Genomic DNA, 116,997 nt, shown 5'->3' on the forward strand with positions numbered 1-116,997 from the left:
GCAATTATATAATTAATGGAAAACATCTGTTTCGAATTTGAATATAAAAAACCCAAAAAAATTCACGTTGTAATGAATGTTGATTATATGTGTTGTTTTATATCAGATGAGGCTACAGTACATTAGCATGTAGTATCTGCCACACATGAATCACATTCAAATAATAAGTTGTGAATTTTTGATGGTGAACAATTTTATCATGATTTTTAAAGCACATAGATCATTTGACATGAGTGAGAGTGAATGATTCTTCATTACCACTGGCTGAAAGCTTGAGCTTGGCTCTACTCACTGGAGCCTCTTTATGGAAACAAGTGCATCACTTCCTAGGTGCTGGAGTGGAGGCGGGGGGGGGGGGGGGGATTCATGGTTGAAGTGAGTGAAACTAAGTTGAACTTTAAAAACTCCACCTGTTAACACCAAAATAGTAGCACAGTGTTGGTGGTAACAAACAGAATCACTGAGCAAAATATTTAATTCATATGTGACTTAGCCACTACCGTCTAGAACGATAACTATAAAGATATACTGTATATAGCTACAAAAAGATTTAAATCATTCAGAGTAAATAGCATGTCTATCTGTGTCCCCACTATAACAATAACTACAAAACCATTTAAAGCGATAATTATAGCTAATTATAGCTTTTGGTTTGATGTCAGAGCGAGTTTTTGGTAACCAATCAAAAAATCAACCAATCAAATTAAAGGGGGCGGGAAGATTTGGTAGCTTACTGCAGCAATGCTTTGTTCGCTGAGGATCTTTTCACAGATGTCGCTGTAGTGTGAATGTTTGAGCAACAATGTATCGTTATAGTTTATAGTTATCGTTCTATATGTGAAGAAAATAACATATGGCTGGCTGTGGGACTTATACCGTACTGCCTGGTGTAGGAGCACACACTGTATTTCCCTTGGAGGTGCTCCTGAACACCTCATAATAATGTGTTTATTTATTGCCCCCTTGTGGAGGTCTATACAAGCTGCAACTTCTCCATCAGTGTAAACCCACTTCTGAATAATGGAGGAGGGTCAAAATGGAAGTAATTGATTTAATTTGTGCACAGAAGAGGGAATTGATCTGTGAATAATGTGCTCAGCTTATGGTTGTGAAAATGGTGATTACAACTGTGCTGCCCTGACCTGGATTCATTTGCACCACAGCACAGGCCAATTGTGTGCTTCATTTACATAGCCAGCGTCAGTTTTTTCTTCCTCATTTCAACAGCCAGCTGACTGCCCACAGAGTTGCGCAATATGATGAATAATAATCACACCTCAGTCTTTACACACACCCGCATTTTCTTTAATTAAAAACACCATGTTTTTTTCTGTCCTTCAATACAATATGTACATCTCTTGCGTCATATGAATAGAATAGAATAATTCCGTACATTACATCATATATACATACCAATGAGTACAATGCAAACCACCGTCACTCAGAGGGAGATGGGTTAGAAAGGTTTTCTGGTCATTTTCAAGTCTGTAACCCCAGGTTGAAAGACCTGAACGCTGAAGTCTTCTGATGAAAGGTTGATGCCCAACACATCGACTGTGTTCGCACCCCCCTTCAGTTAGAGCACTGTGCTGTCCAGTGTTGCTTCTGCTTTTTGTAAGAAAACTCCCCTTGTGCGTGAGAAAAAGACCGGAAAAAAGAGGAGAAAAAGAGAAGAGAGGACAGTAAGAGAATCGAGTAAGGACTGAAAGATGGAGAAAAGTAAGGAAGAGGACAGTAAGGTATCAAGGCAATAGGAGGAACACAGGGTGAGTCAGACAGTAGGGTTTCTATTTCATATTGCTCTCTATCCAGTTTTTGAAGTTGGCTACATGTGTGTACACTGTGTAGAGGTCAGGATTACACTCTCCCTGGTCATAGCCGAAGCTCACCAGTCCCAGGAGTCTCCATAGCCCCTTGCTCTCCCCCCGCCCCTCTGTAAGGCTGAGAGAGGGGTCCCGCTTGTTGCTGGCTTGGTCTGCGGTGAGGGCAGGGAGGATAAGGATACCCCCAGTGTCAGAGGGACAGATGTTAGATGGCCCATAGTCAGGCTTCTGGCTGCCACACAGCATATTGTCTGTAACACTGACTGGCACGCCGTTACGAGCGTACTGCTGCTCGCATGGCACCACGTCAGCGAGGTGCACGACCCCAACCCTTGCCTGCTCATCAGCCCCCAAATCTGCGTCAGGGAGAGGGGACCAGCCCGTCACAAGCCCTCGCCTGGAGACCACCTCTCCTCCCTGGACGTCCGGGAGGCAGAGGGGCAGGACTCGCTCCCCAATCCGCGCTTTGTCCAGCAGCTTGATCACAGCCAGGTCCGAGTCAAGAATCAGGGGGTCAAAGTTTGGGTGGACTGCAATGGAGGCCACCTAAAAGGAGACAGAGAGGGACTTTATAAAAAAAATTATTAAAAAAAAAAAAAAGTTCATCAGAAAGTGAATGAGTGAACAAGGTGGAATAAAGCTAATTATTGAAAGGAGAAAGAGGAGAAATCCAGCAGCAAACTCAACTGCAGGTGGAAGGATGGAATGTTGCTTTACTTGTCTCCAAGCAACATGAGATGCTCACAGTCATGAGGAAATGAATGAACCTTAATTAACACTGGCTGGTGTGGGACGTGATCAGTAAAGCATGGGAAGCCACTGCAATTACTTTGTGCTTGTATTTAATCAGCTAATACGGTATGCACTCCATATGCACGGAGTGTGCGGTATGGAATTTGCATGGAATACATTTTGCCAATCATTAAACTAGGGAGATCATTGATATCTTACCCTGAGGTGTTGAAGGCCTTTGGATTCCCTGCGGTCATCACGGTACTGCTTTCCCACCACCACCTTGATCTTAGCTGCATCCAGAGGGTACAGCTTCCCCAGCTCTGTCACACAGTGGGCCGCCGCCACTACACCCCTCTGGTTCACCAGGGCCCCGCTGCACACCAGCTGCCAGTCAGAAGCCTGATCGTGGACGCCAGTTCCCCCTCCACCACCCTTCTTCAGGGACTCTGCCTGGCTGTCTGCCTTGGTCACCTTGGTCCCGGCTCCATTGGTGGTGCGGCGGTAGATGGCTGCCAGCCAAGGCCAGTGAGCCTCTGCCGGCCTCTCCGGGTCGAAGGTCGGATGCTTCCCACACACTGCCAAACAGGAGGAGAGGACAGAGAGGGAGAGACAAGGGTTGAAGGGAGGGAAAGACAGCGGAAAATCTAAGACATATACTGAGATTGAGTCAACACTTGGTATTGTGCGACTGTCGTTGACGGGTGTGTGTGTGTGTCTGTTTGTCTGTGTGTTTGTGCATTACGAGTGCTGGTGCTTGTTTCCTGTGGTCAGACAATAACTAGTGGTCATCTGCTGCCCTCACCAGGTGAACAGGAGACATGACGCCCGCTCCACTTCCCAGTCTTCAAGCAAGTACGGCGAGAACTGCCAGAGTGTTGGTAGAACGGAGAAGCACACTCATACGCAATGTGCGTGTAGAGGTGGTGGAAGCCCTGGGGCAGCTGGGACAGCACTGGGGGGCCTTTAGTGGGACTGTCAGACTGGAATTGTCGGCCCAGCCCGGAGGAGTAGAGCTTGTGCACAGGGGTCTTCCTGAAGGGGGAAGAAGAGGCCATGGTTATGCATGCGTACCCCTTAGAATGAGTAAGTGGTTTTGAATGCAATTGCAGAAAGGTCAACTGGACGACATGAGAGTTGTCGCTTTTAAATTACTGTGCTATTAAAACATTAAAACGTCTGGTTCTATGCATACCATTTGTAATAAAAGTGCTTATTTGCATTCATGTGTGATATATACAGTAGTTAAGTCTGGCTTATATAAAAGTGTGCTGGTGATGTATGGTTATAGCTTCAAAACATAGCCACTACATAATGATCTATGCTATGTATGTCAGGCTTTTTATGTGAACAATAATGTTTATCGTGTAACGTAATATTGCATTGTACGTTGTTAAACGTACCTGGACGGGGCTTGGGGTGGAAGGACTCTCTGTCTAACCAGCTCTGACACTTTGGGCTCCCGACATGCTGCAAATAAACACACACACACACACACACACACACCCCAGAATCCCATTAACACCTGCTGTGAGCCAGCTGCTGTGATTTGAATAGAGCTAATTGGACCGATGCACAGGCTGCGGGGCATGCTGACTAAACTGACAGAAGTGCTATACATTCATCTATGTTGTGACCAGCAGAACACTGTACACTCCCATAAACTTATACCTTTAACAAGCAAATCCCCAAAACAACCGACTAACAAGTACAGACGCACAGCACCCCTTACCTACCAATAATGAATTAAATAAATGTAAACAAAAACAGATTGCAGTACCTCTTACACAGAGGGGTTGTTTGCCACTCCAGGTACCATCTGGCTGGCAAGTGCGGCGGGCGTCACCGCTGAGGGCATAGGAGTGGTTACAGATAAACTCCGCTGTCTGAGGCTCCACGCCCGGCACCAGCCGGTGATAGCCGTGGTAGGGGCGAGGGAGAGGCGGACAGCTCTTCTCTGGAAGAGGGGAACAGAGAGTGGGTGAGGTGAGGGTGGAGGCCAAGGAAAAGGTGAGACGCTGTTCATTTCACTGCACATATTCACAATATGTCTGTGTATGGCTCAATGAGTTCCTTACCGATGATACTTTGGTTGCCTTCTTTCTCCTTTTCCTTTTCTTCCTCCTCCTTTGTTTTCTCAGCGGAATCCTTTCCTGCCTTGTCCTCTTCTTTTTCCCCCCTTTTGCTGTCTATTGCATCGGGAATTGTTGGCTTTTCCATCGGCTTCCCGCTTTCCTCGCCTCCTGCTCTATACATGGTATACTGTGTGACGTTGCCTCTGGTGGGAATGGCTCCCTTCCCTAGCTCTGGAGATAGTATTGTATTATTTCCCTTCTTAATGTCATGGGTATCAACTGTAACTGTGTCGTTCTCTGTCGTTTGCCATTCAAATATCTCCACTGTGTTTTCCCGCTCAGGCACGACTGTCCTGAGTTTGGTGTCGTTAGGGCCGACTTTGTCTGGATCGCTTCCTTTATCCACCTGCTGCTCTTTTCTCTCCTTCTCTTCTTGTCCTTTGTCTTTTATCACCACTATTTCTGTGATATCCGTCGTCTTTCCTATGTCCTGAGTTCTTTCTGGTGGCTTTACTACCTCAGGGTCTTTCTTTTCAACTGTGTTTAGGCTGTTGTCTGTGTCTTTACTATCCACTTTATCTTCCACACCTCCAGTGGGTTTTTCCAATCCAGTGTTTCTCTCCTCTGCGCCTGCTTTATCCTTACCTTCAACCAGGGTTTTCTCCGGAATGGTATCGATGTATTTATCTTTACTGTCTACTGCTGTTGTATTCCTCTGCTCAGTCTCTGTGTCTTTCCCACCCACACTGTCTTTTTCTCCTGTTGTATTCTCTGGGCCTTTATCTTCAGTTTTGCTGACATCTTTGTCGCTGTCTGTGTCTGTTTCTTTGCCCCTTTCTGTCTCCTTTGCCTTGTCTTTGTCCTTTTCTGGTTCACCGAGTGTGTTATTCACTGGGGATAGAGGACATACAAAAGATTGTTACTGAATTGTCAGTTAACAGCTGATTGTAAATCTTTTTGTTCAAAGTTGACTAGTCATGCTGATTGGGCCTAGGAATTGACTCATTTTCTGTGACTCATTCTATTATGCTAAAGAGGCACTAAGCATGCGGTTATCTTACAAAACAAAAGCAAAATGAGCTGTACGTCCTTCACACTGTTGGCACTGAACTCATCCATTGAACTCTAATCCCCATCATTTCTGCCACTGGGTCTGACCTTTGGTACAGATGGGAGGAGTCCCGCTCCAGGTGTTGTTAGGGAGACAGGTTCTCTGGGAGCTCCCACTGAGTTTATAGGGCCGGTAACACAGGTACTGCAGAGCAATGAGGACATCATTGGGCCCATACACCAAGAAGTGATCCCCATGTGTTGGCTTGGGTGGGAGGGCGCAGAACCTCTCCACTGGCACTGGAGAGGGGACAGAACAATGCAGGCTTGTAGAGGCTGAAACTGGGCCTTTCTCCACACTTTACACCCTCTCTGGGGTTAGTGTGTATGGCTTCCAGTGACAAGCAAATGACATACAGATGGTTTTCCCAAATCCCCAAATACATTTTTTATAATTTGGCAGAAAAACAATGGCATTATTTTCTTACCACACTGTGGGGCCGGAGCACTCCAGGTGCCATCCCTCAGGCAGATGGCAGTACGAAACCCCCGCAGCTCAAACCCAGGGTCACAATGGAAAGTGATGCGTGCCCCCGAGTGATGAAACAAACCCTGTGTGGAGCCATGGGTGGGCACCGGAGGCCTGCGGCATCCCACCACTGAATGGAAATACACACAAGCACAGTTCAGCTGTGAACACATCTTGTCTTGTCTTCTTGTTTCTTATCTTGTCCTCAAAGAATGCTGGATCATTAATCAGGGTTTAGGCTGTCAGTGTGATAACAAAAGGCAGATTCAAGATTATATTTTGAAAGGAGTTTCAGATAATACAAACAAAACAGATGTATGGAAGTTTAGGAGGCATCTAGCGCATTCCTGAAACACCAGTTCATTGCACCTCCCCGGTAGTAAAAGAGCACACAAACAGACTGTACATAACCTTCAATGAGTGCTTTGCTTTCTGGTGTTCGACAGGTAATGTAGGTCAGGAACCCAATTCACAGCTCTCAAACTGATTATTCTGCATCGTAATTACCATTTAAGAATACCCAGAGCTTTAAAAACACAGCCCACTATCTTACAGGCTCATTAATGAATAATTTCACCCGCCATGGTAAAGTGTGAACAGTTCACAATGAGACGTTAACACATGGCTTGTAAAGGAGGAAGAAATAGAATGCATGCAATAAAAGAGCTTTCGTCAAACTGTTCAATTTTCCACTGCTATAAAACTGCATTTTATGAAGTGGGTAACAGAGAACTGAGGTTGGTAATGGTAATGTGGGTGACCGCTTATTGTGGAATACTGTGTGTAATTCTAGAATTCAAGATAATAACCAAATGCAAAATAACGCAATTCCTGTCACAAATGCAGCAAATATAGTATAACTCCTTCAGCATTTTGTCATGTGCTGTTCCTTGTATTTCAGGTTTGCTGCTTATAGTTGAACTGGGTCTCTGTCTCCATCTAAAGTGCAAACTGTGCACACACAAATGTGGATGCTAGAGGCCTGCGACACCCCACCACCGAGTTCACAAACACACACATACACTCACAGACAAGTGTTAATGCTACAATGATCACACCATTACGCCACTTGCTGCGAGACAATCCCTCAGGAAGTTTGCTGTGTTGTTGACTTTAACTTGGGTCAGATCCATGAAATTCTCTGGCTGTGGTTCTACAGCTCCAAACCAGGGAACCCTCCCTATAATCACTGTCTTTTTGCCTTACAGCATTTCCAACCTTTGGTCCCTTAGGGGATGGAGAATGCTTTTGGACATCCAAAAGTGGAAAAGAAAACTGTGCTTGACCCCATTTGAATAATATGGAAAAAAAATAAAGCAGAAACACCCTGAGGTGTTGTTGGCATTGTTGTGAGGTGTTGAAATCACAGACGCTTAATGCTCTCCCCGTCTCCCATGTCAGAGTTTATCCATCTTCCTGGAAATAAAAACTCTCTTAAAATAACGAGATGGTCTGGAGACATATTATGGAGACATATTAGGCAGGAATGCTAATAGAGGATGCTATGAATAATGACACTTAAGTAAATCACCATTTCCTCTTGTCAATGCCTTGGAAATTATGATTGCACTCCAAAATAGATTAAATAGACTGAAGAATGGATTAAAATATATGGCAAGCAGAGAGAGAGAGAGATTTCCTATCTTGAGTGCCTACAATAACATGTCCGTTTTAGCTCTAGCTTACAATTAATGACAGGTAGATTATTGGAGATCCGAAATATAGATGCTGCCAACTTCATACTTAGAATTCTCCTACTGACTCTGGGGAGAAAAGCAGATTACATTTACACGCTTCTAAAACAAAAAAAAAAGAAAAGAAAAGAAGACATTAGCATTATCCTAACTGTATTCTATTAAATGAGCAGCTGAGGATTTCTCATGGGAGTACAGATGAATGCACAGTGTGCGGAATGAAACTCGTGCATTTTACGGGCATCTACTCCAATGGAAAAGCTGGCTCATGTTATAGAAGTAGGATTATTTCACCATTAGTTTTATAGACTCAAATTTAGCCCTGAAAATGAGACCACCAGAAAAAAAAAAAGTGAGTGGGGCTCTTAGGAAGTCTGTTTTTGCAGGGTCTTAAAGGAGGTGTAGCAGGCATTAAAACGCAGGTCCAGGTCCAGACGCCCATAAATAAGAGTCACTCTAACCACACCCTGAGGGAGCGGCACTACCCCACAAGGAGAAGTGGAGCTGTGGCAGTGTGCTGGTGGAAAGTGACGGTCCAGATTTAGGGAAACTCAAGGCTGGTGTAGAGGAAACCATAAAGGTTTAATCACATTTCTGAAACTATGTTTTTCATTATCTTAAAGCCATTTTGATCTAAAGGCTTATGCTTAAATGCTTGAAATTTGTTTCTTAGATAAATAGTGAAGTTGATGCCTATGTATGAATTTCTTTCCAAAGCCTTTGCCTTTCCATCAAGGCAAAGCTGTGGCTACTTTAAAGAATCTAAAATATAAGATAGTTTTGATTTGTTTAACACTTTTTTGGTCACTGCATAATTCCATTTGTGTTATTTCATAGTTTTGATGTCTTTAGTATTATTCTAAAATGTGAAAAATAGTAAAAATAAAGAAAATGTGGTGTGTCCAAACTTTTGACTGGTAGTGTACAGTATTTTCCCTCTTTTCCCTCTTTTTCTTGATACCCCCACACTTTCTATGGCAGCCTTATTTCCTTTCAGTTTCTCCCTCATTCCCTCTTTCTCTTCCTTTGCCACTCGCCATATCTAGCCGTACGAGCTCATTAGGTGGATCCATGCCGTTTCATTTCATGCTGCTTTATCCGTTAGGTGGTCATTGCCATTTGCAGTCCATCTGGTGACACGTAACACATATTTTGCTGAACAGCTGATTGGCCACAGCCATAGACGGGACTGACCACGGAAAGGGAAGGCAGCTGGCCTGAAAGCAGTCCAAACCACATATCTCTCCCTTGTGACAGTGAATCACCATTCGCCTTTAGAAAACAATAGCAGCTAAAAGGCTTATAAGCGGAGAGGTCAAATACAGCACTGACTCTGTGAGTTTGTTGTTTAAACACTAGGTGTATCTGATCGCTATCACAAAATTACTAAATCCATTCCAAGATTTGCATCAAGACACGTTCCTTTCAAATGCCTCATGGGATACGTAATTCAACAAAGGATCCTACGCCAAAAACTGCTTTATTCTGCCCAGTGATTCGAACCTATCCTTCTCCACTTCCCACCTTGTTGTCAAATATCAGCCTCTTATATAAGCATTGTCATACTGTAGAGGCTTTTCAGTCCTAAGTTACAAAGACTCACCGTTTTCACACCTCTGTCCTGTGTAGCCAGCCAGACAGGCACAGTGGTAGGTGTAGGACGTGTCCAGCACACAGGTCCCATCATGCAGACAGGGAGAGGAGCTGCATGCTGTAAACATACATGTGTATAGTGTAAGTATACAAAAAGAAACATTTCACTTAGCGGTACACTGATACATCCTGTGTGCATAAACTATTGGCTCTCTAGCACACACGCTACACCAAGAGGCTTGTATTGAAAGCTGAGACCGTTGGAATGGCATTTCCATATTCCATTTTTAAATCTGTGTGGGCATTTCTGCACAGCAAGCCTTTGTTTATTTTGATTGGACTTGATGTTGCCACGGGTATAGTATTTGTGTGTGTGTGTGTGTGTGTGTGGGTATGACATGGGTCAGTGGTTAAGGTTAGGGTTAGGTTAAGGTTAGGGTTAGGGTTAGGTTTAGGCAAGTAGTGGTTATGGTTAGGTAGGTTAGGGTTAGGGTTAGTCTAACCCAGGAAATGAATGTAAGTCTATGTAAATACCCCAAAAGTGACTTAAGTAAGACTAGGTGTGTGTGTGTGTGTGTGTGTGTATGTGTGTGTGTGTGTGTGTGTATGTGTGCTCTCATAGCAATTGTATTTCAGTATTACATTATCACATGTGTAAGTTCTTGTTTTTCACCAATGTCAAGTGGAAATATCCAACAAGTACAATGTATATTCGACAAGGCCAGGGCAGAGGAACTGAAGAGAAGTATTGTGCCTGGGTTTGTTAGCGTTTGATATACCTGAGCTCTCCTGGAACGTGGCAAAGAAACCGTCAAAGTTCTTGTAACCGTCAGACACAAAGAGGATGTGCAGGTTGTTGCCGGAGCTCTGAATCGGAGCAGGTCTGTTGTTTCCACAGAACCGGCCTATGACACGCGAGTTGATGCTGTCACCGTCTCGGACCTCCACGTAGTCATAGCGACAAGAATGATCAAACTCCAGACTCAGCATCATGAACCTAATAGTGTGAAGAAAAACAGGAAAGAAAACAGGAAGGCTCAGACAAATTAGGGATGCCTTGAAGAGTCTTGTAAGCAATGCATGTTTCAAAATAAAATGTCACCAACTATGCAAACTTTGAAATGATGTTAATTGGTGCACATCCTTGGCACATTAGGTAAACGCAACTTCAGACGAATGGACGGAAGTGTTGTTGTGAATAATTTCCCCTACAGATAACACTCTATGCTCAACACTATACTCTCAACCGATGAGATACAAGGGTGACAAAGTTCCTATAGTCACCAGCTGCATCTGTTTTTCCCCTGGAAAACTACCTCTATCTCCACCTCTATCACCTCCACCTCCGCTGCCTCTACCCAGACACACTCACCCAAAAAATAAAGAACCTTTTCATTGCAGTAGCAGATCTGTATTTTCCACATCAAACAGTTTATAGTGCTCTCACCGGGGCTTGACTCAACTTGACTAGGAAGTAAACCTCATGAAGCAAACTGACTGAATTTGTGGGTGTAAAGTGTTCTGTTGTGCTCCTGGTATAACCAACATTTTCCTGGACCGTGAGAGCACCTGGGATTCCTGGCAGAGCCACACTCACTGGCATCATCACACTCATACACTCGTTTTAATTTGCAGCCAGCAAACAAGTAATGAACAGTAATCGTAGCTATTGAATATGTTAACAGCTGCGGCAAGTGATTTGCCCCACTTTTACACGGCTCACTTGTTTTAATGGAGTTGTGGAGATTGCGTCTCATTTTCCCCCAATATCACAGAGTTTTACATTTATGTTTTTTTGAAGTGTAAGCAATATTAGCAGTATAAGCATTATATAGCCATATAGGCCCCTTTTTTTGTTTTCCTTGTCATCAATAAAAAATAAATCAAAAATGTCAGGAAAAAGTGCAAATTTTCAACTGAGATCACGGCTATGACAAGTATATACATTTTGATACAACAAAGCCACAATTGTTACTGTATGCAGTTGATGGGACAACTTATATGAGGCAAGATTAATATTTGAGATATAGCATAATCATTACCGACAGTTGGCAGTAGTCAGAAAACAGTTAAAACATATCAAGCAACAGAAAACAGATGCCAAAAGCCAATCTTTGGCTTTGTGGCTTTGGCAAGCTTTAGAACCTTCTTAAGAACCTCTTCACCCCCATGATAAATAGGTTAACACTCATTCTGCACCCATTAAACAGTTGATGTGTACATATAAATGCCATCACATTTATGTAATTGGTAATCAGTCCTGCTGATAAATAGCATCATCCATGCCAGTCTCAATAAGCATCTCGTTATTTCTTATCATTGCCTGTTAAAATGGCCATAAAATGTCTGAATATCCATGAATCGCGCTTAAACTAGTTTTTTTTTCCTAAAGTAAAGTGTTGATTGCACAACATTATTTCCAAAACAAATAGTATGGCTGGTGATTGCACTGCAGTGCAATCTCTCGGCGATATGCCAGTATTTCCAAAACATTCTCTGTGTGCTTTAATAGTCAGGTCATCCAGGAAGTGTGGCTTTGGGGCCTGTTTTAATGAGAGTTAAAGTGCCGGTAATAACTGGTGATATAAGTTTATATACACTTTCAATTCATGAGCTTTTTGACTTTGAGACATCTGTGAGTTGGATCAGGACAACCAGAAAATGAGACACTGAAAGAAAAGTGTGGCTGAGTTGCTACAGAAAGCAAGGAAAAAGACAAAGGATTCTGCTTGGCTCACCTTAATGTTGCCAGATTTCATCTCCTTGGCCTCTCATTGAAAGCGACATGGAGGACTCATTACTTACTTTATAGAAGGCTTTGGCATGACATCAAGTCCTCCAGTTTTATCCTTTATCAAAGACCCTCGGGTCTAATGAGGCTTAAACTAATGAGATATAATGCTAAATTAGCCTGTAGCAGCTCCTGACAAGTAATGCAGGTTGTAATTCAGTAAATATGTTGATCTGAGTGTACTGGGAGTCATCATTACAGTTATCCACAAGAGTGAAAGGAGAGAGAAATAAATTCAGGAAAATGCTGTCAGTAATTCCCCAGAGACTCAAGCCAAAACTCATAGCTTTCCATTAATACATCTCTGAGTGCAGCAGCACTGTTTAATTTAGGGTTTTTGTGGCATTAACGTCATAAAGGACATAAAATATGTCACATTCATTTCTACGACTACAGATCTACTACTCTTTTGGAAGCAATCAATCGTGTCTATATTGACATTTGTCGTCACAGCATGGATTTGGCCTGGCTGCCTATGCATGTTGCAGTTATTCATGGCTGTGAATTTTAATGCAGAGCTTTATATATAGCAGAAAAAAAATGCTTGGAATCATTAAATATCTTTTATGCACTATACTATACCATTACAGTATGCACTGCATGCTCGGCCTGAATCCAGCTGTATGCAGCTTTTTTGTTGTTAAAGCCCTGCATAAATGCTCGCCTGTAAAAAAGCTTTATGTGTAATGGAGAAAATGATAGAAATAGAAAGTTATCACAGGACTGTAAAGTAATAACTTTCCTGAAAGCGGGGAGTTGTGGTTTCCAAACTTCGGTGTAGAGTCTAGCTTGCCATCAGTCCATGACATACATCTTGCAGAAACATCCAAACTGAATGGAAATTTGACTTAAGTGGGCCAGCCATTAATAACTATTACAGATGGACATCGAAGATCCCTAAATCTGATCCTTTCATGCCAGATGAAACTGTGTCAACTTGAACTTTATTGATATTTGATGTATTCTTTACAGTTTGCAGTAGGCACAAGCACGTTTTTGTAAATGTAAGCCAATACAGTCATTACCCCTGCATCAAAGTTGTTCTTTTTATTTGCTCTAAATCAGTGTGTAACACTCAGCCGGGGTGCCACTGAATGGGATCATGTGTACCCTTAGATTGTGTACCTTAGATTTTGTTCAAATGCAAAAAATACATAAAAACTTTTTTCCCCTTCAGGCTGGTGCAAATGGTGTTCAGCATCTTATTGTGTTTGCATGTTCTTTTCTATGCATGTTGCATGTTCTTGTTTATGTGACTTTTCCAAGAAATGAATTGTGTGGTGTTTCTTGAAATTGCAGCTAAAGGAAAATAAAAAGTACTGCTCTAACCTCTAGGCTTATCCATCATGTTGTGAGATAGATAAAATATACTAATAACTACTGACAACTGATACTATCTCTAACCTTTGGCATTTGCTTTTGACTTTGGACATTTGCAGTCTTTTTATCTTACCTGAGGTCTATGGTGAAGGGACGGTCTACCTGTATGGTCCACTCACAGCGGGCATTGGTGGGGTAACTCTCCAGCACCAGGTGGCCCTGCCGTTTACGGATCACTCCCCCACACTCTGAAAAACACACAAATGGAATTTCCAGCTGCAATGTACCATAGGAACTGGAGGAACATTTGAATTTGAGCAGCCGTTAATTATATTTGAATTATTATTTTGCGGGTCTATGTGCAGCTACCTTAGTTACCATTCATGCCAAAAGCAATTACATTTGGGTTTCCAAAGCCATTGTAAAATGTTAACATGGAAAAAAGCCCCCTTATGCTAAACAAACAGAAAGAAACATAAACCCAATAGGCACAGGGCCAGTAAAGGCATTCAACAGCTTGCCAGGTTTCTGCTTTGAATAAAATGTCTTTTCTTGTGCCCCATGGCAGAATATTTGCATATAGAGAAAGTTATAGTTACTGTCCAAATGTTACATATTAAATGTCTTTATAGGATTCCTGTATGTTGACTTGTCTTTTCAGCTCCTCATATGGAAAACCTCCTGGGCATATGGCAGCTTTCCAAGCTGGCATAGTTGTCCCAGATGAAGATAGATCAGCAGGGAGGATGAGTAGGGATGAGACGACTCACGCATGCAGTCTCCACCAGACCAGCCAGGCCGACACTCAGCACAGTATTGGCCCCTGATGAAGAAGTCATCCCTGGGACCCCATGTCCCGTTGTTACAGCGCTTACAGTTCTCAAATATACTGCAACCTGGAAGAAAGAGAGCGAGATATGGCGGTTGGGCAGAGAGACAGAAATGAATACAGACAAAGAGGCAAGGATCATACAGACAAAGACAGACAGACAGACTTACATTTTTCAAAAGAATAGTGATTCTTTCTCAGAACTCTTCCCTCAAACAGCTTGAACCCACCTCCACCGGACCCCTACTATGTTTCCTTTACATCAGCTCTGCTAAACTCATCAAGCTCCTGTTCCACTAAGACCGAACACATAAACACATTGCTGCTTCCTGAAATAGAAATGTGAAGAAAACCCTCCAAAATGGTTTCCTGGGAGGATGGATTTTCACTCCAAGGTTGCTCCGTCTGTGGGCTCAGACTTTTACAGGGCAGTGAGGAGAGTGGAAAACATTGTACGACCTGATAACAGGTATGACTGTAAACAACAAATGGGCTAGAGATGTATGTACACAGGAGGATTTATGAGTGTACTCAAGGCTATAACATTTTTCAGCATTTTACAGTAAAAAAACACTGATGTACAGGTATCCATTTGATTATGAACAGCTGGTTTTTTTTCCATAAAAGAAAACGTGAGCACATGCAAGCTGTGAAGAGAACATGACACACTTCCTTAGTCGGGTGGTGTCTAGGAAAATAAAATGTGATATACTGTAGACAGAGGGTTTTGGATGTGTGAGCTGGTGTGCACGTGCAGATATCCCAATGTGCTTATATTCTCACATATAGACTTGCTATGTCTTGCTAAAATTTGCTATTGTGTGTCTTGTGCTTTGTTGCGCTTCTTGTGTTTGACTTACATCATGCTGTTCTACAACTGGTTGTGTCACTTAGGCTTGCAGATCTAGTTAGGCTCATTCTCTGTAAAGTCCTTTGAGACATGCTTGTGATAAAGGGCTAAATAAATAAACAAACTTGAACTTGTATATTAATGCGCGTACACAGACATTAATGTGCGCATGTGTGAGTATAAACCCATACAGATGTACACACAATTCATTCATGAATCAACGTTCCAACTGTGATCTTTCACTTTCCCTTATCCTGCCAACAATACAAGAGGAAGAGCCAATGTGAAGTTGGCCCCAGACACGTAGCAGATTAGATCAGACACAAAGACAGAAGTTATTTTAAATCTTAGCTATCAGACAGTTTGTCATGCTATACTGCAAACAGCTGTGTAGCTGATTGCTCTTGCACTTGGTCCAGCAGGTACATGGCAGACATTTGAGAAAGACCAGATCCAAAGATGGAAGTGTGTGGCTATTTATATTCAAATAGGGCTATTCATAGAGGTGGACAAATCTTAAATGAAAGTGGTTCCCGTTCCCATGGTCGATGTGGTGGTATTGTGTGTTAGATTGACTGCAGTACCTGAATGGATAATGCAGGGGTCACACTCGTTGATGGCGTTGCGGCAGCAGGGCACGGCGTAGCCCACAGGAGTCCCCTGCAGCGGGCATTTACAGCGGATCACATCGTACTCGCAGCAGCCCCTGCACATGACGTTCCACTCCGGGCCGGGGCAGTGATTGTACAAATACCTGTAGTCTGGACGAGATGATAATCCAGGGTTAGCAACTCAGTCCTATCACTGAAATGAGCACAAAGGAATTAAACCACATTTAACCACACTGCAAAAATCTCCATCTTAAGTCATTTAGTCTATTATTCAGTCCTAAAATCATAATTTTCTTAAAACAAGTGAAGAAAACGACCAATGCGGTGAAATAATTCCACTTGTTTCCAATGCAAAGCAACTCAAGAATTCTGCAGAATCAAGTGTCATTTTCTTGATAGTAGTGCAGTGATCTGCCTTATGCCGACTTGTTTTAGGATACTGACACTCATTTCTAGAAAATTCCTGAAACAAGTGAAAAAGCATTGGAAGCAAGTGGAGTTATCTCACCCCATTGCCAGAACTGTTCTCTTGTTTTAAGAAAAATAAGATTTGAAGGCTGAATATGAGACTAAATGACTTGTTAAGATGGCCGTTTCTCGCAGTGCATCCTTTAGAAAATGTGTGTTTGATTGGACTCAACGGGGAAATATTGTGTACAGAAATAGAGTGGAAGATGAGTCAAACATGGTGCGGAGAAAATATCTTCGATGTAATTGGTTGTCGTTGTGGGAAAATGTGAGCTGGTGTGGGTTATGGTCAGCAAAAGCCTGAGAAACTGTGGGAGGATTCTGGTCGGTTCATGTCAGGACTGTGTTTATCCGTGCCGCATGCGCTTGCCTGACTAGTTTTAAGTGAGTCTCTGGTTATTTCCACTGCCATATGGTTTCATCCTCCTGTTTAGTGTCTCTTAGTAGTTTATCTCCCCTGTCCGTTCAGTTGTGTGTTTTCTCGTACGATATTACATCAGACATCATTAGCTCAGTAATGGCGACATACCACACTGGTCAAGTCACTGTCAACAGGATCAGATCATTAATCTGAAAGTGCTTTTCAGTTCGAACGTTGACCTTCTCCTCCTCTGCTAAGTTTTTACCCAATAAATCCATGTTTAATTGCACTGGAAAACAGTGATTCAAGGACGCTTTCAGTCTGAGCGGTCATGGTTATGTAACAGAAGATTTTCAGTGGAAATTCTCCTGTGGCAGATGTGGAAGAGAGAACTTACAGAAGCTGCACTTAGAACTTGGCGCAATGTCATCGCAGCATTTTATACATACCCTCCTTCCATCCCTACAATGACAACAACTCTCCTCCCTTCCTCCTCCTTTTATCCGCTCCTTAACTTGAAACCTCCCCACCTAGCAACCTGCAACACACACACACACACACACACACTCGCATACTGGTTTTATTCGTAATGCCACAGTTGCACGCCAGCTGTTTATTGTTTTATGTAGCTTAGAAGCGTTGTGCTTTTATTTTTTGTTAAACACAAACATTTTGTCAAACGCCATTTTTTTGCAATGAGAATTCCAAAGTTTTTTCTAATTCTGAAACACACACATACATGACACAGCAAAGAACACACAAGGCATACACATTTACACGCATACACACACACACGTAAATGCACGCACACACACGCAGACACACATGTGATTCATCTCTCAGAGGCTGTTTGCGGACAGTCAGCTGGAGAGGAGAAGTACAGATGTCCTGGAAGGCTGACGTCCCTCCTGCCCTCTGACATTAATGAAATCATAAATTATATCTCACCCCAGCCAGAATCTGGCCTTCTCCTTAACTGTCTCTCCTCTTCCACTGAAGAAGTATGTCAGAAGACTGAAGTATGTCATACACTTTGACATTAATCAAACAGAATCTAGGTTGTGCGATTGCTTTTAGGTCAAATTTATGGGTGCTATTTAAGGACAGTCTTTGTCCTGGTAACGCCGCTTTGTAAAGCTGTTGCAGCCATTTGGCAATATTGCTTTGTTTTGGATTATCCTGTGTGTTCTTAGGCTGATTTTTTGCTTTGATAACTCAAAAGAGGATTCATGAATTAACCTCGCAAGCACATTCAGAGCCTGTGACAGCATGGGGCCTCTCTGCTCTGTCTGCTCATCACTGTCCTGATGTGTGATCGACCTCAGGACTATGCTTTCATACCACTCAAATTCTTTCGGGCCAGTGGGCGTGTAACCAGTCCCTTGCACAACATCCATGTTCTCACACTAATCTCCAGTAATTGTTTTATGTGGTCAGAACACATGTAGACCTAGAGACCCTCAGCCTTGTTTTTTTTTTTTGCATTGTGTTCTTTTGTCTTGCTCTGTCTGCCTCGCTTTGACTTAAAAAAGAGGAGCTTATAGTTTCTGTTTAGATTGTCATTTTTGTGGATTTCCTTTGACCAAGTGTGAGAGCCACAAACATCTTTGGGAATGGCATGTCTGTTTAGAGAAATGCGTGCTGAGAGAAAAAGGAGACGCAGAGAGAGAGAGAGAGAGAGAGAAAGACTGTTCACTATGCTGTGGGTAAAACACAAAGGCACATTATGGCAGTGGCACAGAAGACTTCTTCATCCACAGCAAGAAACATCCTTTGTTTCGCTCAAGTCAAACCCAAACATGTTGACAGAAAGTTTCTCAACATATATTTCTACATAATCAACAGAATTGCCATAACAATAAGGCCGGTCTGTGGTTCTGGCATTTGACCAAAAAATAGCAATTTGGAACAAGTGATGTATAGAAGCTGCTAATTGTTTGATTACAGCAGCCTGGCTTTCTTCAGTGTCTGGACACCAGGAGACAATCTAAACTCTGCTCTGCTTTCACTCACCTACATTAGCATGCAGTTGGAAGCAACTAAATCTCGAATAATTATTGTTATGATTACAACAATATGCCAATTACATAAGGCCGAGGCTTGGTATTGTGTGAATGGATTAAAGCCGTTGCCGCCGTTACTTTGTTGTCAGCCAATTTTATCGATCACTTTTTAAACTTTTTCCATTACCATGCAATGCATAGCATTCTAGGATGCAAAGATTACTCCTGATGAGTGTTAGGGGATTGAGAGGTGTGATGACTGCCACATGGTGGATTGAGAGGTGCCGACACATCTTCTCCCCTTATGGGACAGCTTTACTGCTTCCCTACTGAGGTTTGTATAGGAAGCTGGCCTGAGAGACTGAGACCTGATTTATAGGGCGTCAACATGAAAGGGTCAAAAGACTTTATGAGCCGGCCTGGTAATGTCATTACATCGATCGCCACTCTGTGTCTTGTCCTGCGACAGGGGAAATGACATCCTGTGGCTGGGACCGGCTTCAGTACATTCCTACAGAAGAACAATTTGTCTTGAGTTATGATAGGATGATTTTAAGATTTCCACAGGTGTATTTTATTTCTCATCTCTTTGTTCTGTATCAAATGCACCTCCCAGAGGCACATAAACACAGGCGGTAGTGTTTCCAGTGTTTACATACTGTGAATGGATTGAATTTGCTGAACTGCAGCTCTGTTGATAAGGCTGTTCTGTTTTCTCTAAAGCATGACCCTTAGGTTTCTCCCCCAGCACTGGATTCATGCTGGAATGCATCGTTTATCTCTTGACTGCCATCCCCTCTCCTTAATAACTGTTTACTGACTCGCAACGCTGAAGATCATTTCTCCACAGCTATGTTTTGGCTTATTCAACTTATTCAAAGCAGAGATAACTCGCTGCCTTATAAACACACATCCGTGGGGCTTCCAGGTCAACACCTGCAGATAACTACAGACTGGATAGTAACAATTTTGAGTGTGAGTTTACAAGACGAACTGTTCAGGAAGGTGTGAACAGGTGTGGAAGCACACATGCACAAAAGTAGGCCTGTAAGTGAGTGAGTGAGTGAGTGAGTGTGCAAGCATCTGTGCATATGTTTATAGTATGTCTGCCTGCGCTTTTTAAGCTCCAGCCTATCAAAAGCAGTGTTTTTTTTTCTCTGGAATTACTTTTTGGCACAAATATCTAAGCATTTTATACACATTCCAAGACTGAGAATGTTTAATTGGGAGTGTGAAGAAAATAGCACAACCATGCATATTTCACTCCAATTATCATTCTTCATTAACCTCTGCCTCTCAGGCATGTAAATTGAAGCCAAGACAGTGAGTAGCTGTGTTTTGTCTCCTGCATTCATCTAGTCTCGTGCCACTGGCTCATGTGTATTTGATCACAAACTCTGGCAGCCAAAGTTGTTAAACTGGTAACTAGCAAGAAATCCATTGTCTATGTTTGCTTTGCTATTGTTCTCCATGGCTATGTTTAGAAACCTTACCATCCAACCTGATCTGATATAAATGTGTCTTGGTATTTGTGATGGCGTCTGTATATTTCCCCCAACACACTCATAGTAACTCGCCTTTGTGTGAGAAGACTGCTGGCACTAAGCCATAGAAACACGGTGTATCAGCAGATCGCAAATACTCTTTTTTTTCCAGTCCTGTAGCTGAGCGTGCAGACCTTTGTGTGGGTTGTTTGGCTTTTCTGGTCTTATGCAATTGGTATCTGCTTTTTCCATTCCAGATGTTGTGCTCCTAAATGTACTCCTCGACACGCATGTCAAGAAGCCATAGAAACGAAAACAGCAATAACCCAGGCATCTCAACAGACTCCCCGTTGCCTGGTGGGGACCCCCTTATTTCTCACAGCACTCCCACCACATCACAAGCTTCAGGGGCAGGTTTGCTAGCCCGCGTGCCTCTGCTGCACACCTTTGATGTGGATCCAAAGGCTGACATCATTATTATTGGGGGCAGAGGATCAGTCACAGAACTCCACCCGCTTTCCTGCAGGGATCAGGTGATTTCTGTGACCTCTGTGTCTAACCTCCCTGCCCCGTTGGACCGCTACCCTGCTGTTCACCTGGGACAGCAAACACTGACCTCTGCAAAGGACACACCGTAAACTTTTCATATGACAGTTTAGTTTTTCTACTGAACTATTTCTCTCTCTTTAAAATGTATTTTATGTAAAGAGAGCTTTTGCACGTGAGCATGCAAATGCACAAACATGCACGTATGCATGCACACGCACACGCACACACACACACACACACACACACACACAAAGAGACAGTTCCATGAGCCGTGCAGAACTTTACCCATAAACCCATAACAGCTCCAAAACTGTCAGTTTTTGGCAGCCTTTACTGGAAGCATCTTCCTCTGTCTATTTGAGATGAAAACCCAAGGTCAGCGTCTACTGTTTTTCTATTTGTTGTCTGTTCACATCAACATTGATTTTTGCCAAGGTTCACATCTACAGATACGTGCTGCCTTCAGGGTCTCAGATTACTTGTGTAATTCAGCTCTTATTTCACACTCAAATGTTATCAGAAACACAGCTTTGACATTGAAACCCTTTATTTTCTAGTCTCTCTTTCTCCCCCTCTGCTCAGAAACCGTATCTTATCAGTGTGAGTGAATGCGGCTGTCTGTCTTGCTGCACAGCCAAGCTCACAGCCACAGCTCAGGTTTTTTTAACTGCCGACAAAGCTAGACAGCCACACACAAGGTAGAGGGTTTGAGCAGAGTTTAGTGATGAAGATGGAAGTTTGAGATTAGCTCGACATGCTTAACTAATATTGCATTACAGATTAATTCTGTCTCTGTCACCCTGGTTCTGGCTGTGGCTCTGCATGTCCTTGTTGACGTCTTGGGAAGGTGATGCTGCTTTGTACAGTACATGCAACAGCATAATCGTGTCACACTTGCTCTCTGTCTTACTTACAGGAGAAATTGTGTCAGGAAGAGTTGCCTATAAATAGGATGGCAAGTTACATCTGCTACTGAATAAATTGTTTCCCGTGGCAAAATGGTGCTTATTTGACACTGACGTACCATGGAAAAATAGCTGATTTTATAGCTGGTGAGTGTGTGCGCGCGTGTGTGTGCGTGTATGTGTGAGCGTATAATTCCTTCCGCGCACTGCCCACAGCAGCTGTCTGGTATTTTGAGGTCTGAGCGATTTAGCTGTCGTGGAACAGGAAACTCCCGGCGGACTTGCGTATCTGTATGTAGCATGATCCCAAACGTAGATCTCAACGGGCATCCTGTGCATTGCTTTAAATAAACTCCCCTCTGCTAGGAAACCACAACCTCAATGAAAAACACTATCACTCCATTATCCACTTTGGGGAAAATGGTATGTACTCACACTAAAATGTAGGTCAAACAGGAGTCTGAGATATGCACATTTGTTTTCAGCATTTGGCCGCTCAACTTGGAATGAACTCTTCCACTCAATATGAAACACTATTTTTCCAAATGTTCAATCACAGACCAATTTTTTCTTCGTTTAACAAAACTTCCCTGCCAAACTTCCCCGCTCTCCACTCTCATATTTTTTTCTTCTTCACTCCTAACTCCTCTACGCACTCTTCTTCTACCCTTTGTCTTTGTTTCCTACTGCTAGCTACCCGGTAGCCCAGACCACGTCCCTGCGGGGCTTAGCTAAACACACCATGAGGAGGCCAATCACTGACTGGACAGAAGGAACTGTATCAGAGGAACAGAGGACATCTCGGGGATTCAGTGGGTGGATTATCCCAAACAGGAAAGAAGTAGAAACCTCACATAGATCAAACAATCCTCAACGGGGTCTGTTCCAGGTAGAGACACAAAAACACACACAGACATAAACACAGGCACACACGCACACACACACACACACACAAATGTAAACAGACGTGCGCAAAGACAGGGTTTTCCTAAACTTAACGTCTTGCCATTTGACTGGAAGCACCTCTCCTCCCTTTTAAAAAACAGTCTGTGTTGCTCAACAGAGATCATCTGTCATCAGCTGATTATACACGATTATGAAACAAGCAGGGCTCAAACTGACTCAGCTGACTACAAGATAAGTAACTAAATCTGCCAGAGCGCCATATGCCAGAGGAAACAATCTTAGTCATCGCAATTTATCGCAGTTGTACTCTTCCTGGCCCCTTTAAAAGATGTTTTCCCTCACTCACCAGCATTACAAATTGATGGTATTACTTTACTGTGTGTTAATTGTGCGCACTCCCAAAAGCCTGCGAGGACTCAGACAGAGGGCAGAGGTTTGGACAGGCGTCTCGGAGACAGCGTATGGTATACACATTACCATGAACAGCATGATTGACTCAAACATGACTCATGTCTTCCTGCAGCAGTTCAAGTGGTCACCCAGGATAAACAGGCAGAGAGAGGAACTCACCCACAACACTCTTTAACGCTTAAAGAGAAGGTCTAGCACAACAGACACGCACTGCCAAGCAACACTATTAGGGCTCCGACTGCCTCCTTCTACCTCAAGAATGTGGGGCAACATCCAAACTATTGCAGTTGTTTTGTTTTTGTCAAAAGATGCACATTTTTTTTTTTTTTTTTTAAGCTAAAGCAATTTCAAAACAACCTCGCATGTAATCTCTCACAGAGAATAACTGCAATAAGTGGGAAGAAACATGATGATCACAAACCCGGTTTTAATTGGACAATAAACAGAGCCGTACAGAACAATCCTCCACTCTGTATCTCATAACAAGAGTTGTAAAGGCTGGGGCAGCGCAAACTCTGCCGCACTGTTTTCCTTACCCCCCCCTCTTTAAAAAGGTCTACTTTACATCACTCTCTCTGGGTCGTCTTTTACAAGTCTCACTGAATGCTTTTCCGCTGTTAAAGGAGAGAGGGAGGGAGGGGATGGAGAGAGTGCTGATGCCGGCTTTTTGAGAACAAAGGACACAGACCGAGAGGCTGTGAGAAAGAGATAGGGAGGAAAAAGAAGAGCGGTAAAGGGTAGGGACTTCTTCTTACCGTAAGGCCAGGCCGTCCCCTGGGGCAGGGAGATGAGGATGAAGAGGGAGATGAAGAGGAGCCAGCCCTCCTTCCCAGGGACATGGGTGCTGGTGCAGGGGAAAGTGTGGGTGCCCCCGTGGGCTCGCCCCAGCTGCAGTCCCCGTCCCGCAGACAGCATGCTGCAGTCTGGAACTCTGTTTACTTTCTGATCTCAGCTGACATCACCTTCTCTCTCTCTTTCTCTCTCTCTCTCTCCCCTTCAGTCCTTCCCTCCCCCTCCCTCCCTCCCTCCATTTCTCTCTCTCTCTCTCTCTCTCTCTCTCTCTCACTCTCTCTCTCACTTTCTTTCTCCCTCAGTCTCTCTCTCTCTCTCTCTCACTTCTCTTTGGCTTCAGGTTACAGCCCAGCCTCGCAAGGAGTTCCACTTGGAGTGGTCTCCCAAAAACTCCCCTCGTCTGCTTGGTGGGCGACGTCATTGCTCTTGAATGAATGCAGGCTCCAAACTTTTTTCTTAACTCATTATCGTCTCACACAGCTCTACACACACACACACACACACACACACACACACACACACACACAATGTGGGGAAGCACATAACTTAGTGGTTTCAAAACATTTAGGCTACAACAACACAAGTTGATGCACTAGACTATGTGCCTCCCACACTGTATGATAGATGTTGTGGTGATAGAATTTTTTGTTTGCTAATCAATGTGTTCATGTCTGAAAATCTTGAGAAAAAAGCAACTATGGGTACTTTCAAACAGCGATGTAGTAGAAATAAAAAGGTGGTGAAACTATAACTTTCAGTCAGTGATCATCATAAGGCAAACAACCACCAATCTATCATGTACTGTATCTATTATGTTTTCAGAAAAGCATTGATTTATGCTTTTTATCTTAAAAGACTCTCTTCTCATATAACTTACATCAGTTTGATACAACTTATTCATATAGCATAAATGTATACATTTACTATAATTCTCCACACATGAACTTGCCATAATAGGCTATATACTATGAATTTACATGATAAAGACTTATGTCAGTCTAAAAAGGTATAAATTCTATTGCACATATAAAAAGGTGTGGTAAAATGAGTTCAGGTTGGTTTAACCTCCATTGCAAACCTGCTGTTAAACTTTAAAACTTTAACAACAAAGACATAACCAATGAAAACATTATTGTTATGTTCAAATTTCCTATGATCCCCTGAGTGTGTTTTATTTCAGCTGGATGCAGCACTGGAATTAATTCAATTATTGTTCTTTGCACATTGGATCTCCAGGCTGCATGCAAGAGCTAACAGGGAATACAGATCAAACAATTCAGATAAAAGGATCAAATATCTCTGGCAGTTTGCTAAAACAGCGGGATTTAGACCATAGAAGGAGCGCATAAGCAGTGTTTCAGTGTGTGTGTGTGTGTGTGTGTGTGTGTGTGTGTGTGTGTGTGCTAGAGACAGAAGCTGAAAAAGAACGAAATCAAGAAAGCGTTGTGAAGAAAACAGAGGGATGAAGAGAGCAGGATAGGGAGTGAGCGAGCGAGAGAAAGGGGAAATCAAGGACGAGAGGGAGAAAAAGAAATATTGTCTGCCTCACCCTGCTTTCTATCCGCCTTTCACCACCTCTCTACTGTTTGTCCAGATGCCTAATGGTTTATTATGTGAAACCCAAGGCTTTCGGGGTTAATGTGGACACTGGCTTAGTATTCTCAGAGCGGCCACAGCTACACACAGCCTTAAACCTTAGGAGGGAATATGCATGGCTGCTCTGTGTCAACAGTGTTGTAGAATAAATAGACATCTCCCTATGTATTTTTTCATAATACACATATTCATATGAATTCTACCCATTTCAAATTCTGCACACTGTCTCTACTTGGTTAAAATAATATTTTGCTTTGGCATAACATTTATTGTTTCTAGTACTTGTGGTCCTGGGTAGTTTCCTCCCAGCAGCAGAAAAATCACACATAAACCAACTACAGCAAATTGACTAAGATAATGTTATTTTTGTGTCATGAGATTTGCTTGAATTAGTAATTTCTCCCACTTCTGATTATTGATAACGAATCTGAACGCTGGTGATGAATACACACTCCAGGAAGCAAATAATGTCTGATGATCGATGTCACACTTGGTAAGTACGTTTAAAAATAAAATATGTGTAATTCTCTCTTAAAGTTGCAGAGCATGCATTGTGCTTTTAAGTCTCTGTCTGTTTTGCCTGCTTGACTACATTGTAAGTGACTCTGTAATCTTGGTCGCCCCTATTGACGAGCAGGAGGCTGCTGATGCCTCCGACCATCATTCATCCATCATGTTGGTTCAGCACAGAGCCACTCCCGTAGGTAAACATGTTCCCATGACCCACAGATCATGCTCGTCCTGGGAGATGCAGCTGAGCTCGCTGGGGCTTATTACAGAAGCTTTTCGGTTAGCGCCACAGCGGCTGCGGTTGGCCAGAGACAATGGGCCCCCCCACCCCCCTACCCAAAATGCACAATAAAATCTCATTACCAAGTACATGAAGGAAGTGGTGCAGCAGGGGCACAACAAATTGCCTAGCAGCCATAGTATACTTATTCACAGGCTGGGAGGAATGCTCTGTGTTTCGGGTGTTGACAAGTCAGTAGTGTATAGAAGATTTAGGGGATTTCTTAGTTCAGAGGCTGCCGGCAAAAGTTAGTACAGTACCAGAATGTGTAATGTGATAACTTCATTATTAATAGCTTTAACTTGCTTACAGGTGTCGCGCATGAGGTCACAGGTTTCTCACAGTGTCAGACAAGATGAAGGTGTCTGACTATGGAGCCATGTGGTTTTAATATCAAGGAATCCAATCATGGCATCACATCCATCTTATTTCTATGGTTACACAACGGACACAGAGTAAATAAGGGTGCTCATGTTGGAATCACTTTTTTCCAACAGTTAATGGGCTCACTCTATCATGGCATGACCTGTCGTCTCCACTCAATCCATTGGATGGAAACTAGGCCGTCTGCTCCGCAGGTGAGACAGATGCCTGCACCGGCTTTTAAGCAAATCTGGTAACAAGCGTTGCCAGGAGCAGAGTGCTATGACAAGGTGCAGTTGAGTAACTTAGTAAGGCAGGATACTGTCAAGCTGGATGCCAAATCTGCTCTCATTTATGTGCTGCACCCAACAGGGAACATTCCACTTCTAAAGACAGTTTTTTCATTTTTATGAACCCTCATCAGGCTAATTACTCTCTCTGCCCGGGTACTGTGTTTATGCATAATCATCTGTCCCTAGAGAAGAGCAGGAGTCCGTCTCTCCCTTTTCCCCACTAGTAATTTTCCTTTATTAAACAGATGCAGGTGGTGAGGAGGAGGGAGCAAGGGAGGTAAGATGGATGAAAACAATAAACTGGTGATATGATAAAGAAAGAGAAAATTCGGCCAAAGTAGTCTAAAAATACTGGAAGAAGATATACACATGATATGTGCCTTAAGACATTAACTCATTGACCCTGTTTACATATCAAGCCCATATCCCCATAAGCTTATAATCCTCATTTCAGTATCTATATGCCTATGGGTAGCCTATGTCATGCTAGATCAAGTGAGATGCAACGCCTCAAGAATTGCATTTCACATTACTGCTGCTGCCCATCCAATGCCAGATACTTCAAAGAATTCTCTGTGCTTGAAACGCACATTATATTCAAGCTGCGCTGATCTGTTCGGAAATGGTACACTTAATCTTGGCTCACAGATACCACTCTTCTTTGTCAATCCAGTTTACCCTGACTGCTTTTGATTTCTCCAAATCTATATATCAGGTCAAATATTTCCACATTACTTTGTATGAAGCTCTAAATCTTTCCTCCTGAGCCTCCACCCAGTGAAGCTATGCAGCAATGGCTGCCCAGGCTGGAGACGACAAAGACTTGGATTTCACATCCCATTACACACACCACAATCCCACAGCAACAGGTCAATCTGCAGGAGATTGCCACAGCACACGACCGCATTATAGTAAAGATTATTATAGCACCCTCAAGGGCATCTATAGATAGGATGTTAGAGATATGGTGCACATATCTGAGCACATGTGCACACATACACACACAGACACACACACACACACACACACACACACACACACACACACGCAACCTGGTAAACCCCACACCCATGAACATCTAGCATGCAGTGTGAACTGTTCCATATGAGTGTACAGGAACATGCTATACAGTCCAGCCTGTCTCCACTCCATGTAGTCACAGTTTGAGTATAATGTGAAACTTCTGAAAAACTATTATCAGGAATTTTAAAGTGAATTCCCGAAATCAAAGACAGATGAGTGCTGCTAGAAACGCTCTTAACTGAATATATTGTTTTTTTTAACAGTTAACAACTTGATTTACCTTCCAGCATATGGAAAGAAAATCTGTAGGCCCCAGCTTTCCATTGTGATCCATGCATGACTAAATGTAATTTCAACCAATACCTTGTATATAAGGAATCTGCAAATGTGCTTTGATCAGAAAGCAAAAACATAACATGAAACTAAATTTCATGGTATTCCTATGATCTTAGACAGTGTAATCAAGAACTCTCTGAAAGCGTGAAACCAAAGAACCAAGGCCCTAATTTGTAATATCAACAAAAACAAGAGCTAGATACTTTGTATCCACTTTGTATCCACAAAGTCCATTTCAGGGTCAATGGAGCAGCTGCGGGATTTGCTTCATGTCTGTCTGCATGCCATCATGATGACAGTCTTGCAGCATCATCATGACTGTCTTGGCTCTCGCAAATCTAGTCTAGACCGTTCAAGTTCATAGGAAGACTAGTCTGAAGCAGGGTCTTATGTGAAATTCCCTCTGCACAGCCTCTGAGAAGCAAATGGCCGAAGGGGACGAGGGGCCGGAGTTGGTAGCAGTAGCACTGGGAGTCCCTCCAATGGCAGGATTGCCGACTGGAAGACAGGAACACACTGGGAGAAAAAAAATGTCAGTCTTGTAATGGAAATCTCAGAAAGACATGGAAGGAGACACGGAGGAAAAGTATGGTATGCAGGAGGAAGGAGGAGACTTTCCATTTGCTCTGGCCACAGGTTCCAGCGGGGAGTCATGAGGTCTATGACACAGGACACAGTGTCCCATGGCCCTATCTGGACAAACAAAACTCTGCTTTTGCTTATTGGGCAATTGCTTCTTCCTTGTCTGCATCCTTGTGTATTATTTATATCTAAAAGAGGCCCGCGTCATCACTTGTTTATGAACCCGTGTGCTGGAGAGCTGCCACGGGCAATGAACCAGACAAATGTTTCACACTCAGTTTGTTTTGGTTTACCATGGCAACAAAGTTCCTGTCGTGCACATCTTTTTTTTCCCCCCTCCCTGCCTGCCGCTGTATCCAGCGGAGCACCAAGACTGCGCCATTATGGTGGAAATAATTCGGTCAGATGCAACAAGGGAGGTGAGAGAGAGAGAGAGAGAGAGAAGAGAGAGAGAGAGAGAGAAAGAGAAAGTTCAGCTGAGTGAGGTCAGAGTGAGAAAACAGCCACCCAAACCCCATTAACATAAACCCGACGTTTTACAGCCCATCACCTCCGCTCTCCGCTCTCCCTCTATTCCCCTGCTTTACTGCAGCAGACCAGGAGTCTCTGAGCTGTGTTTTGTTACTGGTTTCTATTGGTTATAGCCTCCTGAGGACTCTCCAGGCAGGGGCCAATGATCTCAATGTGTTCTCAGTGACATAAGTGCCATTTTGGGGGAGGACTGGAACACTTGGCAGGAAGAAATCATAGTTTTACAGAACAGAGCCACTTAATGAGGCTTAACCTGAAAAACAAACAAGAGAGAGATCATGCTCATTGTGCAGGATGTCGAGACGGAGGGTGTGGATTTAGAGCTCTGTATCTACGCCCACCCGATACTTGATGAGTGTGTGTGCGTGTGTGTGTGTATTTATATTCACATTAATTTGGGATTTGGTTTAAGGGAGGGTTAGTTGCTCCGCAGCCATCATAATAACATTGGATCTAGGGTGGTATCCTTTTGTGCCATGCCAAATATTAGGGTTGACGATGTAGCATGCTTCAGTGCAATTAAATGGGATATTATGCAGGAAAAAAATACGTCAAATATTGAGGTAATGTGTACCATTTATAAGATATGGTCGAATGGGTATTAGTGAATGGAAACATACCATTGTTTTGGCTTCAAAGTCTTCAAAGAGTCATTATAGTCCAAAAACCTGCTATTACTTGCAAACACTGTAAGTACTTTTTGTTTTGTAAACAAAATCCTCATATTTGGGGATAAGCTCTTACCCTGATTACAAGAAACTGGGATGTACTGGTATGAGCCTGAAATTACAGAGTGTAAACATGTCATCCTATGTCCTGTGTTTGTTTTACTATATGCATAAGCTGTCTACATGGTAATGCTCAGAATATTAGGCTATGTTAATACACATACACAGGGACTGTGAGAGTTGGATAGGAAATGCTTGTAGATAACTTACCTAAAATACAACATACAACATTAATTATGATATGAACTATTATCTGAAATATTGAGTGCATGTAGACACATTGACTATCAAGTGTGTGTTGGTTTTGTTGTTTTCTTTCTTCTTTCTTTCTTTCTTTCTTTCTTTCTTTATTTCTTTATTTCTTTCTTTCAGCCACCCACTTCAGTATCGATCTGTCCTCTCTCTCCCCTCAAACCTGCACCATTGCAGGACTAACACCACTTCTGAAAACAAGTAACATTCAGCATATTGTGTGTATACTGTGTCTAACACCCAATGTTACACTCAAATCAATTCAACTCATAATTTTGTGTTTTGGGAGCTTATGTTTCAGCTTAAGTTCTATGAAAGAAACTGATGGCAAGAGCAGAGCAGCCTCTTGTGGCTAAGCCTGGAACTGCATTAACTGTTACTTCTCCCAGTGAGTCAGAAGCGGTCAGAAGGCCTGACCACAAGGCAAGCAATAAACACGCATGAGCTGAAATAGGCTCAGTAAAAAGAAGGTTTGATGCCCCCAAAACCACTCGGATCTAGTGACCTGGGCCAATTTGCTACTGGTGGTGGAAACAAGTTTATGTACATTATGTGTAATGAAGGAAAAGGTTGATGTTTTTTCGCTTTATCTTTGTAAGTGACTGTTAGGTTTTCAGTGATCTTGACTATGTGTCTCTGTTTGCCTTCACTCAATAGATCACAGAAAGCACTCTGGTAGTGGTGATATCTAAGATTCACACAGATTCTTTTGACGGCGCTATGAATATTTTAGTTGAAGAAATGATGTTTGAAGACATTTTGCCCTTTGTCTCTTTTTCCAGTTTTCCTTGTTCATGATGATGTTCTTTCAGTTTTAAATTGTTGATTTCTATGTAAATTCAATTAATTTCATAGCCTCACAAATTACTGTAGCCTACGTATCTGAAATAGTTATTTGTACCATGTTAGTTGCAGTTGGATGGCACCATGTTGAGATGAAAAGCACAGCCTTTGTGCACAAAAGTCCCTGTTCAGAAATAGGCACAAAAAATGCTTGCATATTTAATGGGCATATTTTCTAAGATTATGGTTTTGGGGGCAACTGCAGTTCACATCTTTGGGAGCGTTTTGGAGCAAAAGGGTTGTCTCCTCCATTTCAAGGTTCCACCTTGGCAAATAAATAGAGACAGAAAGACAGAGAGAGAGAGAGAGAGAGAGAGAGAGAGTGTGTATGCACGTGTCTGTGTGTGTGTGTGTGTGTGTGTGTGTGTGTCTAAGTGTGTGTATGTTTGAGTGTGTGTGTGGCTGTGTGTGTGAGTGTGTGCACGTGTGTGTGTGTGTGTGTGTGTGTGTGTGTGTGTGTGTGTGTGTAAGGAAGAAAGAGAGAAAGAGAACGAGAGAGCTCTATTAAACTCTAACAATTACTGAAATGTTGAAATGCGCAGTTGCTATCAACATTATTGCCACTGCACTTGCAATTTTGTTACCAATTAAATTTTTCTAAAGATAAAGTTAATTTAAAAAATGATTCAGATTCATTGTTCCCATTCCCAACTTCACAGCATATAAAACATGAAGTTTGAAGGCCCGGGCCAAATGACTAAGGGGTTCAACAACAGGATCATCTAGGTCATATGAACAAGAAACAAGTGAAAACTGGCTTAGTGCTAGCTTCAAACTCACCACCTGTTTTGTCTGTGAAGCTGACCAATATCATACTTCATATAACCAATACAACAGTATCAAACCCGAGTGTATCAAGTGTACATTCAAAATTTCCAATACTTCCCAACATCTAGGCTAAGCTGATGACATCATCACACAAACAACAAAAATCAAGAAGAACCAAGGCAACCTGCTTATAAACGGCCTAGAAATGATTTTAGAGGGGGTGAATCCTGAAGTGCATGATAATCAACATTGCACCCCCCACCCTAAAAAAGAGCTTCGACAAACTCAGTATTAGTAACGCTTATGATCTCAAGTAACTGATAAATCCTCCAGATAGCTGAAGATGTGTTGCTATCTCTAATATCACAAAATGAACCCTTACAGAACTGTTACATCATGCTTTGCTCATGCCAACCTCCAACCTCCTACAATGCAGGCAGCAGCAGTTGTAACATGCCACAGTGTGTAGCTGTAGTGTAGACTGTGTGACTACCCAAATATCCACAATAGAAGCTATATCAAATGAGCCCAAACCCCACCATCCCCCCACTACTGAGCCAATTATGTCCCCATAAGATTAAATGTGAAAATTTGGCAAAAAGAACTCACTGAGGCCCTTTGTGGCCCTTTATGCAATCATGAGCAATCCAGATACTCCATGAGAGTGCAATGCTGCAGTGGATACAAAACAAAAACCCTTTCTGCAAGAATCTGTGAATTATCCAAGAGATGAGTCCTAATCCCACAAACCGATGCATGAATATTGATTCACGGTTATTTACTGCTGTGGGAATGAGGTGGGATGTGGATGCTGGTGGGAAATGCACAGCGACGATCAATCACAGCACTTAAGAATCATGATTTCATTAAAAACGAACCTTCACACAGAAACAATTGCATAGTTTAAAACGGAGAACAGGGAGATAGCCAAAGTTTTTTTGGAAAGGATGGAAGCTTATTTCAAAGGCTGCACTTTATCAGTAAAGCTGTCAACTAATATTAATTAAATAGCAGTATCAGCTCTCAGCAAGAGAGTGGTAAGCCTATTTAAACAAGAGCAGAAAATGGTTGATGTACTCTCCTTATAATAAACTTGCTAAAAACGGCTAATAAGGGAGGTAAAAGAAGATTTCCCATGGAACGAAAAGGTCACATTTTTTAAATAATCCAAAAATTTAAATAGCCAGTGCTTAGGGGAAGAGGCATGTTGTCGTGTGCGTCTTCTGTTGGTGACACTCACCTCTAGAGGGAGCCAGAGCCTAAAAATCCATCAACCACTTTTCAAGGGAAGCATGAGATGAATCCAAAGCAGGTTTCCAAGAGTTGTAAACAGGCTTCATCTGGAAGAAATGTCACATCCATTCAGTTCTAACTTTTGCAGCCAGGTCACAGACATCTATACAGATCAAGGTAAAAAAAAAAAAAAAAAAAAAAAAAAGACCTCGTCCTTCCCCCAACATAATGCTTTCTATCATTTCACATGAAATACATCCCACCGTTTCCATTTCCATCTGTAATGGAACATATCGATTTGCCATTGTACACAGCAGACTGCAATCGAGATGTCCACCGCTAGACACTCAGCGGGAGAGGAGTGTAAGTAGGAGGCAGCGGACTGGAACGGGGCACCATAACTGATCACTCTGATCTCATTATATTATTTATATCCCCCCAACTGGGCTGGGGCTGGCTGTTTGATCATTTCTCTACTCTTTTTCTATCAGCAACGGGCCGCTGCCACTACCCACCACGTTAAATTATTCAATTGGGCCTGCTTTGTTGTTAATAGCGGTGATCATTCTCGCTTAAACAGCATAATGTATGCGCTGACAGCCAACAGTGATACAAACCTGTCCCGGGGGACACTAATCTATCAGTAGTGAGAGTCTATCCGCCACATTAGAGATTCCAGGCACCAGTGAAGCATGGGCAAGTAAAATACACGCAACATCAAGGCCTATGGAAAAAACACATTCCACAAGGCCAGGGCCGTAAATGATCAGGCCTCCACTTTATATCTCTGCCTTCCAGTGAAATGAAGCTGATATCAAATGGCCGGAGCGTTGAGCCTCCTCTCTGGGGTTTTATACCACGGACAAAGCCTATGGTTTATGTTTACCCTGTTATACTGATTATAGGCACGGAAAGACATTGCAGGATGCTATGATTTATGCAGCACAGTTCAGGGAAATGAACAAAGATTAAGAGATGAGAGTGAAGGGATTATTCCTGATTTAGACTGAATGTGCCGAGCACACAAAGTAAGTTTTACGAAAAACATGCAAGAATTTGAATCAAGATGGCCTATTTATATAGTTAACAAGACTTCGCTAACTCCAATTTACCATATGGTGTGGTAAATTGGAGCGATTAAAACTCACTCCAGCCTGTTCGGAGTAAGGTTTTCACTAAGTTTGCTTTGCAGCGGTTGTTTCAGAGGAAGAGTTTTCCATGCGGCTCGTTTGTTTACCCTTCCCCCACCAGGGTCCCGTCAACACCACTGGCCTTGTAGGTAGAAGGGGTCAAAATGCCAAGGGGTCATTCTTGTGTCCTCTCCCTGCCCTCTCCCTCTCCCATGCCACTATTACTACTGCTGAAGAGCCATGCATGAGAGGAGGAGCTGGAAGGAAGCAATATGAAAATCTTAGGGTCAAAATAAAAGTAGCATTTTCTGATGCTGTTAGATGATTTTTTGTTTGTTTTGTGTTATAAGATTGTTAATCTTGAGCAGAGACTATACGCATATTCCGGAAGTGACAAGTTTTACCTTCATGTTTTAATTTCACTGCAAAGATCAGTAGAATATTTTAAAAAAACACTGTAGCTAAAAGGGCACTTCTGCTGTCTCAGGGTCGTATGCTTCAGCAAATGTTGGTGTCTATCTGTGCACGTCAGAGCAGAGATATCTAAGGTGCAATCAACTGTATTAAAGTTAACCCATGTATGGTTTTGTCTACATACTGTATATCATTATGAAAGGATTTGTAATAACTGATAATGACCACTGGCTTCACAGTCTATAGCCACTGTGAGCTGCTTTCCATTGGCATATTTCTTTAGTTTACTGGTCGTCCTGCAGCACTTTTTAGCTGCGACAAGCAGCTAGTATAAGTCATTCTGTCAGTCTGTCCGCCCAAAAAAAAAAAAACACTGTACACATAGAGCCGCGGGATACAGAGGTACACCTATAAGTTTCTCAGGCAGCCACACTGGTGCTTTGGCTCACTTGGTGGGGCAGTGGACTGATTCAAACACAGTTTGACTCCTGAAGCCTGCAAGCACAGAATGTTTACATGATGCTATTTCATACGGCCAATAGAAAAGATAACAGGATACACCCCACACCAAAACGAATCATTTACTTTGATAATATTGATTGATGTTGCATACAGTCAAGAATAGGCCTAAATAACAGATCAATGATAAGGCCTATTCATGACCATCCTCATCAGTGATTGCACAATCAAGTAGTATAGTCCAACTTTAGGCTACCACTTATCACAACGGCTCCAATAAGGCAACCTGCACCAATTTGGCCACAGTTCATCACAAATTATGTGTTTGTTTAGGCTTTGCAGATCTTTGTCTGAACCAAACCAAAGCATGAAGAAGATCATTGGTGCTACTGTTTGTAATGGCAATAACCACATTTTTTGCTAGCATTAAAATGTGTCATCATGTATTAAGCATGTACCATAATTTCCGCCACTTATGGCAAATTAATGTAAAATGAGTTCTACATTAGCTTCTACTGACCTGGGAATTATAATTTCGCCTATAAATGCAGCCTTTTGGAGTAAAGAGTAAGAGTGAGAGAGAGAGAGAGAGAGAGATATTTGTAAACCAGGAAGGCTTATCTGGACATTCTATTCAAATAAATCATGTTGAGAAATCATGTTGCATAATATGCACATCTGGATACATGTCGTCTCTTCAAGAGAATCCAGCCGAGTTCCCTCAGCTCTCCATGTGGGCTGGGGTCATATACCGACAACGCTAAACGCTTTTCATTAGTGGTTGAATGGTTTGAAAGATCTGGTGAGATGTGGAGAGGGCGAGGGGGAGGTGGGGTGGGAGTTAAGAAGGAGTATATAAACCACAGCCCTCCTCCCTCGCATATAGAATCACTTCACTGTGACAAGATGCGAGGGAGCATTTCAGGCTGTTCGCCTATTAGACTTACGGCTGTTACAGCTCCCACTGAGTGGAGTAAATGTTCAGCTGAAACATTAACAGAACGTTCAGCCACCATCCCTAATCTCAACTGACCATGCGACCCCGTAAAAGAGCTGGGGCAAGACCACTTCTCATGGTGCATTTCATCTGAAAATAAATAAACCGAGGCTTTGCATCTCTGACTCGCCTAATAATGATCAGATGTTCTTAAGCTCTCCCTTTAGCCAATTTACAGGCGAGCCTTCCCACAAAGCACTGAGCAGTGAGCACACTTGAGTCAATAAGCCAGTTAGTAGAAGGGAAAGTAAAAAAAAATTCAATTCTTGACTTATTTAGTAGGGGATTTGGCGTGGCAGGTCAGGGGGTGTAATCCAGGAGATTGGACACTGATTCTTTAATCAACTGGCTAGACAGTGCATCTCACCCCCACACCCCGCCCCGCCATTTCCCTGCAAGAGGGTCTCCCTTGCATAGCACTGCATTTCAATGCTCCACTCTTCTGCTGGTGGAGCAGGCTGCCTAGGAGCACAGAAATCCCCCTTCAACTGCTGCTGCTGCATGGAAACCAGATGGAGACGAGGAGTACAGTATATCAAAAAGACAAGTCTCTCCCTTTTTTTCCTCCACGGCTGAGAGAGTAATTTCGCATTCATTATCAATAATCCATTCATTAGCTAATAGCAACTGACCAATCATTTTTGAAAACCCTGGGCCCGCTTATCAGGGAGGACTAACAGGGCTCAGGAAATTGGCAAAGGCAAGCTAATGAAACCGCAGTGAACGGCGGAAAAGGCAGCACTTAGGTGGCTGCGTGCCATGCTCGGGTCCCAGCAGTGCAGCGGCTCTCTTGCTCAAGCAGCAGCCTCCGCTTGATTCTGCAGGCTGCTTGTTTCTGCCTGCTGCCTCCTGGACCCGAGCTTCTGTCTAGATGAAACCGGGAGGGATCAGCGCTCCGGCTTTTAAAGCTGCATCGTCTTGGAAAAACACGTGGTTCAGAATTAAACGGCATAACCTCTTACATTCAACAGCAGCCGTATAATACAGAGCTGAGTGTAAGGTCTGTTTGGTGCAATTAATGTATTATTCCAAAGCTTTGCAATACTTGAGATAAGCGCTGACAACTCATCATCTCCTCCCGAGCGTGGCCTCATAATACCCTCCTTCCATGTCACTAGCAGTTAAAGCATATACATCTTATTTCTGACTATCTGTGCAGCTTGTTGGAGTCTTTATTTTATGGGTGCATCCTTGATTCCACTGCAACTTTCCCACAGCCTGATTCTATCATTCTGAGTAGAGGTTTTCTTGAACAGATGGCATTATCTTGGTTCCTGGATTCAAGGCAGGTATCGACAGTTTAGTGTGAATAAATAGCCACCACTAGAATACTAAATCAAACCATCCCAAATCCCCCCTTCTTCTCTTATTATCTGCTCTACTCACTTTCCATTTTAGAACCCACACATACACAGTATAAACACATACAAGCACACACGTCCAGAGAGAATACACACACACACACGCACACACACACACACACACACATACATGCGCCCTCACACGCAGACATCTTCATCAAACATATAGACGGTGCACACCGGGAGAGAATGAATTCATTCCAGCGGATCTCGTCCCGCCCTGCCCCCTGAATCCCTGAGCATGAGTAATTGTCAGCCCCTGTGAAATGAGCGCAGCTTTCAACGCTAATGGAAGGCCTGCACATTCATTATTCAGTCCAGGAAACAGAGTGCCGCAAAGTGTCAAGGGACCTATGAGTTATTGCTCAGCGTGAGCTAACCTTAGACTAGGAGGCAAGTGACAGGAGCCTGCTGCACTTTCCCCTCCTGCGTCCACTTTGCTCCGTGCCCTCCATCCCTCCGTCCCTCCCCCTGCCCGTCTGACAGTGGCAGACGGGCACCACACAGAGAACCCAAGATCACATCGCAGCTGTGGCCCCGGTCGGACTACTGTGTCGCCGCGGACAGGATGACAGACGGGCCGGGCTCTCCTGTGTCACTGACCACAGACAGCCATGACTGGCTGGGGAGAGCAGCTCGCCCTGCGTTACGGCCCTCCTGGGACTGCTGTGGGGTTTTTTTTTTTACGAGGAAAGCAGAGGGAGGAATGCAGCGGGCGGGGGCTCGGGGGGCTCGGGGGCGCGCTGACCTGCAGATAACACATGGCAAGAAACAGATAGGTTTGATATCCGAACATGCCCGCACTTGTGCTGAGGGAAAGGGACACCGCGGCGCACGCTGCTGCAGACCGAGCCAGTCAATACAGTTATTCCACACACCTAAAAAGCAGACAGACACCCATCAGACAGAATTCCAACCCCGCACGTATAAGCCTTCTTCATTTCCCATGTCTGGACCCTGGGAGCCTGAAGCCTTGCTGTTACTCAGCTTCAAATTGAAAGTGACAGGGAGCCAACTTCTAGTAGTCCAAGGTGAGACAGGAAACTTAGTCCAACAAGAAAACAGGAGTGAAAATACAACCGGCATGCAGCATGAAATGAGACACTGGCATGCTGATGTGCAATTGGTTGAAAAATTAAAATATTTGAAAATGTATCCTGTATTTCCTTGTGTATCATTATATGATTAGTATGCCTATGTAGTTCCCAAACCAGTCCATCTGCATCTCTTTGAAATAGACAATAGTGGTGTGCAATTTGTAAATAATTTGTTTTGCACAGCCCTGTTTAGTGGATTAGAAAAAAATGGCAACGCATCTCCACAAGGACCCAGTCTTTCCTCTACCAAGTTGCGAAAACATACATTCAGCCATGCACCGCCACACAAACCATTTCTTGAGATTGTAGGACTTGTAAATGTGGCTCTACTCCTGCACAAGCCAGGGGCTTTTTCTTCCCTCTACAGTGCCACTGCTGCCAATCTGCATTGCAGAATCAAACCCAAGCTAGGAATTGAACAAATTCTTCATTTGATGGCACAGACCCAAAAGAGGAGGTGAAATTTACATCGCCAATATGACCGCACCAGAACCCTGTCACATTAGAAGTCAGCTAATATCCATTCCTGCAGTCATACTATCAGATTATAATGGGATACACTGTAGTTGTGTTTTGTGTAGTTCAATGTCTCCCTCTTCCCTTCCCCTATAAGATAACATGAATATGAGCATGAAGATTGTTCCTAACAGAGAGCTGCAGGCATTTAGAGTGCCATGCATTACTGGACTAGATGTTTTAGTGGGGGTAATTGAGTATTCTTGTCTGTGGTTGTGTCTTTTAGACTCAGGCAATTTAGCATGCAGGCATGTTGCTATAAAAATGACCCAATTAATTTGATTAGGAAACTTAGGTTCAGGATACAGAGTGCGAAAACATGACTTGAATTATAAAGTGCGTGGGGGATGCTGAAGAGGAATAATTTAATAGGGGAGATGTGTGTATACGTGTGTGTGTGTGCGTGTGTGTGTAGGTGTGTGTGTGTGTGTGTTACATTCAGTATCACAAAAGCCTGGGAAAAGGATGAAACAAGTAGGAGATGACTTATTTGTGCCCTGGTATTTTTAGGAAAATGATCAAATACCGCTGTGATTGAAACTGTGGCCTTCATGAATACAGAATGATTAAAGCGTGAGCATAAGATATCAAATATTGAAAAAAAAAATACATTTCACATGTCCCTCAGAATATGATTAGAGATATGTTTCAAAATATACCAAAAAAGAAAAAGCCAGAAAATGTATTTGTACAGATGACACTCTTTGAGTATCCAAATATTCAAAATATAGCTGAATACAGAATACATGTTTGGACAAATCTTACATTTTTTGAAACAACTCTAAACATATTCTGAAGTCGGTCATCTGTGAAATGCATTTTTTGCAGTATGGGATGGACTACCTGTGCAGGACGTTGGATTTAAGACCATTGCAGGGATTGGATACAGTGAGATTGTCAACTAATTTGGATTCTTATGTGGGACAATTTTGCAGACTATAAGCATGCCAGTAGTATGTCCTATTATTTGCAGCAATTTCTTTAATTTCTTTTGTTTAGCTGTTGGAATAGCTGAATGCAGATACATACCCAGTGATGTTGTGTTAAATAAAAAGTCAATTATTCATTGTTTAATTAGTTTATTTTTGTTTTCCCCTAAAAGACCCTATCCTCATACTACTTAGGCTACATCAGGTTGATTAATGTCTACAATGATGAATACTATTGAGGTTATAAAGTTAGACTAAAAAGGTGGGTGAACTCCCACAAATAGGAACATGTGGGAAAACTTGAGTTCAGGTAGGTTTACCCTCCACTTCATCCCTGCGTGTGCCTCATTGACACGGTTATTCTGCTTTGTAGGCTATGAGCAACACATGCACCAAATATCATTGGTCAAAAATGTTGACATTATTTTTCCAAAGTACTTCTGCTCTGGGTATCAATTATCATAATGGCTGCCTGACCCCCCCTCACCAACCTCTTACACACACACACACGCACGCACGCACGCACACACACACACACACACACACACACACCACGGCGCGGTGCACTTGCTCCGCTCCTCTGAACCCTCCTTCCCACGATCCGCCCACCATCTCGGGGTTTGGAGTCACGTGTTCCACCGCCTAGTTGTCTCTCTGTGAGCCGACACCACACAAATCAAACTCACCCAGCACCCGGCGGAGAGAGAAAGGGAGACGAGAAAGAGAGAGCCGCACACGGCCAGAGAGAAACCCCTACGACGCGACTATAATGGGGAAGGTTTAAAAGAGAGATGCTCTCTCTACCGTCGACAGAGGAGGATTATTACAAGGCATCTGAACAGGACGGGAGATGAGATTCACGCTGTTGCAGGGACCCTCCTCCTGTGATCCAAACAGTCCGCCTGTGAGCCGGGGGGGTTTGGGGTTGTACGGGACACGGGACGCACAGCTCACAGCCGCTCCGGTTGAACTGTGGATTGAAGGAACTTTGGTTATTTCTTTATACTAAAACCTGCTGGAGGTCTGTGGGTCCACAAAGGGAAGGGCGGCCGAGCGGTAGTCTTCACCATGAGGGCTGTTTCAGCAAACTTACTTGCGCTGCTCTTTCTGTGCGCCTGTGCCAGTGTTTTCTACGTCTGGAGCGCACTGGAGACCCGGCTGGAGCGACACAAACGGAGGTTCTCGTTACCGGGGACGGGCTCTTTTCACCCCGGTCCATCCACGGACCTCTCCGCCAAAACTTTCCGGGCTTTGCTCGCCGTCCCAGCGGCACAAAGACCGCACTTGGGGGGCAGACTTGAGGTTCACAATCTCACTGTTGTACGAGATCAAACTGTCTCTGTAGGAAGTCGAGATTACCATATGAATGTGGATAACAAGAGGTCAGCGCAGCGGGAGGGCCCGGTCAAGTTAGGCTCCCCCGTGGAGGATGGGATATTTTGGAGTGAATGGCTGGAAGACCTCCTCCCTGTAGGCTTCACGGAGGAATATGCTCGGGCTTGGCGAGAGAGAGCCCGGGGATACCGGATAGTGAAGCTGGAGCCTGGATGCGGCAGGATATCCAACCAGCTCGCCACTTTTGCGGACGGGACCAAAGCTTGCGTGCGTTACGGGATAAACGCGGATCAAGTGCAAGGAGAAACTTTGACATATTACCTTGCTAGTTTGCTAGGCATCGCAAACCTGCCGCCTCTAATACTGGCCCAGCTGAACGCTGACAGTGAACAATGGGCGTCTGTGAGGAGGAGAATAGGCGGTCTACAGTGGAGCGACCGGGCCGTGGTGTCTCTCACCGAGTGGGTCTCCAACCTGACCGGGGTTGTCACACCTGCGCCGCTCAGACAGGAGAGCAGCGGGCTGCATCCTCTGCTGGAGGAGCTGCGGAACAAGACGACGGGGGAGCTGCTGGAGCTAATGCAGTGGAGCGACCTGATCATACTCGACTATCTGACGGCCAACTTCGACAGGCTCGTCAGCAATCTGTTCAGCCTGCAGTGGGATTCGCGCGTCATGGAGAGGGACACCAACAACCTCCTCAAAACGCCCCGCGGTGACCTCGTGTTCATAGACAACGAGGCCGGACTCGTGCACGGGTTCCGAGTGCTGAATATGTGGGAGAAGTATCACAATACAGTGCTGGGCTCCGTGTGTGTGTTCAGAAAAAGGACCACGCAGCGCGTGGTGGAGCTGCACAGGCGCAGAGACTCCAGGATCATGCTGCTGGAGCTCTACAGAGACAGCGAGCCTTTGTCTCCGGAATTAGGATTTCTCTCAGACGAACACGCTGGTGTTCTGCAGGACAGGATAGACAGATTATACAAACACATACTGCACTGCAAAGGAAAGTACAGCCAGCTGTGAACATTCAGTGTGATTCCTGTAACAGCACACAGGTGATGGGTTTGTTCTCTGCAGAGTATTATGAGCTCCGCAAATACGATTGGCACACCTGTGCTAAAGTGATGCGCATTACACTAAACTGTCTTGAATATCCAGCTGAACTACCTCTTGTGAATACAATGCGTTGCCTACTTTATAAATATGAACATTTGACATTATGTTTATAAGCTCCCCGCAGAGAAGGTCATGGGTTATTTTCACTGGATGCCTCACAGAGAGGAATGATTACGGTCAATGTATTTCTTCTATTCTGTCTTTACTCACTCCACTGATACTCACCTGATGTGCTGATTAATGTAAAGAGTATATTGGTGATTTGGGTCATAACAGACTGTCATTATGCGCGTTGGCTTCTTGCCCTCTGTTCAGTTATCCTAATGATAAACTCCTAAGCCTTAACATGAGTTGACTCTTGAATACTGTATTTCTTCCATATGTTGGCACATATCTGTCTCACTTTTTTATAGCAAATTGTTTGCACAATCAATTATCATAGCAAGCACCTGCGCTCATGTAATTGTGTTTTGATTGTATATTCAGCCTTAATGTCATAAGTGTAACATCCATTGTACATGTTGTAAGTATGTTGTAAATATTGTGTCTGCCAACCTGTTTTGGAAATTTGATGCTCCACTAATTTAATGTGCATTGTAACATTCCAAATCCTCCTGTCTTTTTTGATAAATATATTGTAATTTAAGTTAACTGTTGTCAGATCATGTGTTTCTTATTGAATTCCTTCTCACTTCCTTACAATGGTGGGTCAAATATTTGCCTGGTCTGTGTGCAGCCCTGGGATTTTTCATTTTTTTTAATATTCTGTACTTGTCCACTACAGTGCCTTCATTGTGCTGTAGAAATACCTCATACTGGCACCCTGTTACCCAGGAGCCATTCTGTCAGCCACAGGCATGCTACCACAGGAGACTCTAATCCCCTTGATAATCGCACTCCAAATGATCAATTTAAGGGCAGAAGTGACAACATTTGACATCCTTCGAAAATGTTTTTAAGCCTGTAAAAGTGTTTCCTAACTATGTCAAAACTTGTCTGTGACTGCAAAGAAAGGCAAGACACTGGACATATTACAACATATTCACATATATTCGTTAGACATGCTAGTAATCTAACTGGACAATCCATGGCCTTGGATAGCTGATTGGCTCGGTCTATCAAGTTGGTAAGCAAGCAGCCTCCCTACATTGGTTCATGGATTGTAGCCAAGCAGCCAAGGCCTCCTCATTAAAGGGAACTTTACACTCAGAGGAGAGCCATGTTTACAGTTTTTTGAAAAGGTTTGATTTATAACTGTGCAAGGAATTTAAGAGCAGTGTTTAAAGTATATTATACCACCCTGAGGTCAGTCGTGTTATTGCCTTACAGACACGTCACCGCAACACTCATTTAATTTCACCAACTTGGAAGGAAGCATCTTTTCCTCATTAGTTCCACTGTGGGCCCGGCGCTGTGTCTGATCTGCTGGATCTAGATGTAGGGGCACATCAGAGGGGATGTCAGCGCTAAAACTTTTGAAGGTCTAATTCTTTCCAGCCCTCCCTCTACGCTGCATCTCATCTGGTTTCCTTTATACCTTTTGTTGGTGGCTAACTCCAGGGCATTTTAGTAAAGTTTGCACAGCTCCATAGAGCCAGACAGGCAGCGAGGGATGAGAGCTTCTCCTTCAGATAGTCGGGCGCTATGTGTTCTCGCCCTGCCTCTCAGCAGAAGCACAGGCCCGTGGCTTACAGTACGTGTGTCAGTGCCATCGATCTGTGTTCCTCCCTGTTAGGTAGCGATTAGTGGCAGAGACGCAGCCGGGCTTTAAGCAGGTGAAGCTGGAGGCTTTTTCCACACTAGCTGCCTGCTGCAGCTGTAGGGACTTCGGGGATCAATATGTGCGCTGGCTGTTGTATAGGGGAAAGCAGGTCACGTTAATGTGCTTGTTGCTGGATGTAGTGTGTGTGTGTGTGTGTGTGTGTGTGTGTGTGTGTGTGTGTGTGTAGGAAGAAGAATGGTTGCAAGGACTGTGCTTGCAGCTGGGCATCTTGTTCTAAGGCATGCCTGTCGATGCTGAACACTCCAGAGAGATTTACGACTGGTGCTGCAGACAACAGGGATTAAAAACAATGCTAAACTGAGGCCTGCATGTCTAAACCAGACTTGCACCCCTCCTTCCCTCCTTCCCTCCTTCGCACCATTCCCCCGCCCTTCACCCACATCCCTCCCTCCCCGCCATGCATCTGTCTTCATTTGTTAGCTAAATGGAAAATGAAAGTTTCATTTTCTTAATTAGTTTTTCTGTGGAAGAAAGAAAGTCATCTCTTGTTTTGTGTTTTTTTTTATTTTTACTAGGGACCATGCCAGCTCTAATAACACTAATGGTGGATATCAAAGGGGTTGCTGAACCACCCTTTAACTGCTCACATATGTTCCTTGCTTACTCGTCCTGTCTGGCTTGTGTCAGCTCACCACACAAAGTTAACTCCTTCATCATCCCTCCACCGTTCGCCCTGAAGCAACAAAATCTTTACGCACATAACTACGTGACACGGTCTTATTACTGCAAATAGCCGTCTTGGCTAATTCTGGCATATTTTTTTTGAATGTGCACTGTCCCTGTCAAATAAACAAATAAACTAAACTAAACAAATCTTCACCGGCCGCCGATAGCACCGGTGCAGTAGCTTATTATCCAATATATGCCAGTTAGCCGTGCGCAGGCCAGCGTTCTGTGGTTGCGGCTGACTCCAGATGGGCTTGCCGTCTATGTCAGTGGACTGGAACGCAGACTCAGGCAGCCGCACAGCCAGCGGCCCACAGCAGGCCTCAGCACAGATCCCAGGTAAGCAAGCTGATCCTCTCCTCCTTGCGCACATTGTACACATTCCAGAGGAGCTGAGGGTGGATCTCCATGGACACACAAGTGTGCACACATACACATTCTCAGACAGACCAGACTCTCGCAAGCGAAAGGAGACACAGCTGTGTATATAAACGCAGTTGTCAGTGGTGACGGTTTTCACTTATTTGTTTTGTAACCTGCTCTCTCAAATTCTTGATTTGGCTGAGACTCTATGTTTTTTTTTAATAATATAGATATTATCAGTAGGTTATATTAAAAGCACATTATTCACATTGCTGCAGTGTTTTAACACCAAACTCATTAACTCTGCCTGGAATGTCATCACCCAAAAAGCAACACACAGTATCAAAATGTCATCATCCAAAACCGACAGGCTATAAAAAATTTAGATGTAGTTCTGTACTAACACAAAAGATCTGCATAATTAAATCCAACTAATTTGCATGCTCTAAAGTACAAAAGACTAAAGGCGTTAACAGAAAGTAACAACTGGGTCTTTCTGGCAGATCCCGGGGGACTAGCTGACTTAGGCTGTCCCTCTCCCAGCGGGACGTGCCATGTGTGAGTGGACGGACATAACTGGCATTCTTTCATGGCTGCGCAGTGCAGGGAACTTCCTGCGCATGAGTGAGTGATTTCATTATGAAACGCGGCACATACTAGGGGGAGAGTCACTTAGTCACAGCTGAGTGGGCACAGGCCATGAAGGGCAACCGGGGGGCTGGGACAAGGACCCGGGGGGGTGCTGGGGGGAGCGTGAGGGCTGTGGTGGGGCCAGGCGAGCTGGCAGGAAGCCCGGGTTTGTCCAAACCAGAGGCGCGGGCATGGGGTCGGGGCCTTTGGGCGTCCTTTCTAAGTCTGTTCATGCAAAGAAGAAGGTGGTGAGTAACATTGGAGAGAGGAGGGCTGCATGTATGACAGCTCTTAGAAGAAAGAATTTGTTTTTTAAACACAGTGACCTCCTCTGTTCTTCATCTCAGCATACAATTGAATTTACAAATCAAATCTAACGGTGTTTTGACTAGTCTGCATTACCTCCATTGAGACAGATGGTGTTAGTGTGAGTCTCTGTGTGTGATAATGTAAAAATCTATGAAAGAGGTCCTCCTCTCTCGAACAGGAGATTTCCCTAAGCTCTGATGGCCAGTGTGTTCAGCCAAGACACTTGCATCTGGAGTAGTGGGGGATTGTTTTTTTGCAGGGCCTCTGCCAGAGTAAATCATACACCGGGGGACAGTCTGATGCATCTCTCCAGCTGTTGTCCACTCTCTATCTGCTGCCGAGCTTTCGGATTATGAAGATTACATCGTATTCCATTGCAAAAGTCTGCTACTTTCATTGAGCTAGCTCCTCTTTTCACTCAATCATGACTAAAGGCTACCAGTCAATAAGATCCTGGATGTGGTTTCTGCTGAAAAAATATATATCCGATAACCTGCACAGCAAAGAGAATTCATAATATACCTATTCTTCCCTTTATTTATAGATTTAGAGCAATAATATAGCCTAAAGTGCATGCACAAATAGAGATACAGATCTGCATATAACCCATTATGCTATTTTTGATGCAAGAATTGTTCAACCTCCATTTGGTTTCTATCTATTTTCCCTTAATACGATTTGCTTCATGCCAGTCATAGCATACAGAGAAATAAATCCTGATTAATTCCACCACTTGATTCCATCCTATTTGTTATGCTTTGTCCCTGAAGCTCTGTCTCTAAATTGTTTTGAAGTCAAGAGTATACAGCCCCGCAGTTATTTATGGAGTAAAGAGAAATGTCAGACCATAGCCTGCAGAAAGTCATAACCTTCATTTAGGTTCACGGCTACACAACATCTGTACTTTTCATTATAAAGAGAAATAGGTCTACTTCCTCAGCTTGTCAAACAGGCATTGCGATATGTTGATGCTGTGAGCAATGATGGTCCTCTCCACACACCATTATTAACAGCTCCGCTTAGATGAAAGACTTTACCTCCAGGTTTGTCTTACTAACCCACAAAGTGAGTTAAAAGTTAGTAAAAGACAAAAATTCAACATGCACCTTGTTCTGACATTGTATCACATGTTTCAACACCCTGTTTCGTTTATCTCATCCTGAAATTAGCCAGCCATGACATTGGCTCCCTTGTTAGGACTTTGTTGTTTTCAAATATTTCCAACACCTCACTTTTTCCCTTTCCCACTTCAGCTGAAATGTCGCACAGCATTTGATTGACAGGCTTGATGGGTTCTGATATTCCTCTGGGTGATGCCTATTGATGCCTCGGTGCAGCCAGGGGACTTGTTTCAAGTACATAGCGTTTCATTCATTTGCATCAGGCTTCATCTCTATGTAAATGTGAATTAGTATGCTTATGGAAATGACTGTTTTTTTTTTAGTCTTTTGCTAGAAAGAATAACTGATCGCAGTCATGGTGAGATAATCTATCATTTGGCTGTTGATTGAGTCATATTCATGGCCACCTGCACCTTGCTAAGCCTGTGGCCTTAATTAAGATATTTCTATGTAAATGTTGTGAAGGGAGGTTATGATTCTCGCCCAATGCCAGACAAAGATCTGATTGGTCCAAATTAGCTGGCTGGACATATGGTTATGCCTGCTTAACAAGGATGAGGGGATGACCTTTCTAAATCTGGAAAGATATCTGCAAATGCTACGCCACTGAGCAAGCCCGGCTTTCATGTCTGATGCATCTTCTACATATCAATTCTAAATTTGCATTCATAAAACTTTACTTTGGCTCGAAAATATGGAAATATATGGCTGCTGTTCATACTAGGGACATTTGTGTGTAAGTGGAGTTTCAGGTTTTGGTTATTTTCAGTGTGGTGTGACTGTGTCATAAGGGCTTTGTCGTCTCATTGCTCGTAGTGCAGAGAATCGATACGCAGAAGGGCAAGAGGACATGTGACACTTGATGACAAAATACCTCCACGATGCTGAAACAGCACATTCCCTCCTTATAGCTGACCACTAGCTCTCTGAAAGTTAGTGTTGGCTGGAGGCTGCACCCTATTGGAGACCTGTGTGTGGTTACTTATAGTAGTCATTTTGAATAATAGCATCCATTGGCTGTGCCTGCGCTCTGTAATTTGGTCATTTCTATGTAAATTGGGCTTTGTGCCGCCGTGCTACACTGTTGTACCTTACAAATGCTCCAGCTTGCCTTGTTCCATAATGGTACAGCGTTACACTGAAATGATTAAAGCTCACTGTGAGAAGATGTCATGGCAGTCAGTCAGTCAATCAGTTAAGTAGATAGGTAGGCAAGAGTATAGATACGAGAGGAGGGCACTCAGGCATGCAGTGATGAAGATGGGCATAGAGACAGGCAGTCATTTTGGGTTGAGTCCAGGTGCTGGCCTCTCTCCATAGGAGGGGAAAGAGGGATCAGCTCACTGGAGACAAGCATTAGGGAGTTTATGGCTGAGGCTGCAGTATCATTGTCTTTTGAACAAGATTGGACATGCCTTGTTGAAGGTGAGATAGGACTGCCAGGTATAAGAAACAGGATGGGGCAATGAGTACAAATTGTTTCACAAGTGTATACATACAACTATATAAAAGTTACGTGGTTTCATGGCTATTCTACTTTATGATATCCTAAATCTAAGCTTGGGTAGAAATCTTGGTAGCACTGTGAGCCAGACAATTTCAGGACTTGATAACAGTGCAAGATGCTTCTGTCCCTTTTCTCCTTGACAACAATTTCACCGACCTTGAATTAACTTAGAAATCAGTTGCACAAGCTAGCTGTTCTCAGAGAAATCACTCTGTTTTAAAAAAGGGAAACAAATTAAAAGCTAGTGTAGTCATTTTGCAGTCATGCCAGTCAGTGATTTCTGTTTTTCTTGTCTTTTCTTTTATAGTCGAATGTTTATTTTGTGTTAGTATATACACTATAAGAATCTTGCCTTCTTCCAAAGCGATTTCTTTCACACCTGTAACCCGACTCACCTCAAACCGGAGGTCTAAGACATTCAGGCCTCCCACGCCAGCAGCCACAGCAATTATAGTGTGAGACAACTGCAGGGCGCGGCTCACTGTCTAGCGTGAACACTTCATGACACCCTCACATTACCTAAACCAAAGGGGAGACAATATAGGGTGCAGCGGTACACTTCCTTCCACAATGAGCGGCAATTCAAGCAGCAAACCTTTGTGTTTTCACTCTATACTTTACATAACACGCATGCTTTGGCGAGTGAACTGAAGTGGCGAATATGAGAGGATTCAATATCCTCTCAATAAAACAGAGCACTTGACAGGCAAGGGGAGTCACAGGAAATTCAGAAAGCCCTATCACTTCGGGAATCAACAAGGTTGAATTCTAGTAAAACAAAAGGCTTGGACTTAGTGCAGTGGATGCCGTCCTTGTCTCAGTTTTATAAGGTCTCTCCCTGTTTATTTCTCTCTGTCTCTCCCTCGTTTTCTCTCTCACCCTCTTCCTCTAATTCCCATCCTCTCTTTTCTCATTCTAATTCGCCACATCAATTTGGCCTGTGCAAATATTGCCACTGTGAGATCCTGTGTGCATTGATTGATTAGGGAGGGGGCTAATCATCCAGGCTGGTTACAAAGACATCTTCCACAAAATCAATGCCACTGAAAGTGAAACTAAATCTTTTTAAGGTTCCACTATCCTTTGTATTATAGCGATCGCTATACCACAAGGGGAATATCCTGCATTTTCTCTCATCTTGTCTCCTTTCATTTTTCTCCTCTCCTTTCGATTTTTGAACCACCTCATTTATTCTATATCATTTATCCTTTAAAAGGAAAAAAGAGGGGATTTTATTGGACACTTGGGGATAGGAATACATCCTTGAGATCAACTATAGGAGTCAATTGTTTTAATGGCAAAATGTATGCCCTCCCGTCAGGAAATGGACAGGCATAGAGATTGGCTGTGAGATACATTGAGACGGAAAACAGACATCTCCCGCAAGGACAAATACAACAATAAATGTGATTTATTCATTTGTCTATTGACTTATATAGCCCCCTGCCTTGCCTGTCACAGGGAAGTAATAGGGAGCATCAGCTGTGTCATCTTCATGGGTCTCCTCCAGATCCTTGAACACAACACACACACACACACACACACATGTGCGCACAAACACATAGTGGAGAGATAGACAAAAAAGAGATAGACAAAGAGAGAGAGAGAGGAAGAGAGAGAAGGGGGGTCACCTGGTACACAGATTAAAGCAAGCCTCTACTCTTAGACAGACAAAGATACACATGGGAAGATCTGCATCTGGAGTGTGCTGCAGTGGTCCCAGGACAGGGCCGGGCAGATGCGTGACTTTGGAGCATGCAGGCTAAAGGAATGTGTGCTTGCTGTGCAGGAACGACAGAGCCAGGCCAGGCCACGACCTCCGCCATGTTCTGTTTATATAACCCTCGTCCTTTGAAAAACGCCCCTCTCTCTCTCTGCCACCCCCCAATTCTCGGCCATCTACTTCCTTGTGATGTTTGCGCTGGACAGGCAGGCCTGCATTATATGCTCATGTTCCCATCTAGTAAAAAAACATACACTGCCAGTCAAGTATGGACACACCACATTTTTCTTTATTTTTTCCCCATATTTTAGAATAATATAGAAGACATCAAAACTATGAAATAACACAAATGGAATTAAGCAGTGACTAAAAAGTGTTAAACAAATCAAAACTATCTTTTATTATTTTAGATTATTTAAAGTAGCCTCCCTTTGCCTTGATGGAAAGGCAAAGGCTTTGGAAAGAAATTCATACATAGGCATCAACTTCACTATTTATATTTGTCTAAGAAACAAATTTCAAGCATTTAAGCACAAGCCTTTAGATCAAGGTGTGTCCATCATCAGGTGTGTCCAAACTTTTGACTGGTAAGTGTGTATGTGTGTGTGTGTGTGTGGGTGGGGTCAGCAGGCCTGTATTCCATGCTTATATTCTGTCAATCACAGACCTATTTCCCACACCCGGGATAGGCGACCACCAGAACCAATCCATCAGCCTTGTTGGCTGTCAACGTGTCGCCCTTCGTAGGTATAAGGAGGATGCCTGACCCCCCCCACACACACACCCACTCCCTCCCCCTCCTGCTGTCCCCCCCTCACGCCCCTCCCAGGTGTTCCCATAACTCACCGGGGCCTCAAATCCCAACGTGGGCATTCCTGAACTTCAGAGGCATTCTGCCAGATGAGAGGCTGGATTTATGGCTCGCTGACGGACAGTGGGAGGGAGGGGGGGGGAGGAAGGTGATCGGGGCCACTTCAAAGAGGAGGAAACGTTTGTTGTTGTTCTCTGCTACGCTCTCCGCCGCACGCATATGCACGCTCTCTCTCCCCTTCTGTGCCTCTTGACAGCTGGAGCGCTCACTCATTGGTTTACAGACAAACACACTTACACACTCAAGTCTGTGCACACACACACACACACACACTCACAAACACATAGTTCCCTTGTCTTTAATTTTGGTTTTAACCTGTATGACCAGACATAGACAATGGTTTGCATCATACCATATTGCTGGGAATCATATCAAACTTCTGTAAGATTAGTTTGCTATACTCTCTATCTCACTCTTACACACACACACACACAGGATTTAGCCATTCATTTTTCATGACATCAAAGGTGACACACCACAGATTGCCTCCAAGCTCTTTTATTGCAACTGCATAAGATATTCACCTTGCTCTTAAATGCCACCACCTCCTGTGCTATTTGAATTTGTTTGTGTGACTTTGCTTAGGAACATTTTAGGTCACATTTTCAGTGTGTGTGTGAGTCTGTGTGTGTGAATGCATATTTATGTGTGTGTGTGTGTGTGGGCTCATCCTCCATTTCCAACCAGCCAGTGTTATATTGCCGAAGCCCACGGTGTGTGAAGTTGATGGATGTGGAGAGTGGTGTCATTTCTCTGAGCCGGATGTGTAATGAACCCTGCTTTGCTTCTGTAACATTTGTGCTGATTGATTACTAACAAAGGCCATTTAACATGCAGGGGTGCCTCCTCTTAACAATGCAACATAGCTTCAGAGGCGAGATTACACACATAGCATGAGAAAGATCCCCCCACCCCCCCACCCACCCCCTGCCTTTTGTCCACAGTGTGCTGCTTGTTAAATTATGCTGTTATCAAGCTATTGTTAAACCACCCAGGATGAGAATAAAGCCCCATGCTGATTTATATACATCTTTGCACGTCTTTATAGTGCTATAGTGCTTTTTTAGTGCCAGAAAAGTTTTTTTCCCCCATTTACTCCCACTCATTTTTATAGACGGGAACATATAGAAATATGTTTGTAGTTGCAGCCTTAAATGTACAATTTTTCTCTCTCTCGCCTTTCCTATTCTATCTTAACACTCCCTGAGACTTCCTTTTTCCCCTCTGACTCCCCTTCCTTCTTTGAGTTTCCAAACTCTTAGTCGTTGTTAAGGTGGAAAGCTGATGTAACCCGCGGCTGTTATTCTCAGTAGCCGGGGCGCTCCAAAAGGCTCCATCCCTCCCCCTGCTTAATCAGACCAGTGTTTGTTCACTCTGCTCTTTCTCATGAGCAGAGTGCCAGCTAAAGCCAGCCAGGCATTAATGAAAAGGAAAATTTGCGTCTTCTGAGAATTTTGTCATCTTGAACTTTGAAATTCCAACACTACAACACACCACCGCTATAGACATATGAGATTCATTCTTATATATATATGCTGTTTACATTTTTTTTGTCTCTGATCCCTGTGTGTTTGTATTTTCATTATGCCCTTACACTGTTTTCCATCAATTTCTCTGTACCTGCTTCATTTCAGTCATTGCATGAGAGCTGCACAAGCCTGATGTGTGTGTGTGCATGTGTGTGTGTGCATGTGTGTGTGTATGTGTGTGTGTGTGTGTGTGTGTGTGTGTGTGTGAGTGTTGCGCTGGCCCTGAAGTGACACAGTGAGGGTATAAATAGAGCAGGCCCACAGATCACTGTGCCAGACAGAATGTGGCATCTGCTGTGCTGGGAGTGCAAAGTGTTAGAGAGCCTCTAAACTCCTCTCCATTTCTCAGCCCTCCTCTCTCTCCCTCTCTCATCTTTCTTCCTCCTCTCTTCTCCTGTCTCTCTCTCTCTCTCTCTTTCCCTCTGTCTCTCTCTTAATCTCCCACTCTCTGTCTCTCTCTTTCCTACTCTCCATACTATTCCACCATCCTCTCTCTCTCTCTCTGTCTCTCTCTTACTTCATCTCTCTCTCTTTCTCTCTCTCTGCCCCTATCTGCCTCTCTTTCTCTTTCCCATCCCCCCTAAGTCCCTCTCACACATTGCCACACATCTGCTGCCATATGTTGAGTGTTGTTGAGTACTCCTATTTTCAACACGCATGATCCTATTTCTAAACACATATAAGGAACAAGAGAGGGGAAAAGAGAGATAGGAACATAGGAAAGGAGCAAAGGAGGCAGATAGAGTCGGCCCTGCAATATTTGACATCAAAGCCCCGTTTCATATACTGAATGCCATGGTTTACAAATCCTTCCACTGTGATGCTACACATGTTCCATGTAAAAACGATTTAATCCCATGGGATTGTGTGGTGTCTTTGCTAGACAATCTTGAGCGGGGGAGGCGACTCTGTAGGCAGAGGAGATAAAAGCAAAGTCATTGTGATGCTCTGCAGGTTATTTCCCACCCAGAGCCGATTATCAATCCAACAGGCTATCTACTGATTTAGCGATTAATTTTCCTGCTCTCAGTAAAGCCATTACAAAGTCATAGTAACCCCGCTGCCCCTCTTATACCATGCCACATCCTGAGACTCAGCATATTATGCAGAAATCCATATCAAAACAACACAACACATACATACACACACATGCCCCTCCGACACACACACACACACATACACAAACACACACCACACAAGTTCAATTAGGAATGATTCCCAGAGTCATTTTACTTATGTATTCATGTACCATTTTTTTTTTTTATTTCCCACAAGCGCATCACTTAATCTCATAATCTGCTTTTGCTGTGAGTAGTATTGTATTCCCTCAAAGACAGTGGGCAATAGTTAAAGACCACACAAACACACACACACACACACACACACGCACACACACACACACACACACAGCCGCAGTGTCAGCCAAATCAATAAGAGGCTTAACTTTCATTAAATTTCCATTTTTATAATGATTCATCCTTTCTTTCTCCTCCCCTCCCTCTGTCTTCTCATCCCGTACCCTTCTCTTCACCCCTCTCCTGTCTCTGTGACAGGTAGTCTTCCACTTTTGTTTGCTGACTCTGCATTATGTCCACCCTCTGGCAGTTCAATAATTGTTTTAAGAGTTGATATTGGACACTGACGAAGGGAGACTTGCAGCAGGAGAGTGAGTTAGAAGGAGTGGGTGCGATGAGGAAGATGGGGGGGGGGGGGGGGGGGGGGGGGGGCTGTCCAACCGTCAATCAGAGAACAGCGGCAGGTCATCCTTTCATCCTTTTGTTTACTTGCAGGCAGTGTTCTCCTCGGCAAAGACGAAATTCAATCTTCATCCTTTCACTCACTGTTTTTTTTTCTCTTCCTTCCACATTACCCCACCCTCTCGCTAAACTATTCTCTGCTCCCACCCTCCTCTAACCTACTCTCTCCTTCCTCTCTCTTTCTATCATCCCTTTCTGTCTCTCTCTCTCTCTCTCTCTCTTGCTCTTTCTCTCTCTCTCTCTCTCTCTCATTCTCTCGCTCTCTTTTTCTCACCGCCCCATCAATCACATCAGCATAGCAACGCACACAAAAGGCCTCTCCTCCATTTAGTTGGCCTCGGGCAGAATTGTTTGAGCGAACATTGTGTGAATCTTTTTCACCTTCAAATCTGTAATTACCTCAGCGATTGTGCCAAATGCAGCCTCGCTCCCCCCATCTTTCTCCCATCCCCCCCCCCCCCCCCACCCCCACCCCCCACCCCCCGTTTCCTCTCTCAGGGAAAGGAATAAGGTTTATGCTTGCTGCCTTTTGACTGGCAGGTGTGGCGTTACCTTGGGGTCAATGCTAGACTCTGATCAGAGCACGGAAATGGACTGAGGTGGAAGGTTAGCTTCAACATGAAACGATGATGAGAGGTTGCGGTGAGAAAAGGCTTCGCTTCAAAGAGCGGCTGTCAGGTGTCTTTAGGGAGTGTGCTTGCTATTTCATTTCCACATCACGAGTGGAAGAGACCCTTAAATCGTCGCCAGCGTACTCAAAATGGTCAAAGACTGATTGGTTTGGCAGCCATTTACAGTATTTATAGCCCAGTTGGCATATTTCAGCGTTTTTTTTTTAACTATTCAGTGGTATCTCTTTCTTTTTCCTGTCTCTCTACGCACACACACGCACACACCTTAGAGCTCGTTCTCTTTCAGCATTTTTGTAAGCTGAATCTCAGACAATCAAGCGTGAGCCTCAGAGGACGCCAGCCGGGAAATTCGGTAGGGCCCGGGTCTGAAGGCTTTTGGCACGGGTGTTCATCCTGGGAGCCTCCCAGGGCCGCGGCGGTGCCAGGATGCCATACGTCAGGCGGCACAGAGGAGCATTGTGACTCAGCGCCCACGTTTAGGGGCCTGCGGAGAGGGGCCACAGAGGGAAACACTGAATGTCATTGTTACAAAGAGCCAATGATCTGCTCTGTGTCCTCAGTGATGATGTCATAGCTGATAGCGGTCCAGCTGTGGCCAAGCATGCGTGACTGCTTTGAGTCTGTCTCCTAATATGCACCCTGAGAAACTGTTAGGCTCAGTGGTATATGAATGTGTTTGTGTGCGTATACTTACACTACCAGTTAAAAGTTGGACACACCTGATTGAATGTACTATGTTTTTCATTATCTTAAAGACATTTTGATCTAAAGGCTTATGCTTAAATGCTTGACATCTGTTTCTTAGACAAATATAAACAGTGAAGTTGATGCCTATGTATGAATTTCTTCCCAAAGCCTTTGCCTTTCCATCAAGGCAAAGGGCGGCTACTTTAAAGAATCTAAAATATAAGATAATTTTGATTTGTTGAACACTTTTTTGGTCACTGCATAATTCCATTTGTGTTATTTCATAGTTTTGATGTCTTTACTATTATTCTAAAATGTAGAAAATAGTAAAAGTAAAGAAAAATGTGGTGTGTCCAAACTTTTGACTGGTAGTGTACATACAAACTACATCTAATGAGAGCATCAGTTTACATCTCACATCTTAATACTTTGCACAAACTTGCCCTCAGTTTCAAAGTTGTGTATGCTCTTGATCTAAAGATCTGAGTGGTTGGTTCTCTGCTGTGTGACAGAGCAAGGCTTAGTAGCAGGCACAGACTTGTTTACCATAGATGAAGCGCAGATACAGCAGGAAAATGGGCACCTCCAGTGTTACAAGTTATGTCAAGACATGACAGCCTCAGACAAATCTTCCATTGTGTTTGACTCACTCTATTTTTCTTGCAGAGGAGACAGAGACAACAATGCATACAATCTATATTCAACTGATCTTGACAGGATCAGGGCAGGGGTTTAGCATTTTCTTGAAATAGAGAATAAAAAAACTCTGTAAATGTGACAAGTTCAGTCAATGTGGGATAAACCAAGGTGAAACACAACAACACAAAATCCCCACCACTGGTACTAGTACCAAAAATCTTCCTTTTTGGCATAAGTCCAACAGTCTTTATAGGTTAAAGGACGTCTCCTTCCAGGGATAAGAACAACAGTCTATTCGCAGATCGCCTTTCCAGGCATGCAGATGCAGGAAGTGTGTGTTCCTGCCTCCAGTCCATAGGCTTCTCTCCCAGTGTCTTTCACACACAGATATAAGGGAGAGGTTAATCAGGTGCAAGTGTGCCTTGTTGACTGGCTGGTCTGCTCCTGGCTCTCTCTCCCCCTCCCAACCATTGCTACATCGCTGCCTGGCTTTCCACTGTATATCTATGAACTAAAAAAAAAATCCAAACAGACATCTGCACCTCAAAAAAGATACGAAGAATACACAAAGATGCATGTGAAACTTTGAACTTGAAATTGAAACAATGAGGATGGGCAACAATTCAATCAGCTTGGTTGGGGATATGGAATCAAATGTGTCTATCAATATTGCCTGAAAATCTTATCCATGTATAAACACTGGATGGAAAGGACTACTGATGTGAGAAACATTAACAGATTCCAGTTTGTTTTAGGGATACAGGCCCGCAGCCAGAGTCTAAAAGCTTAATTCCTTTCAGACACTGATCAGAAAAGTCAAAGACAAGCACATTGTGGGGTGAGAATCCAAAGTCATCATATTAGCTGAGTTGGATGTTTGATTCTGAATAACTTTGTTGCCGTCATCCCCTGACACACTAGTTCTGCAGCCGTGAGCAAAAGCGGGCCGTGAATCCCACAGGAAACTGCCGGTTGCACACCGCTGCCCTCAGACTAGTGGTGTAAGACGGTTACCGTGGGGACGGAGCGTGTGTAGGAGGCTGATAAGAGCCGTGTTTGGATCAAACAGGGCAAGGGAGTGGGACGATGAGGGAACATAGGCCGAGGCGATGATGGTGAAGCTATTGGTACATTTATCAATGTGTCCGGTTTGTGTGTTTGGCCGCTCTGTCCATCTTCATGGCCATATGAGATCATGTTTGAATGTCTAAGGAAAGCCTACTATAGCCAAGATTTTCCATCCTTTGTCGCCTGGAAAATATCTTGAGAGACAGATTGTTCCTCAGGTCATATGTGAAGACAAGTGTGAAAAAAATAAGAGTATTTTGTGTGAAAGAAAGGAAATTCTAGAAAAGAATGTGTCTGCTTGCTCTTTTCATATTTCATGTAGTCAATTGATGATTTTGATAACGGAATAAAGAATCGCTGGAGTTACCTATAATAAAATTTGAGAACATTAAGGAAAAAAAGTTGTCATAATGAATCAATTTAAGATGATTCATATACAATATTTATACATTTAAGAGTCATGATTCAATAGTTTTGTTCTGGTAAACTTTCTCCCACTGATTTACTCTGACTGTCTATTCTGTTCTATCTGCTTCCAGCAATCTAATCCAGGGTAGACCTTGGGCTTATGAAAACAGACATGAGGCAGGACGCTCATGGGATGATTGATTCAATGACTTATTGATGGAAAGCTGCTGCCCTGCGGCTGGATATCGATTCTGTGTTTCTAGGGAGTAGAGGAGAAGGCCGTAAAGAGTTTCTCTGACTCATATAATAGCCTTAGAGAGGTATAATAGAAGATTATGAGTGATTTGTTTCCATCGTCTGTGGGGGGCTGTATTGCTCACGCCGCATACACACACCTTTGTACTTCTATCCTTATAAGGACATTCCATTGGTTGCATTCACACCCTAAATCCTAAACCCTAACCGAAACCTAATCCTAATTCTAGTCTTATTCCTAGACCCAAATCATACCTTTAACTGGCTCCTTGGAGATGCAAGGACCAGCCAAAATGACCTCACTTTGCAAAAATATCCTCACTCTAAAGGTCTAAATCTCTGGTTCTCACAAGGATAGGAATATGAAAACACACACACACACACACACACACACACACACACACACACACACACACAAAAGAGACACACACACACTCGTAAACACACACTTGAAAATCTTCAAATCCAACCTCAAATTCACCACACCACCACCATTATGTGAAGTGGCACTCTCCTCAGCCTCCCTCCACTCTCGCTAACTCGGGTAGTCGGTTTTCATAATGTTTTTTCTGTTTTCTCTCCTGCTGAGAGAACGAGGGATAGCAAGAGACAGTGAGAGAGAGGGAGAGAGAGAGAGAGAGAGAGAGAGAGAGAGAGAAAGAGAGAGAAAGAGAGAGAGATTAGCCCAGATATCCCTTTGGCAGTAGACAACAATAATGAGTTGGTGTTGTTTGCGATACAAGTGATTATGCATTCTGGACCTATTTATTTATATATGATACACAGTCCATTTGATTGAATATGAAATAGAAGCTGCAGTTACCATGTAAAAACGGATTACTTTGGTTCTAAGACATAAACACTATGGGGCTAGGTTGGACGCGGGGGGGGGGGGAATGCAGAAATAGGAACACTTTTGTACTCTGCTCGGCGCTCAGCAAAATAACAGCCAAATAGACGGATTTAGATCACTGACAAATGTAAACTACCAAAACACCTGTTCTGTTTTCCACTGCGGTTGCCTGACATGTTGTATTTTTACCATGTCAACACAGCACATTTGGCTGTCATTGTTGAATATAGACTGTATAATATCAAGAGGCAGTCCTTTATGAAATCTGGAAATACTGTACAGCCTGTCCAGGGTGTTTCCCTGCCGTCTGCCCAATGCATGCTGGGATAGGCTCCAGCCCCCTGTGACCCTGGATAGGAATAAGCAGGTTGGGAAAATGAATGAATAAATGAATTAATGAATGAATTTTACTGTTAGATTTTAAGTTTACTTCTCTGTATGTTGTTCAATTCAATACAGATGCCACCAAAAACAATAAAAAATTATATTTTGCTGGGCATATGAGAGGAGTGCAAGTGTGTATTGTAGCTTTACTTCTGAGGTTGAAGCCCTGAATGTGCTGTGGGTGTATATATATACACACTCTTAGGAGAATATTGTGAGATCTTGATCTTACCCTCAGATGATGAGATTCTGGGAAATACTCCTCTCCTTCTCTTTGTTCTTCCTCTCCCAGCACCCATTCTGCTTGTTTCTTCCTCCCTCACCTGTACCGCTCTGCTCACTGCCTCTGATCAGCCCTGACAGCTGTCCTTCTCCTCCCCTGCTCTACACACACACACACACACACACACACACACACACACACACACCGAGACACACCAAGCAAACTTGCTACAAAGCAAGCACAGCAGCACCAGTCCACAGACAGCCTCACAAAGCAGCATATTGATTCTGCTTTACGATTCACAGCGATGCTATGACAGGTGCAGGGAGTTGTGGAAAAGAGCATCCAGAGAATGATCCAGAGGGCAAAAGAGGAGCTGGGAGACAGGGTGAAATAAGACAAGATGGGGGGGGGGAGAGAGGCTTGCTAGCTCACCCCAAGAAGCGGTGTAGTTCTCCTGAGACAGATTGGTGTTGTTGCACTGAAAGACATTTGTCTCTGCCCTAGACTGGCGACTGACCTCATGCCAGTAAAACAATGTTAAAGCTGAGGCATTAGGTAAGTGTTTTCTGTCTGCCCTGCTTGTCTGCCAAAACTTCCCCCTTCACTATTGGCTGGTATTTCTAAGAGCTGCATATTCTTTGTGTTGCCAGCTCCCATGGACTGGCTTTTCTGTTTCTGTATAAACACAGCCTCAGGAATACTCTATATTTTAGGTAATCACATTTTCTTCCCAGTACATGTAACATGTTGTTTCTGTAATACCACCCTTGGATAGAAAGGCTTGCTAAGTTCCCACATATTATATTTCTATTGAGTGCTTATTGTAATTAATTGCAAGTCACCGATCCTTATAATTGTTCTCAAATTGTGTGCAGCATACAAGATGATGATGAAAACCGAAGAATATTTTTTACTCTTTATCAGGGTTTGCTGCAGCGGGGTTAGATTGGAGAAGGAGGGATTTCAGAATAAATCAGTTTTAGTCTCAGGTGACAGCTCACCTCCCACTGACCCGACACACCATCTATTTCAAAGGAATGTGGCTCAATAGTTTAAGATATGTGATCAAATGTGATACTGCTGTGATGTTTCTGGCCCTCGATCTATGCTCTCAACACCGAGTACAACTCTAATCTCTCAGAATCTAGGTGTACATCTGTTACGATGCTCCTCTGCAAACACATTTTCAATTTCAAGTGTAAAATCTGTCCGGCTTAAGCAAGCCTTAATGCAAAGGCAAGTTTTACTCTGTCTGTGAAACTTGTTTTCATTGCTCTGTCCTTGCTGTTTATAGTCTAGCCATGAATCTTTTCTGGTGGCAATGTTTTTATGACAGCATATTGAGCGCTCCTTTTTTCCGACGCCTTTACAGTTGTTTCCTCAAACATCTCAAAAACGTTGGCAAAAAGCTTCATCACCCATATCCGGTGCATGTAAAAGAGGCCTATTTGGGTGTTATTTCAGCTTAGACTCTTTCAGTTATTTATGGTGTGCCGTAGAGTCACAGTGACAGTCGACAATCACTTGCCAAATGCTGCTTATGTGAAGCCGGGCTCAATAGCCTCTTTAGGTCTCTCCACAGAGAGCAGTTTGTTTTTGCTCGTCTCTCCCTTTCTCCGGCTCTCTAATCCTGTTCCATTGTCTGTCAGCGGTGGCTAATGGATAGAAATGGAGGGGAAAGCAGACGAGACTCTTCATTAATTTCTGCGTTAAAATTCACATTTTCTGCCTTTTCCAACTAAAGCTGTTAAAACTTTTCCTGTATTCTGACAATATCTTTAATACCATCTTTCTCTTGTCCTCTGTCACATATTTTGTTGTTATTTTGGAGAAATAAATAAATGCATGACCATTAAAACCCACTGTCTTAAACTACTTTAAATGCTCACTGGCTAACTAGCTGGTTGCATTTTGTGATGTAAGCATATTGCTTTTGCTTACGTTGGTCAATTCCCCCACAGGGACCAGTTAAGTTTCATCTCAGTTTCTTATTTCCCCATGCAATTTTTACAGAGTTGTGTGTATGTGCAGTGCAGAAAAATCGCATATAAACACTAGCATTTTCAAAACTGGCTACACAAAGGTGACAAGAAGGGAGTTTTCTTTTAATTATTATTTTAATTATTACTGTTATGTTCCTATTTATTTTTCTTTATTACCTATATATTGTATTATCTTCTTTCTTCTAACTTTTCCCACTTGCATTTTGTTCTTGTATTATATATGAAGCACACTGAGCTTCATATGGAGCCCCTAAAATCCCGAAAGGTGATTTTTTTTTTTTATCTTGTGCGCACAAGATAAAAAAAAAAATCACCTTTCGGGACTTTAGGGGCTCCGTAGCTTCATTTGTTGGATGAAATGCTTGATATGATTTGATACAGGTTATTGGGTGCAAGTTGACTTGTTATTGTTTTGTCGTTTTATAGGCTAATTCCTGACCATATAATTTGTATAGTCTTTGCATTATGTTCTGTTGTATGCTGATATTCTTTGCAGTAATGTTCCTGTCCTGACTAGTACGAGTTTCCTGACCTGAACCAAGTCACATGTTATTGTTATGGTTGCGCAGTTGTCTGACAACAGAAACAGAAAGATGTGTCGTGTTATAATGAGGTTTTAGTGTTATACGCGCGGGAAGTGGGTTTATTAACATCACTTGCAATGGTGCGAACACTTTCACTTTCCCTTACGTTACGTCCGCGGTTTCAGCTCCTGTATGTGCGTCTTTGTTGTTATCAAACGACTTTTCTCTCTCCAACCTCCGTGTGTATCTCCCGCTCTCACTGGAGAGAGAAGCAGGAAGTAGGGAAAAAAACAAAAAACACGGGCAGCTGATGAAAACAAGGAAGTGAATGCTGTCGGATCGTAGCTGGAGCTCGTCTTCTGCTGTTAAGTTGAAGTAGATAAGAGGAACAAAAAGCAGCCGGCTGTGCTAAGGAAGTGCTAGCTAGCCTGCAAGCTAACGGCTAAACTGACTGTCTGCATTATCTCACAAGCAGCCCGCAGAGACAGAGAGAATATAGAGGGAGAGAAAAGGAGAGACTGAGTCGTATACAAACCAGCAAGCACACACTGGAGTGAGTTGCACACTGGTAAGCCCCACAGGGTAAGAGTGAATGTCTGTTTGTGGCTGTGTGTGTGTGTGTCTTTGTGTGAGAGAGCAGTGTGTGTGTGTGTGTGTGTGAGTCAGAGAAGGAGAGATAGCAGAGAAGGGCTGGTGAAAGAAGGGAAGGGGGAGTTTTCTCTGCATTAAAGCACTTTTTTTCTGCCGGTTGTTTGTCAGCAGAGGGAAAGAATACACAAACAGAGCTCAGGAGAGGAAGGCTCCAAGGAGAACGAGAGAGCGAGAAAGAGAGAGAAAAGAAACAGAGATTGCTGTGTGTGTTCGGTGAGCCAGGCTTGCAGCGTGGTCTCTAGCTCTCTAGCTCTCTAGCTCTAGCTCTCCATTCTTCTGCTTCACTCCCACAGAGAGAACTGAAAGGAGGGAGAGGAGAAAAAAGACTAAAACGAGCAAGTTAAAAGGTCAAGGCCTGTCAGGGAGGCGGAGCTAAAGGGAAAACAAAAGCGTGTGTGTCTGGTCATGCTGGGGGTAGGCATACACACTCAGCAGTTTGTTCTTGTGAGTCAGTAAACAAGGTGCGTATGTTTGCACACAAAGACAGTCCAGCGACTGCAGATGGGCTCTTCCTGTTTATTGCCCTTGCGGCATGCGGTGCAAAGCGTTATTGGATAGTATGATGGAGCATTGCGCTGAATGTTGTTTTCCTTTGACTCCATCTATAAATCATCTATTGCAGGAGTTTCAAAGCTGTAGTCCGGCGGGATAAGTCCTGAGGATCTTGGTATCTATGATAGCAGTCACCATATAAACTTTCTCCTGTGCAGCTGTGAAAATGACGTGCCCAAGGTCACATCTATTTATAACCTGTCCTCCCCTCTATGTGTCTCCTATAGGGCTTTACTGCTCTGATCCCCAGAATTATTATCAGCTACCATGAGCAACCAGGGGGAACCCTGGGAAGGAACGATGGGGCAGAAACAGGAGGAGCTGCCACAGATGGACGGGTCATGTGATGCATGTGAGCCGGACGAGGCCCAGCCAGCGACACAAGTGTGCCACACCTGCAGCTTTGCCTTCTGCCCCGCCCACGCCGACAGACACGCCAGCAGCACACATCACCCGCTATCGCCTTATAACCATGAGGCGACACAAGGGGACAGAGACTCTGGGGCCGAGGCTGGAGCTGAGGCCGGGCTCGGGGCCGGAGCGGAGAGAGGAATGGGTGTGAAGGATTTAGATGAGGGAAACATAGCTCTCGGAGCGGCGAGGGTTGAGGCAGGCGAGGAGGGCGGCGCCGGGGAGAGAGTAGAAGGGGAAGCGCAGAACGGTCTGCCGCTGGAGGCTGAACCGGGTGCCGGGGCCGAGGGCGCAGAGGCTGCTGCGGAGCCTGGGAAGAGGGACACTGTGACGGTGGAGAGGCTGCGCTGCAAGGAGCACGGACAGGAAGGCTCCCTCTACTGTAAACCAGACGAGAAGATCATCTGTGTGCTGTGTGCCGTGCAGGGCAATCACCGTGAGCATGAGATCATCACTCTGCACGAAGCCTATCTCTGGCAGAAGGTGAGTCGCACTCTGAGGAGATGACAGGTTTATATAGAGATGAGTGGTACTGTATGATTCACTGTATGCCCTCTACTGTACATAATCATAATAGCATGCTCCACCGTACCTACAGCACTGTAATGTATAGCATAATGTATTCAGAACACCACCTATCTGGTTTGCATTTGTAATGCAGTATTTAGCAGTATGCCAATAGCTGTAGGCCCGGTAATCTGTAAGTCAACTCATCAATTATTCATCACCAGGGCTCTGAGAGTTCTGTGTAATGTTTAAAACATAACAATATGTCATGATCACCCAAATGACGTCATTAAAAAATACACTTAATTATCTGGCTACCTGAATAATTTCCATGGAGCGGGAATCAAACATGATGATGAACATATTCCAATGTCCGTTTGGCTTTGTGCCAATTATGGCTTCACCGTTTCTCCATTCCCCAGATGGCTTTTTGCTTCAGGCGTTTTTAATGTGGGTCCAATGAGTCACCAGCCACTCAGTGCAGCATTGCAGTTGGTACAGTAAGCTGGGCTAATGTTGCTCGGGATAGGAGAATAACACCGTCATCACCATGGGCTCGGCTCAGCAGAGCATGGGACTTTGTCACGATTATTGTCGCATTTAGAGTCGGATATTATCAGCACACCGGTGAACACATTAGGGCTGTGTCATTGCACAGAGCGCCAATTAGCAGGGGTGAGATAAGATCAGCATTCAGGTTTTAATTTTGGATTAATATTTTGAACAGTCAAGGGTCTAGTCAGTCTGCACTGTCGCTTCTGTATCCATGTTTGACTTCATCAACAGCAGCCTGTTTGAAGAGGCTGGGAAACCAAAAAGCCTGTTTGTGAACATAAAAGTAAACTGGATCAGAAAATGTTAGCTAGTGCAGCACCTGAAAATTGTATTTGTAAACTGTAGGTGATGTATTTAGCTACAGTAGTAATGACCCACATGGCACGATGACTGTAATTTATAGAACCAGTGCGTCGTCCTCTGCAAGGCTTGGTCCAAGCCCTGTGGCTATACATCTGAAAAAATAGATCAGGACACTTCACTGACCTACTCTCGCATCATGGCTACATATAGATCGACAAGAGAAAAAGGGGGTCAAACCACACCACCCTAGGCCACATTATTTACACTAGGCCTACTCTAGCATTTAGCCTGCTTGTGGACACTGGAATCGGGCTTTGTGTTTGAATGTATCCATGTGAAAGGATCCTATATATCCTAGAGTAGTGTTATGACTCCCTGCTGCAAACGTTGTGATCTTTACATGATGCTCTGTTTGCTGTTCATTGCATTGAACATGTCATACTTTGTATATAAACTAGTAAGTAAAAGGTAAGTTAACTAGGTAGTCTAGTATGGTGGTCTTAAAACTGGGTTTCATATCATATATCATATCATATCATATATCATAACATATAATATCATATAAGATTCAGTGATTCCTTATTCGTACACAAATAAAACATCCTTTTCTCTGCTCCACTCGTAGAGCAGGGAGGGCTATGACCTGCTGGGCTGCACACAGCAGATGGCTGAGAAGATCAAGACCAAGTGGACCAATCCTGAGGTGAGTCCAGCCTCCTGGACACAGAACACTGAGGCCCAAAGCGAATGGAGCATTTTCCTAAAGCATCCTAAAAATGGCCGCATAAAGCTTGTAAAAAAAAAAAAAAGGTTTGCCTTGGCAGTCTCCAAATGTCAACTTTCACTCTCGCCAGTTGAGACAAAGAGGAACAAGTACAGCAAACCTAGGGTTTAGTTGTAAAGGTGGGGAGAGCAAATTATGTAGAGAGGAGACTGCCATCTTTGTGAACTTGATCCATTTAGGAACTTAGGAAAGTTAAGGTTAATGTTGCTCATACAATCAGGTGGCAGTAAGCATACAAATTGCTAAAGTAGTATAACTTAATTTTATGTTTAATGTGTAATGTTGCCTAGTTTATGTTTTTTGTTTATCCTACATATTCTGCATTGATTATGTTTAGGCTATCTCATGTTAACGTCACATATTCAGACAATGTATACAAGTATTCATTTTTTTTTACATAAATTCTCAAGTAGGTGTATGGTATGATAGTTAGACTGAGCTAAAAGGGCAAAAATTTCCATTTCAGTGTGTCTTTAAGAAGTTTTATGGGTATGGAGGCACTAGTACAGAGTAACAGCTGCAAAAGGAGTCTAACTTCAATAAATACAGAAGTGAATACTACTTTCAGGTTTGCTGCCATGGTTTCATAGCACCAAAATAATTCAAATTGAGAGTTTTTAAAACAGAGAGTCATTGCAGCAAAAAGAATTGAACCTAGTTTCAAGCTATAGAGAGCCATAACAGAACAGAAAAAATAAGCCAGTACTCATTTCTAATTCAGTGGGTACAGCAATAAGCACTGCAGTAGTATAGACACTGCAGCGGTGGAGACACAGCAGTCTGGAATGAGATAAAGAGGGATTAGAAAGAGATTATGTCATAAAGGCATTGGGTAGTAAACATGAGAGCCAATTATTTCAATCCATATTCATTCATTCTGCCCCATTCACGGAGCTTGCCTACTGGGTTTCTGCAAAGATATAATTCCACTTGAAGCTTAGGAGTGATGGCATCGTTGTGTGATTACCGAGTCATTTCATTCCAGGCTTCAGTTGGTGTCACTCTTTTGACTCAGCACTTCTGCACAGAGTCAGAGGTTGCATTTTCAAAGTGACACTGTGATTTAAGCATCAGAATGTATAAATTAGAAAGGAATACTAAAGAATCATGATTTCCTTCTAGTTACTTTCTTTTTTAAACCTTATTTAACTAGGTAAGTTGACAAAATGTGGTTGTATTCGTAGCAATGAAGGACTTGGAGGGTGGATTAGGTGTATTACACACACATGCGAGTGCGCACACACATACACCAGGGAGGTTGCCGAGTATGATCACAGTCTTGCACTGATGGCAATTGAGTAGTTGCGCTGGAGCAGTTGTGCCTTGTGCAAGAGCACATTTAGTGGTAGTAACTGAAGGAGAGGAAAGTGGCACACATTCTTTTCCTGCTCCCAGATTGTCCCAGTCAGTCAGTCAAGGGATTTTACCTTGTGACCTTTGGGTCACAAGCTTATTTCTCTAACCTTCAGGTTACTGCCTGGGGCTCAGTGCATCTCCCGCAAAATCATCTTGCTCTTGAATTCAAACACACCGAAAAATGTTCAAGCTGAGTTTTCATGACAGGTCGACCTTGAAAACATTGGCTGTAAGTCCATTACAAATGGCTTAGTAGGGGCATGTTCTGTCACTGAAAATAAAACCTGACCACAGACTGTGATGTGTGTTGTGTGAGAATGTAACAGTGAGTAGCAGGGTCAGGGATAAGCAGCTAGGTCTCATCTATTTACCATCTACAGCAGCTGCACCTGCTCTCTCAGCCACCCCTGCAGCCCCGCTCTGCCTTCCTCTCTGGTTATATAACTGTGTCTGCGCCTACCTAAGAGCACTGGGACATGGGAGCATTGCTCAAAACCTACAGAGATGTGACCTGTGGCACAGTGGCATAATGCAGAAGGTTAATTTGAATGGCCTGTGAGAGGTAATACCTTTATTGGCAGCCAGCGCCCCACCCCGGCTCATGTCCATTATCATACTGAAATATCAATGCTGCCCCAAGGACTTCTTGGACATTTTGTCCCTTGCCATTCCACTGGAGAGGTGTAGTGTGTTCAGCGAAAACCACTTTCCTCTTCACTCACCGGGCAGTGTGTTAGAGACCATTATGTGGATTTGTCGGTGTGTCCTCTCTGCACTCTCAAATGTCAGCGATTCTTATTATGCATGACTGGTAACCATCAGAGTGACTGCTTCTGGCAAGGAAAGAGTGTGTGTGTGTGTGAGAGAGAGAGGGAGAGAGAGAGAGAGAGTGACAGAGAAGTTTGAGGAGTTTAAATTGTAGCTTAGTCCTAAAGGAGTTTTGGAAGGAAGAGGTGTGTGTGTGTGTGTGTGTGTGTGTGTGTGTGTGTGTGTGTGTGTGTGTGTGTGTGTGTGTGTGTGTGTGTGTGTGTGTGTGTGTGTGTGTGTGTGTGTGGTGAGTTGGATGAAAAGGTTTAACCCCTAGCTGGTGTTTACTTATTAAATCTAGCCTGTTTAATTATGTACTTTGCCTCAGGTATGGGGATTTTAATCTCCCTGAGCTCATATCTCCGTTCTCCACAGGGAAATGGAATATAATACATAAAAACAGTGATAAGGCTCCATACATATTAATGGGGCACCAGAGGGGTATAGTGTAGCATGAGGGGTCTCAGATAGCTGCCTATCATTCAGCCAGTGTTGCCCAGGCTTGATAGTCAGAGAGCTGGAGACAGTGTGTGATGCATGTTGTGGCTTCAGACTAGGACAGCAGGTAGTCAGCATATTTGCCTCACACTCATGTTTTATTTACTCACTTTCTGCTGTGCATAGTGTCGCCGCGCAGCCTGCGGTGCTGCTCGCTGCAGCTACAGAGAGACGAGTCCGATATCCGGAGAGGACGGCGACATCAACCCAGTCGCACAGACAAACGCCAAAATATATGCGCGCATGCACCGGCTCCATCCGTTTTCTCTGCCTCATAAAATCTACAAGAGCAGCATACGCATTAAAGCTGTCTTAGCGAGCCCAGGCTAAGGAACAGACAGGGAAGGCATGAAAAGACTTGGCTGCTGCTGTTAGGCTTATTCATCCTGTTCTTCCTCGTCCTTCTCCACCTCGTCCCTTTCTTCTTCCTCCCCCTCTTCCTCTTCCTCTTCTTTTTTTTTCTTCCTCTCCTCTCCCGTTGCTCTTTCAATCTTTCATTCCCTTTCCTTTCTCCTGTCACACCATTTTAATTGAATTACCCTATGTATCATTCCTCAGAAAGTTACTTGGCTGACATTTCTTCAGTCACAAGCAGGAAAAATGCACAGGGCATTGAAACTCTCATTATAAAACCAAAGACCTTCTCTGTCATGCTTCCTCTCCCTTTTTTGACTTCTCTCACTTCTCACTGTCTATTACTATTGAAACACGAGTGTTTTGAAAAATAACATGCATTATAATATGTAGGCTATTGCTGTGTTGTGTAAGAGGCTAAATTGGAGAATCTAATTTCTGGAAGAGATAAAAGAGAGAGAGAGTAGTGTTCATTTGGAACAGGGCCACTATAGCCAAGGGCAAGGACAGACAGTTCAAATCCATTTACTCCTAATGTTCTATTAATGCTTTTTAGGCCTTTTTAAAAAAACATCACACAAAACAGAGCCACTACCACTGACTGAGCAGCAGTCCAGGCTCTGTTTGGGGTGATGAGAACATTTAAGGAAAGTTAAGTTTAAAAGCTCGGGTCACTCAGATATTTGTCGGGAGCTGTTTTCTCTGTTTTCTTTTTTAGTGTGTCCTGATCGCTTGTTAATGTAATGCAGCATGCTGTTTTTTGCTGTTTTTCTCACACTGATCTATTTTCAGTGCCAAGGGTTTTGGTTCTCGTTACGCTTTTTTTCGTCAACACTAATGAAATGCACAACCTTTTGCGTAGCCAGTCACAAATAACACATCGTGTGTGAAGTTAATTCCATTTGAATGTCTTGCAACATCGCAGTCATGTGAAAAGTTAGCGCAATGTCTTCAGGAGTTTGCTATTTTTAGTAAACCACAGATCACAGCTTTCTCTTCTTTCTGTAGCAGTGCTTTAATTCACTCTTTTTGCTCAGTCAGAATTTCAACCTACCCTCCTTACGTCTCTCTACCCATACCTCTCAAATACAAAAGATAATGAAGTAGAGGTACTGTGTAACTCAAGTTGGCATGTCCTTATTAAAATGAACATTTAGACAGGCGTGCCAACTGCAATTTAGATTGTACAGTCTAACTGACATTTTATGGCATTTCAGTCATTCACTTGCTTGCACCGCTGTCATTACTGAGTGTTTCAGATAAGAGAAATAATACAAAGTGTGTTTTAAAAAGAAGTCAGCATTCCTAATCTGCTAGCCGAATGTCCTATCTTTGCCCCCCTCTCTCTCTGCCTTCTCCAACTCCCTGCCCTTGTAAGCACTGTGCCTCTGTTTCTCCCGGGGCCCCAATTGGAGGCCTCAGCTTGCAGCCATGTAAATGAAGATTAGCACGCATGGGTGCCTCCCTCCTCGCTAGCAGGGCAGATGCTCGGAGAAACTCTGGCGCTGAGTAAAGGGTCCAAGGGCAGAGGGCTCCTGCTCCACAAACACAGGAGCGCTGATCCGGGATCATGGCCCCCATCTGCCACTGAGGCCATGGGGACTGAGTGAGAGGGCAGGGGGCTCTGTGGAGGTCCTGGAGAATGGGAGAGGTGGTGAGAGAATGTGTCAGGCTGCCAGATTGATGACAGATAAGATACTAAAGACAGAGGAAGGCTTTATGTTGCGGTTCTCGCCCTCCTATTCCTGTCAAGGCATTGCTCTTGGGCAACAATAGACTATGAATGATGGGAACTGCTTTCTATAGGCTAGCTATTCCATTTCCTGAAACTGTTTTGTGTTGGGAAATGTGACCCAAAATGAAAAAAAAAAAACGCACATTGTGTGACATAGCTTTTGTTTTTCATAGATTATTGATATTTGTATTCATAGTTTTAAAATGGATGTTACGTACAAGGGGTCAGTATATTATTTTCTTTTAATTATGAAATGACTTCTTTCTCAATTAGAAATGTAAAGTTTAATTAAACTTGGTTTATGGTATTTGGTCAAATTTTTATATGCACTGAATACTTTGGTTGTAGACTGACTAGGTAGCTAAAGGAAATGACTACAATCAAGGTTTTCATCAGTATTCATTATCATGAGTGAATGCTAGAGCTAGTTTGGAATTTGGAACCGGTTTACTAACTACTGCTAACTCACGAGTTCATGAATATAATGTAAAAATCTATATAATCTAATCTATATTCACAAAGTGTAGGTGTTATGGTATGTTGGTAAGATACTGTTATATTACAACACTTATGTTTTGCCAGCATTTTTGAACATACCGATTGTCGATGAATGAAAACTCCTAGCAGAAGCCAGGAGTCACAGCCCTTAGAAATTAATATTTTGAAGGATCAAGCAGTGATTATTTAGATTTGCAGTGGAATTGGATCTAGATATTGAGGTTGTTGCTAGTGTTCCAGTGTTCATGACACCTAAATCCGAGCAAGCCCACAGCAAGGTATCAAACACGTCAAAACACGAGCAACAACTTAAGCATTAAATTCCAGTCCCAGCGTAACATGAAGTAATAACTGCCTTGTCATCTCTAAATGTATTTTTGAGTGCTCACGTTCCTAATGATAAGCCTCTGGAAGATTTAATCAGGCCACCTTTGCAATTTACTAGGATTTATTGTAGCACTCCCTCCTATTGCTCTGTGTGTTTAAGTGCAAAAACCTCCATAGACCAGTTTTTGAAAATACTTCTGTATCCTCTCTGAACTTCAAAATTTGCAGATAAAATTCACTGGAGTGTATATGGACAGGAAATGGAATAGCTTGCTAATTCAAAGTAGTTATGGCCTATGGTTCCTCATCTGGCAGATAGGTATTCAGGCCATTGATTTTGGTGGAGCGAAGAGGGAAAATTGGGACACGACGACTCTTTGCTTTCCAATTAATTGTTAACTAACTTTCCGTCTCTCTCATTCCAAATGAGTGATGGGCATGTTTTTCTTCACTTATACAAAGAAAGTAAATTAAAAATGTTACTTCTCTCGGTTGGTTTAATGGGCAATTTGGAGAATCTGATTGCTTGTGCAGAAATGCCAAATACATGATAAGACTTCGGCCCCTGAGGGTCCCGGCTCTGCCAACCTCGGTGCAGACTGATGATTCCTTGCTTCACTGGAGAGAGGGAAGCTGAGGGGCAACAAGAAGAAATAGACGGAAAGGAAGAGAGTGAAGTTCAGCTTAAGGGAAGAGGCGAGACTGAGCAGCTGAGGTAAATTGAAGCGATGAGAACATATTCTGGAGCGGAGATCATGATAAGGGACCTTGGGGTGGTTTACCTCATGACGGCATCTGTGTTCGAGGTGGAGCCGTCTCAGTGGGAAGGATTGTAGGGGGCTGTCTGCTCATTGAGGTGTTTTATAGTAATGAGTCGTAGCTAAAGAGAGCCTCGTTGGGGAACAGGGAAATGGATTAAAAAAGAATCTCAGTGAGCAGTTCAATTGCCTTGAAAGCCAAACAGATGGCTTGCTGTGGTAGAAGGAGCCTCTGAGGTCTCTATCTACAGATGGGACACATGGAGATTGCCTCCAGAACTGCTTCATGCTATCAGTTAGCTTCAGCATGACAGAGACCAACGGCCTTATAAAAATGACATTCAAAAACACAAAGACAGAAATGACTTTTAGCCATGGCCCCTATACTTTGGTCATCCTATGTGCATTTCTATCTTGTCTCCATTCTTCCTGTCTGTCTCTTTCACTTCTGGATGTTCACTTCATATCTCCTCCGCTCTTTTTACTGTCCTTTCATCTCTATTTTTACTTCCTCGTTTATGGGCTCCATGTCTGTCCCTGCTTCTGTGTTATACGATTATATCTCAATGATTCATGCCCACACTAAAGTAGCTCATTCAAGTTCATTTGGAATGACAGCTTAATACATCTTTCCATCTTGGTCACTTGTGGACATGCTTCTCTAAAATTCACCCACTTCACTGTCTCTCTCTCTCTCTCTCTCTCTCTCTCTCTCTCTCACTCTCTCTCTCGCCTCCTCATCTACATGGCCTAGATGTCCACAGAGGAGCTGGAGGCCTACGTGAACAGCCAGTTTGATGAGCTCCACAGATTGGTGCGTCTAGAGGAGAAGAGGACCCTCCACCTGGTGGACCTTAAAGAGGCCTTCCTGACAGCCTCCGCCGCTGAGAAGATTGCAGAGATCACCGTCCACACTGAGCGGCTGCAGGAGGAGATGGCCAGCATCACACACCAGCTGTGCCTGCTGGACCAGGCCGAGGCGGCGGGGCCTGCAGTGGCAGCAGAGGTCCTCAACGCAGCGCCAGGACCCGCCCCCAGACTGCAGGTGAGAAGAACCCCCCTCCACATTACGCATGTTGAACATCATGAGCTATTATTGACAACTAAAATCATTTAGGATTGTCAGCAGCACAACCTGTCTACATATGTGGTGGAACCTCACTTTCTGGTAATACTCTGTTGATCCCTGTAGCAACCAATAATGTAATAACTGCTGGATAATGTAATAACTTGTCAAAACGTAATAAAATGTTCCTCTAAGTGAGTTGAAAATGTAATAAAAACGGCGATTGTACTAAATTGGCGGATAATGTAATAAAATCGCCTGACCGATATTGTAATAACCTTTCCCCCCCAATAATGTAATAACTTATTACATTATCTGGCAGTTATTACTGGGCTGTAACTTTTTTTTTTTTTTTCCTATAATGTAATAATATTGACTAATAATGTAATAACTGGTAAGAATCAGCGCAAAGTCAAGAGAGAGCATGTTCAGGTTGCAAGACTCAAATGGGAATTTGATTTGGGATTTTTGTTTTTTTTTCTTTCACATGTTATCCAACAGTGATCTGATCATCACCTATACAAACAGTTTATCTGATGCAAACACTAAAACACAATTCTCAAACAACCACCAGGATGTAACACATCAGTGTGTCAACTTATATCCAACCCATTTGTTTTTTGCACAACATGAAACTGGCACTCAGTACCGTACAAGGGAGATTTTATTACATTATCCGTCAATTTACTGCATTAACGGTTTAAATTACATTTTCAACTCAGAGGGACATCTTATTACATTTTGACAAGTTATTACATTCTCTGGCAGTTATTACATTACTGGTTGCTGTAGTCCCTTGAAGGAGAAATGTGTCTTTTATTTTACTTTTACTTTTTACTTGCTTAGTGTCTTGTTCAAGGACACTTCAGCAGGGTGGCTGCTTGCTGTAATGGGGGCTTGAGCCCAGCAGGCCTTCCAGCCAAAGGATAGTCTCCCTAATCACTATGCCACTTTGCTGCAAACAGCAAAAGGAATATGTAAACAAGAGCCACCATGCACATTTACATTCCAGCTGAGAGGCGAGGCTGGCTTGAGTTATCAGGGCATACATTAGATACACGCTGAGAAATGTAATTTTCCTTTCATGGAGTCAGCTGTGTAACTATGGTGCAGGTAGTGAAATGCAAATAAATCTGGCGGTGTTGGCTGATGAGGCACAAGTGTAACTATGTTTGTCCTCTGGCTATTTGCCAGCTGTACATACACACACCAGCTGGGTACACTGCCCCTTCTCTTTTACATACCGGTCCCTGCACCAAGGTTAGGTTCCCATGCTCGCATACCACTCACTCACACTGGAGCACGTGTGTAGATATAGTATGCATTTGCACACACGCACACAGAGCCAAAAGAGCAAGCATGTTACTTACACCGGTGTCCAGACTCTGCAACACTTCATTCTCTCACTCACTTCTCATTTAAACATTTAAGAGGAGGCTTTTATTGCTTATAGGCCCCCAAATTAAAATATCCCACTGGTCCATTTGTCACCTGCTGTACTGTAGTCACCACAGGCAGGCAGGGAGGGTTGAGTGTTCCCCTGTGATGCTGTGCAGGGCCAGGGAGGCTGCAGTAATGCTTGTGGCTGATGTGCAGATTGCTTTTCTGGCTGAGAAATGAATCCATGGTGGGCCAAGTTCATTAAGGCCCTAATTGAATGCCGATGGTTACCCTGTTTGCTCTCTTGTGTTAGTTATTGCTGGAATAAGTAATGGACACTGTTACTTGGAGATGTATGGTCATGGGAGAAGTGTGTGTGTGTGCATTTTGGGGAGGTATAGAGAAAATCAGTTATCCAGGCATGTCTGTGTGTATGTGTGTGCACACAGTGCAAGTCAGTTGTATGTGTAGGTGCATGAATGTGTAGATTTTGTTGTGAATGGGTCTGGTAGTCGCATGTATGGGAGTGAGGGGGAGAAAAAGATTCAGGGTGACTTTAAATCTATCTTTAGAACACCAACTCATGCATTTTTTTTTTTGGCTTTGATACAACATTTTTTAGCATGTTCACCTCCACAGTTTCATGGACAATCAACTAGCAACATTAGCTTCTGTGGGATCCATAGTCACATTGGTTACAGTGGGAAGGAGGCAAAGTAGAGCTTGGGATTTAAATGCCATGATTGAGACCAAAATATGAGCAGATTTGACACTGGTAAACAGAGATAGAATAAACTGCCGTTAAGTCAGGAAAGTGAACACTGCTTTGTATGCATATCAAGAGCCCACTGACCACAGCCATGTGACAATACGACTATGGGATGGAGCAGACCCATGGTATGAAATATTTTCTTCCTGATTATTATCCATCTTTTAAACCACTCTCCACAGAACCCACCACATAACTGAGGTGAGTCTGCTTGCTTAAGGTCAGACAAACAAATTACCATGGGTTCTGTTCATAATCTCTCTTGCTTTTGCTAATGCACACATTAAGACACAGGTGTACTCACACGCACACACACACACACACACGCACATGTCCAAAAGTCCATTTATTACTGAATTGCTCGGCCTCCATATTTTGTACTGTAATCTGCAAATCTGTCATTAAATCGATAAAAAGTGCCAGTAGGTAAACAGCTGTACAGCCACACACTGTGTTTACTCGTCCATCCACTGATGACTGTGATTAATACACACAGATCTGTCATCCAGCAGGAAATGATCTTTCTGCCTGACCGGCACACGGGAACGCACAGTGCAGAAAGTCATTGAAAACACCTATACAGACACACAGAGAGCACAGAGAAGAGACTGACCAAACACATACACAAACAGGAGAAGACAGGGATGCACAAGTATGCACAGAACAGACATGCACATGATGCAGGTATGGCAACCTCGATATCATGATGAGGAAAAATATACAATCCTGTTTGTATGTCTTACACCAAAAATTTTAACTGTTGATGAGTACACACAGTTTACACCCATGCTACAGAAAAGATACCCAGGTAACACAAATCATTAAACCTCCAAGCCCGTATAGATAAACATTCATGCATAAGACCCACTCACATGCTCCAGTGCTCACATACCCATTCTTTTGACCCAAATTTATGTATGTGTGTGTGTGTGCATGTCGGTGTGCTCACGTGTGTCTGTGTTGCTTGCCTTTAGTGTCACTGTGCATTTCTGTTCGGTCACATTTTCACATGTATGACACAAAAGTTTCTGTGAGGTTGCTTTTGTGCATTTGTGTGCGAGTGTGTTTGGAAAAGCGGAGGCGGTGGGCTCATTGATGTGTAAGCTGTTAGGACCCCTGGCTGGAAAACAAAGCCAGCGTCCCTCATTAGCCAGGCATTAGAGGGCTGCACCAGTGACCCTGGTCTGACCCGGTCCTGACCCGGGTCACAGTGAGCAGTGTGGAGACTGATCTGAAACAACACATCCTTTGCCTAATGACCCTTCCTTTAAACGGGTTGAAGCTCATTATTAAAGCTCACAATCTTTTTGAACAGACATCACACACAGCGCTTATCTTCGCCGTTCTCAGAGTAGCATCGACAGAGTGCTTCTCCACTGTTTTTCAGCCATAAAGATATGAGCTTCCCATGTTGAAAGGTTTCACATTTTCTAGTTCAGAGCTGTGGAAATTAAAACAATCCAAGTAGCTAGAGGCATCATTATAGGAGATATGTGGGAATGACAATGAAATCAGTTTTCTTAACAGAAGATCCCTCCATTCTCTCCCGCCCATCGCTCCCTAGCACTGCTGCATGCAAACAACTAGTGGATGTTTCCATAGAAATACCCACCCACGTTTTAAGAAACAGCATCACTTCCACAGTTATTTGTCCAAGCTATTAGAGTTTCAACGGAAACAAGGCTCAGTCTTTATCCTATTACTGATTTATAGTAAGAGTGAATAGCGCAATTATCAATTATGAAATAAACCTCATGTGATTTTAAAAGTTCAAGTAGAGATCAGTCAATGTTTTCTTTCAATTTAATTATGAATGGAACAGTTTCAGGTTGCATCTGTTGATGACAGATGAGTCTGGGTTGTTTTAGCTTTGGGAGACAAATTTTAATGTTTGCATATTGATTGAACTGTCCTAGGCCAGATGAATAAGACACACATTGTTAAATTAAGTACTATTCTGCTTTCAAGGTATGATTTTTCTCTAAATATATTATTGAACAGTTAGCTGTGATAGCTGCAATCAGAACTAAGCTCTACAGCTCCTGTGAGCTTCTTTCTATCAGCATATTTCATTTGGTTTCACAGATAGTGGCACTACAAAAACTCCTTAATTGGACCAAATGAAAACACAGAGCAGACAATTGGGAGTGTGATAACATCACATTTTACTAGCATTATGTTGTGCTGTCTCAGGAAACATCACAGAAATATGCATTATTAATTCAACACTTGTACACATAGAATCATTAACTTAAAAGGACCCAGTAAATAGATATAGCCAGGCTCTCATGAGGCTCCTAGACAAGTACAGTCATCTACATTCCCCATTTGACTAATTGGAACTGGACAAACAATAATTTAATATATTTTGAATTCTTAAAGCATTTTTTTGTGGGACATTTTCATTTTGTAGCATGCAGAGCTCCGTATGAGTTCATGTGCAGCTGGCAGCGATGTCTGACTTTTTATGGGTAATGATGCTAGTAAGTACCCAAAAAGTCATGCTTCTAACACATTATGCTTAACCAGGGCAATGCAAACTCAGTTATATATTTCTGTGTAATGTGTCAAGAAATGTTGCTAGTGCTGGATGCGGGTGGAGACTGCTAATGTCTCAGACTGTTGCAGACTGATTGCTCATGAACTTAAAATGCAGTGTCAGTGTCTGAAATAAACTTTTTGTCTCACCTGCCAAGGGCTGGTACGCTAATAAAATGTATCTGGACTACCTGCCAAGAATAATACTGGCCAAAATAATTTGCATGCATTTTCCATAGAAATGTGTCACCCTCTCTGTTTTCAATGCTATTTTATGTACATAATTAGGCACTCTGTGAAACGAGAGGGATTTAGAGTTTTACTTTAAAACTTGCTCACACATCTTTTTTGTCTTATTTTTTTCTTTTTGGTGGCCTCACACCTGCCATGTTTCACCACATGGGAATAATGTTAGGTTTCAATTAATGCCAGGCTAGTTAACCACCCAAGCAGTGGAGAAACAGGAGGACAGGTTTGCAGAAGTTAAGATGCTACTTTGTGTAGAGCCAGCGGAACAGGCAGCCAATCAAGAGCCTGTTTGCCAGATGTCAGTTTTGGACCCTGATTTCACAAGTTGACTTTTGAGTCTATTAAAGTGTTTGACAAAGTAAACCAAGAAAAAATCTCAATGAGTTTAAATATTTGGAACCATATTTGATCACATATTTGCCCAGATCTGGAGCTAATTAAATTTATAGCCCAATCTTAGTCAGCCAGTGAGGCAGTCAGACAGTCAGTGCTTCACTACCCCCACTCATCACCTCTCAAAATCCTCTCATCTGCTGTTGCTGCCAAGGAGCCGATGTCCATCAGACGCTGTTAGTAACGCAGTGTCAAAATCCCTTTCTGGCACGGCCATCTTCGCGCTGGTTGTCAAGGTCCAGTGCTACAATCAGTGCTGGACAGAATATTAAAGGTAGCACAAGAGCCAGTCTCATGCTCAAGGTCCTCTTTGAAAATAGACCAATTGAGACGAGCAGTGGTATAACAAGTAGTTGGACTGTAGTGCATGACAGCAATTTAAAGTGTGCTGTATGCACAGAAGAATTGTGTGTTTGGCATGCCAAGGACTGAGTGTATGAGTATATGAGTATATACATATACAAAGTGTAAAACAAAAATATTTTACACAAAAAAAGTGTAAAATAATGTCTTTGCAGCTTTCAGACACAATTTAAAATATGGATCAGTGTTGCTCTGATGTTAACAGTGTTAAGAAACCATTAGCATTTAAAACTTGGGTAGCTGTCACATAATGCCAGTCCACAGATCATGTGCTAAATCAATTGTTTTGACAATGAAAAATATTTTCAACCGAATTGAAATAAACAAAAAAAAGCCAGTAAGGCAATCATGCTTTCACCTCAGGTAGTGCTTTGTTCCTGACTGCTCCTTTAAGAGCTGTTGGCCATGAATATACATCAGCACAACTGGGTGATGAAAGTGAAAATTAATTGGTCAGATTTAGAGCCACACCAGCTGTGGACCAAGTTGTTGTAAATTATCTTGTTTACTTTTCTTGTGTTATCTACAACACCTGTGCTAAAATTTTAACTTTTATTCTCTCTCTCTCTCTCTCTCTCTCTCTCTCTCTCTCTCTCTCTCTCTCTCTCTCTCTCTCTCTCTCTCTCTCTCTCATTGTTTTCAGAACGACATTGAGGCCAGGCCAAGGTAAGACTGCCAACATGATTCATGTTCACCTTTTTATAGCAGCTGCTGAGCAGGGACTAAGGACCCTTCAAAACCTCCCCGGCGAGGTCCTTCTACCATCAGCCACCACGAGACTGACGAGTATTCAACTCTCATAATAACACACACACACCCTCCACCTCTTTCTCCCTCCTATACACTCCCTGTTCACTCACTCACTCACTCACTTACAGACTCACTACACCTATGCACATCAACCTTCCCATGCCTCCTATCCTATCCTGTCACATGCGAGTCACGTCGGTGGCCCAGCAAGGCAATTAGTAGCTCTCATCTGTGTGTGCCCGCTGGAATCAGAAGAGGTGACAATCTGCCTGCTCCAATAAGAGGGCCGACAGACAGAGGCTGGCAGACTGATGCTGTGTGTGTGTGCGCGTGTATGCATGTATTTATGTTTAGTCAAGCTGTTGTGTCATTACCGGGGTCAAGTCTCACCCCCCAGATACAACAGAGTATCGGATTTACATTTATACTATCCAGAAATTGATTGCGTGCGCACGCAGGTGGGCGCAAAAGAGGGAGTGAGAGAAACCGACAGGCTGGACAGACACAGCCTTATTATTTGTCAGCCGCGATTACAGTTTGTTTGCGTCGCTCTCTGCCTAAATCCTTCTGCTGTATCTCTATCTGTCTGTGTGTCAGACCGTGCGAAATGGATAGTCCTCGCCCCCGTGTCACCGTTATTGATCTGCTGACACGGAAACCTCTCCACCTCCCTCGCCCAGAACAGGAACATTGCTAGCACCACCTACCGTCTCTGCCTCCCCGCTGCCTGCCTCGCTGGGCTTTCATCTCAAAGTACTCCTCCCGCTCCGCAGACGCAAACACACAAACACGAACCTGCATACACAAACCCAAACAGACGCCTGTGCCCCTATCTGACTGTCTGATCTCAGCAAATGCCAGCCCATCTGTCTTCAGAGAGACATTCTCATTCTCTGTGAGACTTTGTTATTAAAATGAAGGTTGGATTAGGAAATATTCCTATCCGCCACAAAACACGCTTTGAAGTAAAGGTCCTTTAGATGGACAGGATGCTCTCTTCTTTTTTATTTATTTTTTTTTTTTTGCTCTAACAATCCACCTGTGCTTCCAAAAATCAAACAAACACAAATTGAACCTTCATATTCAATTATAGCATTGATATTGTGGTGCCGGTTGCTTGTGGGAAAATATATTTCCTCTTTGGAGTGTAAATATTGTCCCTTCCTTTTATCAGCAAAGAAAGTCATGGCCAATGCTGGAGCACTGTGCCAAAATGCAATATGTCAGTGATTGGCCAGCCAGTATTATGACTCCTAAGCTCTGGAGCAGATGGCAGTGAGCTTGTACCCCAGGGTGGGATGGAGCTAATAGTCTGCCCTTGGTCAAGGTTAACCTCTACACCCCTACACAGTACACACACACACACACACAACCCTATAATTATTTCCCAAGTCCTCCATTTTGCCCTAAAATGCAGCGGGTGCAGAATCTACTCTAGCTGGGAGAAGGGCGTTGAAAATCATCTGGTTGGAAATGTCACGCTGTCATGATGGAATACTGGAAGGAGGAGCGGTTTGCGAGGGGTTAGTAAAGGTCATGTGACTCGGGAAGAAAGAAACAAGGGGGATATTCAGGATAGCTTCGTGTTTGAGTATATGATGTATGCTGGGCAGTGGAAGGTTTGAAAGTGAAACAAAGAGAGAGGTGAACGGGAGGTAGAGAGATGAACCCCCAAGTGAAATGGATGGAGAGGGAGAAGGAGAAAGAGGGAGAGATTTTGTAGGATCAGGCAAGGAATGGATGTTTAGGGTGATGTGCAATGGGATCCAGACAGCAAATTGATTATGGAGCAGAAACACTAATCCTCTGTCTGAGCCCCATATCGCTGCCATAGAGACAGCATCCCCACAGGACCACAATCCTGCACCCACACCCGTCTCTGCTCCACGTCAGTTCATCAATAGAAACCCCCCCCCCTTCGCTCCCCGGGCCTCTTCACATAGGTATTCCATGGCTGCCAAGATCCGTCCTTCTCTGAATATAAATCTTCCTTCTGGCTTTAATGTGACGCATCGCAAATTTCACTTTCATTCCTTGAACCCCCCCCTACATTCCTCGCAGCCCTTATCCCCTTCTTTAGCCCTTGTGTGTATGTGTGTGTGTGTGTGTGTGTGTGTGTGTGTGTGTGTGTGTGTGTGTGTGTGTGTGAACACTCCAGATAGCCAAATCAGAACCATATTTATTATCTGGATCTGATCTAGCTGTTGCAGCCTCTTCGTAAACCTGGTCATATTTAGCCTGTGCTGTGTGTGTGTGTGTGTGTGTGTGTGTGTGTGTGTGCGTGTGTGTGCGTGCAAATGTGCCTGCACGTATGAGTGCATAGGATATGCTAGTATTTTATGGAGTATTATGAAATTCAATATCTATTATTAAATTAATTATGAACAGTTATTAAATTTAATGAATCAATTTTCATTCATAACTACAGTTACTTTCTCTCTCATACCCTCCATGCACACACACGCACACATACACACACGCGCACACCCACACACACACACACACACATTCTACGCACACATACACACATGCGCACACCCACACACACACACACACATTCTTTTACCTTTCTCGCACCACTTGAACCACTGACACACACATTGATTTGGTTTCACATCTTGCTCCCTGAGCCCCGATGGTCTGACCCCTCAATGATTACAGACAGAGCTATGGCACATCAGGAGTCACCATAGTCACTGATCAATAGAGGAGAGCGTCTCCTACTGTCTACACACACACACACACACGCACACACAGGAAGGGCGAGGAGAAAGGGCATGAAAGCTGCAGCAAAGCTTTCATTTCACAAAGGCAGTTTTATGTGCTCTCTTGAGGGAATGTATGTGTGTGAGAGAGAAAGAGAGACGCAAAGACACTCAGGCAGTCAATGAGAGAAAAAGAGATGTACACCAAAGGATTCCAGCCATTGGATTTGAATTTGCTTTTCTGTCGGGAAACTTATTTTTTTTGTTAGACATGTAGGAGTTTTTTTGTTTGTTTTGTTTTTTGGCTTCTAAGACCAAGGGTTTAGCTTGTGAGTTTTGGTCTATCCAGCGATTTTGTTAGTCCGTATGATGCAGCCAGTCCAAATACAACATTTTTTGAAGCACCGTGATCTTCGAGTGAGGTCTTGTCAGGGTTAAAGCTCCCTGTTTGCTTTGCCTTCTGATATGAGCCTTCCCTTTCTCCCTGTTGCTCTTTGCGTGTCTTCCATATCCTGTCGTCCCGACCGTATAGAGAACAGAAAACAAGACGAGAGAGGCCTTTCAGAGGAGACTCTGCCAAAAGCAAAACTGATATGCTGAAAAATACACCAACGCCTGTCAGTTTAGTTGGTCGTTTTCCAGCAGTCAGGTTGTTACATGGCTTTTTTCTTTTTGGTCCATTTAGACAGATTTTCAAAGAAATGCGAGCAGATTATAATAGCCTACTTGATACAACTTGCCCCATCTATGGCTTTGTGTTGAAGAGAGATTTTCAAAAGAATAAACCATATTATTCCTGCACCCATTCTCACATTCTCACCTTTTGAGGAGCCATTTTTTGAAAGAATTGGATGTAGTTCTGTGTATTGTAGTGGGAAAACAAGACAGTATATTTATACGAGGCAATTCATACAGCATCTTTTCACAATGGACGATGGTGCAATAATTTCATGAACAGTTAGATGCATTTTTTATTAGACCTAAATAAAACACACTTTACGGTCCTATAAGAGGGTTTTCCTTCCAAAGGAAAGTATTGAAAGTACTGACTGCATCTAACGCTGGCCCAACAACTGGATGAATGTGTGACACAGGAGTGAGACGTCGAATGCTGTGCAGCACATGTGGATTGTAATGGGCCTATTTACACCCACATCCTGCTTTAAATTCTTTTGAAAATCTGCCTGTTTATCTGTATTAGGTTTAGTTTAGCTGCACATACAAATGGTAAAAAACAGAGGAGAGGAGAAATGCAAACTGTGAGTCAGACAGAGAAACCCCAAGGGGCTTACTGTTTAAAAACATCGCACCCCAAAAGAAGAAAGAGAAAATGATACAAGGGTATAAGGGGAATGGTTCAAAAACAGCACACTGCATAAATAACAAATGAGGGAAATAAAAATAGGCTAAAATAGCCCTGATGCAAGTGAAGTCAGCATGAAAGTAAGCATCAGTTGTCAATGACATCATCTTCTCTCCATAACAAAATGGCACCACCAAAAACCGCAGTAACTTCAGCCGGAGCAGTGCGTTGGCTCACCGTTCCTTCAGTCAATACCACTTTTTGATCAGCGGGTCCAAAAGCAGATAAACCATCTGAATCAACAAGAGTGAAAGCCTCGTGACGTGTAGAAAGTCTGCTTAGCGAGAGCGACGGAGGCCTCCCGAGCATATAAATCACGCAATGTAATCACACTAATATGATAAGGCCCGCTGGGGAGCGTGGCACTTCTAATTACGATACCGGGTCCCTCCATTCATTGCTCCAATCACTCACGTCTCTGCCGTATCTCAGGGGCCCCGGTCCCCTGCCTCCCTCGCTTTATCATGCATGGCCTCGAACACACACACACACACACACACACACACACACACACAGCTGGAAAGCAGGCAGGTTCTTTCTCCCTCTCCTTCCTCTCTATTCCTTTCTCTCATTCTCACGTTTTCTCTCTCTCTAGCATGTAAACATACATTTATACATATAAGTAAAGGTGCTTTCCACTTTCTTCCCATCGTATTGTGGATCTGAAGACTCACACTGATCCCCACAGCTCTAGCACGTTCTCTGCTTTGTCATGCATTGAACTTGAGGTAATCTAGCATGACATTCAACACATTGATTAGAGAGCAACGCTTTAAAAACATGAAAGTTTACAAGACTCAATAGACTGAGCTAATGATGAGTTAAATAATAAACAGTATGTAATGATGTTCAAACGATGTGCTAGCAATAATTTTCTTTAGATGAATCAGATATGAAACTATAACTAATGATGTACTACTTGGTTATTAACATGCAGAACTTAATGTAATTTAATAAATCTTTTACTCATTTTGTCAAGGCTTATAAACTTTCATTTTTCTGCTGGAACCACTCAGCTGTATCATCGTATGAACCAACACAGACACACAAACACATGCACACAGCCTCGCACACAGCTGGGTTCACTGCCATACATCCTCATGTTAGTGGAAATCGTGCACTCTGGTGCCCCTCTGGTGGCTGGCACTTAACACCACATGGTAATTTGAAGAAATGACTTCTTGACGCTGGTGTAGCGGCACTCTATCTGTCTGTCTGAGCTGCTTGCCCTTCACTGGGTCAAGTAGATGGGCTGAGTGAGGCAGGGATGGGGGGGAGGGGGGGACGTGGCTAGAGGACACGGGGCAGAGCCTGGAGATGAAGGGATGGAGAGAGGGAGCTGGGTTTCCTCTAATGAAATATTTACATTCCCTGGTGCAAAGGGAGCCAGTACAGGGCCTCCTGCTTCTCCACCGTGCCGTTTCTCTTCTCTGTGTGTGTGTGTGTGTGTGTGTGGTTGAGCGTGTGCACATGCGTGCCTCAACATGCCCTCATTCAATAATTTATGATGTTGCATCTGCCTGTGTGTCTCTATGTATGCATGTGTATAAGACCCAACTGCTTTCTGTGACCATGTCCTATATCCCCCTCATTATACCTCTTACCCATCTCTCTCTCTCTCTCTCTCTCTCTCTCTCTCTCTCTCTCTCTCTCTCTCTCTCTCTTTCTCTCTCTCTCTCTTTCTCTCTCTCGCTCTTTCTCTCTCTCGCTCTCTCACCCCTCTCTCTCTTTTCCTCTGTCTTCCTTTCTCTCACTCTCTCAGCCATTTCCGTTCCACAGGGGTGGATCTCAGGTCCCAAATGAATGCAAAGCACACACACAAACAGACAAATAGAGAGACATGCATTTAGACGATAAGAGACTATAAGCATGCATAATTCATACCACATACGCAATGTTCTTCTGGTTTAAGACGTCACACGTTTTTTTTCTCAGAGGCACACTTTATAAAGATATGAACACCGCTGTCTCTGTGAGTGCAGCCTGTGTGCACACGCGCATGTGTGTGTGTGTGTGTGTGTGCGTGCTTGCATGTGTGTGTGCTTATGCGTGTGCCCATGTGCGCATTCAGGTATGTGTGTTGCATGAGCGCAGTAGGCACTCACATCAAACAGCAGGTTTTTGGAAGCATGGGGAGACTGGTGTGTGCAGAAGCTGTGAATCTGTGTGTGTGTGTGTGTGTGTGTCTGTTACGTTTGTCTCTTGTGATGACTAATGGCGGTTATTGTTCCTTCTCATGGTTTACCTGAATACAAATAAGGTAATTTACCTACAAAAAAGCCTCCGATAGGCATCACAATTTTGAGTTGGGGCTGCCATAGCGCTATCCATTTATTTTACTTTTGTATATGGGAGCTACTTAAAAAGCATCTGATCCTCTCAATGAAATATGATGGTTCAAAGAGCAAGTTTGGGAAATGGAAGCTGTCTAAATGAATAGACCTTTAAAATGGTGAGTATGAATCATGACTTTGTACTGCTTGTCAAAATATGAAACGGACATGACAGGTATGAATGTATTTTCAAACAGAAACCTCTTCCTCACATATTGGATTTGACTGCAAAGGGGGTTGCCACCTGATAAGTTAGATTTTTAGCAGAGTTGAGCTACTGGATTTTTTTGTTGTTCAGTGATTTCATGGGCCTGTGAGGGCTGGGGACACCGTGTCGAGAGCTTTGACCAGAGCTTTGAGAGTGCGTCTTGTATTGATCTGCTGTGTAGATAGATATGAGCGCTGTGCCTTGTGTAATGTGTAGCTGTCCTGTGATCCCAGAGAGCAAAGAGGAGGCGTTAAGTGTCTGTGATGCATCCGAGACTATTACAGTGCAGCAGAATCAGGTTACTGCTGTGTTTGTGTTGATGCTCTGAGCCCATAGTACCTATGAATAATGGATTGTTAATCCATGTGTGTAAAATACATCTCTCTTTCTCTCTCTCTCTCTCTCTCTCTCTCTCTCACACTCTCTCTCTCTCTTACACACAAACACACATTCTCTGTTTTTGACTCTCAAACACCCTTTCCCTCTTTCTCGCTCTGTTTTGTGTGCATAGGTGTGTTTGTACTGCTATTTGTAGTGTGTGTGTGTGTGTGTGTGTGTGTGTGTGTGTGTGTGTGTGTGTGTGTGTGTTGAAGTGACTTTTTTCAGAGATCAGTGTGTCAGCATAGTCACTTTATTTGAGAAAAGGAGTGATTGTCAGTTTTGTTCTGCTGACATTGAAAAGCGGGTATGAGAGAGGGATTTAACAATTTAACAAGGAGCACCACAAGACTCGGCTTTAAATATTCATATTCGTTGAACTTCCCCTTTAAGTATTAAAGAAGGCTAGATTTAACACAGAGTAATGGGTTGAGAACCTTTGCAATTTACATTTCATATATCAGGATAATGCTCTTATCCAGGGGGACGTCCTGCAAGTGAAAATGGAACATTTGTATGTTACGATCATTCCAAGCCGCCGAGTAATGAAGATGTGCAAGGGATAAAATGGTACTAAAAAAAGAAAATGACAAAGGCATGGTATCTTTAGTGGCGAATTTGGGAAATAGAATAGTGGAGCGAGGCTGGGGGGAGACGAGGGTGAGGTGTAGCCTGTAGAGATGTATTTTCACTACACCAAGGAAGATGTGGAGTGACTGCTGAAGAGGAAGGAGAAAAAACGGGGGGGAAATACAGTAAGCTTTCTGGGCAGGTTGGTAATGCAGAAGGGAAAGGCATGAAAAATGAAAGAGAGCGTGGCAAATAATATTTCAGAGGGCTCCAGTGCACAAGAAGGCAACAATAGGTTATTCTCCAATAGCAAACTTCACCGAGCTTCCTGGTATGAACATTTTGTTATCTTTTCCAGCGGTCCATATTTTGTTATATCTGCTTCAACAAATACCCTTCCTGATAACCTTGTATTATCTAATATGTAGCTCAGTGTTGAACATCCTACGTCCTGTAGACTGAGAAACCATACCGGTTTTCTTTTCCTTCACTTCTTCCCTTCTTTTACTGTCTCCCAGACAGTAAATTTAGACAGAACATGTCATGTTTATGTCATGCCATAAAATGTGTTGATGTCTTATTATCTGCTTCACTATTTATGAATACAGAACTGAGTTTATGTGCGGCACTCCTCCTTTTTCCAGCCTGTCTTATTAATTTTTGCTCTCTGCACCTGCTCATTAAATTAGCCACCCTGCCTTCTCTAGCTGTCCCATCTAATAATCTCATTGTCACAGCAGCCTCTGTGGTTAGTCTGTTCTTTTAAGAGGACGGCTGTGAGGAATAGAAATAAATAAATCCAAATGTGTTAATTACAGCACACTTTTTCCTTCTGGAAGTGGATACCTCTGGGTGTGTGTGTGTGTGTGTGTGTGTGTGTGTGTGTGTGTGTGTGCGTGTGCATGCAATTATATGAAAAAGAAGGTGACAGGCAAAAAGAAGTGAGAAGAAAGGGATTGAGAAAGTACGCTGTGGAAGGAGCTACACAGATGTTGCGTGATATTGTTTTCTGACTCCATCACATGCCACTGCACATCTGGAGGGATGATATGTCTCTGTTGCCGTGGTGATGAGATGATGACTGAACCTTCTTCTTCCAATTCTGTTATAGACTATGTTTTACCAGTAAGTCGCACATCGTGCCTACCGCCTCTCAGATGAAAATCACTGTAAAGCACAGCCTCTCTTGTTGTTTTGATTTTATAAAAAATCAGCATTGTGATAAAAAAGAAGTCACATTTTCAGTAGATTCATCCCATTATGACTGGTGATTTTTCTTTAAGACAGTAATATCCTTATTTAAACAGTCAGAGGTGTGGATTTATTGGGTATTGTCAACTTAAATCACCACCTCTGTTGACCCATTGCTGACAACTGCTAATCGGGCAGTTGCTAATCAGCCTGACAGATTCGAGACACGTTGTAGGCAATCTGCAAGTCTTTCTGCCTTGTGCAAGAGTTTTGTTTGCATTTGAGAATAACATATTATTTGGTTTGGGTAAGGCTGACTTGACATACAGGAACTGGACTAAGCAATTAGAGCTCCCTCCTCTCCTGTCTTGTATCTTGTCTAGGAATTACACCCATTTACAAACAAGAGAAATAGGTTATCTGGAAATTCATTGCATATTCTCTCTCTCTCTCTCTCTCTCTCTCTCTCTCTCTCTCTCTCTCTCTCTCTCTCTCTCTCTCTCTCTCTCTCTCTCTCTTTCCCTCCCTCTCTCCCTCCCTCCCTCTCTCCCTCCCTCCCTCTCTCCCTCCCTCCCTCTCATTCATTGGTCTATTCACAAGGCAGATTGTCACAGGGGATCTATGGAGAAAACTATGCCTTGCACCCTCTCGCTCATGCAATGCACCCACACATGCACACGGGTAAAAGAGCTCAAAAGATGTCACACTGTGTATAAACATTCATTATTCATTCTAAAACCACACAAAAGGACAAAACGCATGCACGCACGCACACACACACACACACACACACACACACATACTGTAGTTACGGTAATTAGGGGAAAGAAGAAGACTGTCTCTCCATACAGACAGGAAGACAGATACACACATAGACAGACACAGTATCTGTCTCTCCCCCTCACACTCTCTCACCTACTATGTCCCCTTTAACCACACATATACAGACACACACACACACACACACACACACCACAGCATGGTAGCCTTGGGGTAGAATTACAGGTCTGATTTCAGCTCGGTGGAGATGTAGGAGGATGATAGTGGCAGGCTGAACCGCGGGGTGATGAATCAGTGCCTTATCAAACCTCTGGCCCTCGGTATGAACTGTCAACACAGAGACAGGGGAGCCACAGCATCATCACATAATCACACCTACACATACTGTACAGCAGGCTTATGAAACTCAATTTGCCCAGTGAGCGATTGGACCAATCAGAACGCTGATTATGCGCTGCTCGTGTCGCTAAATCTCCGAACTGTGCGGAGATGTTAATTACAGTAGAGAGACCATTATACACAAATCAGCAAAGTTGAAAGATAGAAAGATGGCTGTAAGCCTTACCCTTGTTGTATTTTCCGCTGCATTTATGAGCAAAATACGATTATTTCCTTGTACCAATATATCTTATCACCTACCAATGTTTGGATATCTCATTCATGCTCATTTTAACTTTAATTGATTGATGTATGAATTCATGTCAGCTAAATGTTGTTGCTGGAGTGTAATATGCTTTAAAGTAGTAGCTTACCTACGTGCTACCCTTACCTTACCTACGTGCCTAAATAAGTGAATAAGCCACAATTTAGTATATTCTTATGTTAGTAGCACCTTGGCATATTGTATTTCCAGGCTAAAGTTGAGCTTGTTAGAGTTAGAACGTATCCTGCTGCTGATTGGGTATTATTTAGAGTAGTAGTTAAAGCTGACAATTTATATTAGATTCATACCTTCCGCTTTATCCTACCAGTCAAGTCTAGTCTAGTCATGTTAATTTATATAGCAAAGGGCTGAACATACTATCATATACATGTCATATACACACTACATCACCATACTACATCATATATACATTGTACATATACATCATATACTACATCATATACACCATACCATACCAGGACCAGGATTGAGAACCACTGCTCTACTACACATACAAACACACACATCGCTCGCAAACATCTCCCTTCCACCTCCAGATCTTCCCACAGCTCCATACATGCATCCAGACACGTCTTGGCACGCGGTTGACGGCTCGGAGGAGTGGATGTCGGGACACTCTCCCTCCCCCAGTCCCTCCCTCCGTCCCTCCACTCAGTCATTCCCCCAGCGAGAGGGGGAGGGAGGGAGGGAGTGTGCGAAGGTTGTCGTTGGCATGTTTAATTCAGCAGTCGCACGACAAGCCCTGTCACCGTGTCGATTTATGGTACTGGCTATAGGGAGGAATGGGGAGGTGGGACTTAACTACCCCAGGATTCTAATGGGAGATTTAACATGCGCAAAATCACCTTCACTAATCCGACGTTCTGTCAAGGGAAGGATATGGATGAATAATGACTTTATTTTTTTTCCAATTGGTGTCATATTTGCATATTTAGGTTTTCCTGGAGGGTGTAGGACCTTACAGTTGATGGTCATTGGTTGATCAGTAATCAAAATTGCTTTAACTGTATTAAATATTGATTTCTGTTAACTTTGTCCACAAATGGAGAGACATATTAGCATGTGTTAAGTAGAAGTTTTGCTTTGTATTCACCTGTGAGTACGGAAAGATTGTTTTGTATCCAATTGCCGAGGATGGACAGGCCTCTCGATTTTCTAAAACAATGAAATTGCTTCCTGTCTTCTGATGATGAAATATCCTATAGGGGCATATCACCTCCAGGAGATGGAACGCTTTTATGACTGATGTTTTACAGGATACATTAGTACACATAAAAGTTTATTAGTCAGCCAGCACTGGGGAGCTGTCAAGCCCTGTGACTGTATTTCACTGTGTTCCAACGCTGCATCTTATGCTCCTGCTGCAGGAACATAACAACAAATTCCAGTTCACACTAATGAAGTCAGAACTAGTCTCGGTTTATGCAGAGCTGTCTGTAAAGTCCGATGGTTATACATTAGCATTATCGCTTAAAATTCACTTTCACAACTTTCCTCGGGGGGCCGGTTTTGTTGTGGAGATCATAACTGTCAGTTTCATCTTTTTTTGTTTGTTACAGAGGGAGTTAGTCTTTGCGGTATCACTTTGTGGGGGAAATCTGCCATTATTCCTCTGTGTATTTAACATTCTGGAGAGGAAAGGGAGAGGGCTGAGGGATGCGGCGTATGAGACTTTTATCAGGCGAGATGAGAGTTGTGACAGTCTGGAGCCCAGGTTTTCTGGGCTGTCTGTCTGGGTGTCCTTCAGACTGAGGGCTTGGATGACAGGACTTGGATGCAAGGGAGGGGGGGCGGGTGTTCAGATGACAGAAGGCTTTGCCTAATAGCCAGGCTGTTCTCCACTCCTGTGTGTTGCTCTCTCTCTCTCACACACACACATACACACACTTTTTTCTCTTTTTCTCTCCTCCGCTTCTGTGGCCATATGTCCCTCCGTCTCTGATCGAGGAGAGAGGGTGGAGACGGAGGAAGAGTCCGTAATATCGTCGCTCCAGTAAGGCGTAAACAGACTCTGAATTGTAAAGTGTCTCCAAAGTATATTCCAGATTCCAGGACGGCGCGTCTGGGCACCTGGGCAGTTCACTGATGGAGGTGGCGCCGGTATTCTGCAGTTAGAGGAGGGGGAGGCGGGAGAGAGGCAGAAAGAGGGGGCCGCTCTGCCAGCCTGCCAAGTGTGTGGGCACTGCTGTGACCAGTCAGTCTTCATAATGGCTGTCTGGCCCTGGGACAGAGCCAGCCCAATGCATCACATGACTAGCTATGCAGATCAGACCAGGAGGGATTCCCTTCAGCCAGCCTGGATTGATGGCTCCTATGGTGACGACAAGGGGCAGAGAGGGAGGGACGGAGAGGGGGAAGGCATTGGGGGCATGGATGAGCGGGGGAGGGATGGGAAGAAGAAACACAGGAGGTGAGGAATAGCAGAAATAGGAGATTGGACAAAGAAGAAGAGAAATTGCAGAGACGTTGGAGTCAAAAAAGAGGGAGGACAGAGAAGGAAGAATGTGAGATGGTTTAAGTAAGAAGGAGTATGGGGACAGCGTAGGCTCTCACTATTTATTACCTGCAAGCTATTGATGTGAGCTTTCCGAAGGCTAGATAAGTTTATCTCTCTCCAAAGTGTTTTCTCTCTCTCCCTCCCTCCCTCCCTCCCTCACTTGTCTGGGCTTGAGTTGCAAACTTCAAAGGAGTATTAGATACTACAGAAATTTCAATTTAAGCCAGAAAAGAAATAATGTGCTTTTAAAGTTTTAATGTTATTCAAAAAAAAACTTGTGGGTAATAGAAGTTTTAGAAGTAGGCTATCACAGTAAACCACACAATGGGTCCCAGCACCTGGCTTTACTGGTAGTGTACAACTGACTGGTTGTACACTACCAGTCAAAAGTTTGGACACACGCATTTGTCTTTATTTTTACTATTTTTCACATTTTAGAATAATAGTAAAGACATCAAAACTGTGAAATAACACAAATGGAATCATGCAGTGACCAAAAAAGTCACTGCATATTTTAGATTCTTTAAAGTAGCCGCCCTTTGCCTTGATGGAAAGGCAAAGGCTTCATACATCAGCATCAACTTATATTAACCTTGTATTTTTCTAAGAAACAAATTAGAAACACATTTCAATCATTTAAGCATAAGCCTTTAGATCAAAATGGCTTTAAGATAATGAAAAACATAGTGCATTCAATCAGGTGTGTCCAAACTGTTGACTGGTAGTCTAGGCTTTGTTGCCCAATTTACAGCTATAATGACTTTACACAGTCTTGAAACTTAACGTATTCACTTATACAATGTTTTTTTTTAGGCCCTTTTCAGTCATTGAACCATATGCTAAAGCTTACCATTCTCACAGTGCTGACCATGTGGCGACCCCTCGCCAGCCTCGGTGCAGTAGCTTGTCGAAGCTGTTTAGAGACGGGGCCGTATTCCATCTGTCCTGGCCCGGGACTGTGACCTGGAACTCAAGTCAGCATCTGTGAAGTTGTGAGCAGCACCACTCAGACACGGGTCCTGTTCCTCTCACAGCGAAACACCGGATTCATAGCCCTTAATTTGCTCGGGGGACTGGACCTTATATCGCATCATAAACAGAGCGGGCAGTAGACCATCGGTGTGTCCTTTATCTTATTTTATGAACGCCCATTGGGTTGCTTCATGGATCTTAATCTTTATGTTCCCTACTTAGCTTTACAAAGGGAAAGCAGTGGTGTTTGTAAGTATGGCAAAGGAATAATGCCAGAGAATGAAACAATTGTCCTCTGATGTTGAAACCCCATGTTAACAGACTACATCCAACTTGTCTGTCTCCTCTCTGCTCTCCTCTTCCTTTGTTATACAGTGGGGAAGTATTAAGGTGATTCCATTATCTCCTTTCTTTCCTCTCCTCCGTGGGATCCTCTTAGTCATTCATTGCCATTTAATTGCTGACCAAGAATATAATGACTCCAATGAAAATTGAAAGACAGGCTAGTAGTCCTATGCTTACTCAGGGGTGTGCTATATGCAGGGTAATTGTTGATCATCCGATTACATCTCAGTCAAGAAGGGCTTTTAAGGATGTCTTATGGTGTATTTTTCCCCCTACTTGATGTTAGTCTGTGTACAGTGATCCCCGAAGCGAGAAACAACAGGGATGCTTTCTGTCTTCATGTTTAGCTCAGTTTTAATTTCACACTCTTAATTAATGAGCAGTTTTATTTTTGTGGCCTACATGCATGGGATTGCTGCAACTCTCCTCAATTAATTCCTCAATTGCCCCTGTGGCCACAGCGATTGTAAAATCACTAAATGAGCCAATGTAAGATTGACTCTTTACGGTGGTTAATGCTCTTATCTGAATAAGTCTGCATTAATTCCTCTGAATGATTAACGGCAGGTACCGGTGTCAGAGTGAGCGAGAAATTAGTTCACGGAGGGATAACGGTATTCATCCAACTCTTCACACCTGCTGCAGCACAGACAAGCCTGTATGATTATTCTGATTGGCTGAGCATCAGCACACTATTTTATTCCGCATCACTGACCTTTCCGCCTGACGGTTCACAGCCCGCATGCAGGAGGAGGAGGCATCCTCAGGATAATATATGCAACATGTAGTGAGTTGACTGCACGCAATTCTTGGGTGAGTGGAACGCACTGCACTTCCCGATGTACATTTTAAGATAATGGCATGCATGAACATGAGTTTGAAAGGGGGGCTTCTTGATGCGGTACATCTGGTGGATGATGAGATGGATTTATCCTTGCCTGTGCCATTTTGCTCTAATAAATAAGATACAGTGCACAGAAAAGGTCATATTAAACAGCCCCTGGCTCTCTGTCCCCAGTACCATGATGCATTGCCTGCTGGTCTTTTGGCTGCTTTTAACTTCCTTCATGAAGTAATTCAAGTCTTTCACACAGCATGGAAACACCACAGGGTCCAGCATTGTTTTCCAGGGTCAGATGATCCCAGTGAATAGTTAGAATATGCCACAAGTCGCCATTCACTGATTGAGAGAGGATGACTATCACTGTTTACAGCAATTATGCAGTCAGATGTGTATCATATGATGCTGGCCTCTCCCTTTATCGACTTGGAGTGTAACGGGCCAGACAGCTTTGTTTCACTCTCCTGCGCTGATCTCCAAGCTTTAAGATACAATCAGCAATTCATTTAATCTAAATGGGTAGATTTGGATGTATTTGAAGAGTTTCATCCCAAAATGAGATATTTGAAAAAAGTGACTACTTCTTTTACTAAATAATTGATAACATAAAAACAAAACAAATTGCTACTTTTGATATTTTAATAAAAGCAGGTAACTCTTTTTTTTAGGCTGATTTGATGATGAATGATTTTTCCCCCAAATAGATATGCTGCATTGTGTTCTTTATTTACAAAAATCTCTTAAACCCAATAAATCACAATGTAAACAAAGCCAATAGTGTGGCAGCAGTAGCTCAACAGAGGGTACCGCGTTGCAAATACAGATTGGGGTTGTAAGGTAATTTTACCGAAGGATTTATTGCTAAAAATGCCCAAGGAATTTTGTCAAGCAACAGCAGTGTGGATTAGTCAATCTCCCATCACTTGGAGGAATGGCAATGCTGCGGTTGTTTTAACAGCAGTCTTTGTTTCAAGGCTTATTACTAACATCACTCATCCCTACGTGCTTTAGAGAGAGTGTGTGTGTGTGTGTGTGTGTGTGTAAATCACAAGTGGCTACAATTTTTGCGGAAGGGGTAAAGGTTCCAGACAGCCTTTTTGTCAATGTATTCTGCTCCTGTGTAGGATCCTGAGCCCACCTATCATCAGAAAAAAATATTTAATTGTATTCAAACTGAGCAAATCCAATCATCTAATTTTTCTGCCAATTTTAATTTTGTCATTCACTGAACAAGAAAAAAGCTGTTGGCATGTATCACAATTCATATAATGACAATATTCAGCAAAACAACATACAATGTGTTGCCAGTTGTTAACTTTCTCTTGTCAGTTTTTATTTTCATCACCGTTATCCCCTTTGTCACTTCAGGTTAGCTAGCTGAAGCTAATTAGATAGATTGCAAGTTGTTGTCAAACTTTGGGTTGCGGAGCAGCAAGAATGATGTAACTCTCCCTGCACCCTTTGAGCTCTTGCTCTCTCTGTTCCTAGCAACGCTCACAGCGGGAGAAAACAGCGTCCCGTCTGAACACGCTCTTATTAAAGCTGCGACAACGGAGTTTGTGATAGACACTCCTGAAAAATTGATTCCAATCTCACGGCTCCCACATTTACACGGCGCCTCTCCCTCTCTTGTGCATCGCTGTGTCTGAGCGTCAGCAGCAGTCTTTAATGAAGATGACGTCACTTCCGGCCGACTTCTCCGGCTCTCCTCCTGTTTCTGCTTTCTTTATGCATGTCCTCCCTCAAGCTGTGAGAATCTGTCTTTCCCTCCCCTCTCTGTGTCGCTCCCTTGCCCTCCTCGTTCTCGCTCTCCACATCTCCTCTCATTACGATACATCCACATCTCAAATTCTAGTTGGCAGGATCATCGCAGTGCAAAGTGTTGGCAGATCACAGGGGGAGGGGGGGGCTCCTAATGAAAGGTGTGTGCAGGGTCTATTTCTAAATTACACATTTCTAGAGAGGCTGTCAGATGAAAGGAAAGAGAATAAATCCATTGAGAGAAGAGCGGGAGTTGGCAGACAGATAGGAGAGAGGAGGATGTAAAACCTTGCAGGACAATGGCCAATTAGATCCAGCAGAGCATTAGCTCAAAAATGGCAAATTACTCATAATACCCTACAGTACGTTCCTCTATTTTTTTTTAACAGTGGATCGTCATCTCCTAATCCCTTATTCTCTTTTCCTCTCTCTCTCACTCTCCATCCTCATATTCTCTTCCTCCTTCCCTCTTTCCCTTCTTCACTGCCTTATTTTATATCTTTCTTCTTTATCACACTCAGTCATATCTTGTCATGAAGCTGTTTGTAGTGTTAAATCATCCCGGAGAAGCGACAAGTTTTACTTCATTAAGTAGTGGCAGAGTGCAGTGCTTCACTGGAGTGCAAGGGTAAGAGTCTGTCCTCGTGGGCTCTATCAATAACCATTAAGGATCCTCTCTCATTAGGCCAAACCTCATAGGCCCCCAGGGCTTGAGAAATGGGCCCTGCCATCTTATGTGATGGAGTACGCCTAGATGGCATCACCACTGTTTGGAAATGCAAATTACAATACTTATTTTCCCCTGCGGATGATTGCCACCACTGCTATGTACACAGAGTTATTCTCATTCAACCTCTTTGCTTAATCAAGAAGAACCTCACTCCCCTATCCTGTACCCCCCCCGATGGCTCTTCACCTCTTCCTCTCTTTTCCTTCTCTCCATTTTTTCACACACACACGCGCACACGCACCCACCAAACTCATTCAGCATGTCCAAGCTACCGCAGTATGATTATTCATACGGCAATGAGGCTGGATCAAGCTGGCGAGGCTGCAGTGGCAGCCACAGCATGATGGGAGAGTTTCCGGATGATGACTTAGGAGTCCTGCGGCTTCTCTGCCAAGAGCAGGGAATTCAAACTTAATCAGGGCAAGGACCCCTCCTTCCTCCATCTCTGAGAGCACTCCATGGGGCTGAGGCCAAAAAAAGGGAGCAGAATGAGATGGAGAGAGAGAGAACAAGAGAGACAAGAGTCAGAATCAAGGCAACATCATGCTTGCTTCCCTCTGGTTCTTCATGGGGAGCAAGTGATTTTCTTCCATGAGTGATGGGTTCGTTTTAGTGCTATTGGAGAAACTGTTCTATTTTACTCAGAGAGGAGACATTAGTAAGATTAGCTTGTTTTACTCAATCAATCCTATCTGAACTCTTATCTTTCTCCCTCTCTCTGTCTCTCACACACACACACACCTAAGTCTCAAACTGCCACACACCAAGGCTGTTGTCCATCCATCACCCAGCTATATGTTTCACTGATCCCCAGACAGTGAGCTCTCTCAGCCCAGCTTGCCCCTGTCCACAGGCCACGGTCACACCAAGGGGAGGAGGCAATGATTGGTCCTGATCAATAATACATCGACTGCATTAAAGCTTATGAATAAGTCATGGATGGAAAGAACCCGGAAAGTCGTCAGGAAGACGCTACCCACACACACACACACACACACACACACACATACACACACACACACACACGGTAAAGTGATCTTTTCCTTCGGCCAGAGGAGATGAACATAAAAAGAGGGAGAACAAAGGAAGGGTTTTAACTTGTAGGGAATATATCACCCACCCACTGACATTTTGTTGCGTGGTGAAGCTCCACTCTGTCTTTTCTCTGTCGCTTACTCTCCCTCCCTTACCCCACCCACCACCACCACACACACACACACCGTACCCCCCATTCTCTCTCTCCGTCTCTCTCTCTCTCTCTCAAGTAATGGCCTTTTTCCTGCGGGTGGAATAAATAAGTTATTACATCCATGTGTCCTAAGGCTTAGCAAGGACCGTCTGAATATAAATAGTTCATTTGCCTCCATAGTGGAGGCCTCACTTTGTGCCATATGAATATATTTGTAATTACATTTTTTTGTGAAGAGCAGGGTGACTGTTTTGGTTGACTGGAGATGCAAGATGAAATTGCCTTACACAAATAAGTCAACGTTTTACCCCAAACACCATCTCAGACAGGAGGGAGCTGTGTGAGAGCGCGTGCTTAGCTCAACAGAGACTTTCTGCTGTGCCGAGAACAAGAGCGAGCAGCCCGTCTAATGCTGTAGACGATTTGAATACTGAGCAAAATTGGTATGGTAGATGAAAGCACACATGCTAACTTGGCCAAGATTTTGAATGGGAACAGTACTTTTGAATTATTAATCTCTAAATCATTACATGCTAAAGTGAGATGCTATAACTATACAGCATCTAACCCTGTGTATGTGTGTGTGTATGTATGTGTGTGTGGGTGTGTGTGTGTGTGTGTGTGCATGTACAATGTATATACGCACTATGCCAACATAATCACTTCTTTTGGCAGTTAATAAGCTGGCACTAGGTGCCAAGGTGTGTGTGTGTGTTTGTGTGTGTGTGTGCACATGTATATGTACACGCATGCACTAGTGTGCACTTATGCGTGCGCACGTTTGTGGCAGCTCTTTGATGAAATGCCCTGTTTTGAGTTTGTGCTGTGATGATGTGCTCCTCCTGGAGGTGCATGATGGGAGAGGAAGCAGCTCTTTGTTTGTGCCATCAGAAGTGTGTCAGAGAGGAATACTCAAGGAGCAGCGCTCAGAAAGATGTTGCGGCCTGTTAACGGATGTGAAGCTTTTCTCCCAAAGACTGTGCTGCATACGCCATGAACAGGAAGAAAGAGGTTGAGGGGAAAGCAAGTGCTGGAGAGAAGCTTTAACATTGAGGACGATACGGCTTTATTAAAGCCCGAAATCCCAAAGAAAAACTGCTGCCATTTGCACACACACAAACCTTTCATATCAAGTCTGATGCAAATTTATTCAGCCTTTTCTGAAAAAGTTCATGGGCACAAAAAAAAGCACATCCTCTGAAAGGTGAAGGGCAGCAAAACTCCTGGGTCTAGGCATTTTTATTTTTCATTTTAATAGGCTGATGCTAGGTTAGTTATCATAGCCTACTAACAGAGTAGCATGTCTATCAGCAGAAACTATCATGGTTACGTAAACTATTAACCGCTCAGTGTGCTTGTGCCTGGAAATTATTCATTCCTTTTGTTAACTGTTTTGAGTAACCATTTGGGGGACAATCTCTTCTTTCCTGAGTCTTGCTATTGGAGATGGCAGTGAGCATTCAGTAATACAAACCAACTGTCCAAGATTGTAGGAACCTGTTGTATTCAAATATATTTTAATGCTGAAATTAAATGGCATTGCTCTAAAGCACATTGAATTGCAAGAACACAGCCCAGTGCAGTATGTCTGTGAACAGAAGAACACGCTGACATGTAGTCTTTTGAAATGGATGTGGTAGATCTGAGTGAAAAATCATAATAGAGAGAGATGCTGTCTGTTACACCCTCCAGTCTCCCAGGGAGGAGCAGTGCTCTGTCACCCTCACAAAGTTGTCCAATTAGAGGCTATGATTAGTGCAGACTGTCCCCAGTGAAATGGAATCTATCAGCCTGGCTCAGATTGCTACAGGTCCCTGCGATTTAGCAATCGCTTTGTCTCTGTCACTCCAGAGCCACTAATATAAAACCAACAGAATGGATGATTTCTACTTAAGGCGTACCTTGATTGAAGCTGATTACATTTCGCAAAGGTTTATTATATTTACATAATGTGCATGCATGGATGAGGGTGGGTGGGTGGGGTGTGCGTTTGTGTGGCTGTGTGTGTGTGCAAGAAAGACAAGGAAAGAGAAGGGTTGGAGGACAGACAGATCTGATCTTTCTGTGTTTCTGCTGCGTTTCTTCCAGGCTGCCGGAGCCGAGGCGAGACCCCATGGACCCGCGGGACTATGGGGACGAGCCCGGGCCGTCGATGGGCCACGCCCCCTGATACTGGCGGTCCAGTGTCAGACCGCACCCACCTGTCCTTCAGTGTCCGCTCCACCCAGCTCTCCAGCCCTCTTGAGCGGCAAGGCCGGAGATCTCCATCTGCCGTCTCCCCCTCACCCTCCTCGCCACCCCACCCCCCCCACCCCACCCCACCCTCTCCACCCCACCCTCTCCCTGCTGATGTCTGCCGGCAGCAAGCTGACCTTGAAGAAGGCTGCTGTGACAAATATGGATGGCCACGTCTTTTCTGCTCTCCAACTTTTTTAATTCCTCACTAGCTCCTAACTTTCTTTAATTGAAGCACGCGAGTTCTGTGCAATCAATTACCATCAGGCTCAATTTCCACAGCCAGTCAGATCCTTGGCTGACTGGTGAGCCTGGCTGACTCAGAGAGGAGTCTGGGTAAGGCAGCCGAGCGGAGCATCTGTTAAGCCCAACAGATGTCAGAAATGGAAAATTCTGTGACATGGTGTGCTTCACTGTTCATTTATTCGCAATATCATTTTTTGGTCCTGTCATTTTGGCAAACATTGTGGACACACACACACACACACACAGCGAAAGAGAACATTTGTCAGATGCCACGATGCCTTACGTCACAGAGAGAATATACATTACAAAAGTGTTCTGGGTGTTTTACTGCGATTGTGAAAAAGGGAAACGTAAGTGTCTCTAAAGTCTGTTCTGTAATCGTGTCTCTTGTGTTTTCCATCATCCTCCCGGTGCCTTGTTCTCTCCCTCTCTTCTCCCTTCTCTTCCTTGTATAGTACATCTTCAGTCTCTGCCCCTCCCCGCCTGTTCTTTATGCCTGTCGATGTATGCATGCCTGCTTGCGTGCGCGCGTGTTTGTCAGATCCATCATCAGAGGACATTTTGACACCCATTGATTGGTGAATGTTGCTGAGTCCATGTAAGGTGAAAATCGAACTGTAATTTGACTGTGCAAAATGGCACTCCCGCAATATCAGCATTCTATGTAATGTAAAGGCTCATTACTCCCGGCCAATCCGCAGTGTGTGACAGAGTACAGTCCAGATAAATGTATGCACTTTCTACCTTGGCCTACTCAATCATAGCTTTCAGTCATGACGCACTGCTGCAGGTCTGTATCAACAATAGTTTTTAATGTGATTTATTCTGTTGCCTTAAATTCTAAATTGAAAGTGGAGTCATCTATAATATGTGGGACATGTTTGACAACAGCATGACTTCAGCACCGTAGCACTGCACCGAGTTGCACTGAGAGTTGTATACCCACCCAGGGGAAATGTTGGTGTGTCAACAGCTTATTGAAATAATTCCAACAAACAGCTCAGTCCCTATTCTTGTGTAACAACAGAAACAACTGTCAGATGTTCCCTCTTATTTTTTGTCTATTTTTGTCTTAAATCTATAAATAAACAGGAGCCTATTTCTTAGATTGGATGTTGAACATGACATTCATATTTCCACTTTAAGAACAATTTCTACATGATTTGTGTCTTTCAAAACAAAACGAGCAGGTGAAGACCATCAATCATCCTGGACGGCATTATCGGAAAACGCCGCTCACACATGACAAAGGATAGAGGCAGGAGGAAGAGAGATGACGTGGAGAAGAGAGGGAATACAGAATTTCCAGTTTTCAAAATCCATCAAAATTCACGGCACCTTCCCATCCAGATAGCACTGGGAATGGGAGAAAGCTCTGCGTACTTCACGATAGATGCATTTAAATACAGACTGCTACAGAACCCACTTTCATCAACTCACGGCTGCAAAAACACCAAGTCTCACCCCCACTCATTTGGGTTTTTTCCCTTTCCTCCTCTTGCCTTCTAAGAATCGCATCATGCAGCACACGTTGGCTTCGCACCTGCTTTCAACCTGAGCTGAGACGCTCCATCGAGCCACAAATGCTTTCTCAGCAGTCCCGCTCCCTTCGCATTGAGATATTGACTTAGAGAAACTCATTTAGCCGGTGGTCATGGCTATCAGGTTGGTAACACATGTGGGTTTGCATTTTCTTTCAAGTTCCCCTTTGCAGAAATAATGGGGCTTAATGACTTACTGTATGAGGCATTGATCCCCGGCACTCGCTGAGCCACTGCACATTGTCCAAGGACCAGAGCACTCAAACCCTTTTAGACTGTGTGTGTTTTTTTTTCTTGTGTGTGTGTCTGTGCCTAAATTGATTTAAGCCAACTGTGCGAAGGCAGAGCAAGATGGGGTCTCACATGCTATCAAAGGGAGGGTGGTTTCAGCGAATAATCATTATCCTGTCATCTGCGTTGCCTCTATCGTTGAGTCCAACATGATCAAAGAAATAATAACAAACCTGAGGGGGGACAATGTGCCTGTTGTCTGGGGAGGAAATGGAGAGGAGAAGATTGTCTGATCTCATTTAGCCAGGGAGACCACAAGGTTCCCTTTTTTCCACACCCAATTACACCTGCTCTCCCAGGTTCCGCTCACTTCGCTGAGCATGTTCACACACACGCACAAAGACACACACACACACACACGCAAATAAACACAAGCACCGCCGTAAGACCTCCCCTTCCTGATGGGCAAAAGAGACAATTTGTGTATTTGTATTGACAGGAATTAATTGCTTCATGGGTTGTGAGATTGAATTGGTTACGTGACATGGTTGCTAGTGGTGATGCGGCTTTGATTGCCGTATTTAATAGAGCCTATTTTTCTCTGCCATCATTTAAAAGACAGTTGGAGTCTGTGGTTTCACAGTAATGGAGCAGCTCCACCGCCCCCCTTCTCACTACGACATGCCTTAATGATTCTGTTTATTAGCATGCAAGAGAGGGAGGAGAAATGGGAATTTCTCTGTGAGAACAGACCACACATTGCTTTTAGTGTGTGTGTGTGCTGCATATGCGTGTCTATGTGCGTGCTTTTCAGTATGTGTGTCTGTGTGTGCATGTGTGCATGTGTGCATTAGCCTGTGAAAGATGGCAGTTTATTTGAAGAGACCCCACCTCCACCCTTGCCCAGATTGCATGCTCCTGTACCATTCAACAGAATGTATTGCTTGTCTCACAGTAAATGCACTTTCCTATTCATCTTTCCCCTTGGCCTCTTCACACACCCACACATGCACACGCACAAGGAAATTGGCATCAGTTAAAGGATCCTACCCTAGATTTCACATTTTCTGGAATTTGATTTGGGTTCAATCACTTACTGAAACCATAGATGATTGATGTGTGTATAAGTATTCATCTATGATTTCCAAGGTGTTTACCATGCCTTTTAGATGCAACGAGAGCTGTAGAGCGGTGATAAAGCAGCAAATATTGGTCACCAAATAACTCGGTAATGGAATGAGATGTCAAAAAGCCTGATGTTTATTTCCTACCAAGGTGAGGATGACATAGGACCCACATATCAAATAAAAGGTGTCATTCCTTTATGTAGAAATGTTTGTTTTTTGTTGATGTCTTTTTTTATAATAATAACCTGCAGTAACACTTCCAGCTTCTTTTATGTTTAATACAAGACAGGATTAAGGCAACTCTATAAAAGGAAATGCCAAAAGAGGATGAATCAATTTCCCCGCTTGAGCTCTGCAACTTCAGAGTTGATGAACAGTCGTCGATTTTTGGCTCATATGTGATCCAGCCAGCGCGAAGGTGGTGCAGGCTGTGGGCCGTCCCAGACTGACTGACAGCAGGCATCTGTCAGGGGTGACAGGTACAGACAGCTGTCTGGCAGCTCCACCTCGTGAACAATGACCGGGTGGACATGAGACGGCCAGGGAATCCATCTCTCTCTCAGACAGCCTCTATCACTCTTAAGTCCCCGAGTCAGTCCAGACACCACAGGGCCTCCGGCTCTGCCCTCTCTGCAATCTTTTCCCGTCTGAACGTCCTATCTGGATAGGTGAAGGAACTGTAGAGTGGGAAGTGAAGGGGACTGGTGGGGGGTGTCGTGATAAGAAGGGTAAAGTATGGGTCCATGGCTCATACTGGGGCTTGGGATGGGGATTAGAGCTCAGGATGGAGCTCGCAATGGCGCATGAAACCGGTCACGTGCAAGGTAATGGAGATGGGGATGATGATGGGGTGGATGCAGTGGAAACGAATTGGGATGGTTGGTTTCCTCCAGTTGATAGTGGAACGTGTCTCTGAATAAAATGAACATCCTGCGTACAGATAACACCTACTGGTGTTCCATCTGGGAGCTGTATCACATTATACTCTCTCTCTGCCACAACCGTGATGAATCATCTTCACAACAAGGAAGGATGTAGAATATAGGAAAGTGAGAGGCGAAAAGATGGTATTTGTAGGCGGGCTCTCCATATTCTCTGCCCAAAGGTACATGTATATCTTGCAAAACATTAATGTCCACATTGTAATATCAAAGAGGGATATTAAATGTCTTGGTTGACACAAACATGAAGTCATGTTTGTGTCGACCAAGAAATGTACGCCTGCATTAAAATCCTCAAATGTTGTGCTCCTCTTATTTTTCTTTTCACTGAAAACTGTCACAATTTTTGCCACCCGCCTACGCTGAGTGTTCACTAAAACCTGGCAACCTGGCTTGTTCCACCCTTCTGTGCTTGTTTTCCCTCCATCTCTCCCTCGCTTCCTCCCTCTTTCCTCTCATCACTCATGCTGTGTACACGGTCTGTCCCTTTCTGGTTGCCCGGGCGCCTCCGGAGCTTGTTAATTGCGGTGGTGACACAGGTCTGTGTGCGAGGCAGCAGTAGTAATTGCTCTGGCCAGGCCTGGGGAGAGCAAGGCTGCGGCCGTCTGGCCTCCAGGTCTGCCCCAAGGCTACGAGATTAGATAGATGCTTCCTTGTTTGATGACAGGGACAGCATTAACGCTTTTATCAGGGATACATTTTAAGATCAAACTTGTACTGTTCCCTCCTCATAGGAGGCACACATACAATATAGATGCTCTGTGCCAAGTTCTACAGTAGTTGGCAAATGGGAGGCATGGGAACATTATTAGCCTTATGTCTTCTCATACTTCTTATACTGGTGGTCAGTTGCCATCAATTTGCATAATTTCTAGAACCATGTGCAAGAGTGGCAGTTTTACATCCTGTTGTTGCACAATAAGGTTCACAAGAGAACAGTAGTTCCCTCTCACTTTGCAGCTTGGTATCAATGTGTAGAGTAAATTTGAAGTATCTACACAGAGGATGGATCTGCATTCTTAGGAGACCGAGACAGCAGAGTAGAAACACCACACTGAATGAGGACTGGAAATAAGCAAAAAGTAGGCACCTCAAGTCAGTGGGTTGATTGATTAAAAATGAATCACAGTGGTTAGAATGCTACACTTGCTACCTATACACCATCTTGTATATTATTACCCCTCCTTAGAGGTCACGAAAAAAAAATGTCACTCCAGTGTCCTCGTTCTTTGCTAAAGAACTTTAAGATGCAAGAGATTCAGAGCTCTGAGCTCCGACTGAAGGCCATTATGTTAAAGACCATAAGTCAGAATGACCCTTCTAACACAAAGGCCCACTCCTGTATACTGAAATCAATAGAACTCATTTGAAATTACCCAATTTGTCTTTTGAGAGGTTATTGATTCTACATTGATTTAAGGTTTAGGAGCAAGAGGAAGTAGAAAAAAAATGATAGACAATGCTAATATAGGAATGTTCATGTAAATATGAGCTGTTTTGACAGTCATCTTGATATTACCCCTTTTGTTCCTGTCTGTCATGTTGTATTATTGTCTATCCGTGTGCCTCCTGCCTACACAAAACGTTTCCCTGGCAGTCTCCCCATGGCGACTGCTTAATCAAGATGACGAGCGGCTTAAAAATCAGATTCTAATTGGATTCGACGATGATAAGACATTTACTAAACATGTACTCTTGTGATGTCCCCTTAATAATCTTTTCGGAATCTGCACTCAGCAAAGTTTTTCCCCTCTCAAAGGCTTTGAAAGGAGATTATGGGGATAACGAAAACCCTCTCAACCAGGAGCCGTGTGTAGGACTGAATTTAAGAGAAGAATTTAATGTTTGTGAGTGTTCAGCCTCTTTTCTCTCGCAGCCACATGTTCTGACACCTTTCATTTTCCCTCTTTCGCTGTTGAAAGAGGACATTTCTCCTTTTCTCCTACACCAGCTGATGTGTCTGTCACCTCTTTGGTGCTGTGTAGATGTGCTCCTACACATCGGGCCCTGACACCTGCAGCTATGGGAAATGTGCTAATGACCCCTATTCTGAACCACCCTCCCCTGCAGCATCACCAACAGCCCAACACTCGCTGCACGTTGCTCATGGTAATGGTGCTAATAGACTGGAATGCTACAAACTAATACAGCATGTCTGGAAGGCAAACACTGTAGCTCACATAGGCAGACAGTTTGCCAATAGACGTCTGTTTATCAGCAATAAATGTAAAATGTGTCAGTTACAAGAGCAGAAATAAAAAGAAATGGAGGAGAGATGGTGATTTTTATTTTTTTTTATCCGGGGAGCCAGGCCTTGTTTGATAGATTTCTCCTAAACTGGAGCAGCAAATTGGCAGAGTAGATATTTCAGGCTGTTATGTTTGTGATTTGGGAGAGAATACAGGTGTGGTCTCAAGGGGTAATATTTTTTCTGCAAACTGTGTCAGAGGGAGAGAGAAACATAATAAACAGTGTGGGAAGTGTAGCGCCGTTTAAAATGCGTGGGAAAGTAGAGAAATAAAATCTGTAGAAAAAGGTATGAGGCTGCTTTTGCTCCTGGATTTAAAACACCAGAGCAGATGGAGGATGTCTTGAGATGTCTAGATAGGGCTCAAATCATTTGAACACAGGCGTTAGCACACCCAAGAAGATGCGGAATCGGATTTTCCAACATTTTTTCCATAGTTCAGGAGTCTGTTTTCAGTCCGTCTTTAGCAATATTGATGCATCTTCTATCTGCAGTGGAGTAAATGGAACCAGAGCCATATCATGAACTTTGCTCGAGTCCCAAATCAGTCTCAAGTCTTGAGGCATAAGTCTTAAGTCAAGTCCCAAGTCTAAATGTAGAACACCAAGTCAAGTCAGAACAAATCAAGAGTCCAGTATCAACTTAATATCTTAAAGAAAACTAAATATCTAGGAATTTTCAATGCAATATAATTGTAATAGGATAAAAACTTGGTAAGAGAATCATGAGTTTGATTACTAGAATCAGATTCAACTTCAATAAATTCAATAATTTCAAAAAAATTCAGAAAACAATTTAAATTCAGTCGTCTGCTGGAACAAATCGCATCACTTTCAATCCAAGTCATTTACATAAACAAGATATTTTGTCAAGACTCAATAAACCTTTTCAAGTCATCAAAGTACAAGTCAAAGTCAAGTCCCAAGCCAGCACAACCCAAGTCAAGTCTCAAGTATTCTCTTCATGCATCAAGCCAAGTCTCAAGAAATTCAAATTATGATTTGCGTCTGACTCAAGTCCAAGTCATGTGACTCAAGTCCCCCAACCTCTGCATGAAGGGCATAAGACGTGTAGATATGATGGAAAATGACTCTGGTCTAGCTTTATGGTGATGTCTGGTCTCTCCAGTGTGCAAATGAAAAGTAATTCTATGGTGGCAAAATGCTTGCAGTAAACTGACATGTCAGGGCTACAATGAAACAGGGGGTTGTACTTTTTTTACACATGTCCACATATACGCCGCAGGAACCTGCAGTCCCGTCTTTCTCTGGTTTCATTGTCTCTCCAAAACAGGCTAACACCCATTAGCGTTGGCAGTCTGGGGATTGAGATGAATGTGTTCCAATTTTAGCCGGCCCGTCTGAGTGGCCTGCAGGGTCTCACAGTATACGGGAAGACTGCGAAGTGAGAGCTGGAGCTGTCCCAAGGCAACTCACACTGCTTCAGCCTGGCCTTGGGATCTCTACCTGTGGGCAGAATACCAAACACACACACCTACGAGTACTACAAGTACTCATATGCATTCATATACATAGTTGCACAAACAAGTCTCTCTCTCTCTCTCTCTCTCTCTCTCTCTCTCTCTCTCTCTCTCTCTCTCTCACACACACACACACACACACACACACACACACACACACACACAGAGCCACGTATCCCTTAAGAACTTTCTAACAGCAGACACCACCTGTAAAGGACAAACAATGTATCTAATCACTTCAAAAGCGGGCACTCTATCTATCTCCGTTAACGGGGGCAAATAGCAGGCAAGAAGATGGCAACGATATGCATGCAAACACACTCATTTGGCCCGCTCACTGAGAACTCAGCGGAGAGTGAGAAACAGCCCATTTCTGAGAACCAGAAGCTGTTTATTCACGCCGCACTTGAATCATGGTCCCGCTGTATTCAGAATCCTTTCCCCATGAAAGTTTTGTCTATGAGTGAGTGGAATAATGAGTGGATGCAGCAACAAACGCTTCTCTCGTCCATATTTAGCATCTAGTTTCTGTCTTCTGCAGTGGCTCGGAGATTATGTTTAAAGCCTCTCACTACCTTGGCCAATCAGAATGCTCATTTACCCCTTTGCCCACCTCATTGCACTGGCAATCACAGTGAGGTGAATGGGGTTTGACTTTAACCATGATATATGAGTCGCCATAAAGATAATGATAATAAAATGCCCGTCTGATTAAACGAGCGCCCAGTCGTGTTAATTGTTCTTATGATGAAAGGTCATGCTCAGCATGTGTCCGCGCCCGGCCGCCACCAGCAATGGTATTTAATGAGACTTTCTCAATTAAATTATCCACAGGGAAACAAAGAGAGAGGCCAGCTCTCTCGGCTCCCAATTGACATTTATAGGAAATGCTGGGTCCTAAAGGCTACTTTGGCAGTAGAAGGCAGTTTTTTTCACCCCATGAAATATTATGGAGGACGGATCATTCTCCACCTTCTACAAGCAGATAAACAACCATTTACGCATGTGTGTACTGCTTGAGCATTTGTAAGCTTTTGTATCAGCACCCCCACCCTCTCCCACACCCCCCGTGCACGCACATCCACGTGCACGCTCATACACACACACATACACCAACACTCTCCCTCCTCCCTAAATCCCGCATTTGGCCTTCCCCTCCCAGCATGCTGAGGTGGCCCTCTCCTTTGAGGATTAGAGACGATCAAAGCTATGCTCATTTCACGCTCACATTTGCTCCCCCTGCCAGCAGGCGGGAAAACCCCACCGGCCAACACTCCTCTGCATCAGCCTGGCAGGGCAGGCTGCAGGCATGCTCAGGAGGGAAGCGAGATACACAACTAAATACTGCATACAACATTCTATTACTGCGCATAAATTCTCATGTCATCGTGGAATATTTTGTCGCTTTGTTTACGGTCACAATGTGTCCTTTTTTCCATCAGGAGGCTCGTTTATAGGTGGATCACGTTGCTTCAGAACATTTTGTTATTGTTTAGACTTTGAATAGCTCTCTGCATGTCGGTCAGTCACAGACATGGTGAGACTCCAAAACATATTATCCTTACACTTCAAACAATGTCCTATATTTCAACTATGTTCCATTTTTTCACAGCTATTGTTTGGATGCTTCTGAAGACCTCCTTCTTATTCAGTCACAGTTTGTCAGTGTTGGCTGGCATAATATAGAAGTAGGTGCGTGTGTGTGTGTGCACACGCGCGTGCGTGAATGTAGACTGGCATCACCCCATGTTACTGTGTGTCACAGCCACATAGTGCCTCACTGTTGACTCTAATGAGAGGTTGCCCAAGGCAAGGCAGCAGAACAAAGCAATTTATTTGTTTGTGTTTGTGTATGTGTGTCTGCATATGTGTGTGTGTGTGTGTATTTGTGTCTGTGTGCATGCCAATGAGTAAATCAGAGATGGAAAGAGCAAGGGGTTCAAATTAGAATATGAACATTGTACCCCAAGCCACCCTTAACCGTTTCCCATGGTGCTTTGCAGGGACTGGGGCCCAGCAGCAGTGGGTATTGAGCTGGTAATTTTTCACTTGGTGATCAAAGGCCTAGTTCCCAACAAGCCCCCTTGCCTCCCTCTCTGTCTCTCTCTCCCCCCTTGTTTTCCTTTCCCTCCCCTCTCCTCTCTGCTCCAATCAGAGTCCAGGACAGCCAGGCGTGAGTTCCAACCCTGTGGCGATGGCGCTTATTATCCCAGGGCCTGGGAGACCTTGCTGCTACCGCCTGACTGTTAACCCCTCACTGTGCTGACTCTTAACCCCTTCAAACCCGACTTCCTACTCTCTTACTATGGCTTAATGCCCTCTAGCAGCAGCCAGACTAACACAATCCCTTTCAATCAAAATCTTTTGACCCCCAGCTTTCTGCTTAGTTTATTTATTTCATGCTCCCTTTCCTCCGAACACCCTTTTCACACACTCGATCCACTTGACTGTTGAATCGTAAGCATAAACCAATTCTTTCTCCCTTGTTTGCTCAAACTTTCTTTAGTTCTCAACTGCTCCTCCGCTCCTCCTTCTATTCTAATTCACACTTCAATAGCTCAAACACGTCACTCGCTTGGCACTCTGCATATTGGTTCATTCCAGCATCTCTTAGACTTCCAGCGCTGCTGTAATATTCTCAAGGTTATTCTCAATGTTACCCTCCCACAGATCTGGGTCTTTTTATCTTACACAAATATAGCCTGGAGCAGTGAGCGGGCCTATGAAAAATACAGAACAGGGCCAGGGCATGGCAGGGAGGCAGGGATTGAGTGGCCTACTTTGGCCCATAAAAAACACCTGCGACAGTCGGTGGTCCGCTAAACTAAGGCAGCCTGCGGGTGTGAGCACGGGCCAAGCCAAGATGATTGCCATAAAACAGGCCAAGCCTTCTGGCAGCGCTGGTGCATCTTCTCATCCTGGCCTTGCTCCATCACATGACCTTCTGGCCTTGATGCTCTCATCAGTCCTTCTGTTTTCCTTCTCTCACTCCTTCTATCCTACAGTATCTTTTTCAGAATTTGTCTATGTAATTGGTTACGTAAGCCTCGACTTGTGCATAATGTGGAGCCAAATTGAATGGATTCAGTTCTTTACTTTCTGTGTAATCCCCAACTAATTTAGAATCTTGCCTTTGATAACCAGAGTTAATGGCTCAAATGTGAACAACCTTGATGAGTGATGACACCAGCAACACCTCTGCAAGGTGGATGAAGGGGCAAAGGAGGGAGGGGTGGTGAGGTGGGGGGATGGAATGGAAGGGGTGGATAGAAGGAGGGGAAAGAGGCAGGACCCCAGCAATAAAAACAAGAGGATGTGTCAAGGGCAGGTGGGTTTCTGCTGAGTGGATGCATGGGCATGATTGTCTCCTAGGATGAGGAAGCAGCTCTGGTACTGGGGCAGGTGTCAAGTTCATGTCAAGATGCTCTTTTCATTTTTATGTTTATGCAACAGAATGTAATCAGCAATCATTTACTCATTTGACGGTGGTTTCATTATTTGGTGTGACAACAAGTTAGTTTATATTATGGCTGGAGCGGAGGATAAAATCTGAGGAATGAAGGCTTGGCGATTGTTCACAGTTAACTGGATGTCTAACAATTTTGAATAAGTGAGAGAGAGTTGTCCATTGTTCGGCTGGACTTGACCTTGTTTGCAGCTATTGTTTTTAAACTGCACTGCCTATTTGGAGATCAGGTGTGATATGGCGCTATTATACAACAGTTCCGGTCGAGCAATTTGATTGGACAAGAGGCATTCCATGAGCGCTCATATACAGTATAACAGCACTGGGACGCTGTACTGTATGTATCACTCTTCACAGGTGTTCTAATGTAACCTTGATTAGGCTGCGTTCACACATAGCGTTTTTTTGTGTGGAGAAAGCGCTGCCTGGAGCGCTTCTTGTGAGGAGAAATAAAAAGCGGATCACCACGACGTCATCTGACGTTAGCCGAGTAGCTGGCTAGCTAACCAGCTGGTTAGCACTTCTACAGTGTTGTGCAACAAACAAATGCTTACCAGATATTCCCAGTACACGTCCACACAAAACTCTAACTTCATTCGCACCTAGTAGCGACAGTGCAAATATGGATACATTTGACCTTAATTACGAACGGTCGGCCGAGGCGGAAGATTGGGAAGAAAGTAAGCTGAAATCGTCTGTGCTAACCTAAAGGTAGCTAGCTAGCCTGCAGTCGGGAAACAGTTTACCTGTTGCTTGGCAACACTTGGTAGTGGAATCCTGAGGGAACTGTTTTTGTTGGCGGAGACAAATAACAGACAAAAATCATCTGTTGTCTCAAATTACCATTACTTGATGAATAGCTTTGTTTATACAACTGTTGTATAAAAGCAATATCACACTCGAGGTCGTGCTGTTGTATATCAGCACGGCTGTGATTCGGTCGTAGGCACGAGGCCGCAGGCCGAGTGCCGAAGATAATCACAGCCGTGCTGATATACAACAGCACGACCTCGAGTGTGATTTAATTGCGGCCTTGAGAGCAGTGTAACCACATAGAGTAATCTCAGTTATGTGTGTATTATTGATCTTTGTCTATCCAGCTAAATGACCATGTAATCCTTATTTTCCTAGTGTGTTTTACTTCACCACTGTTACGGGTAGGCCTAAGTGTGTATGGGAATCATTACATTTAATTGATACCTTGTTATTGCTCTCATTATGTTGTAATTAATTTGGGTGTTGGGAGTCCAGTATGGATTCTGAATTTTGCTGAGTGGGCCTTAATGAGCACTAGGCATTAATAGAGTCAGTAGTGCGAGCCACCAGCATTCACATGTTTACTGATATGGGTTAGGGATTGATTTCAATCTTTGATAGTCAGCGTTTACAACTATTTATTTTTTTTATGTATTTTCCACTAAAAATAAGTGTTATACTAATGCTAATGTTGTCATATCTATCCCTGTCCTTGTACTTTCTATTGGCCATGTAACCCATTCCAATCTGTACATCATTTTGTCTAGATTGATTAAGAATGTAATTGTTAATGCTTCAGGCATTTCTCACTCTGTTATTGGCACCTGCTCCTGGAATCCCAAATCAATAACTGCTCCTCATTTGATTCTCAGCCTGGAACTCACAGATTGACAGATGCACACACACTCACTCACTCTCTCTCACACACACACACACACACACACACTCAAGCTACCCTTTCCATCTCCCTGGGATTTAATTGTTGATGCCTATCTGATATCTCTGCAGTCCCGGCTGGCAAGACGTCAGCTTTGCTAACTAATGTCAGAGAGAGGAATGACGCATTGATCACATAACTGATTGATTAATCAATTAATGCATTTGGAGGAGCATGAAGGAGAGTCGGGGCTAGCATGAGTGTGGGCATATTTCTTTTTGTATAGCCTGTGTGTGTGTCTGCATAATTGGTCACGTAAGCCTACGCGTGTGTGCGCTGTTGGTCGGAGAGGGGTGGGCGTTGCTCTCGATATTTTCCCACTAAAGTCAACTTTATAATGGCACCAGCAGGCACACTTGCTGAAATCGTTAAAGGGGTTGTGCCTTGATGTGTCCTATCTCCTCTCTCTCTATATATATATTGCTCTCTGTCTCCCCCCCACACACACACACTCACATACCACACACAAACAAAGATGTCCTTCACATCAGTACGTTGGTTATTAAATGTACGATGAGTGCCGAGAGACTAACACTAGAGAGTGGGACTGCCTGTGCCAGTGCTTTAGGGGCCTTGGCATTTCACAGCTACCCAGACTGCAGGCCAACATGACAAGGACATGTCATCCTGAAGGCCGCATGACTTATTATTGCTTTCTCCCCCCTGTAGTACACACTTGATGGATACAGTGATATATTAACAAAGCTCTCAGTGGCGTCGGACACAACCGCTCTTGTTGGCAAGGTGATATAGACATTAGGTAATACCTAAAAGCTTGCAATATGTAATACTTGGTAATACCTTAATGTAACCCCTTAAAGCTTGAGAAAGTTTTTTGTTCAGAAGCTTTCTCTCCTCTCATTTCCTATATCTTTCCATTACAATATCTCGCCTGTTTTCTTTTTCTTCAAAACTCCCCTTTGTTCTCACACCTTCTTTTTCACCTTCTTCATCTCTCACTTTCTCTTCCTCTTTCCTCATCCACCGCCTCTTACTCTTCTCGCCTCTGGCTTCCTCACTTATTCCCCTCCCTATACCGCTCTGTAAGTCTTGTTTTGTCTCTCCACACCCACCCACGCACGCACACACACGCACACACACACCTACACACGCACGCAAACTCTCTCTTTCTCGCTCCCGTTATACATTCCCTTGCCTCTTGCTACATCTCTCTCTGTCTCTGCCTTTCTGTCTCTCTCCCCCTCTTTCTCTCTATCAATGCCACCACTCACCCACAGGCAAAGTCATCCCAGGTTGCGACGCTCCCTCCTCTTCACCAATCAGATCGTCTCTCTACCTCAGAGTAATTTTCCAAATTTGGCCACTAATTGGGTTTCTCCTGCGATTAAGTCAATAACAACCTTCATATTAGAGTTTAATGTCCCCTAATGAGTCCATTTGTTGGCCGGCGGCTAATTAGGTCTGGGCTGTTTATAGATAGCCTAAACTAATTGATGGGCATTACTGAAACACTGTGTGTCAATCAGTAATGTAGCCCATTTCTACTTTTTGCTCGCGGTCCCCAGTGCAGAGCCCCCAAAAACAGATTATACTGTTCTGGTTCATGGATCAGGCTACATAATTTGTGAGGCAGCTCAGCATTAACATTAATGATAACTCTAGGGAAGCAGAATAAAATCCATTTAGCATTGACTGACAAATCTGCTTCCTCCTCAACGGGCATTTAGTTTTATTAATGTTGTTGGTTGCACTGAGGATGTCTTTTGGGGAGACTAGTGTCTCCTTTTGTTAACTGTGGAGGTTGTTACACTGTCCATACTTACAATCTGTGGACTTTTCTAGAGTGTTTATATTGACTAACATTGACTTTTCTATGGTATGTTGTCATCTGGAGTGGCAGAACCCAGCATAACAGAATGAAATACCTTAGGGCCTGGCAGTAGTGTGGAAATATGAGGACAACAGCCCCATACAGAAGCTATCACACTGGGATCATGGACGAAGTTTGAACAGATCCAGCTGACACGCTAAGACCCCTTCCTCTGAGGTAGAGTCTGCATCAGGCTTCGGCTCGATAAGGCACAGTGTGGACGGATTTAGAGTGAGCTGGAGGAGTTTGATACTGGGAGTCATCCTGATCATATGGCTCCAGGTTAGCATGCTATCAGAAAGAGGGGTTTGTTTGAAGCGAGGTTGTCTGTCTGCACACAGCTGTGGTTCTACGATAAAGAGGTGAAGTCTGATAGGTGAAGCCTGCAGTCCTTGCTTCTCCTCTCTCTCTCTCTCTCTCTCTCTCTCTCTCTGCCTCTGTCTCTCTCTCCCCCAATTCAATTCAATTTGAAGTACTTTATTGGCATGAGAGAAAAGAACAATATTGCCAAAGCATCGAGATAAAAGATAAACATTTTTACGACACACTTTTCCTTTCTCTTGTGTGTGTGTGTGTGTGTGTGTGTGTGTATCTGGGTTGTTGCATGTTCAATTCCTCACTAGTCTAGGGGAGTTACTAAGAAACAACAGATACAATGGGAATGAGGGAGTCTCTCTCTCTGTCAACACACAATCAAATTCTTTCATGTTTTGATTTTCTAAAAGTATTTACCTGTTTTAACTTTGATCAAGGCAAACCATCTGTTAAAAGATTGCTCCAAAACGTTTCCCATGTGCCATCTGTTGCCTTTATATCTCTTTTTACAGAGGGTTTCAAAATATTTTCCCCAATGAAACATCTTTATTAATTCCTATCATATTCCTATACAGACTTATAGTGTGTCTGTGTTGTTCAATATTTAATTTATAGTGACCTTACTGTACTCATATAACTGGGTTTTATAATAGGCTATCATCTCTTATGGTATCACTATAATATCCTTACAATAGTCATACAGGGACTTACAGTTTTTATGTAGCCTATTGTATAGTATCCTTATAAAATATAATAGGATTACTGTAGTTCTTTTTCTGTTGCCTTATTAGACCTATCTTTCACATTCCACTATTTCCTCTTCAGCTTAGCATATAGGATTGTTTCAGTTCCCTATTTTGCAATAAACAAGACATGCAAACTTTGGTATGGTGGCTCTAGTCTAGGGAAATGAATCTGAACATGGCCTGCGGGGGTTCTCAAACCTTTTTTATATCAAGGACCCCCCCAGATCAATAAGCTTTTTTTATTATTATTATTATTATTATTATTATTATTATTATTATTATTATTATTTTGTTTGTTTTGTTTCCAGATAGGGACCCCCATTTGAGAATATTTTTTTCTGTGGCTCGTTTTTACTG

The 116,997-nt window shown here is 43.5% G+C and overlaps 3 protein-coding genes across 6 annotated transcripts; 2 read left to right on the forward strand and 1 right to left on the reverse strand.

The window, feature by feature from the left end:
* Positions 1 to 1,283: 1,283 nt before the first annotated feature.
* Positions 1,284 to 23,799, reverse strand: pamr1b (peptidase domain containing associated with muscle regeneration 1b). Its single transcript, XM_078283117.1, has 14 exons — positions 23,740 to 23,799; positions 15,871 to 16,047; positions 14,378 to 14,503; positions 13,741 to 13,855; positions 10,276 to 10,493; positions 9,507 to 9,614; positions 6,169 to 6,339; positions 5,789 to 5,980; positions 4,634 to 5,521; positions 4,336 to 4,512; positions 3,959 to 4,025; positions 3,361 to 3,590; positions 2,775 to 3,133; positions 1,284 to 2,369 (listed from the first exon to the last, which is right to left on the reverse strand). The coding sequence occupies exons 2-14, from the start codon at positions 15,998 to 16,000 to the stop codon at positions 1,788 to 1,790; spliced, it is 3,363 nt and encodes a 1,120-aa protein (XP_078139243.1). The 5' UTR covers positions 16,001 to 16,047; positions 23,740 to 23,799; the 3' UTR covers positions 1,284 to 1,787.
* A 16,940-nt stretch (positions 23,800 to 40,739) lies between these two features.
* Positions 40,740 to 43,084, forward strand: fjx1 (four-jointed box kinase 1). The gene has a single exon (XM_071895126.2). It carries the CDS (start codon positions 41,086 to 41,088, stop codon positions 42,376 to 42,378), a length of 1,293 nt encoding a protein of 430 aa, XP_071751227.1. The 5' UTR covers positions 40,740 to 41,085; the 3' UTR covers positions 42,379 to 43,084.
* Positions 43,085 to 45,109: 2,025 nt separating this feature from the next.
* Positions 45,110 to 102,127, forward strand: trim44 (tripartite motif containing 44). Of its 4 annotated transcripts, XM_071895124.2 has the most exons (6): positions 62,698 to 62,977; positions 63,840 to 64,506; positions 66,014 to 66,091; positions 73,260 to 73,550; positions 79,907 to 79,929; positions 100,629 to 100,829. In XM_071895124.2, the coding sequence occupies exons 2-6, from the start codon at positions 63,880 to 63,882 to the stop codon at positions 100,708 to 100,710; spliced, it is 1,101 nt and encodes a 366-aa protein (XP_071751225.1). In that variant the 5' UTR covers positions 62,698 to 62,977; positions 63,840 to 63,879; the 3' UTR covers positions 100,711 to 100,829. The 4 variants fall into 4 exon arrangements, with proteins under 4 accessions (XP_078139252.1, XP_071751225.1, XP_071751224.1 ...); XM_078283126.1 differs by lacking the exons at positions 62,698 to 62,977; positions 79,907 to 79,929 and adding an exon at positions 45,110 to 45,259 and having other exon boundaries at positions 100,629 to 102,127; XM_071895123.2 differs by lacking the exon at positions 79,907 to 79,929 and having other exon boundaries at positions 62,698 to 62,991; positions 100,629 to 102,127.
* Positions 102,128 to 116,997: the final 14,870 nt, after the last annotated feature.

Source organism: Centroberyx gerrardi, chromosome 4 (genome assembly GCF_048128805.1).
Source record: "Centroberyx gerrardi isolate f3 chromosome 4, fCenGer3.hap1.cur.20231027, whole genome shotgun sequence".
In the NCBI taxonomy this organism is placed as follows: domain Eukaryota; kingdom Metazoa; phylum Chordata; class Actinopteri; order Beryciformes; family Berycidae; genus Centroberyx; species Centroberyx gerrardi.

Excerpts from the sequence above, each read along its gene's own strand:
- pamr1b (XM_078283117.1), bottom strand. The coding sequence starts at position 16,000 with ATGTGCAGGGGCTGCTGCGAGTACGATGTGATCCGCTGTAAATGCCCG. Across the intron at positions 4,513-4,633 it reads AGGCAACCAAAGTATCATCG|AGAAGAGCTGTCCGCCTCTC; the intron begins GTAAGGAACTCA and ends CCCCTCTTCCAG. Across the intron at positions 3,591-3,958 it reads CCACCCCAAGCCCCGTCCAG|GAAGACCCCTGTGCACAAGC; the intron begins GTACGTTTAACA and ends TTCCCCCTTCAG.
- trim44 (XM_078283126.1), top strand. The coding sequence starts at position 63,880 with ATGAGCAACCAGGGGGAACCCTGGGAAGGAACGATGGGGCAGAAACAG. Across the intron at positions 64,507-66,013 it reads AAGCCTATCTCTGGCAGAAG|AGCAGGGAGGGCTATGACCT; the intron begins GTGAGTCGCACT and ends CTCCACTCGTAG. Across the intron at positions 73,551-100,628 it reads GACCCGCCCCCAGACTGCAG|GCTGCCGGAGCCGAGGCGAG; the intron begins GTGAGAAGAACC and ends CGTTTCTTCCAG.
- fjx1 (XM_071895126.2), top strand. The coding sequence starts at position 41,086 with ATGAGGGCTGTTTCAGCAAACTTACTTGCGCTGCTCTTTCTGTGCGCC.